The sequence below is a fragment of the Pollachius pollachius genome (assembly GCF_949987615.1).
Source record: "Pollachius pollachius genome assembly, chromosome: 11".
Taxonomy (NCBI): Eukaryota; Metazoa; Chordata; class Actinopteri; order Gadiformes; family Gadidae; genus Pollachius; species Pollachius pollachius.
The window spans coordinates 12491245-12635423 of NC_136944.1; the positions used below are offsets into that span (position 1 = coordinate 12491245).

The window sequence follows — 144179 nt, forward strand, 5'->3', positions numbered from 1 at the left end:
GTTCATGTACTTCAGGGAGTCAAAGCCAAAGTTCCTTTCCCCCAATTCTTTCTCAACCATGGCTGAGATAACCTTAACTACAGTCTCGTTGTGGAAATACAAGAGACGTGTTATGCGCCGTAACACCAACAGCAAACACTTGCGTTACAGTGTGTGTAATCACACACACACACACATCTGGCGCTCGCACGGTCGTGTGTCATTAGCGGGCCAAATTCTCTGGGCGGGCAAGGCAGAGAAAAAAGAGAGGAGCTTAGATCCTTTATGACGACATAAGGGACCACATTCCATATCAGCGCGCTTGAGCCTCCGTTTTTTCAAAGGCGAGCAGAACACCTAGTGCTCGTATTACACCGAACGCAGGTTTTAGCCACTGGGGGACCATAGGCAGGCTAGGGGAACTCATATTTACGTAAGAAAACCTCATAAAGTGAGATTTTCATGCCATGGGACCTTTAAGTGAATAGTGGGGATTAGTAGGCCTATATGCTACACGTGAACCTCCTAAAATGGGGCAATTTGGTTGGTTTGCTATCTCGGGATATTGGTTAATATCCCGTGATACAGATCTCAAACTCGGGACATTGCGTGACGGTCGTCTCGTCACGCTAATAAAAACAAATAAACCGCTAATAAAAGCAAATAAATCCCGACAAAAGGTGTTATATTGTTTATTTTTGGAGTGTTCACGTATAGGCTAGTATATAGGCCTAGTAAAACAATTATTCCCCACTATTCCCTTCGCCGTCGGCGTAATTGTTAAATAGTCGCCACTATTCACGAAGCCTGAGGTGAATAATTGTTTTAGTATATACTACACGTAAATATCCCAAAAATAAACAAGATAACGCTTTTTGCCTGGATTTATTTGTTTTTATTAGTGGTTTATTTGTTTTTATTAGCGTGACGAGACGACGTCACGCGCGCTCCCCAATATCCCGAGTTGGAGATCTCAATCATGGGATATTGCCCAATATCCCGAGATAGCGAACCAATCAAATGGTTCACGAAAATCAAATAGCCTACACACTGAAAGATAATCAAACAATAGGCACACCGCCGCACCCATACGACCAAACCCTTGTGTTAGATTGATTCAATTTTTTTCAATCTGTTTTTTTAATTCTGAGTGACACTCCTCGCTGTCTATTGCTGAACTTCATTGAGGTTAAACATATTTTTGACACTTAAAAAGCTATCTCAATAGGCCAATATTTATAAAATAATATCGTTATCACAAATATAAACAACATACAATACTCGTTGATCTTGAGGCTGGCTGTGAAGAGTGCGCCCTCTTGTGCATTGGTTCTGAAATGACATGGTGCCCCAAAATAAAATGTAAAGGCTGAATAGATAAGTGGTTACAGAAAGGTAACAGAAAGCAGGGATGACAACAGTTACGTTCATGGAGAGAGTGGATTTTTTTCTCCCCCCAAATGAGCTAGATCGAAGATAACAAAAACTGTATTAATTTAATTATAAATGGTAGCATGTGGAAAGGCTTATAATAGCATTTCTACATTTCCACATAATATAATTGTTACGTTTCAGTGAATAGATTTACATTACCACCAATATTATATTTAACATTGTGACAATTCAATGTAATTGTTATGCATGTTTACTATTATTATATCGTATATTTTGTGGTAGGCTATCTTAAATCTACTTTTTGTTCTTTGGAATTGTTGATTTGCATTTGCATCGCCAATAAAGCCCATTGAAACTCGAACATTGAAGAGAGGGAGAGAGAGGGGGGGGGAGGGGGGGGAGAGAGAGAGAGAGAGAGAGAGAGAGAGAGAGAGAGAGAGAAAAAAGAGAGAGGGGGGAGCGGGAATTAAAAAAAAAGAGAAAGGCAAGTTGTTGGGACCTGGAAAAAGTTTCCTTAGCTCAAGGCTATCCCGACCAATACATCATTACACCATATAAACGTCTTACACGGTACATACACATTAACATTTGTATCATATTGTATGTATAGCCGACTTTCATAAATGAGCTGGGCTATTATCATTAATTATTATTATTATTATTATTATTATTATTATTATTATTATTATTATTAATTATTATATTGTTATTATTGCTACTACTTATATAAATTAATATACAGCACATAAAGTTTACAATTAATAAACATACTAATATGATTTTGCAATGTATGCTCAATGTATCTTTTTCATGCCAATCCACCCATTCGAATCTTGAATCTCAAGAGAGAGACCGCTTTCTCGACCGCCCGTTGCTGTTGTAGAATATAGGGGCAAGGCGGGGCGTAAAAGTTTTGGTTAGGGTCCGCTCCTCTCCATGTGCTAACCTCATAATTGAAGCGTGACTTGTGACAGCTGTGCGAACCTCCTTGACAGCACCATGTCTTGGAAACGAGCAAGACAAACATAGCCTATGTTGCAGTCCAAAATCGGTTTACGGTATTTAAAGCAAAAAGTAGCTACGCGTAGCGGAGGGGGCGAGGGAAGACCATATCTGAACACACTTTACTGGCACGCGTTTCCACAGCACTCACAGCATGGTAAGTGAACCACCGCTGCAACCCCTTTTCCAACAACTAGCATACATCTCTTAATTTTACGGTCTGTAGGCCTACTGCCATTGTTCTAGATTACTGGAGTTGTCTGCATAGAAACAAACACGCGCTACGCCGCCGTTGAGCCGTCCCGTGCACATCGGGGTGGTCTGCACAAATAAAAGTAAAGCAAACTTTTTTTTAAGTGCAATACAGTGTAGGCCGATTATATACAGGGATGCACTGTTGGATTGGTTTCCCATTTTATAAATGCAGTTTCAGTAGGAAAAATGTGGTCCAAGTAACGTAAAATACCAGCGTATTCAAGCGTTAAACGTAGCGTGTGTTAGTCATAATATAAACACACAACATCCACATGCTGCATCATTTTAATCATGGATCCCCAATTAATGCATCCACGTGAGATACTTCATGGATATAAATGGTGGTTCAATCTTTCGAACTTTCAAACTATTCTATGTATTCATCTTATTTATTTATAATCATTATAACTAATATTTTCATTATAGATCCGTTTTGATAGATCCGTTTTTAAGAATTCCCAAAACAATGCTTACACAAATATTTCGAATTGTTATAATTTTTTTTGCCAAAAGGTGGCATTGGTGAACTGGATTGAAATGGGTTCGAAAAAGGAAACATTAGAAAAAACAAAAAAAGTAGTTTTGATTCCCTTGAGGAGCTTAGCTGAACAGCGTTCTTATTCAGTGACCTTGGCTCCAGTGTTGACACCGTTATATCTTGATAACCAGAAATAAGTAAATATGTTCACTGTAACACTATAGTTCTACATATAACAAATAGATTTACCACACAAATTGCATGTGTAGGCTCTATTTTCGCAAAGACGCTTTTGATCCACAGGTAACCATTACTGTTCTATTTATATTTTCCTCTCCCCGTGCCAGGGAAAATATCTCCCTATCCATACATTTCAGAGCATATGTACACACACACACACACACACACACGCACACACGCACACACGCACACACGCACACACGCACGCGCGCGCGCGCTTTGGGCAAAAGACGGACACACACACAGAGCAAACATTGTGCATTGTTAAACATGATGTGAATTTGTTGAGAAGTACATCCAAGCCAGGCAGAACAATGTGCTTGGATTTGCCACAACATGTGATGGAAAGAGCCTTGATAATCATTTCTACAGTCAACATACATAATACGAACCACCCACAAAGATCTCAGCCTCTAGTTCATTCCTCTATACAATGGAGAGTATGCTGGACTTGAGAGGTGTTTACATCTCAAAATACCCTGCCAACTATTCATATGTATTTATTACAGTCCCCAAGGTTAAACAACACAGGGGGGAGATTTTTTCTACTGCTGTAGCACTCCTCTCTAAAATGTCCTAGGTGTGATCCCCAAACATGTAACCTACCTCTAGACATCTTTGAGCAACAAGCATAACCCCTATCTGCTCCATAATGACCCGTATTTGAATTCACTGCTAAATGACGACGGACAGCAAAATTGTAAATGTACTTCCAACGTTGTACCCCCATCGTGGTGTTAAAGAAAAACAACAGTTTGGATGAAGCTAGCTGACTCATGTTCCCCATTAACATAACACCTTGGTTATTTAGGTTTAGGGTTAGCACTTCCACTTTCATCAAAATGGATTTCAGATACAAGTTGGTATGGAACAAGTTAGGCACGTTACTCAAGGACGCCCACAGGAAAGGCTCAGACCCAGAGCCTTAAGACCCTTTAGCCGCTAAACTACCCTGAACTAAATGGTCAGTGCTGGGAACCAAGAGACAAGGAGATTGATGCGTGTCAGAAAGTGAAAGTGTTCTGTATCGCGTCGAGTTGCCATTGGGGATGCGATCGGTCCATCCTTGCGTTTTTCACTATGCATGGTAGGCATGTTCGCACTGCAAGTCGTGGCCGATAAATAATGAAGAGGTTTTGGAGAGTCTGCATCAGTGCCCTCCCAAGCTGGCTAGATTTGCAACGGCAGTCCATACGGTATTGCACATCTAAGTCTGAGTCTGTCAGAGTGCTAATGTTGGATATTCGTCCTGACATGATTCTTGATATGGATCGTCGATTAATTTTCTTTCAAATTTTTCCCATCTGCATGTTTATTCTGGTTTACAGAATACCTACTACTACTTCTCCTCCCGCCACACATCCACCCATAATGAACATTAGCTATTCTCATACGTATAGGGTCTTTATTCACAATAAAAGGTGGGAGTCGGAGCACGTTAGTTGTGGTTGCTTTAGCATTAACAAGCTGAAAACTCTGCTAGTTGTCTTGGAAACTAAAGAGCGCTTGGGAAGTGTGGGAGAGTGTGTGGGTAGGTGGGATACGATTTCCTGTCATGTGATCGACAGTCAGTACTATATCGACATCTTCGACTATAAATAGAAATAGATGAGAAATCAGGGGTCAAAAAATTACAAATATATATATTCTGGTGAGAAAGCTGTACTTTTGAATACTTTTTGAACTCATGGCGAAGATAGTTCATATGACCCTTGTCACATGAATTTTGACCCTTGAATTTTAACCTCCATTTTACAGTCAGAATTGAATCACATATTACCAGAATGAAAGATATTAACAATTAAAATATTTAACCAATTGTAGAATGTTTTTTCTTTTCTATCAGCTTCTGTTACCGTGTGTCTGAAGGTGATGTAACCCTATTCGGGAAACACAACATTAGCACCACCCCCACCACCGACCAACCGTAACCCAAACGTCCCTTTTTGGAGAAGCCCCCCCCCCCCCCCCCATATCTCTCACTCTAGCTCTCTCTTTCTTTCTCTCTAAGGGCTCCCCTCCACATCTCGTGTGTGTGTGTGTGTGTGTGTGTGTGTGTGTGTGTGTGTGTGTGTGTGTGTGTGTGTGTGTGTGTGTGTGTGTGTTATCAGGCTCTCTCTCCCTGAGCCTGGAGGTTGGTCTCTGTAGTTAGGCAAAGTCACAGACTTGGCTCAGACTTTTTCCACCTCCCTTTTGACGTGTGCCATGCCACGAATCTACACTGGTCCTATGCAGTCATAGACCTATTTTCACCCCCAAGTTTGTTGGCAATTTTTGCTTCTAGTTAGATTAGCTTTTCCTCAGTTCCTTCCACATCATCCAGTAGGCAACCGCCCCTCTCCGGCCCCCATATGGAACATATCTCCTGTGTTTATTTATGAAATGGGAACGGCAATACGTCATGCCGTTACATTTCACATGGGGTCTTTGGTAAGCTAGCATGAATAGAATATGAAAGCTGCTTTACCCACAAAGAAAATAGACATTCTGAAACCCTCCCTTCCTGGCTCCCTTTGAGACATGTTCCCATAGGCTTAAGTTAACGTATTTGTTTGTTTTTTTTACGCCCCCCCACTGAGGCACATATAGAATGATCAGCTAAGGGTTAGTCTCACAGATCATAAGGATTTGCTAAGGGTAAATATCAGCAGGAAGGTGACCTCACTGCTGCTTATCCTATCAGCAACATGGTGTACAATAACATGTTTCACAAGAGAAGCACAATGACTTGAATCAGACTTCTGAAGTCTGATTCAAGTCATTGTGCTTCATTGATGAAATTGACACATTTTTATTTATTTTTTTACTTACTAGTGTGTAGTATATATTACATATTGGAATCGTCTTGCAAGGTCACTGTGATAAGTCCAGACATTTATTTAACTGAGAGCAGTTTTTGGCATTGGTTTGAATTTTATTTTATATTAAAACAACCTAGTTTTGGTTTGGCCACTGATTGACCTGCTGATGACCCCAGATCTTTGGTCTTTATTTGCCCACAGTAGAGACAGAATTTATGTTGCATAGAGATGAAATTATGCTTTCCTTCTTTTTCTTCAATGATTGAACAGGTGATGTCTATTTTCCCACTGGGCTATCCAAGCAGGTGACCAATTACAGATGGTGCTGCTGAACGAAGCTTTGGCGTTCTGGAATTTGAGGAAGAACAAGCTACACAAAACAGTATTTTGTTTTTCCATGACAAGAGTTTATAAGCTGACTTTGAGATAAAGGAGATTTCACCGGTGGAGACATGAATCTGTAATGAAAGAGGGTTATATATGTAGTCGAATAGTAACTTTTTGGCGCTTCTGGATTGAAGATGACAACTCACACAATGCCAATCAGCGTTCACTCAATAATATAATATTATATAATATATAGGTACCTATATAATATATAATATCACGGCCAAAAGCTGTCACCTCCAGATGAGATTATGAATTCAAGTCTGCGTTGGGTTCTCTGATGTCTATGGTACTTCCACAACAAGTAAAGACTCGTAGCGGGGGTCATCTCGGCCAGAGTCCTGCACGGGTTCAGGTACCCGACGGGTGACCCACACAATTTGGATGAAACGGGGGAAAATAATACTGTATTGGACACGGGCGCAGGTCGGACGCATGAACAGCGTGGGTCGGTCGCGGGTTTTACAATTGCGAGCGAGCCTTCCCCGGCGCTGGTGGATATGTTATACAGAAGCGGAGGAGTCAACTAAAGCCGTCCACAGTGGATGATGTGCACGGAAATCTAAAGCACCAGATAGTGTAATTCAATGGTGGAGAGGGAATTGGGGGAAGAAACGTTGGCTTTGACTCTCTGAAATCCAGATGTACCGCGACATCAGATTGATGTGGAAGGACCAGAGACGCCGGAGAACCCGACGCAGTCGTTTATTCATAATATCATCCGGAGGCGCACACAACTTTCGGCCGTGATATTATATACTATTTTATAGTATATTTTTATATATTATTTTATGTCTATATATTTATATTATATAATTTAGATGTAGAGCTCCAGGTCTCTCTGGAGCTCCCGGAGTGTTCTAGAATATCGTATGGAACAAGGCCAAAAGCTGTGTGCACGCGATGTTATTATGAATAAACGACTGCGTCTCTGGTACTACATCATTGCTTCTTTAGCACTCGTGTGATCTATCGGTTACATGGTAACGTCAAAATCCATACTGTAGCGCAAATTCACACTCTCTATACCGGTGTACTATCTATATCGTTTAAACCATACACCCCTAGGTCCCACCCACTGGCTCTGGTTTGTAATGTGCTTGTAGTTTTTTAGAGCCCCCCCTTACACTTCCTGCTTTAAATGACGCAAAAATCTTAATTTTACGTCATTTAAAGCAGGAAGTGATAGTGGTAGATACAGATCTTTCCCGTCTCAGGGGAAAATTAGGGAATGATGCAAGACCATTCAAAAATTCTAGCGATACAAAGCTTAATGCAAATGGGTGAGGTGTCCCTTTAATATCCCTTTTGTTTGACATTTTGCTAGCAAGATATTCGGTAGGTATTTAAATGATAAATCCCTCTATTTGGGGTTATTTTATGTTTTCAGATTCTGTTTGCCTTCACTTTAATTAATAATAATCTCGGTACAATTCACTTAATTTCACTTAGTTTTTTTCTTGCATGTCCCATGTCCTTTTCACCCTCTTCTTAATGCTCCCCTAATTGATCTATGCATTGAATGAAAGAATCGGCATGATAATGAAGGGGAAAGACCAACCAAACCAACCAATCAAACCAAGCCTTCCTCTCGGTGCGTTCCAGGCAGAGAAGCCTCCACTGCCCACTGACGACGCGGAGGAGAGCCACTGGTTGGACGAGGGCCAGGTGGAGTCCCAGTTTGGGCCGGGCCAGGTGGCTGGTGGCGGGGCTGATGGGCAGGACCGCCCAGCCTGGGACTCCAAGCTGCAGTACGTCCTGGCCCAGGTGGGCTTCAGCGTAGGCCTGGGGAACGTCTGGAGGTTCCCTTACCTGTGTCACCAGAATGGAGGAGGTGTGCAGTTTTATTTCTTGAAATTGTTATTCTTTAATTGAATCCTCTTTTTAAAGAGCCTTTGAGCCCACTGTTTCAGCTGGAATTTGAACACTGAGTTTATAAATCAAATGTTTTGGTTTGGGAGTTCTCGGAAAGAGGAGGGCGTGTCATCTCCATGGTTACAACCTTTAGCACTGTTAACTTGTGTTTGAGTGTTATAAAGAGCGATGTTGTGTAAGAAATATGCCACACACCGTAGCGATATACTATAAGTGTCCGGGAATCCTAACCCTCACTGGGAAGCGCACATTAAATACATCGCTGCTCAGACGGAGCTTCACCATCAACCAACACCTATCGTTATACTACAAGTGTCTCTTGGACGCCGCGATCAACCACTGCCTATATAGACCTCCAGATGTCCGCACTTCCGCATAAATGGCGACGTTGACGATCATTTGAGACAAATTAGCATGTTTAAATCAAAGAAAAAACTATTTTGGGTTTACTGGCTTTTTCTCTTTAAGAGTGTCAGTGGTGGCCTTATTATCTTGTTGTAGTAATGTGAGCATAAGAATATCCTCTTTGGTGGATGCTTTTATCCTCCAATTTTTTTTTCTTCTTCAGGTCAGAACGATGGGTTTATAAACAGGACCTCAGCCTGTATTGTGTGTTTTCTGCAGGGGCGTTCATGGTGCTGTACGTGATTCTGCTGGTGGTGATTGGCGTTCCCCTCTTCTTCATGGAGCTTGCGGCGGGCCAGTGCATCCGGCAGGGCAGCATCGGTGTGTGGAAGCACATCTCCCCCAAGCTGGCGGGCATCGGATACTCCAGCTGCTTGGTGAGAGCTTCAAGTCTGTTGGTTTATTCCTTCATTTGAGGCCCCAACCACGCTACTCATGTCTCCATTCTATCCTACCTGGGCCTTCCCTCCGCAAGTCAAGTCAAGTTTATTTGTACAGTACATTTCATATGGTATACACAGACTCAATGCGCTTTTAGGCCTTCTTCTAGTGGACATACTGGGAAGAGGCAGCATTGATTGTTTAAATGTAGCTGTGAACACGCAGGGTTTCTAAAACGCTGCGTGTTCACACCTAAAGATAACTTTTTTTCAAATATTTTCCGTTCACCTGTGACACATTTGAAAAAAAGTTATCTTTAGGTGTGTGTGTGTGTGTGAGACCATGTGGTGTAATGATTTATGTGTTGGAACTCGTGTTACGCAACAGGCAAAACTAAAACGAGACGAACAGAACTCCCACGTGGCTTGGTAACACGAGAAACAACAATATTATCACATCAACTGACTGCCATAGTTTTGCCAATTGTACTTAAATAATAAAATCTGATTGTGTTTTACACCAAATCATAGAAAAATGTACTACTAATAGCTTCTCAAACCCAACGGTTGTCAGCTAGGTCTTAAAGCTGGTATTTCACACTACAGTCACACCTCAGAAAGTGGTGAACATGTGTAAATGTGGCTAGTGGTGACCCAGCCCTCCATGTTGCCTGGATGCCTACATCTCCCATTACACGACAGTTTCCATATCCACTGTGTCCATTCAACCTGGGATCCTTTAACCTGGCCTAGGTTAAATTGCCCAGTGTATGCAGCCTACCTGTTTGGGTCCTTATTACAAGAAGCCAAAATACTACTGTAGTAAATACTACACTAACTGCTTCAGCTCTGTCTGTAGTAAATACTGTTTAGCCTCCTTGAGTAGTTAATACTTGACCTACTGTTTTGCCTCCTTCAGTAGTTAAGGCTATACTAAATGATTGTCCTCTTTCAGAAGTAAACACTATCCGAACTGTTTCTCCTCCTTCAGTAGTAAACACTAACTGTTCCTCCTCCTTTAGTAGTAAATACTATACTGTTCCTCCTCCTTTAGTAGTAAACACTAAGTGTTCCTCCTCCTTTAGTAGTAAATACTATACTGTTCCTCCTCCTTTAGTAGTAAACACTAACTGTTCCTCCTCTTTTAGTAGTAAATACTAATAATAACTAATACTGTTTGTCCGACTTCAGTAATAAATGCTTTACTAACCGTTTGTCGTCTCTCAGGTGTGTTTCTACGTGGCTCTCTACTATAATGTCATCATTGCATGGAGCCTCTTCTACATGGGAAACTCTTTCCAGTACCCCCTGCCGTGGGAACAGTGTCCCATCGACACTGCTACCAACAACACAGGTGTGTGTGTGTGTGTGTGTGTGTGTGTGTGTGTGTGTGTGTGTGTGTGTGTGTGTGTGTGTGTGTGTGTGTGTGTGTGTGTGTGCCTGAGATTACTGCAAGCGTAAATTGTGCACAGAAAATGATTTATGAAATGTTTTTGGTTGAATTGGATGAGAAACTTATTTTGTAAAGCTGTGATCATTTCTTTGCTTGTTTTGGGGAGGATATTGCTGCAGCTAGGGTGTTCCACTCCCACCTTTGGGAAAAAAATTACGTTTTAGAGTTTGTTGTTTGGGCTACCACTTTCGAACGAAACGTAGACAAAACAAATTCTCTATGAGACACTGGCACTCTGTAGGCCTAACCCTAACCCTAAAATCTATGAACTGATCATTCGCAGTTTCATTCAGACTCACGGCTGACCACCGAAAAGGAGGACGTTGTGTAAGAGGACTAATTGCGTTCTGTAAAGTTTTTTGTTCTAGTTTTCCCAGGGGACGCACCCTCCCCCATACTTTAATGATCTTGCTCATCCAATCCAAAATGAAGGTGGCCGCTATTTTCAAATAAAGTAAATTGAAATCCCCCATTGAAATCAAATATACACACTACAGAGTAGCAGCTATCTGATACCAGTTCCTCTGTTCCTGACTTAACATAAACCCCCCTCCCCCCCTCCTCTTCTCTTCTTACCATGTGACCAGTTAAGGAATGTGAGGGCAGCTCCCCTACGTCCTATTTCTGGTTCCGAAAGGCCCTTGACATCACCAACTCCATAGACGAATCAGCGGGGTTCAACCCGATCATGACAGGCTGCCTATTGGCTGCTTGGGCCATCGTTGCCCTTGGGATGATCAAAGGAATCAAGTCCTCGGCCAGGGTAAAACCTTGTCAATTATTATTCATTATTATTCATATCACAATGTCAATTTTTTATAATGTGTATTGTCAAATGAAATTATGCTTTTTATTTCGTAAGCTTATAATTTTCTAGTTTATTTTCCACTCTATCATGTGCATAGATGCCAGAATGTTAGACCTGACACATACTGTTTGTGCTCTCCAGGTGATGTACTTTTCCTCCATCTTCCCGTATGTGGTGCTCGCCATCTTCCTCGTGCGAGGTTTGATGCTGGATGGGGCGATGGAGGGGATCACCTACATGTTCTACCCAAAAGTAAACACTCAGTTTCATCATATAAGAGATATATCTATATTGATGGACTGATTTTTTAAATAATTACCTATATTATTTCAAAAGAACTATTCAGTCATAGATAAGCGATCGTCAATCTCAACCAGCCCGAAAAACCCAAGTTAAAGTATACAACTCCTTTTTTAAACAATGTATTCCTCTACCCTCTCTCTCCCCCCCCTCCCTTCCCCCTCCCCCGTCTCCCCCCAGGTCTCCACCTGGGGGGAGGTGCAAGTGTGGCGGCAGGCGGCCACGCAGGTGTTCTTCGCGCTGGGCCTGGGCTACGGATCCGTCATTGCCTACTCCTCCTACAACCCCGTCAACAACAACTGCCACCGGGACGCGCTCATGGTGTCCGGCATCAACTTCATGACGTCTGTGCTGGCGTCGCTGGTTGTCTTCGTGGTGCTCGGCTTCCGCGCCAAGAACATCACGCTGCGCTGCGTGGCGGAGTGGGTGTTCTTTCTCTTTGTGTTTGTTTAGCTTGTTTGTTTGTTTATGGGGGGGGGGGGGGGGTTCTGTGTGTGTGTGTGTGTGTGTGTGCGTGCGTGCGTGTGTGTGTCATCCGATCTGTTCCACATTTCAGGAAACAGAGGGGACAGATGGAAGGCACAGACGTGTGTGTCGTGTTTGCTAATGTGGTCGGAATTTTGTGCTGTCCCCAATCGTTGGCAGTACAATTTGGCTACTGGATCTCTCTCGGACTCTTGTGTACTAATGGGACACCAATTTGTGTGTGTCTGCACACGTGTACCTTGTAGTGCTTCTACTGATCTAAACGTTTAATTATTGCCAGCAATGCATAATCGGTGATGGATATTATTAGGTTATGATGGCGTACGTTGCGCCAACGTAACTTTGGTATCCTTCAGTAACCTGGGCCTGCTGGGGGACGGGGCGTCCCATTGGTCGGGGCAGCCGTGGTGGCCCCAGTTCAACGTGAGCGACCCGAGCTCCGTGTCCATCGGTGAATACCAACAGTGGTTCTCGCACTACGGCTCCCTGGCGGGTCCAAACATCACCGATTGCAATCTGGAGAAGGAGATGAATAAGGTAATTCTGAAATCCAGTGGTTGCTCACTTTTGAAAGTGAGAACACCTAAGCTTGAACAAATCCTCACCAAAATGTTCATTGTAGAATTTATATCCATACTATGTATAACTGTAGCTGCACACTTAACAATACAACCCTCCAATATTACTTTTCTGTTGCTGTAATTATATAGCTATTAGCTACACTATATAACTACTGTTATATTATGCTAACTAACTATAGTAATTATTATATATATTAATATTATAGTTGTTCAATATTATTGAATGAACTACGACATCCCATGTCCACCTATATTAACACCAGCCACACACTGTACACCTTTATCCTCCTTCTCCTCCACGTCTCCCAGGGTGTGGAGGGGACAGGGCTGGCATTCATAGCCTTCACCGAGGCCATGGCTCTGTTCCCCGCCAGCCCCTTCTGGTCCACGCTGTTCTTCCTCATGCTGCTCAACCTGGGCCTCAGCACCATGTTTGGCACCATGCAGGGCATCCTCACCCCCCTCATGGACAACTTCAGCCTGCTGGGGCGACACCGCACTGTGCTCACCGGTAGGATGGCAGTGGTTTCATTTAGTTCATTTATTATAATTATTGTTATTATTACTAATAACAAAGTGTGTTTGTGTTTTATAAGTGTTAATTTTGTTTTGATTTGTAGCTGCTTCTTTCTATTTCTATCTATCTACATATATATATATATATATATATATATATATATATATATATATATATATATATATATATATATATATATATATATATATATATATATATATATATATATAGAGATATTATGTATAATATTATGTTGTATGGTTATAACTTAAAGGGATACTTCACCGGTGGAGATAGGAAGGTTATATGCAGTAAATAATTCTATATATTATAAATGTGCAAAACAAATTGAAATCGGTTCATCCTAGCCTGAGAAAAGGCAGAAAGTGTCTCTCTGGCTCAAAAGTAAAAAATCCTCCAACTCCCACAGTACATTGCGCTCGCTGCACCGCCCGCCTGTTTCCGTTTGGAGGGGGAAGGACCCATGGTCCTAGCGCGGGTGGTAGCGCGAGCAAACTTTGTGTAAACATATCCCTGTGAAATAAGTGTTTATCTTATACAATAGGCCTACTTTAGTATAACAGCACTTGGGTTAGTAAACAAATCAACATGAATTTGAAGTTTTATTCATGAAAAAGTATGAACTATTGACAAAAATAAAACGTGTAGGGTGCGTTTGCTAGAGTGAAAATAGTCACAGCTCATCTTGAGCATCTACTGTCTCCTGGTAGCCACGGTACTGCCCATCTTGTGCTGTCTAATGAGCTCCGATGGCCTGGACAACAAAGGAAGCCGATACTGTCTGAAGAAAGAAAGAGAACAACATTAGCAAAGCAAGATAAATTATGCCTTGAGTAGCCTATTCAGCATTACACGGACTTCAAGCTAACGTAACGTTGCCTATGCTCTGCCAATAAGATCGGCTACTTTCGGATAACTACATTGTCACGTTCTCCGGGACTCAAAACTATTGTAGCCAATGTGTTAGTAAAAAAACAAACACTTAATCTATGCTCAGACGTCTGTTTCTCCCGACAGGCTTTGGCTGGCGTTTCCAGTTCACTTTCTGGGTCCGGAAATATGTATCCAATACCCAACTGTTCAGATGAGGCGTAAAGCCTGGGTGAGAGGTTACACACATGGCGCCGTCCTCGCCAGATTCAGAATTTATTCTAGAAGAAACTGGCATCGCTGAAATTCGCTGCAGCACAGGGACTCTGTGTTTTAGTGTCTATAGGCGAACAGAGCAATCCGGCGTGCTCCGGCTCCTCGCCCTCGGCAACAGGCAAGGCTTGCTCAGCTGCAGCCGCAGCAACCTCCTCCTCTATTTGTGTCAATTCTTCCTGGCTTCATTCTGGCTCGTACTAATAGCCCTGAAAGTCAGAATCCAACAATAGATTTTCAAAATCCACTTTGACTGTTTCCCATTGCAAATTTGTTCTCTAGCTAAGCGGTGAAGAAACATGGCGGACATTGTGTTTACATCTCGTACGCGAGCTCCCGCCCCCCCCCCCCCCATTCCTTATTGGTGGGCTCACAAATTTGCGGAACCAGTGGTTTGTAGTTCTCGGCCCTTCTAGCAGGCAAGCAAAGTTCTCATGAGATGACGTCGTCATCTCGAGAGAACTTTGCTTTGAAAATTAGATCAGGAAAGCTGGGCCAAGGGAAGACTGGGTTAGACTGAGGGGAATTACAATAGCGATTTTATAATGATGAAACGCCGGTTCTGAATGGGTGGAGTATCCCTTTAAGCACTTATGCATATTTAGTTACCAACTGGATCACATTTCCAAAAAGCACAGTTAAAAAAAACCTCACTCTAAGCCTGCTGTATGAAAGCATTGTGATTGGTAGTTTATTTGGAGACGTCAGCCATAAGAATAACACTGACGACAATCAAGGTCTGCCAGTCACTATCTTCAGCGTCATTCATCCAGTCCTGCCAGACCCTCCTGGCACTAGGCTTCACAGGTCATAGCAATCCTGCGTGTTTTGTCCCATCCCAACCGGTCAAATCACATGACTGCTTTACTTGGGGAATCTTGCATTTCTTGGAAATTAACATAGTCTCTAAATGCCTACATGGCTTGTCTTTCAGTTGCTCTGTACATGAAAGAATATATGTTAGAGGGTTTAACCACATGGAGGAATTTTAAGAGAAATTCCCCAAGGATTAAAATGCCCTGTTGGGAAGAGATTTGACGATTGTAATCCGATGCCGACACACGTGGCCGGATTTATCAGAGCTAGGAAGAATGATGAAAAACAAGATGCAGTCACACAAGTCAAAACTTTTGAGCACTAGCATTACTAAAGTCCAACTGCTTTTACTAAATTCCTTTAATCTAAGATGTTTTGATAATCACTTTATGAATTTGTTGACAAAATGTAATTATAAATAACGATTCTCAATGTGTTATATTTCATAGTTAAAAGTCCCATGGCATGAAAATCTGACTTTATGAGGTAACAACATCTAACATTAATATGAGTTGCCCTAGCCTGCTTATCGTCCCCCAGTGACTGAAACTTGCGTTCGGTGTAAAACGAGCACTAGGTATCCTGCTCGCCTTTGAAAAAATGGAAGCTCAGGTGCGCTGATTTGGAATGTGGCCCCATGTGTCGTCATAAGGGGCCAAGTTACCTCCCCTTTCTCTGCCTTGCCCGCCCAGAGAATTTGGCCCGTCAATGAGACAATGAGCTACACCGTGTTAGCGCCGTGTGTGTGTGATTACACACACTCTAACGCAAGTGTTGTACACTTTTTTGTTATTTGGATAACCGTTTTGCTGTTGGTGTTATGGCAGATAACGCTTCGGTTCTCTGACCTCTCTGGTATTTCCACAACGAGACTCGTAGTGGGGGTTATCTCAGCCATAGTTCAGAAGGAATTGGGGGAAAGGTACTCTGGCTTTGGCTCCCTGAAGTACATGAACCGCGACATGGAGGAGAAAGGGATTGTTGGCCGTGAATGTTTCCCGCCGGAGCCCAGCTGCCCGCCGCCCGCTACCCGCGGGCAGCAGGCGGGTGGTGGTGCCTCGGCAGCGGGGCTCTGGCAGGAGACAATCGCAGGCAACAATCCCTTTCTCCTCCATGTCGCTGTTCATGTACTTCAGGGAGCCAAAGCCAGAGTACCTTTCCCCCAATTCCTTCTGAACCATGGCTGAGATAACCCCCACTACGAGTCTCGTAGTCGACGCAGCCGTTTGAGATTCATAATATCGTCTGGAGGCGCACACAGCTTTTGGCCGTGATAATATATATTATATGATATAGATATCTATTTATAATATGATATTATTGAGATATAGAGCTCCAGAGCTCCCGCCGGAGCACCCGGAGGGTTTACAGAACACGGCCAAAGGCTGTGTGTGCTTCGCCATTGTGATACATACAGACACCGAAACGGCACATTTGGGGAAAGCTCAATGTGCGACTCGCTCATAGTGGCTATAATTCTGCACCACGGCTGAATTTCAGGAACGTCTTCAAATACTGTGTTAGGGGGCCCACTAATATCTATATTAAAGCATCCATAAAGTAGCATGTCATGTGACCTTTAAGATAACCTGGGTATGTCTGTTGTCAAAGCTGATCGATATTGGTATAGTAATGTTATCTGTTATGTTAACTCAGAAATCCTACAAATAGAGAACAAATATTGTGCTGTTTTAACTCTGAAGGTCTCCCGCCTACTGAATGTGCAATCACTCTTACTCAATCTTGCACATTACAACTTTAACGTGACTATTGAACATCATCAATTAGCAATAATAAAGCCATCCCAACGTTTACTTTAACCATGTCTTTTGCCCTCTTTCTTGCTCTTTGCTTTAGTCTCTAGCTGTGCTTTGGGCTTCCTGATTGGCTTGCTGTTCACTCAGCGTTCAGGGAACTACTTTGTGACGATGTTTGACGATTACTCCGCCACCTTGCCGCTTATCATCGTGGTGGTGTTTGAGACGTACAGTGTATCCTGGGTTTACGGAGCAGACCGGTGAGAGAAAAAAACTAGTTACTACTACTAAATTAAGGTTCTAAACTAGAACCTTAATTTAGTCAGTGACTCAAAAGTATGGCAGTTGATGCACTTTAGCGTATCCCATCCACTGATAATTGAATTTTAATGGCAGGACACATTCATGTTCATAACATGAGTCGGCTCATCTCATTTTACACTCAAGTTACACTCTCATTAAAAATTAGAAACAATCCCTCACCAGGTCGATGATATTGGCAGGTTACAGGGACTTGACTAATGACAAGGAAGTTTGAGTGAAATACCTTGCAGGCTGTCTGATTTTGTCCCTTTATACTACATGAAGAATACATGCAAGAGGACTCATGTTTATATACTTCACATAACTATACCATTTTCTCCAGTTTCTTGGATGACATTGAAGTAATGCTGAAATGGCGCCCCCCGGTGGTGTACAAGTACCTGTGGAAGTACGTCTGTCTGCTGGCCATGGTGGGGCTGCTGGTTGCCAGTATTCTGCGCATGTTCTTCAAATGGCCCACGTACACCGCCTGGAATGAGAACACGGTAAGACGCCAGCTCATGAGATACCTGTGCATACCTGTGCAACCTGTGCTCAAAAAGTAATTATTTACCTCTTTATATCTTCTTCTCACAAATGTTCTTATTGCAAGTCCCTTTGGATAAAATAATCTGTTTTAATTTCACATAGTTGAAAGTTTAAAATTATAAATATTATCAAAACATAATAAATTGTAATCCATTACTGCGATCTATTTGATCTCCGACCTAACCGCACTAATTTCCTCCCACCACAAACCCCTCCTCTCTCGCCCCATCCCCCCCACCTCCGCCCTCATCACCAACCCCTCCTCTCTCGCCCCCATCCCCCCCACCTCCGCCCTCATCACCAACCCCTCCTCTCTCGCCCCCATCCCCCCCACCTCCGCCCTCATCACCAACCCCTCCTCTCTCGCCCCCATCCCCCCCACCTCCACCCTCATCACCAACCCCTCCTCTCTCGCCCCCATCCCCCCCACCTCCGCCCTCATCACCAACCCCTCCTCTCTCGCCCCCATCCCCCCCACCTCCGCCCTCATCACAAACCCCTCCTCTCTCGCCCCCATCCCCCCCACCTCCGCCCTCATCACAAACCCCTCCTCTCTCGCCCCCATCCCCCCCACCTCCGCCCTCATCACCAACCCCTCCTCTCTCGCCCCCATCCCCCCCACCTCCACCCTCATCACCAACCCCTCCTCTCTCGCCCCCATCCCCCCCACCTCCGCCCTCATCACCAACCCCTCCTCTCTCGCCCCCACCCCCCCCACCCCCACCCTCATCACAAACCCCTCCCATGTTTTGGGTCATGGTACCCCCACTGCCACCATGACCCAAAACACCACTCCAACCATCACCCAAACCACTACCACCACCACAACCCTCATCCCGACCACTCGTCTGCAGGCTTCCGAGGCCAGCCTCCAGTACCCGGGCTGGGCGCTGGCCATGATCACCGTGCTCATAATCATCCCCACCCTGCCCGTACCCATCGGCTACGTTTACTCCACTCTGCGTAGCCGCGGCACTTCCCGCCTCCGGCCCCAAGATGCGGGCGTTGCCGGCTGCGTGGCCATAGTCGGCCAGGATTTGCACCGCGAGATGTACACCAAGTGCAGCTCCATGGAGCGTCTGGACGCTGCGTTGGAGGAGGAAGAGGAGGAGGATGAAAAGCAGAGGGGCGGAGCAGCTTGCTCTAGGGTGGGGTTCTTGTCTGGCCGTAGTGAGGAGCACTACCAGCTCCTCCCCCAGCGGGCAGAGCCGGAGCTGGAGGAGGAGCAGGAGGAGGACACGGTGGTGTGATTGGTTCAGGAAGCAGGAAATAGTTGCTGTTGAGTTTTGACACAAAGACTGAATTTCATCCGAAAGGATGGCCGTTGATGGTTATCTGTAACTCCTCACATGAGAGAGACTAGTTGTTTTATTTGTTGTCATTTTTGTTTTAGCAGTACTTTGAACGTTTGAAACACCTCAGCACTGGAGGTTCAGGTTGGGAGGAGAAGCTAAGTGGGTTTAGGTCTAGCCAGCCTTTTGCAGATGGGCCAAATGCTCATGCCATCCTCTACTTCACTCTCATTGGACAACGGCTAGCGCAGGGGAGGGACCTATATCTACTGCCTCATCTCTGGAATTCAATGCAATTATTGACACATCGTAAGTGTTCACAATATCATGAATGTAGGGCTGCGCTCCCAAGTGGCTGATATGGCCTGATGTTTGCACACCTGTCCCACCTCAGCAGCAGGTGCAGTGGAGAACCAGTTCGACCAGTTGAAGTGGTCCACAATCTCCACTCAGCATTGGAACAACCAAGTGCTTTTAGATCATTTACCAAGAGATTATTTTAGCAAAATGTAAGTCCTGTCTATGTTCTTATTTCTGTCAGGGGTTATTTGAGAATGTAAACTGCATATTGGTGATAAAGAGTGGAAGAGATGAAAAGCTACGAGGCTACATATGTGTCAAATATCTGATAGTCTGCAGAGTGACTGTACATGAAACACTATGTCAAGATGCTGTACAACTCAATGATTGTGAATATCATACAATAATCCAAAGATTATTGACTGTTTTCTACATTAGAAAGTTTACTTAGCCGACTTCAACTTCTGGAGCCGCTCTTAGACTGTTTTTTCCACCTTTTTTTATTTTTAAGTCAATTGTATATAGTTTGGATGTGATGGGGTGATCTTGAAACTGAAATCCCTCCTCCTTATCGTTGGCAAACGAATTGTCCTCCTTATAACATAATCATTTTGTCAAATAATAGAGTGGAAGCCCCATTTTAACAATATATTTAACTAATTACGAAATGAAATGTATAATCCTCATGGAACTACCAAACCTTCACCCAGTCCATGTAATAAACATCCATGGCGACAATGTCCCTTCATATAAGTTAACTGCTGAATCAGAAACTTGAATAATAACAGCATATGTAACAAATGTTGCTGGGGAAATGGAGCTCGGCGGGGAAGATGTGCTGTAGTAGACCCATTAGTTTTACTGCCTATGAATGTGAGGATAATGTAAAATAACTACCCAGAAGACATGACTCTTTAGCTTCATGGCCTTCAAGCCAGCTTCCTGATGTATTGATCTGAGTGTAGATTTAGCCTATCTTTCATACCAACACTTTTGGTGTTTTTCTTCTACGATATTTCTATAGATAGTTTGGGGCCGTTTTATTTCTTGGTTCACCGTTTAAAACCATGTGCATTTGGATGTAGGCTACTGTATTTCTTGAGCTCGTATAGACAAATGACAATGATGCATTGGTAACTAACCCTACTAAACCGACCCTCTAGATGGCAACGCACGACTTGGACAGACGACTAGAGAAAATCCATACGATTATCCCACTGCCACTTTCCCCCCTACTATCATTGGAGAGCGTGGAGAAAGAGAAAACATGACCTCTCTGATAAGGGGTCGTTCACTAAACTTTCACTAAACGGAACTTCGACATGCCTCTTGTATTTATCAATAAAATGACAAAAAACAATGTGTATGGCGTTCTCTCTCTATGAAAAAAAAATACATTCTTAGGCCGCATACTTTAAAGTATACCGTTGAAATTACCGTTATTTACCAAAGTAAGGCAGCACCAGAATTAAACGCTCCGTCAGACTGCGAGTTCAGTTTCAGTTGGAAGGGATATACTGTCTATCTCAGTGGATCTGCGTTAGCGTGCAGATGGAGTGTGCACGGTTGTGGAGAGGGTAGGAAGGGGATGGGATGAGTGTGATCGAGAGGGAGGAAAGAGAAAAGGGCTGGGCGCGTTCAAGCGGGATAAGGGCGCGCGCAGGACCACAGCACACCGGCCGGGTCAACGAGCTGCAAGGATGGAGATCCGACCAGATAGGTTTAAGGCGGTGGCGGGAAAAACGCTTGGGAAAATACACAGGTAGGCACTTACATTTGTTTATTTTAATGGCAGAACTAATTTTGTTTTAATTGTCAAGGGATTAACTTACTCACTGAGAAAAGCTGGACCCCAATTCGCCATCTATCCTCGACATTATGTCCCTATTGAGCAACTTTCTGTTTCACCTGTTTTGGCGTATGTTTATACCGATTGGTTTAACGACATACATTTGTTTTATGTTTATAGATCCTATAGGATTTGGAATCGCGTGAAATGCACTCAAGCGCACCTGTCTTGGCGTTATCGCTTTTCAAAAGGCAAACAATGAGAAATCTGGTATAGCACGTTGTAGTTTAAGTAGTCCTAAAACCAGGTCTGTTGAAATATAATGCTTAATTCGTTTCTTTTCAATTCAATTCAGAAGCTTTCTTTTTTGGGGTTGTTGGAGATACTCTAGTTTAATTGTCCGTAAATAGGATCGTTCTAGTTAATTTTGGCATTGCAAAATATTTAAGAATAAATTTACGATATTATGATTAGAATGAAAAAAAGGGAAACTCGAGGCCGTTTTTTACATCATTCTCTGTTAAAACCTAGGTGTGGTTACGTAATTTGTCCGTGCGTAATTTGTGCGTGCTGCGCGCCTGAACGGGATGGCCATATGGAACCACACAACTAGACGGGATAATCCATTATGTGTTGAAAATATTTACTATAATATTAATGACACTTATAAAATGAATATAGACCTACAAGTAGTAATTTAGTTTTATTCTTTATTAGAGGCTGTAAACTTTGGTTTAGGCTATGAAAGAAACAGCTATCAGTGTTGTTCACGAGCACAAAAGGGCAATTATTTATTTTTCTCAATTCTTACAGGAGGCCCAATAACCAAAGTTGTTTTTTTCACTTCAAATCTGTCACCACTAGCTCCCAATATCCAGTGCTCCGTTTCCCATGAACACTAAACTGCAAACAGAAGAAATTTAAGACAATGCTCGCATCACATGTAATAATTGCTGCTTTAAACTTGCGCATTGGATTTGAGGTAGCAACCAAATGTATAAATCCCTTCCTGAAATAGCCTGTTTTTCAGTCCAGCTGTCAGACCATACAAATCCCTCAACCCCCGCCCCCCTCCCCCCAACCCATTCCCAAGTCATGTCACTTCCTGTCCCTCGCACGCACCCTCAAACTCTCCCCAGCCATCCATCCAGCATCTGTCATTGTCTATACCTCTGTCCATAGGTTCTGCTGTCCGTCTTCCCATCTATCCATTTATCATCCATCCATCGAGCCGGCTTTCCATCCATCCATCTGTCCATCTATCCATCCATCCATTCCATTGAACCTTTGAGGCAACCCTCTGCCCTTCCGGTAACTGGGATTAACTCTTGAAGATCACGCAGATGACAGGCTCTCTCTCTCTCTCTCGCTCTCTCTCTCTTGATCTCTCTCTCTCTCTCTCTCTCTCTCTCTCTTTCTCTCTCTCTCTCTCTCTCTCTCTCTCTCTCTCTATCTCTCGCTGGTGGCATGTGCCCATGTGCAAGCTTAGGTCCAGCTTACGCTCAGGTCTCCCACATACTCAGGTCACGTGCACGCGCATGCTCTGGACACGTGCATGCTCAGGTCCCATACACGCTCTGATTTGGCCTCTGATTGGTTTGCGTGAAGCCATCAAGGGAAATGGAAACAATTCAACCAACAGTGCATTGTTCATGCAGAGCCTGCACTGTGTGTGTGTGTGTGTGTGCGTGTGTGTGTGCGTTTGCATATGTTTGTGTGTGTGTGTGTGTGTGTGTGTGTGTGTGTGTGGGTGTGTGTGTGTGTGTGTGCACATGTATTTCTGTGTGTAAGCATACATGTACAGGGCACACATGCATTTGTGCATGTGCCACATGACTCAATGTAAACAGATATAAGCAAGTTGTTGAATAGGTGAGGAGGAGGTTGAGATCAGAAAACAAAGGCGTGTTGCATTGGAGCCAGTGGGCATCCCTCCCTGTAGTCTAGTAGATGCGAGCTCCCAGCCTCCCTGCCTCTCAACCCCCCGGCCCCCCTCAGATGAAAGCCGACGAGAGGTCATCTATTATTTAAAGTTTTTCTCCATCAGAATGCATCTCCTGTTTCTATATTAAACTTCAGTCGGTAAGCATAAACGTAGGCACTGTGAGGTCACCAGCAACCTCTCTCTCTCTCTCTCTCTCTCTCTCTCCCTCTCTCTCTCTCTCTCTCTCTCTCCCTCTCTCTCTCTCTCTCTCTCTCTCTCCCTCTCTCTCTCTCTCTCTCTCTCTCTCTCTCTCTCACTCTCTCACTCTTTGCACCTCCACCCCCAATACCTCCACTCTTACCACCTCCTCCATCCTCAGCACCTCCTCCATACTCACATCTTCACCATTCTTCTTTATTTCCTCAAGACAAATAAGAATGTGTGTTGCGGTATAACATTCAAATCAACTCACCACCGCCTCTAAACTCGTTCACACATTGCTGCGTGTCATCCAAAGACCACCTACATGTTTCTCTAAGAACGGTATTGAGAAGGAGTTGGCGTATGTTGTCTTAGGTAACACTTGACACGAGTTAAAGATAGATGGAAAGAGATAAAGTAGCCATTCTGAATCCTATTTGATTCACATCAGTCTATCTATCATCTATCTATCTATCTATCTATCTATCTATCTATCTATCTATCTATCTATCTATCTATCTATCTATCTATCAATTCATCTATCTCATTGATTGCAAGTAAGCAATCATTAACCCAATGATATGTACATTTGCCGATGATGGCTATAGTTTGTATTATGTGTATGACACTGTACCTGTATGATATTACAAGGCAAACATTAAATCACTGTTTATTTTGTAGGCGATGGGCATGATGCTATTATTAGTGTTTCACTTGTGTGTGTGTGTGTCTGTGTGTGTGTGTGTGTGTGTGTGTGTGTGTGTGTGTGTGTGTGTGTGTGTGTGTGTGTGTTGCGTGTGTGTGTGTGTGTGTGTGTGTGTGTGTGTGTGTGTGTGTGTGTGTGTGTTGCGTGTGTGTGGGTGTCGGTAGGGTGGGCATGGAGGGGGGTGTCCATGTTTGCATGTGTGTGTCCGTGAGGACAAACTGGTACTGTTTGCAAAAATTAAAAGTGGACAATTAATTAGGATAACAAGCTATATGGAAGTCACGGAATGTTGATGCTTAAATAATAAGTGAATGTGTGTGTGCGTGTGTGTGTGTGTTGTGTGTGTGTGTGCGTTTGTGTTGGGATGGGGTTCTTTCTCCCTAGGTGACACAGTCCCACTGAGACACAATCTGTTCACAAGAGAGAAAGGGTGGGGGGGGGGAGGTTGTTTGTAGTGTAGAACACACTGTTAACCCAAATAGTATGATCATGTTATTGTCACTGTGAAATGCTTGCAGTGGAGCGAAAACATACAGGGACTATCAATCAATGAATACATCACCTGCCATTGTGCTCTGACCTAAGACCACGGTCTCAATCTTAAGGTAGAGCAGGAGCACACACACGCTACAACGCACACTACAAATTGGATGTGTGTGTCTCTCTGCCATTATATAATCATTTGGATCTCTTCCTCTCTCATTCAGTCTCTCTCTCTCCCTTACTTTCCATCACTCTCTTTTTCTCTCTCTCTCTCTCACCCACTCTCTCTCTCCCTCACTTTCCATCTCTCGCTCACTCCCTTTCTCCCCCTATCATCCTCTTATGGGGGATTACCCGAGATACTCTGTGAATTGGTGAATTTAATATAAAAGGTAACAAATGTCCTGGGTCCAGCAATCCTGCCTCCAACTTCACTCACTTCCTGTTCTACAAAGTAAATAAAATGGAGAATTCTAGTCACACCATATAGTTTTAAACTTCAAAATAAGTGGGTGTGGGTGTTTGTCGGTGTAAATAAAGGATTGATCTTCAAGTATCATCTCATGCCACTTTGATAACAGAAATGTAAATAAATGCAGAGAAGAATCAGGGATCATGTTTACGTTTCTATATAAACAAAGAGAAGCATGAACAGTTTAAATAACATGGCACCTTATTATAAAGTGTTACCCAACAGTGTTTCCAGCTTGACCGTTGAACTGAGAACGTCAACACTGGTGAGCCTGCTAACTGATTCTGCTGTTTCTGCTCATTAAATGCTGCCAGCTGAGACTGTTCAGGTCGCCGCAGTGCTAACGAGAGAGCTACGCTAACGAGAGCGCTAGGCCACACGTTAAGCTGATTTGAGACAAAAAGGCAGATGAGGGTTTGAAGTGACAAAATTGATGGACATTTATGCCTCTTTCTCTTTTTATCTCTTTAAACACACACACACACACACACACACACACACACACACACACACACGTGCACGCACACGCAAACACACTTTGTTAGAACTGCAGAATTAACCATTTTTGTAGAACCTTTGCCAGTGTGCTATTTAAGGATTTAACAAACATATTGCATTACATAATGTAGACATACACACACACACACACACACACACACACACACACACACACACACAGTCATCCAGGTTGCAGTTCAGCGCACGCTAGTAATTAACAGTAACTTAATGATTGCCGTGGGCTAGCCTCGTTAGCTGCTATCATATGTCTAGGTTTCGGCCAGCAATCTGTCATGGATTGTAAGTAAGGGTCTTCCACTTGGACTGAACGTAGTTTTTTCAACTAACCAGATTCCTGTCACAAGAGAATACAAGAGAAAAGAAAAACAGGAGTAGTACCCTACTCTTCCAATGGTGGAACGTAAAGGCGTTGTGCCCAAACTCAAACATCCTAAAATACATTAAGTACAATTGTTCTACAACACTCAACATTGCTCCAATGCATTGGGAGCCCATGGAAAAAGCTTTGAAAAAGCGACAGCGGGTCTGTTTCCCAGCACGAGACAACATATCCGTTGGGTTCTGCGTCGGGGCTAATCGGGGCTGTCTAGGGCATTGTACATGTATTTAGAACCGGTCTGAGGTAGGGTCAGAGAGACACCTGTGCTGGCCCACTGCAGGGATTTAGCAGTGACTCTGATTATGAGTAATTATGGTTTCCTCTGGCCAGTATGGCAAACATTTATATCATAGAAATCATATATCCCTAGCCAAACCAAAGGTTAGGGTTTAAACCTTCTGAATAGTAATACCGTTATACCATTATATTTGTACCTATCTATCTATCTATCTATCTATCTATCTATCTATCTATCTATCTATCTATCTATCTATCTATCTATCTAGTTATCCGTCTTTTTGAATCTATTTTTGTATCTATCAATCTATCTATCTCTCTATCTCTCCATCTCATTGATTGCAAGCAAGCAATCATTAACACATTTTTCTTTTACATTTGCCAATGATTGCTAGTTTTTTTTTCGTTATGATATTTTTACCGGTATTACATTTGCTCATGGTGGATAGCAAATCGTAAATACATATTCCTATGGATAGATATACAATATTCCTTGGTGGAATGTTACCATTTCAGTTTAATTTGAGAGTGAAAAATTAGCTCTGATTTAACTTGTGGGTAAAGACAGAGATGTGAGTGTTTGTGTTTGTGTGTGAGTGTGTGTTGTGAATTTAAACAATACCTGCCATTTTAAAGTTACAATACGAGTGACCAGTAAGAGAAAGATCTGGGAATGAACGGAGCTCCGCCCAGCGATGGTTTGTTCTCCCGTGTTAATTTGCGGAAGTGGAGCGTTTTATCGTAATCCTAATCTGAATGTTTTCACAGATAAGCAGCGGAAGTGGGAGTGGAGAGACTCACAGTCAGACAGCTCATAAATGATAGAGAAAGGGGAGGAGGGAGAGTAAGATTGAGAGCAAAAGAGAGGGGGAGCCAGGGAGGGGGAGATAGTAAGGGAGTTAGAGAGAGAGAGAAAAGGGAGAGGGAGATAGAAAGAGAGGGGCAGAGTGAGGAAGAGGGAGAGGGAGACAGAGAGTGAGGGAGAGGGAGGGAGAGAGGGAGACAGAGAGGGAGGGAGAGATAGAAGGACTGGGAAAGAGAGAGGGAGGAAGGGGGGATTTGAAGGAGGGAGATTGTACAGCCCATGTGAGAAAGCAGAAGACATTGGAGAGTACAAAGCCAAAAACAAGGACAGCACAACATAACGTGTGTATGTAAAGACAAAAACAGAGAAACGGAGAGGAGAAGAGACAGTGTAAGAGAAAGACAGATAGACAGACATGAACCAAGAGATAAGGAGATAGAGATTGCGAGACAGATAGACAAGGAGCCCAATGCAATGTTTTTCATAGCAAGTGAAACATAATGGTTCCTAGTTGAATTCATCAAATGTATGTTAGGCTACTACTAGTCTCTTAATACGTGTAAGGTCTATGAGAGGATGAGGGGATGAGAGGATTATGCTGAATCTGCTTTGTGAAAATGAGGGAATGAGTGAAAGCCACGTGCAGCTGGATTAAAATGAATGAAGGATGGCCAGATAGGTGGATAGAAAGATAGAACAGTATAGTGATAGAATGATAGATACATATATACATACATAGATACAGACACACACATGAAACAGACTTCAGCAGATAACAGTACAGAAGCTAAAGTGAATAATTCATCAAAACTCCAAGAGCATTAATAATTGACCACCATCCTAGGCGGCTTGCTGCGGTGCTGGTGGATATGTTTTTGGGCTAGGATGTATTGTCCAGGGAGTGTGGGAGGGCTGAGTCATTGTTCTAAATGAAGGAGTATCTTTCAGTTTGCTGGACCACAGCATTCAAAACAACATACCTGGGTCTAAAGTAGATGCAGTCAGATAGAGTAGGGAAGGGTAGACTGGGGTAAGGTAGGCAGGCTAAGACAGTAATGGTTGGCTTAGAAAATGCTAGTAAGTTTAGGCTAAGCCAGGCAAGACTATAAGCTTATAACTTAAACAGGACTTGATAAGCTAGGCTCAGCTAGTCTAGGTGTGGACTGGCTCGCGTGGCCTGAACTCAAAGGACTGGACTGGGCAGTCGGCATAGGTTTGGGAAGGCTAGATTAGGATAGTGTATAATATGATGGGATAGGACACAGTTGTTTTGGTGTTCCTGCCCGCAGTAACTCATCCTGGGTGATTCTCCAGCTCAGTGGGTATGTAGATCAGCCCAGTGGACGCCATGGGAGCTGTGTGTGTGCGTGTTCGTGTGTGCTTGCGTGCGCGCGTGTGTGTGTGTGTGTGTGTGTGTGTGTGTGTGTGCGTGCGTGCGCGCGTGTGTATGTGTGTTTGTGTGTGTGTGGGACTCCCCGCATCGTAAATAACTCACACACACTGTGCTTCATATGGTTGAATAATGTGTGTGCAGACGTATACCTGGAATGTGTGTGCGTGTGTGTGTGTGTGTGTGTGTGTGTGTGTGTGTGTGTGTGTGTGTGTGTGTGTGTGTGTGTGTGTGTGTGTGTGTGTGCGTGTGTGTGTATCTGTGTCTGTGTATGTGTGTAATTGACAGAGAGGTTCTTGTACACAGATGGCCTCTCTCCTGAATTCTCTGTTTGACAGTTATGCAGTGCTGGTTTATTTATGTATCTATTTATTTATTTATTCTTGAATTCTTAAATTGAGCGTTCCTTTCTGACCTGAGCTGCTTCAACTTAGAAACACTGCCTATCACAATCATGCCATTATGGTTGACTGTTATACTGTATATTCTGATGGCTTGGATTTAACTATAGATGTGAGGCCAAAAAGAGACAAAGTCATGTTGAATAAAAAAGACAGAAACAACTAGTATGTAAGAAAGAAATGTAAGGAATGTTGCAGCAAGGCTGGAATAATCGTAACCTTGAGGACTTCAAAAGTGCAGCAGCTGTCACCTCTTTCAAAGCCAACTTTGCCACTGTCTCTGTCCCTGTGATAAACTATCGCTGTGTGAAGCACATCGGCGTGAGGGGGTAGGTCTGGTGTGGGGAAAGGGGTGAGGGGTGAGGGGGAGGGATATGGTCCTCTGGCCAGCTCTCCGCCCAGCCAACTTACCAGTAGGTCCACTAACAGATGCCTCCACACACTGGGATGCTGAGTCAGACGTGACAGAAACATATGTCTGTGTGTGTGTGTGTGTGTGTGTGTGTGTGTGTGTGTGTGTGTGTGTGTGTGTGTGTGTGTGTGTGTGTGTGTGTGTGTGTCTGTTGCTAAAGTGTCCGTTGACTTAGCTATGGCAATGTAATGATTATGTCTCATTCAATGTCAATCCCTTTGAAAGCTACTGCGGTAGATTCACTAGATCTTGGCTGTTAAACGATTACAAAGCAGCACATTTACGGCCATGCAGTCAATAACATCCATTTACATGTGCATACTATAAAGTACTCACAAACTACAATAAACTATCACCACAGAGACGATACAAAGGCATAGAGGATTTGCGTGAAAAGGAAATAGGACCACTGGCCTCAATTTTCTTATTTTTATTGTAGGTTATTGTAGTTGCAAATATTTTGTCTTTTTGGCGATTTGAAAGCTTTTAGGGAAAAACAAATCTATATTTTCTCACAAAGAGCAGGACCTTTAGAGACTAAGAAACAGCCGCCTCTTTGCCATCTGTTTAGTTTTCATACTCTCCCTCTCTGTAAAACTCTGTACTCTATTGATTATCTCTCTCTCTCTCTCTCTCTCTCTCTCTCTCTCTCTCTCTCTCTCTCTCTCTCTCTGTGTCTTTGAGCCTACCTCCCTGCCACCGTTGGACTCTCAATTCAATTCAAACATGCATATTGGAAACACATTTACATTTCTCTGTCATTGACTTTTGATTTACTATTTACTCCAGTAATTTGCATTCGACGCCTTCACCCAAAATCAAAAGTTTATTCAGATACGCTTCACTAGGCCGGAGACAGCAGGCAGGTTTCTCGCGCAAAGATTATCGAACCCTGTACCTTTTGGCTGCTGGACACAGAACACCCTAGCAGTGACACTAACTAACCGTCTACGTCTCTACGTCTTTAACTCCTTCCCTCGCCCCCTCCCTCCCCCCGGCCCCCCAGGCTGATAGAGAAGAGGCAGCCCAATGGAGAGACCATTGAGCTGTCAGCAGAGGGTCGTCCCGAGCTGGTGGTGGAGAAGGAGATGCCGGTGGTGGACTGCACCTGCTTCGGCCTTCCTCGCCGCTACATCATCGCCATCCTGTCGGGCCTGGGCTTCTGCATCTCTTTCGGCATCCGTTGCAACCTGGGCGTGGCCATCGTTAGCATGGTCAACGACCACACCGTCTTCAAGGGCAACAAGGAGGTCCTGGTGGTAAGTGTGTGTGTGTGTGTGTGTGTGTGTGTGTGTGTGTGTGTGTGTGGGGGGGGGGGGTTTGTACATGTTTATGTTTCTGTGTGTGTGTGTGTGTGTGTGCCTGTCAACTTTGTGTCTGCGTGTGTACGTTTGTGTGTGTGTATGTGTGTGTGTGCGTATGTACGTTTGTGTACGTGTGTGTCTGTGTACGTACGTGCATCGGTTAAAAGTTGGGTCAGAAGGTCGAGGACCCCTGGGTTTATGCATGTGTCTCCCAGCCATAAAGGTTTTCTGGGTCCATAACCAAATCCATACCAATGTGTTTTTGTGTATGTGTGTGTATGTCTGTATGCATGTGCCTGCGTGTGTGTTTGTGTGTGTGTGTGTGTGTGTGTGTGCGTGCGTGTGTGTGTGTGCGTGTGTGTGTGTGTGTGCGTGTGTGTTTGTGTGTGTGTGCGTGTGTGTGTGTGTGTGTGTGTGTGTGTGCGTGTGCGTGCGTGTGTGTGTGTGCGCGTGTGCGTGTGTGTGAGTGTGTGTGTGCGCGTGTGTGTGCGTGTGTGTGTGTGTGTGTGCGCGCGTGTGTGCGTGCATGCGTGTGTGTGTGTGTGTGTGTGCATGTGCGTGTGTGTGTGCGTGTGCGTGCGTGTGTGTGTGTGTGTGTGTGTGTGTGCAGGCCGCTCAGTTCTCCTGGGACCCAGAGACGGTTGGAATGATCCATGGCTCCTTCTTCTGGGGCTACATCGTCACGCAGATCCCCGGGGGGTTCATCTGCCGGAAGTTTGCAGCCAACAGGTGGGAAGGATCTACAAAGTAAAGGCCTTGCTCTAGTGACATCATCCAGTGGCCCTATGACAGCACACATGTAGATTCACCTGAAACCGACCTATAACCCTAATGCTAGGGCTTTAGGGGTTTGAGGGTTTGGTTTTTCTGTTGGGATTAGGGGTTTCTATGGGTTGGGTTTTAGGGTTGGCTTCGGTTATAGGTTAGGGCTTTCTATGGTTTGGGTTTTAGGGTTTGACTTCGGTTATAGGTTAGGGCTTTCTATGGGTTGGGTTTTAGGGTTTGACTTTCAGCCCTTCGGTAGGGTTAGGAGTTCTTATTGGTGGAGTTTAAGATTTGGTTTTGAGTTATTATATACATGCCTTCATAACGATATCCAGTTTAACCATCCAGAGATAGATATGTACAGTATATCACTGGTGATACTCCTTAACATATTCCGTTTGGTATTATAGTAGTTTTGTAAGACGTTTTTATCCAGTGAGTCTTACAATACTATAAATGCCTCCAATACCATCGATACATTCTTGATATTGCTAGCCAAGGCAGGCTTTAACCCTTACCCTTCGTGTTGCTGATACAAGAATTTACTAGTTGAGCTTGATATGTACGTATCTACTTGACTATTCTGATAGAAAATTATTAAGATGACCACATAACATCGTGAGATGACCCTTAGCTGTACTATTTACAATATTATTTTGAATGATTTCATGTCAAATTATTAGCACTTATTTCGATATAGTTTAAATTAAGTTTGTGATGAGGTTGTGTGTTCTGATATATTTGATATATGTTGATTTTCTGTGTGTTCATCAGGGTGTTTGGCTTCGCCATCGTAGCGACGTCCACCCTCAACATGCTGATCCCTTCTGCCGCACGCTGCCATTACAGCTGTGTCATCTTAGTCAGGATATGCCAGGGCCTGGTTGAGGTGCGTGTACACACACACACTCACACACACTCATACGCACGCACACACACACGCACACACGCACACACACACACACAGTAACTCAAAACACTCAATACACGGTCACGTACACATACACACATACTACACACATAAGTGCATACATACAGAAATGTGTGCATTTGCACCGAGATATGCACGAGCCCGCACACAGCAAGAGACACATACACCCACAGACAGATACAGACACACAGACACACAGACACACAAACAGACGCACACATAAATACACACACACAAACAAACACACATACTACCCTGATGTATATAAACGTGCATTCCTCTGAATGAAGGAATGAATAAATATTTGAAAAGGCACACTTACCAGTCTGTGGTTTAGACAGTTGGGAATTTCTGCAGGAGTGGGTGTGTGAACGCTACAGTCTGTTATTCATATATATTTAATGCACACAGTACACAAAATGTGCATGTGAGTGAATATATGTAGATTACACATAGACCTTTGTGTGTGTGTGTGTGTGTGTGTGTGTGTGTGTGTGTGTGTGTGTGTGTGTGTGTGTGTGTGTGTGTGTGTGTGCGTGTGTTACTGATATATTGTTTATTCACGTGCAGGGCGTATCGTACCCGGCCTGCCACGGTATTTGGGCCAAGTGGGCTCCACCGTTAGAGCGGAGTCGCCTGGCAACAACAGCCTTCTGTGGTGAGGAACCCAGAAGATCCCACCCGACACCCCCCCACACACACACACACACACACACACACACACACACACACACACACACACATTCCCTGCCATCACTTTCTGCTTTCTGTCTGATCGACAATGCAACCTTTCATACAGTGTAGTATAGTGTGCTGCTGATATACAACAACAGTACCTTGATGTGAAAGCGCGATGTCTATGGCGACTCTTTTGAATTTATTCACGCTTGAATTGCGTCTCTACCTCCACCTTTTACTCCGTGAACAAGTGTGATGAAATGAAAACAAAACAAGTGACTTTCTACTTGTGTGTTTTTTCAGGGTCCTATGCTGGGGCTGTGGTGGCCATGCCACTAGCTGGGATACTGGTGCAATACACTGGCTGGCCTTCTGTTTTCTATGTCTATGGTTAGTTTTTCTCAGACCCCTCATTGGATAGAATATACATGTCTATCTATTGCTCAGCTGTATCTTAAAGGTGCTCTAGGTAAGAATAACACGATATTATGGTAGTTAAACATGTATTCCTGCAGCTATTGAGGATATCGGTTTCAGGTTGATGGTGAGTCTCTTTACAACTCTCCAATCTTATCTACAGCGTCTTTAAACACACATCAGAAGATGTCAACACCTAAGAATTTAACCATTAGTTAATAATCCTTTATTTAAGTAATGGCCATATGTTTATTTGACAAATATGTCTGCGGTCAGAGCAATATTGCAACTTTAGGTTCACTCCATTAAGTCATTATTTTAGAACAACCAATCACCACAAACCAAGCACTAATAATTTCTGATTGGTGCTAATAAATGCCCAGGGACGTCACCTGTCAATAGTTGGTGCCATATAGAAACAACAATTGCAGTAGACCATGTTTTACCCGAGACAGCGCTGTTTCACACGCTTTATTTTAGGGTTGGTGTGTTACTCTTTAACAAGCCTTCTACTTCTTCTTCTCTGTGGTCCTTGGCCCTTCCAATCGGCCATTTTGTATTCTTGACTTGTCTCCGGTCCTTTCCCCCTCTCCCAGGTAGCTTTGGGATCTTCTGGTATTTGTTCTGGATCCTGGTGTCGTACGAGAGTCCGGCCATTCACCCAACCATCACAACGGAGGAGAGACAGTACATCGAAGAGGCCATCGGCGAGTCTGCTTCCTTCGCCAATCCACTTCAGGTGTTTGTCATTTGCATAGTAAACACTTAGTTGTGTCATGCACTACGCTAACATTATCTTTTAACTTTATAATAATAATAATATGTTTAAATCCCAACCTTGGTTTTTACCGCAACCGGCTTATTAATTACATGTAGCTGAATTCATTACAATTCATATGCAAATAGTATACACATAATTTAGACATGCACAAACATACAGGCACAGACGCAAACAAATATATACTATTGAATATTTGGCTCTTTAACTGCATCGGCCTTCTCCATAATCCATCCTGTTGCTGTGGGCAACACCACAGCTGAACCAATGCACAGCCACCATTGAATGTTGTACGTCCTGGCACTTGTACATTGCACTTATTCAAGGTACTTAATTGTGTAGCATCTACAGTAGCTGCTATCGCTGCTTTACACGGGGAATGGGTTAGCCTAGCGATTGTAATACTTGCACTTGGTTCTATGAACGTCTTTACTGTACCGACAGCGATATATTGTTTCACTTCTTATGACAAATGTACTTATTGTAACAAATGCACTTATTGTAAGTCGCTTTGGATAAAAGCGTCTGCTAAATGCCCTAAATGTAAATGTAAATGAACTCCAATCATCTCATATTTTCTCTCTGTGGCAGAAATTCAAAACCCCATGGAGGGCTTTCTTCACCTCCATGCCGGTGTATGCCATCATTGTGGCAAACTTCTGCAGGAGCTGGACGTTCTACCTCCTGCTCATCAGCCAGCCTGCCTACTTTGAAGAGGTCTTTGGCTTTGAGATTAGCAAGGTGAGATCGAGTTTGGGCAGATTTAACGCTGAAACAGTTTTGAAACCTTCCATCTGTTAGTATCACTATACACCAACAACAATTACAACCCCACCGCCACCACTTTCTCTGCAGCAACCACCCCAACCACCACAGCCTCCTCCAGCCCTACAACAGCCACCAACACCAGAACCACAACCATGACCACCATCATCAACACCATCACCACCATCACTAACATCACCACCAATAGACCACCACCACCACTAGTACCACCACCAATCCAATTTCAACCACAACCACCTCCACCACAACCACAACCATCACCATCATCATAGACACCATCACCAATGTCACCGCCACCCACCTCCCCTCCACCACCACCACCACAACCACCACAACCATCATCAACACATTCACCATTGTCACCGCCATTACCACCGCCACCACCACCATAACCATCAACACCATCACCATTATCACTTACACGGTCGACAACGGTCGACACCAACATCATATCCACCACACCATAATCACCCCGTCTACAACCACCACCACCTTTACCAACAACAACAACAACTATACATCTATAAAAGTCTGATAGAACAATGTCTGCTCAGCGACATTACACCTCCACATTTTGATTTCCACCTAATACCTTTCTCTCGCTCCACATTGCAGGTGGGCATGGTTTCTGCCCTGCCCCACCTTGTAATGACCATCGTTGTGCCCATTGGGGGCCAGCTGGCCGACTACCTGAGGACTCACAACCTCATGAGCACCACCAATGTTAGGAAGATGATGAACTGTGGAGGTGAGGTTGCCTGGTGGCTAGTTAAGTGCAGCTTGAATTCAACTTCAGAATGGGTTTGAAAACATCCCTTAAAAACACGTATTTAAAATCTTTTAGACATTTCAAACCCATATATTTTTTTAACATTGTACTCACACTTCATTGTATGTGTTTGTGCTGTAGGATTTGGGATGGAGGCCACTCTTCTTCTCGTGGTTGGCTTCTCTCACACTAAGGGTGTCGCCATCTCCTTCCTGGTGCTGGCAGTTGGTTTCAGTGGTTTTGCTATCTCAGGTAAGCCTGTGTTATATATTTCATTGTACTCTCTATGTTTGTCTCTGCATTACCTGGTATATAATATATATATATTTATATATATATATACTTTTTCTTAAGTGTCTATCTTGAAAAATGTCATACATACATGTATATATATGTATATATATATATACTGTATCGTTTTTTTAAAGTGTCTTACTTGAGTCATACAGGCTTCCCCATTCAAATTATAAGTATTGTGTAATTGATGTATAGTTTAATATTGCAATCATGTTCATTTTTAGACCTTATACTTATAATAATAATAATAATAATAATAATAATAATAAATAATATTGTAATTATCATACATTTAACTTGTATGTGTGTTTCAAAGTACTCAAAGTCGCTTCACAGTTAACACACAGGGCAAAATCGTCCTTGTTTTAGGCTTCAATGTCAATCACCTGGACATCGCGCCGCGGTATGCTAGCATCCTGATGGGGATCTCTAATGGCGTGGGGACCTTATCGGGGATGGTGTGTCCCCTCATCGTGGGCGCCATGACTAAACACAAGGTAGATGTGACCTCACAAACTCACACCTTAAAACTGCATAAAGGACTGTGGATGTAATTCTGGATTATGCAGGGTTTCCACCACGGAATCCTAAAATGACCTTCTGACTTCCAGACCCGTGAGGAGTGGCAGTACGTGTTCCTGATAGCTTCACTCGTTCACTATGGAGGAGTCATATTCTATGGTATGTAGTGCACACACACACACACACACACACACACACACACACACACACACACACACACACACACACACACACACACACACACACAAACCATTTCACCAAGCTAGTTACGCAAGAGAACCCCATCCGGTTACACGTTAACACAAACACGTACACACACACTGGAACTCTCACTCTCTCACTCTCCCTCACACACAAACATACATTTCCTTGACACTTTCTCCACTAATAGTTTTCTATGATTGCAGAATGCAGAATCGTAATTCGATCATTGAAAACCGCAAACAATATCCCTTTCCCCTAGGATTATTTGCGTCCGGAGAGAAGCAACCTTGGGCAGACATAGAAGACACCAGTGAGGAGAAGTGCGGCATCATCGACGAGGACGAGCTCGCCAATGAGACGGAAGAGATGTACCGCGGGGGTGGACAGTATGGAGCCATGAGCCAACCGATGAGCCATGGTGCCAACGGTGGAGGAGCAGGAGGAGGAGGAGGAGGAGGAGGAGGAGGAGGAGGAGCAGGGTGGGTGTCGGACTGGGATAAGGAGGAGTATGTGCAGCCACCAGGATACAACTCCCGGGCGGAGGGGGGAGACGAGGAGAAAGGAGGAGGCCTGACAAAGAAAAAGAGAGCGATAAATTGATTTAAAAGTAAGAAATATAGATTTTGTTTGGATGTTGGTGATGAGAATAGGTCTAGGACTAGGTCTATGCAATATTCAATGGAGCTGCGTGATGTGCATTTGTACTGTGTTTTCAATTGCACATAAGAGAGCAGAAGTCTTATTTAATGTTATTAATGAATTGTGAAGTGCGTGTGCGTGTGCCTGTGTGTGCGTGTGCGTGTGTGTGTGTGCGCGTGCGTGTGTGTGTGTGTGTGTGTGCAAATGTGTTGAGGTGTGTATGTGTGTGTGTAATTGATGGACATTAATGGGTATGTATGTACAGCTGCACTAATAGAACTTTCCATCCTGCTCCTGTGCCCATTGTTATTGGTGGGGAGTGTTGTGATGTCACGGAAGTGTTTTACTAAGCAGATAATAATCTTTAGAAGGGGTTTTACTAGGCAGATTCTATTTGACTGGATGGGGTTTTGCGGTGAAGATTCTATATGTCTGGGTGGGGTTGACCACATCTGGGTGCCAAGGATATTATGATTGAAAATAAAAGATTTTATTGGCAGTAATTGAAAATCACTTTTGAATATAAGCCATGTGGGATGCTCAGGGCCATAGAACTGCTCAACGTTTTTAAATCTGCAATGTTTTATTACATTTCTTATTATTTATTCATTATATTATAATATATATTATTCTCCTAGCAATGGGAATCAATTAGATCCTTAGTCAATGTCTTTATCAAACAATGACAATCCTTTGAAGAGGTTGATTTGCTCCACTGCTTAAACATTCATGCTAAAGCTTATGCTAATGCTACTGATAATGCCATCCCAAATAATTTCTCATACTCAACGCATGTGTCCGAGGTGTAGTAGAATTGAAAAAGGTTTTTTTAAGTACTTTTCATAAGGGTGCTTGGGTGTTGTACTAATATACAAGTGTTTAATTCTCCCCTAATAGTGTGTGTGTGTGTGTGTGTGTGTGTGTGTGTGTGTGTGTGTGTGTGTGTGTGTGTGTGTGCACCCCTGCCTAAACCATCAGCTCTACATGGCTGCAACTGACCATGACTTTCATGTCAATTTTCATTGTTAATTGAATAATCATTTAGTCTATAGAATGTAAAATGCCCATCACACCCTCAAGTTACTAGAGTACGTTTTTTTTTTGCTTGTTTGCGTGAAGGGCACCCAAGAACATATATGTATCTAATTTCCCTTGAATAGGGAAAGAAATGTTTACTACTTTTATTAACTATTTATAAATAACTGAAATTACCATTCAATAAGCAATATTCCATTAATTAATTAAATCTGTTATAGTAAAAATTTCTTTCGATCGACTAATCTGATCATTCTTCGTAAACTAATTGTTCCAGCACTACTGCTTGGTAACCTGAGCCTGTTACTCACGCCAGGCTTCAGAATGAATGTGTGCATGTAGTATGTGGCTGAAAATAATCTTACAGCACCTTTAGAAACGTAGATAACATCACTTCCATATTACTAGTTATTTAGCAGACGCTTTGCATCCAAAGAGACCTACAGTGACATTTTATTATGGAAGGGGTAAGGCAAATTGCTCATTGCTAGTGCCAACATGTGGTATAGCTGTGGGATTTGGGCTGGGATTGACACACCCTAACCACCTCCACGTGCACATCAGGGTGCGCACGTGGACCCTAGCTCAGTCTAACCCTGACCGTGACCTACCTGGGCCACTGCTGGTCTATGGGTCACTAAACAGTATGCCACAGAAAGCACAATCATTCGACGCGGTTCTGACATCACCGCTTCGCTGCACAGGTGGCCCACAAGGACGCCATGGTTACTCAGCTAGCAAAGAATGTGTGAGTAACACAAAACAAAGCTTACCGACATTTCTAGCGTTATTCTCTTGTCTCTCTCTCTTTATCTTAAAACTCTCGCTCTGTGTCTTTCTGTATGTCTGTCTGCCTGTCTGCTGTACTGTCTTTTATCCCAGATTGTCTTTCATGTATAAGTTGGTGGGTCAGAGAATGCAGATGTATATGTGTGTGTGTGTGTGTGTGTGTGTGTGTCTGTGTGTGTGTGTGTTTGTGTGTGTGTGTGTGTGTGTGTGTGTGTTGGGTGCAGGTGCTGTGCGGTGAGCATGTTATAATGATCCAAGAACACAGCAGTGCACCCTCCCCATCCCGTCCTGTGTTTCACACACACACACACACACACACACACACACACACACACACACACACACACACACACACACACACACACACACGCACACACGCATTGAAATGGCTGTGTGCCATTTTTAACAAGCTGTGTATTGGTGGAAGCCTTGTGTGAGTGTGTTGTGTGTGGGTGTTTGGGTGTGTGAGAAAGAGACATTTTAAGTGGGAACTATGTAGTTTCCCATCTAAAATACTGTATTGCTTTATTAAATATCAAATGATGTATTATAAAACAAATGTAATCTTAGTCAATAGTGTGTTGTGTTGGACTGATCGACAGTACTTCAGTCAATGCTAAATACCAACATTGTTCTTGAGAGGCTTGATATGAATGTGTGTGTGATTGTGTGTGAAGTGTGTGAGTGTGTGTGTTACGTCAAGATATGGTGGTTTCAAAAGTGGATCAAATCAATATTTTCGTTCGACACGTTATAGGGATGAATGCCAATTGTATGTTTCTAAATGTCGTAACGGTGTACTTCAAAAAAAGATTCTGTTCTCTCTGTTCTTCCTTCTTCCACTGTCTTGACGAGATGTATGCTTTACCTGTGTGGGGAATCTGTGTAAAATAATTAAATAAATATAGATATTTAAACACACTCAAAAAGTGAAGAGAAAAAAATGACTGTATGTAAAAGATGCATATGTGGCACATCCTTGTGTATAATAAAGTATAAATATCTGTGAATTTGAAAATAATCATCCATTATTTTGTCATTACACCATTAGCAAGAAAATACTTACACAAGACTTACAGCAAGCACATTGAAAAGTAAACCTCTCTCTCTGTCCCTCTCTCGCCATCTAGCCTTCATTTCTCTCTCCCATGGCAGATGGATGCAGGATTATCTATGTGATTTTAGGCAAAGATTAGATGGGAGAGCAGATGTACTCGGTGGGAGAGTGAAGGAGAAACAGGAGCGAACGTCACAAACAGACATACACACACACACACACACACACACCACACAAACACAAACATACAAACACACACAAAGGCATGCATGATAATGAAAGTGCATGTCAATGTGGGGCAAAGGAGATTGAGATGTTTTATATGTGTATGAATGGACGTTTGTTCATAGTGTGTTTGTGTGTGAGTGTGAGTGTGTGTGTGTGTGTGTGTGTGCGCGCGCGTGTGCGCGCGCGAGTGCGTGTGTCTGTGTGTGTGTCTGTGTGTGTGTTGCTCGTACACATAAAATGCACCAGAAACACAAACGTAGATATACAATTGCATATAGAAAGCTTTTCGATACTTTTGGATGTTCAACAAATTCACTGATAAAAAACGATGAAAAAGAAGCAATAATGAACATATGCAACAGAATTATCAGTGAATTTCAAGAAACAGCTCATTTTTTACCATGCCCACATTTGAAGCAACGTGCTTAACACGTATTTCTATGGAATAAGTTAGGTTATTATTTCATAATAACGTAACTTATTGCAAGGATGTTGTCACAATCTTTTCACAGCCAATCATATCAAAATGCTCTATTGCCGTCAACGTCACACCTGCACTTCATTTGATTGGTTAAGGCGTATAAATGTCAAAAATGTTGGGCGTGGCTCCTAATGCCTGAAATTTGGATGGTTTCCCTATTTTCTTTCAGACACGCCCAAGAGGCGATATACACGTTTACTATTGGACAGCATCAATGTCTAAAGGCGGGACCTGGTCGACACAGTGAACCGAAGCTCCATTTTGACTGCACGGTTACAACGTCTGTCTATTTTGCTAGATTTCCATTGGCTATTTATTAAGAGAGATTACAGCGATATCCTTCCTACAATAATGAACCACAATGGAGGCTAAATAGGAGTTCCCACTTTTCTTATCAAACGTGTAGTTTTACTTTGTTTGCAACCTTGTATAACGACGCTTGCTTGAGTTGCACTTCCTCCACTTCCTTAGATCAAGGAAGTGATCTCTATGATTTTAAACGATAAGATCCTTACAGGCTATGTAGCGAGCTAACTAATCTAATTTAGTCCTTCGCGAATTCAACTTAATCAATATTTTCGTTGACTGAATATTACCAGCCACATAAAAGGTAAGACAGATGGCATATTTGTACGTGTATTGAAATAAGCAGTCGTTACTTTGCTGTAGGTTATCTGCTTAAAACTTGGAAGCAGTTTCCTGACCAGACTTAAATCTCTGCACGGCCATGTTAACGCAACAGGGGGTCAATTTGTGCTCGTTGCACCACCATTACAGTCAATGTTCAAATTAAAGTCATAATGATGCCTTCATTCATAAGTGTTATTATTCGCCAAACTCCTAGGTATGACCGAGTACAAGCTGGTGGTGGTTGGAGCCGGAGGTGTAGGCAAGAGTGCTTTGACCATACAACTCATCCAGAATCACTTCGTAGACGAATATGATCCCACTATCGAGGTGAGACGAGGCATTTAACTAGAGGGAGACATTCACACAGGAACACTTGCATGTTGACACCTTACTCGCGCCACCTGCAATTTATGTCCACTAGCAAACTTTGGGGCTACTACGTCAGTAAAGAGTCATTATTTTTCCATCTATCTATCGTCCAAAAAAAATCCTTATAGCTACATTATGAATCTAAATGTATTTTTCATAATCAAACTCAACCAACCATTTTGGGTTTATGGGGGGGTTAAATTGAAGGGCTACACCACTGACCGTATTGGCAGGAGCTCTGTTCATAGAGATCACCAGATGTTTCTGAATCACTTTTTCAGCGACATCTGAAGTGACAACCTCTGATGCAGGAAGTCCCAATGCGACTGACGATTCACAATGTCTGTTCTGTGTCTAAGGGCTAATCTGATGGTAATGGGGCGGGGATGGGGCATTATTTTGTAGGACTCGTACCGGAAGCAGGTGGTGATCGACGGTGAGACGTGCCTGCTGGACATTCTGGACACAGCGGGCCAGGAGGAATACAGCGCCATGCGGGACCAGTACATGAGGACGGGGGAAGGCTTCCTCTGCGTGTTCGCCATCAACAACAGCAAGTCCTTCGAGGACGTCCACCTGTACAGGTACGAGGATGGACTGGACGGCTGGGAACTGGCAGGATGATCTCATGCAGAAGTGTTTCCCAATCTTGGAAGCAGGACTGCATATTGGGTTTTTGGAGGCAGATGACTCATAATCAAAAGCTATAGATATTTAATGATGATGAAGATGTATTTTTGGTGAAGAAAAACAATGGGTCTAAAAGGTACTGTGTATATATGAGCAGACTGGCTCATATATACACAGCTAAATACAGCTATACACTTATACTGTTCCCTTTCAAAAAATAAGTCTCAGGCCCCAGCAGGTCGGAAACCACTTGTCCAGGGTGTTGGGACTAGAAGCGTTCAAAACCCTTGGCCACAGTGTACCTGTAGGCATCTTTGTGCGTGAAAATAAATTGCAAAACGTCTCCTGAATAACTCTGACATCGTCTGGCCATTGTCGGTGTGACTGGTTGTACACTGGATCTGTAATGGACGTTTCGCCGCAGGGAGCAGATCAACAGGGTGAAGGACAGCGACAGTGTTCCCATGGTGCTTGTGGGCAACAAGAGCGACCTGGGGTCCCGAAGCGTGGAGTCACGGCAGGCCCAGGAGCTAGCTCGCAGCTACGGGGTGCCCTTCGTGGAGACCTCCGCCAAGACCAGACAGGTGGATATAGCACTCAAGCTACGCCTTGAGACAGGCTTCCCTGCCAACGATTTTGGGGTGCTAACCCAGAGTAACACAGTCTACCTGTTTAGGCCTCTTTTGATGACCTGACATTCTGGGCCTCATTACGTGAGCAAATTACAAGGTTGCTCCCAGATGGTAGTGAGCAACCGCTGCTTCATTGCCACATCATCCTACTTTATTTTCCCGAGTAGTTTATCCCGCTTCTACCACAGTCATCCACAATGATTTGATATTGCTTCACTTTCATCCATTATGTTAAGTTAACAGCAAAGACATAAGCATGGGTCAGTCTGTGTAAAGGCAATCAAAAAGAAATGGAACAGAAAACTCCATCAACTGATGAAGACTGTGTACCTTGAAAGCGAGTGTATAATTGGAGTATTTCTAATGATATTGTGAGATTCGCTTGTACTTGATGTTCATTGAATGAGGGTTGACTCTGTAGTAGTAATGAACACAAAGTCAAAATTGTGTATATATATTTTTTATCTCTACAAATTTTGTGTGTTAGGGTGTGGAGGAGGCCTTCTACTCCCTGGTGAGGGAGATCCGGCGCTACAAGGAGACGCACCGCAGCAACAAAAAGAGCAAGAAGAGCACTCAGAGAAGATGTCACATACTATAGCGCTCTAAGCCATTCTTCCAAGTCGACCCCCCCCCATCCCCCATCTCGTTGTCAAGGCCCACCTTGGCGACTATTGACAAAGGTAGCCATGATGCGTCACCACCACCCCCCCACATCACTCCAGAGTCCTCAATGCTGTGAAACCATAGAGCTCTTGGTTACTTTATACTTTCTTTTTTTGGACAGTTGGAATGTATTTTTTTACTTTTATTTACAGTTTATAGCAAGTGTTCTCACAGTATGTGGGAGACTGTTACATTAACAGTTTATATTTTAGCCTCAAACTAGAGTTTCAGTGTCCTTCCTTGGTGCACTTTATTTACTTTTTCTTTTTTTTTGCCACCTCCCACTGAAGAACAGCTTGCCGTTTAAACCAGTGAGTCATTATTCTATTTATCATACTTCTGTATGGTGATTCAGACTCCTACAGAAATACACAACTTCCTGTATGCCCAACAATTCCTGTCACCTGTCCACATGACCAAATTACATTATTGACACTTACAATCTAAACCCCTTTTTTTTGTTATTGTATTGGGAAGAATGTGCTTTCTTTTTAACGAAAATCCTTCCGTAGATCATGCTGAAGTGTAAATTCAGGAAATTGACGCCAATATCTGGTGAACCAACCGTAAGATAAGACAAATCTGTGGTTTTCACATATTTTCCAGCTGGCTCAGTAATTTGTTTGCCGGCCAATTTGTTTTGGCTGGACTTCCCCTTTTATGCTTCAAGTTTTTTTTTACGATAACGGCCAGTAGTTTGTCAAAATGCTCATTAGCGTCTATGAAGGAGACGTAACAATGAACAGGGCAGGTTAAAAAATCTACTCAATAGGGATACGGTTTAACAAATTAGGCCTTTAATTATATTTTCTACGATTTATAGGGGTTTCGTTTATAGAATTGATTGGTGATTTGACTACCTCAGTTATTTTACTACTTAAAAGGGCCAAAATTGTAGACATTGAAAATATTAACAAATCCCCAAATGTAACAGTTCCCATTTGCCCAGTTAAAAATGAACATAAGCTGTTCAGTGTGTCTTTATCTGACAAGTCTGTTAAGGCATTTTTGCAGCGGTTGCAGCCAAGTTCATTTTGGGGGAATTCATTTGTTTGAAGGTGGTCAGTCAGTTCTCACTGTCATTATGATCACCGCCTGGGCTCATCTATATAGTTCTAAATACATGACAATGCTGAAGGACAGTTTGTAAACAAATGTACATTGATATTCTTTAATAAAGTTTGTTCGCTAACACCTTTTTTGATTCTTCAAACATGGTAACCATTTGGGATTGCCTTAAAATAGGATTTTGTAGCCGGTCTGTTAATTGGTGCTTGGATCTTATTTGACAATTACACCACTACAGAACCCCACCTTCAGCCATTTGAGAGTGAAACACCCCATTCATCTTTGAGCTTGTCTAATTTTTGAAGTTACTGCTAGAAAAACCTATATGGTTTCAGCTTGACCAGCTCAAATTTAGATCTATTCAGATTCTACCTCTGAATAAAGAATCCCAAAAGAGTTAAGACCTATAAATTACAATGCCCCAGGGATGTATGGACCCCCTTATTGAAAGCTAGCACATGAACCACATTGGTAAAAAAAGCAACACATTTTACCCGAAATATTTATTCACTTCCCAATACAAAACCATTATTAAAGTAAAATACAGTGCATTTTATACAATCAAAAAGCAACGGGTGTGCATTCACCAGCCGAAACGATCCACCAGTTTACCCTGGTCGTCCAGATCCTTCTGCACCTTCTTCCTCATGTAAAAGATGGGACAGTCTCGGCTGGGGAGCAGGCAACGGGACAACATCAGTTGCAAACTTAATGATTTGCTGCACCTATATGAAATGTATTGGCCAATTCCGATGTTGCTATAGACTGATCATATTCATCATGGCATTAACAGCAGTCAGTCTTTGTATGCAAGCATGCTTCATGGGATAAATTTGCTTTTAATGAAAAAGTACAAAACACAGGTCAAATATGGAGATTGATGACTAGTAATACACATTTTGGCTGACACCGGAAGATGTACTTCAGTGGCCATTACTACTGCCTCTCTACTCTTATGTATTTCAGACCTCAGGGCAGGTATAGTGTTAGTAAGGCTAGGCTGCTAGCGAGCCAGGTCTCTCTGCCAAAGTTACCGGGTTTGATCCCCAAATATCTGTAGCCTAACCTGTAAAGCAGCGTTGAGCGAGATGCCCTAAAACCCCTTTTCTGCTCCCTTAGGAGATTGAATTACTGCAAGTCGTTTCGTATTGAACATCTGAATTAACTACAGGCAAAATGCCTTGAAGTCACCTAGGTCAGGGTTGGTATATTCCAACTGTTCTTTACCCCACTTTCCTGTTTCTCTCTACCAGATATACCCATCATTTAATTGAATACAAAAGATATCTGAAAAATGAATGAATAGTCTAGTATAGACGTAGAGAACTATATACTCCAGTGTGTGTTACAGCACCTGGTACAGAATATATACACTCCTGTCTTTGTGTGTTTTGGAGAGTACCTGGTACAAAGAACGTCCTCGTGGAGAGAACCCTGGCAACGCTGACACTGAGTCCAGAGACGAGAGAAACGCTCCTCCAACGTCCTCATGTGGAAGATCTGCAGAACACGAGCTAAAGTGTTAGCTAGCAACAGGCTTAGCTAGTGACAGTATCCCTTCCCAAATAAAACTTGGAACAAAAAGAGAAATAAACTACATTGTGCCATGTGGCTATTGGGCCCTCACAACATCCTGTTTTGATTAGGAACCAAAAGGAAATATTCTTATGCAAGGTGTTAGCCCCGTAACAAGCCATCCGATCGAAATGGCATTATAAAACCAGAGGTTCTGACTAGATCCCAATTTCATCTACAACTTACCTCCTTTTGGTAGAGTTCAGACTCTTTCTGTTTGCAGTAATCACACACCGCAGCTGCAGAGACAGTAACAGGTTGCTATGACAACAGCAGTTTCACAGACAAACTCTAGCCAGTTAGCAGAGAAGTGCATTCAATTGATGCAAGCCGTGTATCACACTAAATTAATCTATCTTTATAATCAAATATCTAATACTTATTCGCAATAGCAGTTCATGCAAAGATAAGGAGCTTTCCAAAGAATGTAAAGGGCAGTTGTCCGAGTGAATGGGTAACCAACCATCCGTCTTGAGGACAGCCTTGCAGCCGATACAGGTGCTTCTCTTCTGGGCGAACGCCATCAGACCACCCACCCTAGAGGTCAGCACAGTCTTACAGCGTGTGTGGTCCCCCTCTGGAACCAAACAAACTATGTTCAACACATTGAACTCTTTTATTTTGCAACACTAGAGGATGCCCTTCACTGTCCCGATTGAGGTTGCATAATGGTGTTTTACAACCGGTGGTATGTATTACTGGTACAAAGTTATTTGTGGTATGTACTACTGGTAAAAAAAGTTAGGTACCACTGGTACATACCATTGTAGCTGGGATTGTATTCTTGAATGTACGATAATTGAAAACATAGATAATTGAAATGTGTGCTTTGTGCATGCCATCATAACTTTGCGGAACATAAGCAGCGTTGCTGACTTTGTATTTCCTGTTTCCCACTGCCCATGGCCTTCTTGCAGTTATAAAGTACATGTGTATAAAGGGGCGCTGGCACTCTACTAAGCCCTGCTGCCTAATGTCAGTGTTTGGGAATCAGTGTATGTGTGCTTACTCACTGAGCAGGATGCTCTCTGCCTTGCTCTCTCCCAGAATGGGCTCAAATATCCTGAGCAGGGGCTTGGACAGCTGCTGCTCCAGGTAATACTGGGTGTCGATGGGAATGTTGTTCTCCAGCACGAAGATGGGGTCCTGGCATGACAATGGTGATGGAAGAGTTTACCAGTGTCGGGGCCCACAAGGTCATAGGAACAGACAGCCCAACAGGGTCTATAACTATGGGGCGATTCAGCTCTCTAAAAGGCTGAACATATTAACATATTGAAAATCATTGTTAAAACGCATTGGAGCAAACATATTGAGTGTGACTTTTGGTTAGTTAGAAGAGAATTGGAGATCAACCCAGCATTTTTTTCTCTGTTAATCAATTTGGTACAAGGAGAACATTTTGCCCAAAAGGGATATGAATAGGCACCAGGTTAAACAATATAAGTATTGTGCGTTATATATGTTCTATACAATCTATACCTCTGACTTCATGTATGCCGCTACACCCTTCGCCGCTTTAATGATGACATAAGGAACTCTGTCTCCCAGGTTTGGTGCACTTCCTGCGTCTCTCTTCCTCATCCTGAATAATAAGATACAAAAATAATACCCATATGTAGCATAGGCAAGCGGGGACTTTTGATGCATGGCATGCTGCTGCAGTTTCATATCTAAAAATACAACGTGAGGACCTTACTGTCTCATTTCAATATAAAACTACAACAGGACCTTTCTGTTTCATTTCATTATAAAACTACAACAGGACCTTTCTGTTTCATTTCAATATAAAACTACAACAGGACCTTTCTGTTTCATTTCAATATAAAACTACAACAGGACCTTTCTGTCTCATTTCAATATAAAACTACAACAGGACCTTTCTGTTTCATTTCATTATAAAACTACAACAGGACCTTTCTGTTTCATTTCAATATAAAACTACAACAGGACCTTTCTGTTTCATTTCAATATGAAATTACAACATGAGGACCTTTCTGTCTCGTTTCAATATAAAACTATAACAGGACCTTTCTGTCTCATTTCAATATAAAATTACAACATGAGGACCTTTCTGTCTCATTTCAATATAAAACTACAACAGGACCTTTCTGTCTCATTTCAATATAAAACTACAACAGGACCTTTCTGTCTCATTTCAATATAAAACTACAACAGGACCTTTCTGTCTCATTTCATTATAAAACTATAACAGGACCTTTCGGTCTCATTTCAATATAAAACTACAACAGGACCTTTCTGTCTCATTTCAATATAAAAACTACAACAGGACCTTTCTGTCTCATTTCAATATAAAATTACAACATGAGGAACTTTCTGTCTCATTTCAATATAAAACTACAACAGGACCTTTCTGTCTCATTTCAATATAAAACTACAACAGGACCTTTCTGTCTCATTTCAATATAAAATCACAACATGAGGACCTTTCTGTCTCATTTCCATACAAGCCTACTACGCAGGTACCTTTCTGCCAGCTCCACGTGAGCCTGCTTGCCGGCGTACTCCTGGGCAGTGCGGGTCAGCTCCTTGGTGATGACCAGCTGGCTGATGTCTATGCGGTTACACAGCAGGTCCGAGATCACCTCCTTGGCATGCGCTACCGCCCCCTGGGGGTCACTGGAGGCAACACGCAGCACACGCCACACGTTAGCGTCCACACTTTGTTTTCAGGACTCATTCTAAAGACATAAAGGCAACGCTTGATTGAACTCAACACTACCATACTAGAACACAGTTAAGTCAGATTTAAGTGTCAAACTTTTTATCATAGTGTTGCACAACTACTAACTATACGCAAACTATAGTAGAGTGCATTTCATCAGATGTACTCCTGGTCAGCATGTATGTAAAGGAATAAAACCAAAAAAGGATCTCGTAAACAAACTATAAATCACTTACTATATAGTACTGATTTCATACATCACAGAATGAGTTATAACACAGGGGTGTAAATTGGAATTATGTCCATATTTGGGCTTACCGTTCAATGAGTATGTTCTGCAGACATGTGTTTATTAGGTTGGCCACCAGGGGGCAGTTGTCTCTTCTGACTGTCTCAATGCCCTTGCAGTCCATCTTCTCGTGCGTGTGAGCACTGGACGAAAAGTAGAGGCCGGCATAGCGCTTCTTGTTGATCAGCAGGTATGGATAGTACACCTGAGGTGGAGCAATCACAAAGCTAATACAGGGGTCTGCATTCAAGATTCATTTGAGGTATAATTATATAATTTTTTGTGGTACCTTCTCAAACTCCAGCCGGATGGGGGGGGTGAAGTGTGAGGACACCCACTCTGCTGCTTCCCTGCCCAACTCCATGGCCTGGTCCACCCGCTCTACGCCCAGCTTCACCATCACCGAGTCAGTGTCCCCATAAATCACCTTAACACAGACGCAACGTTCGATACACGCGTCTCATTAACAAATAAATAACAATTTTTTCTATAGTTTATTATACATTTTTAATTTTATTATATATATATATATTTATTTTATTATTATCATCATCATTATTTATACACGATAAAATACAATAAATTGTGGTCTAAGTCGGAATCTTTACGTTTATTAATGCCGTCAGAAAGTCAGAAAGAGAAAACACAGACATCCCCCAGATGGACAATGTTGAATTCTGGGTTATTTTGAATCATCACAGGCTTATCATAGTTAGAGATCCCTCTTCCCCTCCTACCTTATCATAGTTAGAGATCCCTCTTCCCCTCCTACCTTATCATAGTTAGAGATCCCTCTTCCCCTCCTACCTTATCATAGTTAGAGATCCCTCTTCCCCTCCTACCTTATCATAGTTAGAGATCCCTCTTCCCCTCCTACCTTATCATAGTTAGAGATCCCTCTTCCCCTCCTACCTTATCATAGTTAGAGATCCCTCTTCCCCTCCTACCTTATCATAGTTAGAGATCCCTCTTCCCCTCCTACCTTAGCATCTGCTGTGTAGCCGTTGGCTACCGTGTACTTGACCTCCACCAGCTGCTTGGTCTTTTCAATCATCTGTCTTCCGAAGCCGGTGACGCTCTTGACCCCACAGAGACGGTAGAACAGAGGTTTATAAGGGTTCATGAGGCAGTAAAATAATGCAAAGTTATAAATATATATTTTTTTCTAATCTTGTATGTGTATTACTATTCAATAATAATTCATATGTAATTATAAATCATATTTTGTTTTAAAAAATTACTCAAAGCACTATTTATTAGTGAAATGTTCACTCAAAAATAAATACAAAATAATTAATGACACCGAACAAACCAGGAACACCATAAAAAAAAAAAAAAAGACTACTTCTGAAACCACCGATACAAATGAGTATTTAAAATGTCATACCAAAAAAGTCTGTCCGACACCAATCGAACTTCAGCTATTCTCAAACTGTGACGTAATCTTCAGATGAAATGAATTGAGCTGTCCCAACGTTGCAACCTTTGACCTGAGCTCACCTGGGAGATCTCGAGACAGGGCAGTTTGCCGACCTGCGCGCCTGTGAATCCGTACACAGAGTTAGCGCTGATCTTCAGTGCCAGCTGGCGGCCATCCAGCACCTGCTTCTTAAAGGGGTCTGTTTCATTCTTTAGCTCTGTCTTCGCCCTGCACGCGCACACACATTTATAAATAGTTAAGAAAAGTAGGAAAACATTTCTTTCCCCATCCAAGATCATTAGATATATATTGGTTTTTGGATGCCCTTCACGCAAACCAAGCAAAAAAATAACTATACTCTAGTAACTTGTCAATGGGCATTTTACATTCTATAGACTAAATGATTATTCAATTAACAATGAAAATGGACATGAAAGCGATGGTCAGTTGCAGCAATGTAGAGCCAATGGTTTAGGCAGGCACACACACACACACACACAAACACACACTTAGGGTGATCAAATGTGACCTCAAGCCAAATAGTTCTGGGTTCGACTCTGATGTCTGCAACCTAATCTGCAGTCTGACCTTGCCAATTTCCTACGACCTGCTCCTGAGTAATGATGTATCTGAATTTACACTGAGGCAGACATTGGGCTCGATCCCAGTACTTTTTTGCAAGGTTTCCCTCTCAACGTACTTCTTCCTGGCAGACAGCAGGTTCTCTAGGATCTCTGGCAGCAGTCCTTTCCTCACAGAGCTCTTCACAAACTGGTCCCCTGTTGGAGTCTTGATGAAATCCTCCGGAGACAGGCTGAGGAGACACAGACCACAAAGTTAACTAAATAATGCTTTTAAACTAACAGAGCTCAACACAACAACACAGTTTGACCACCAAAAAACAAAATTAAAAACATGAAACCTTGGTCAAATACTGAATACAAACTCTTCATCTAATTTGTTTTGATACTTACTTATATTTTTACTATTGATATAGCGGGTGCACTGGTATTTTGATATTACGCTTCCCCCGATATCTGTAGCTGAATAGTGAAGTTGCTTTTCTGTCTTTTTCGGTAGAGGCTAACAATTCCAGTCAAGGTGTTAACTAATAAAGTGAGTTGTTTAGTTTACATCAAGGAAATTGGAAGTGACTGAGAATTTTCCTTTAATTATTTTGAGGCAAAGGAAGGCAGGGCAGGTTGGACTTCTAAAGCAGCCTTCAAAACAAGAAGACCAGTATAGAGGTAGAAACTACTACTTACCCTAGCTTCTCTGCAGTGCCCCTCTGGAGCAGTGTGGTGTAGCAGAGGTTGTGAGCCATCATGATGGACGGATACAGAGAGGAGAAATCCAGGGTGGCGATGGGAACACTGTAGTACCTACAACAGTCCAGATGGGGGCGTTATGAAGTAGAAACGTTATGTGAAAGGGCATTCAAGCCATGCACTCCATTTATAGTATTCAGAATGGGGCAGCTTTTTTTGTAAACATTTCCATACCCTTTTTCTGGCTCAATTACAGTTGCTCCAGTGTAGTCTTCTCCACCTTGTGATTTCACGACAGGCATCACCAAGCCCTGCTTCATGGCCTAACAAACATACATGATAGAACTTCAAATAATTTAGCAAATGAACAAATGTAAAACAAATAAATACCCAACACGAAGGAAGGGCAGATGAGATGCAAAACCAAAGGATTTCCTTAATATCACTACAAGAGCTTTAAAACTGTCGTTATTGAGACGACAGCCTTAATGAAATGTTGAAATCGACTAATGCCTTCTCCTAAAGCTCAGGATCTTTATATTCCGACACACGATATTCAAACAGCCGTCGGTCCCTCACCTGTCGCAGCAGCTGGGAGACCACCTTGATCTGCTGGCCCCTGGAGAGCAGGTAGGTGAGTGGGACGCCCGTCACCCTGGCCATCTCCATGTAGTTGATGACGCACATGAGCTTCTGCAGCAGTCGCAGTGGCAGGTAGGCGTCCTTCAGACAGTAGACAGCCAGACGCCGGCGGGTCTGCTCGTTACCGTTCTGGGGGGGGGGGGGGATTTAAACCAACAAAGAGATTTGGTTTCATTTATTTATTTGTGTAGTTTTACACTATTGAAGTTTGTGTGTAAGGTCTAAGGCGAAGGTCAGGGTGGTTGTATGAATGGGAGTGTAGCAAGTGGGGGTGGTAGTTAGAGTGGGGTTTGGGGGGTGTTTGTGGGGGCTTTAAGGGTTAGGGTAGTGTGAGGACAGGGTTAGGGCGAGGTTGTCCTCTTACCTGCAGATCAGTTATGATGGAGTGCTGCACGTCCTCCTTCTGCTCCTGCAGGAAGTGGTAGCTGACGGCGTTGAGCGTGTACGAGCGCAACTTGTAGTCCCTGAGGAGCACCTGAGAGGAGCAATAACTTGTTTAAGACCAATCCAAATCCAAAGGAACTAGAGCTGTAATTAACGATCCATTCATTGTCAACTCATCTGTTGATTATATTCTCTTATTCTAATAATTGATAGATGCGATTGTTTAGTCTATAAATAACCGTACAGACTGCCCAAATTGAGATTTGCATACTTTTGAGCCACCAAGGAAAATGACTATTTCATTTAGAATAATCGTAACATTTCTGAAGCAATACTCAACAAATCAACCAATTGAGACTGGAAAGGTGTCCACGCTGACCTGCAGCAGGTCGAACTGAACCCGGCCCTCCATGTTCATGATCTTGTTCTCCCGCCGGCCCATCTGCTTGCTCTGGAAGTTAGAGTCTCTCAGGACCGACTTGATGCCTTGCATCCTGCCCAGGTAGGGGAACAGGTTTACCTGCAGGGAGAAGGGGGCGGTCACAGACGATGCATCAGAAAATAGGAGGTTTGTCGTTGACAGACTAGTTAGAGATCTGCGCGAATGCTGACCTTTTGCCGGTCTAGATTTATAACCCTCATGAAAATCTTTTGAACTAGAAAATAATCTGATAAAATTGATGCATAGTTTACAATGATGATCAGCTTCTGAACTAAAAGAGATTATCAGCCTTTGAACTAAAACGTCATCTGATTGAACAGTTTAAACCGCAGTGAGAAGTTTAGAATACCAAAAATGAATCCAAAACATAATCGTAAATAAAAGTATTTCATTCATTTGTTATTTTTGACCTAAACCTAGAAGTATGAGTAGCTTCCTCAGAGAATGGTTTGACAAGGATTTTTTTATATTCACAGGCGGTATCCCAGTGGTTCATGGTTATCACCTTCAGGTTCGCTGCCCTGTTGAGCAGGTAGGGGAAGTCAAAGTTCTGGATGTTGTAGCCGGTGACGATGTCAGGGTCAGTGGTCCTTACAAACTCCGCCCAGCTCTACGCACGTAGAAGAACAACAAAACCCAAAGTGAAACTAGTAAATGGATACGCAACACTCACAAGCCAAGGGCTGTGTTATCTCACCTCCCGTTTCCTCTTTCTCAGTTAACTGACATCTATGTGTCATAGTGCTTATCTGATGACAAATGTAAGTGTGTGTGCATGTACCTGCAGCAGCTGTTTCTCCTGTGTGAAGCACAGGATCTGGGAGCCCACGATGCTGGCGCAGGACTGCAGGGTGAAGACGGTGCGGATGAAGGGCTCCTTCTCGCCCTGCCGCTGCACCATGGAGGCGATCTGGATAACCGGGTCCTTGTCCGCCTCCGGGAAGATCCCTGCGGCAGTGGAAAGACAGGCCTTAGTTACTTCTGCTTTCCGTCCACATATTGATTCTGGCAGATCTATATCAACATTGAAGTACAGTGATAGCTATCCACTTCCTTGAAGGGTGTGGTAAAAATGATCAGACTGCCAAAACTCCATCTTCTTAAAATGTCCTCTTCTCTCAGAATCCTATCTGTGTGCCTCTCAGTCTCCATGTCTGTGGGCATGGGCAGTGTCGTGCCCACACAGATCGAAACATGGGGATTTATTGGTTTTCAAGCACTATTGGATGAAACTACCTAGCCAGGGTAGTTTGGACTTTGATAAAACAAAAATCCAAAGATACAGCTATCGGTGGTGCTAAACACTCATTTGGAATGATATATTGGAGTATTACATTAACAATGTTGACCATGAGAAAGGGGTACTGACCCAAACAGAAAAAGTCATATTTAATATCCTCATAAAATAGATTGAAATGTAGTATCTAGTGCTAGAACTAGATAGAACAGCTCCCAAACACCCTCCCACCCACACACACAGCTACCGAGACCAGAACAGGTTCATCCCCAACCAGCTGTTGCATACCTGATTTTAGTTCAAACAATATATGATTTGTTTGATGGTGAGAAACAAAATGGAATCGTCCTAAATGATTGTGATCATAACAGCCAAAGTCACGATAGGTTGAATCCAATAAATGACAACACACCCTTCCTTCCTGCACACTCTATGTCAAAGCTGAGGACCCTGAGGGGCACGATGCGCTGCCACTCCCCCTCGGCGGGGTGGCTGACCAGGTCGGTCCAGCCCACGTCCACCTCGTACTGACACAAGGACACCTGGGGGGAGAACGGAGAGAGAGACACACAGAGAGACTCAGGGGGTCATTTAGGCAGTCATAAATCATAACGAGTCATTTATCCAAAGCGTATTCCTGTTTTTATAGGGTTTAATTACGTTGTTATATAGGGTTTAATTAAGGAGTTGCTAATGAGTTAAGTATCCTGCTCAGGTAGGCATTGTGGGGACAGTGGGAGTCTCAGAGTTGATAAGTGGTTGGTGTAGACTGGATGATTAAGATTTAATAGTTGCTACGGGCCGTGCCGGGAGGAGGAAAGTGATGCACTGACCATGCTGGGGTTTCCTGAGGTCATGTCCCCGGGGGCCTTCGCCTGACGGACTCGGTATTTGCCCTTCGGGAGCTCGATCCAGCAGCAGCCAACGACATCGCAGTCCACCATGAACCTACCGACACACCCCAGCACCAGAGGTTAGCACGGAGAAGTAGCAGGGAGGAAAGGTTACGCAGGTAGGAGGGGCTGAAAGGGCTCTGGAATGACTAGCATTCATCTGTATATCCTACACAGGAACCGCTGGGGACAGTGGTCACATCATGAGCATGAAAGTCATGAAATATATGAATATGCCCTTGAAGCATGTTTGAAAGTCACCAGCCGCCTCGTTTTCTCCTCGACCACTTACTGCTGCTGCTCGCCGCTTGAGGTATCGTGAACGAGCAATAGCAATGTCAGGGTTTCCCACAAAAAATGTAGCGGAGGCAATGCACTTAGTTTTAAGACACCTGTGGGAAGGATGGCGGGAGGACAATGTTTCGAAACGCACCTTAGAGTTGGCCTCTAAAAGGCAATGCATGATGGGACAGACCACTGTATCTAAAATTCACCTGATTTCAAAGTCAATGTTAGCCTCGTAGGATTGATAGTTCTGCTGGCCGAAAGGTCCAAACTTGATGCCCTGCTCCAGGAGCCTCTTGGCTGGCGCTATGAGGCGTGGCATCGCCATGGTGATCCGGAGGAAATCCTGGACGTGCCTCCCATGGTAACCGTACATGCCTGTGGAAACAAAGACCCAAGCTTAGCCATTCTATGAGATATTAGGGGAACAGATAGTGGGACGGGATGGATTGAGGTGGTACTCACTCTCTTTGCGTGTGATGTCTACAGCAAGAACAGTCACAGAGATGTTGTCCTTATTTGAGCGCAAATCCTTCAGCACAGCAGAGTTCAACTCTCTCTTGAAATCCCCCAAGTGGGCAGACGTGAATCCTTTTTATCCAGAGAGGGAAAGACAGGCAGATAGAGCCAAAAAAGATTCTGGGTAAGATGTGTTGTGGAAGAAAGGTAGAGAATCAAAGACCAAGGGATGTATGCTTATATTGTTCTTCACGCTGATTTAAAGGAATTAAGATGACTAAGCCTAACTAGAAAGGGATAAAACCAAATATTGTTATTCAGGTACTCTATAATAGTAAAATAATGTAATTAATAAAAAATACCAACACTTTATATACACTCTCTCTTCTTTGGTAGTGCTGGCCTAATCCCACCCCTTCTTTTTGTTGCTACAGTGACTGAAAAGGTATTGATGCTCTGGTGGTTGGTGTTTGGACTTGGTAATGCTATTGTTGCCAGGGTGAAGCTTTCACCACAGAAGAAGCCCACTGCATGTTGACAAACCCGCCCCACAAGTGCAGTGCTTACCACTGGGCGCAGGCGTGTAGAAGTAGGGTGCGAAGCCGTGCACATGGCAGCAAACACTGTTTCCACTGTCGGTCACACCAAACATGCGGATGATGGGCACGGTGCCGTTTGATTGGCCGGGCATTCCCGCCACCGCGCCTCCTAGACAACACAAACAACAGCAATAGATTATATTCAAATGAATAAAAACTGAAAAAAACATCCATGTGGGCTGTGACTAAGACCACTTTGATCGTGCCTCAGAATGTAATTAGAATTAATCGTTCCAAATGGATTGCATCCATATGAAGTTGACTTCCAAAATTAAGCAACGGTCATGCCCATTATAACTTCTATGAATGAGTGCTGGTACTTTCTTGCTCTTTAACAACACTGCGTTCACCAACAAGAATTCTTTTCAATCAGTCTTCCCACAGAAAACAAAAACCATAGTCGCTGGAATTTCTATCTTTTTCTATCCTCAAATGAATGCAAAACAAAAACAAGAACTTGTTATGTCGTGCAGTTTCCTGTGATTATGTGTGTGTCGCTATCTTACCCAAGTAGTAGTCGAGGTCTATCTGTTGGAAGACCAGCGTGTCTGAGCTGGCGTCAAGCGGCGGGGCCGGGGGTCGCCGCCACTTAGGGTTGATGTCTGCTGAGAACAGCTCGCCTTACAGGACAGAAACAAAATATCCAAACGTAATCAGGGAATTACTTCCTAAGACATACTTTGACCACCTCTTTATTATGATAGATAAAAGGGAAATTGGAACCGCAACTTCGACTATGGTGATGGGGTGCTGCCCACTGGTCACCATAGACGTTACCTTTTCTTAATTTTTAAAATGTTTGCTTGTATTACTTCTTTGTGTAACCAGCAACCATTTAACTCCTTACCATTCCTGAAAGGAGGCAGATTCCCTTGTTAATCAAGAGGTTTTTTTCTTGTTCTTCTTGGCGCTTGGGTTAGGGGGGGTTGTCATAAAAAATGTGACCTGTAAAACCCTTTGAGATTGTAACGGCGATAAAGGGTTATATAAATAAAATCCCATGACTGGAGCTGCCTCAACTGGAATGGCACAATCTTTAAAAGTCATGAAAACGGTGATACATTCATTGTGAGCGCTCCGAAACTGTTGGGACGACGATATGGCCACCCCCAGCAGCCCTCCATCACTCACCCACAGGTATGACGCCGTGGCCCGCCTGCCCCTCCCGCTCTTCCCCGTCCATCTCGGCTTCGTCCATCATGGCTGAAAGCTCTTCCTCAAACCCGGACGGGCTGTCCTCCCACTCGCTGCCTGGCTTGCCACGCTTGGCCTGCGACACACCGCCCACCAGCGGCCCTGCGTTTCGTTTCTTTCCGTCCATGTCTACAAGGAGGAGGAGGAGGTGTGGAAGCAGTCACGATGGAGGCAGGAGATATGGTGCTAGAGGGTTTTTAGAGGATTTGACTGCTGTTTTGGGTGTAGGACTCCGAGCCAGAAAGTATCGGAATTCACTGCAAGTCGCCTAGGGAAAAGCCGGTGCAAAATCACAATCACTGCAGTGAATTCAGATACATTCATTAACCATCTTACGCAATAATGTCAATAGGTAGAACGCTGAGATACCTTCCAGCTGGGAGGCGACCACCCTAGCCACTGTGGTGTATGCTAATGGGAATCATGGTATGCAGAACATGATAATCCGATAGCCAGCACACCATCTCCCCTCTCTCGGGATACAACGAACAGTGAAATGGTACACAGCATCACAGGTTAGTGTTGGATGAGGTGTTCAACACTCTCCACATAAACGCTGATCAACTGACGTGTGCAGTTGTTTACCATTTATATTATTTTATTGTGCTACAACAACACATGTGCAGTTGACGATCCCTATAGTTACTCTGCACTATGTGTATTTTTTGTATTGCATAATTTGACTGTTCTCCAATCACATTCTTCGATTATAGAACCTGAAAGAGCATAAATTGATAAAAAGGGACATTATAAGGTTTAGATTTCGAAATAATGAGTACAATAGTATGTTCTGATTTAACAAATGAAATCCCCTTATACAATTATCCAAATTTGATCATAAACAAGTATGTGAATTAAAATGATTGTACACGTTAGTAGTTTTCACAGTATTATAATCAAAACAGTCAGTTTTAGATATTCAATTCCAACAGTAGTGCGATGCAAGGTGTTATTTTTTTGTTTTTATGTAATCAAGTGTAGAACAAAACTGCTTCCAAGAACCGCATGGTATGATGGGGAATATTTTAAACCCTAACGTTATGTGCAGAATTCATTATTTTGTTGTTCATTTGGTTCGAATAAGATCGATAAGGATTATGATCTGTTGTGTTATTAGCAGTGCTATTTAGGACAGGAGGTTTAACACTTGGAACTTTACGGTCAGTGATCTTTACATTTATACACAACAAAAAAAACATCATGCAAGATGTTTACCAGCCAGCTAAAAGTCGAGATCAACCTCCAGAACAAACAAAACAGGGTCATCGATTTAAAGCCCGAAATAAATCAGCATTTATATTATTCCACAACATAACGTTGAGTTTCTTCAGAAAATATCAGCTAGCCAGTTAACGTAAACAGATAACGAACGTAGTATTACAAGTCATGAAACTGCATGATTACTTTCACGCCTACGTGTGCATAGCAAGCGTTATATTCATAAATCTTGATTAGACCTGGAAACCATGTATAGATACCTTTAATAGTAACTTGGTCTCAGCAACCGAAAGTTGACATCAACTCCCGCCAGTACGATTTTAATTCCCCCTTCTAGATGGCGCGGAAAAATACCAACCTCCGGTGAGGGTCTTTCTCATTTCCGGTGTAAGGCGGGGGAAATAAGGCCCAGACAATGACGTCACCAACTACATCAACGTGAATCGATAAACGCGAATTTATATTGTAAGATTTACATACATAAATGATAAACAAATCATCATGTTCCACGATTGTATCTAAAAATGTAAAGAATAAATATAGTCTCATATAATCAACTATAATAACACAAACCTAATCCCAACAGTCAAATGTTACTCTGAATTATTATCGGAATAACCTCTTGTTAAATATTTATTTACTCTCTCCCCTGTTGTATTTTTATGCTACTGCGAAGTATTTATGTAGTGTATGCATATGTATTTGTATATTTGTACACTTGTATATTTGTATATTTGTTAATTTGTAATATAATACATTGTGCTCAAAAGGCTGTGAAATGTTTTAAAAGGTATCTTCCTTAAAAACCGTATGCCTACTCCAATAAAGTGGTTGGCCGTAAAATAACATCATAGGAGGTGCACTGGGAACCGGAGCTTAATTTTTCACTTTAACTCACTGACATTTGAGCTATATAAAGCGGATGTCTCTCCCAGTGCCAATCCCCATAATAATAAAGTGTGTATTATTAGCTGACTAATAAATGCGTTTTTCTTGTTGCAAGCATCTCCAAATATAATCAGCCATGTCGTTTATCACGACAATCAAATTAATTTAGCAATCGGAAAACTGTTCATTTATAATGATTTATAAGGTTCCATAAAGTTTTCATTTGTATCATTGACTGATGTCACCAGAATTATAATATATGGGGTAGTGCACCCTATTGTAGAGCATTTTATTTAAGAAATGGGATATAAAGCGATGGCATTGTGTTCAACGGTTGGATATAGATATGTGAAGGGAGGGTATAATGTCAGCAGTCACGATGCGGTATGATCCCATGTGACCTTAACAGACATTATAAATAACTCTCTCTCCCATCTCAGACCCTAGACAAAAAAGAAAAGTGGGGGTAATGCTGAACTCGATATGATTATTCACCGGCAACAGTGGGACCTTTAAACTATCGACAGCCTATTGCGTCGCTCGCTGAAGGAAAACGCCCCCAATGACGGATCACGTTGTTCTATGGGAGAGTTGCATGGGCGGGTCTTGTACATTTGACACACCCCCCCCACGTTAGAAATAACGTTTATGTTAGGGCAGGGGGGGCTTTCAAATGATGGAATACATATTAAACCAATGCGAGCCAGTCGAATTTAAATGAGGCTACCGCCCCTCTGCTCGTCCTTTTTTTTCTTTACCTATTTTATTGACGGTGACAGCTGTTAATGTTGCCCAAGGAAGCGATTGTGAAGTCCGGGTATATTTGAAAGGTAAGTAACGACATGTATATTTCCATATGGGTAATTTTGATCACTTCTTTAAGGAATACATCAGTGCGCAATGTATTCCTTTTCCGTTACAGGGCTGCAACTGTAGCGGTCTGCTGTCACGTTCGCATTTTGTATTCAACTAGACTTCAAGTAAGAGATCGTGTATATCTTTGATGCAAATGATTCACTCCAAGGCAAAAAGCAGTATTAAAAATAAAGACAGTGCAGTTTGTTTTGTTCATAACCGGCTCCGGTATATATACACACGACTAGCACTTCACTCTTGAAGGACACATCCAAGAGAGAATGAGATGTGACCACTGGTTTCCTGGGTATGTGTGAACAGTCACGTATCGGAGGGCTCTTGTGGCTGTTGTTTACTTTTCATTGTTTGACCCCGAATCAATCCAAACTGTTTATGTGGTATTTTTTTAAAATATCTCCTCTTGTCCTTTCAATTATTTCCACAGACATACCAGACATGTCTTACTACTAACTAGGGTTAGTACTAATGTACATAGACATGTTATGTAAGAGAAAAAGTGAATATTCATTTTGACTGGAGATATACTGTCATCATGACTAGGTATTCAGAAAGTTAAGAAAGGACACACATACACACACACGCACACACTTCCTCCCTTTCTTTGCATCCTTTCACCTTTGCTTCTATTGTTTCCCAACCCTGGCTGTGGTCAGTATTGCGACATATATCCCGCTGAAAGATATATAATCTCGGGTGATAAATTATGAATTTATTTAGGAGATAGAGATGGGGTAGTATGTGGTATTATAAAGGAAATCCTGTAAGATTATATCTTGATTTGGATACTCTGATCGGTTCAATTTGGTAAAAAAAGTCAACATTTATCTGACAGTTCCAGTATTTCCACAGCATTACCACAATGCTTCCAACATATTTTCACATTACTCCCACAGTATTTCCCCATTAAGGTGCTGACTCAAATGGCCTACTGACGAATCTGGTCGTGTTTTTGAATGTGCTTGTGTGGGCATGTGCTCGTGTTTTTAGGGGAGTGCATTGTGCCACCTCCAGCTCGTTGTGTAAGGTTGACATGGTATTACACACACACACACACACACACACACACACACACACACACACACACACACACACACACACACACACTGTTAGATTTGATGCACAAATGCATTTATGATGATGTTTTAACTTCAATGATGAGATAGTCTTGTTTATAGGGCAACAACATTTTCAACCTGGTGAACCAGCCTTGAAACCAAACGTGTTGCAGGCCATTGCTGGTTCATCCGGTTGTTTCTAACTTATTGTGAAATATCTAGCTTCATATCAAACTAAACCAAACCACAGTGTTTAGTAGGGTATTTATTATTGGAACCCTCTTTATTGCTGTATATTAATATGGAGTTGTAAGGTATTGATATTTTGACATCAGCTATAATTCCACTGCCTTTGTCTGCCATTAGGCTGCTTGACTGGTTGAGAGACTCATTATAAACCATGTGCTAGAAGCACAGTGGGGAAGATTGTCCACATTGTCCACAAGCAAGCTCATAGCAATGTTGTTCATTAATGTGCTGAGAAAAGGGTGATATGTGGTTAGAGCAATGTCTGAGGTCCTGGGTTTGAACCCGACTCTTTAGGTCTTTATATGTCGGGCTGGTACTTGGATTCTCTCCAGGTGAGCCAGAGGAAACCCAAACACATGCACTTTAGTAGCAGGACGCTGCCTCAATAGGGTCATTTATGTTCAGCCAGACTCCTCTATACAGCCTGTCCCTGTCCCTATGTAAATAGAACGATATAAATAAAAGGAAACGTAGAAGAGACCTTTTTCCTTTCATACATTTTTCTACTAAGGATATTTAGCTTTTGATAACATAACCATGCACTGAACTGACTGCTTCACCAAGCTTTGGTCACTGTGTTTTCCCAGCATGCCTCTGGCTCGCAGCCTGTCCGTGACCTCCCTGTCCGGCCTGGAGGACTGGGATGAGGAGTTTGATTTGGAGGATGCCGTCCTCTTTGAGGTCGCCTGGGAGGTGGCTAACAAAGGTACGCCGTAGGGGACGCTGCCAGGTTGTTCATTTCACATCCTAGCAGATCCGAGCTATTGAAGGATGAAATGCGGTAATGTATGAGGTGCGGTGGAAGGGTAACTAACCTGCCCACCCACGCCCCCTGTTGCTGGCCATGAAGGTGATCTCATGGCCAAGGAAAGCTTACAGGAAAATTACAATAATGTAATGTATTAACACAACAAGAGAACATATGGAGTTCCTTGTGCAGGATTGGCCACAGACCAAAGGGTTAATAGGTGCGCATGTGTACCTCCCCAGCTGAAAAGTGCTGGGTTTGATTCCCAATTTATCTTTGCTGCCTGTAGGTATCACTGAACAAGATGCCCTAACCCTAGCTGCTATTGAAGATCCTAACTGTGTGTGTGTGTGTGTGTGTGTGTGTGTGTGTGTGTGTGTGTGTGTGTGTGTGTGTGTGTGTGTGTGTGTGTGTGTGTGTGTGTGTGTGTGTGTGTGTGTGTGTGTTAAAACATGCCCGTGTGTGTACATGCACGTGTGTGTGCAGTTGGGGGGATCTACACTGTGATCCAGACCAAGGCGCGGCTGACCGCGGAGGAGTGGGGGGAGAACTACTTCCTGGTGGGTCCGTATGTGGAGAGCAACGTGCGCACCCAGGTGGAGCTCATCGAGCCCACCAACCCCATCCTCAAACGCACCATCGACAAGATGAACGCCAGCGGCTGTAAGGTAGTGTTGTGCACGCACACATATGCCCCTTTTCCACCGACGGTACCAGCTCAACTCACCACAACTTAGCGTGGCACGACCTGATTGGGTTCCAGGCACGTGGTGTTTCCATCTGGAAAGTAACTCTTCAACGTGGGCGAGTCGTCATAGCACGCAACTGCGCGAAACTGCGACACATACGCGACCACTGGACACGTAAACGGACAGGGTTACACACAGGAGTGTCTCCACCTCTGTCCCGGTCCACGGCGTGTTCTTGCTCTTTGATCCTGCCATGTTCAATAATCAATCACTATTGTTGACTGAACGCTGATGCTAGTATTTAAAGATGCCGGACGTCGGGTGTCGGGTGTCAGGCTCGGACCTCGCGCTCATCATTATTTGTCCTGGGGCGTCACTCTGGCCAATCAGTTGCCAGCAGCCTGTTTACGTCACACAAAAGTATCAACTCTCTTGGAACCTCAACGGAGGTGAGACTAAAAAAATACCAGGTACCAGGTACCAGATACCTCATTTTGGCCATCAAAACACAAAAAAAGGCGGGCTTAGTCAAGGCGAGTACAGTTGGTACTGTCAGTGGAAAAGGGGAAATACATACACACTGAATATACACTGAATATTGGAGCTACTTCCTGCATTAATGACATTTAGAGAAGTTTCATCAGGTACTATATAGCAGATACTCTTATCCAAGCATTGGAGTCTTAGGCAGGTTTTATGTCCATATATCTATCTCGCCGTGTGTGTGTGTGTGTGTGTGTGTGTGTGTGTGTGTGTGTGTGTGTGTGTGTGTGTGTGTGTGTGTGTGTGTGTGTGTGTGTGTGTGTGTGTGTGTGTGTGTGTGTGTGTGTGTGTGTGCACTCTAAACCCTGTAGCATTCTCCTATTAAAGGTTAAAGGCTGTATCCCTCTTTCCTCTCTCTATCTCTCTTTCTCTCTCTCATACGTGTGTGTGTGTGGGGCTCCTTGTATAGTGAGAACGCCTGTCTATGTTTGGGTGTGTGCTGCTGTGTCACTTTGTGAGAGAGGACACTGTGGGATTATGGGTCATGGCCATGGCTCGCGGTCGTGATGCTATTTTAAAGCGACATTTCTGATTTATTTTAAACCGGGAGACCTTTCAGTCCTTCCTACACAGCGGTTGTTAAACAAAATTCAGAAGATATGTAATTGTAGCAGAATAGATGGTTATATTTTGGGGTATGATCTTTGTAAATTATTATCCATGGTCTTTAAAATGTTGCTATGGTTCTTTGTCAGCTAAAGTGTGTTCTCATGTCGTTAAATACATCAAATTGCTATCTGTTCGTTTACCAAATGCTACATAGCACAGATAACATCCAGAACTTTCAATAATGGATCTTACTTTAGTACTTTAGTAAATCAAATTAGTGAAAATGTGGTTGGTTGGTTTGTTTGAGTTGCTGATATGCCCCCCCGCCCCCTTCCCCTCCAGGTGTACTTTGGTCGCTGGCTGATTGAGGGTAGTCCCTATGTGGTCCTCATCGATGTGGCATTCACCGCGTGGTCTCTAGACCGCTGGAAAAGCGAGCTATGGGAGAACTTCTCCATCGGTGTGCCGTGGTTCGACCGTGAGGCCAACGACGCTGTCCTCTTCGGCTTCCTCACTGCCTGGCTCCTGGGAGAGGTCAGGGGTCAACCATATTGTACCAGATCAAACAAAAAACACAATGCTCTGTAGAGCATTCTCTGTAGAATGTTAGTGTTGTGATTTAATAATCAGAGTGGAACATCTTGAGCGTTTCTTCAGTCTGACTGTTAAAAGTTATGCTAAAAGTGTGTTTTTTTTTCCTCTGTTACCACCAGTTGGAGGATAAGAGAGTAAAAGAGATTTCTTTTTGTCTAGTTCAAAAGTCGGGACAAAAAACGATTCAACCTCATTGTACATGTGTTCTTTCCACTCTTTGGCCCTTCACCCCCGCCCCCCTCCCCCACCCCCACCCTCCAGTATGCGGCCCAGTGTGAGGACCCCCCCCACATCCTGGCCCACTTCCATGAGTGGCTAGCGGGCTTGGGGCTGATGCTGTGCCGTCGAAGGCAGCTTCCCGTGGCCACCATCTTCACCACCCACGCCACCCTGCTGGGCCGGTACCTATGCGCTGGCAAAGTGGACTTCTACAACAACCTAGCCGAGGTCGGTGGGCAGGTTTTCGTGTGTGTCTATCATGTGTTGCCTGGTTCTGGCCCTTGATTCCCCGCCCACTTTTTGCAAATGTTCTGTGATTCAGGGTCTGCTGTTGGTGTCTCAGTAGGAATTATTACTGAGATAGTCAGAGCAACAGAAAACAATCTGACACCCAACACGATTTCTGACATTAAAGTTTGGATTCTGCCTCTAAAGTATCATTAAACTCTATGGATTCTGCCATCGAAGCCGTTTGAAACGAAAACGTTATTGCTCTGTATATCAACAACAGAGAGCAACGTCAATCAACAAATCTTTATCCAGCTCACGATTGGTTTAGGTGGAAGCAACCCCTTGCTCAGTTTCTGAAAACAGTTCTGCAGACTCGGTTACGTATTGAACTACAACTCAAGATGATTATCAGTACTCATGTGGGTCTTTAGATGTTGGTAGGTCATCCATACATTTTTATATCATCCATCCATCATCAATCAACGATCTATATACCCATCAATCGAGCCATTATCCAACCATCTATCAATCATCCATCTATCTCTCAATCCATCTAGCCGTCATCCATCCCTTGACTCTCTCTCTCTTTCTCTCTCTTTCTCTTTTTCACATACAGTTCAACGTGGACAAGGAGGCGGGCGACCGACAGATCTACCACCGCTACTGTCTGGAGCGATCTGCGGCGCGCTGTGCTCATGTCTTCACCACCGTGTCGCAGATCACTGCCATCGAGGCAGAGTACCTCCTCAAGAGGAAACCAGGTGAGATGGAGACGCCAACCAATCGGTGACCAGGACTCCACCTGAATAGTTTAAGAACTAGGTACAATGAGATGCAAATATTAAAACAAAAAGGTTTTATATATTACTCGAGCCCAATGGATTTAAAAAGAAAGATATTATGAAAGGACCCACAGATAATGGTAGTTATGTTTTCTTAAATGAAATGGATAAATGATTTTGTTTGTTGATTTTCATTTGATATATTTTGTAACCTTCCCAATGTTTGACTTGTTTTCTGAAATGTAGCTGATATACCTCTCTCCCTCTCCCCCTCCCTTCCCCAAAACCCAGACATCATCACTCCCAACGGTCTGAACGTGAAGAAGTTCTCAGCCATGCATGAGTTCCAGAACCTCCATGCTAAAAGCAAGAGTCGCATCCAGGAGTTCATCAGAGGACACTTCTACGGGTCAGGGATTCCTCTCCACTTGATAATTAATAGTATAATAGTATAACAATAATCTTCATAGGGTTGGTGAAACATTTGTGGGTTCTGTTGAACCCCTTGTTTATTTACTTTGCTTTCATGTTCGTCAGGCACCTTGACTTCAACCTGGACAAGTGTGTGTTTCTCTTCATTGCTGGACGATATGAATTCTCTAACAAGGGAGCGGACATTTTCTTAGAGGCCTTGGCTAGACTCAACTACCTGCTGAGGGTGAGGTGTGTGTGTGTGTGTGTGTGTGTGTGTGTGTGTGTGTGTGTGTGTGTGTGTGGAGGATAAAACTCACCCACATGGTGGCCCATACCATTTTGTTTGGAACAGGTGAACCACAGCGACGTGACGGTGGTGGCCTTCTTCATCATGCCCGCCAGGACCAATAACTTCAATGTGGAGACGCTGAAGGGCCAGGCGGTCAGGAAGCAGCTCTGGTGAGATGATGGGATGGCGGTTGAGAGTGGTGTTTCTTTTAATTTGTGTTTAGGTGTAATTTCCAACAAGCTTGTGCAAATTACATTTTGTAAAATAAATATGCCTGTAAGATCACAGTGGCATGCTGCTAATGGAAGATATGCTTAACTACTGCATTGGCTCAAAAGCCAAAATAAATGAAGCATTACCATAGTTGACAAAGCAAAAATATTAAGTGACAAACTCAATATTGAACGAAAAAGCGACGCTTGGACATTTTCATTATAGACCAGCTTCACATGTGTAATCCCATTTGAGTGGCCGTGTCGGCTTTTGCACTGGCACTAACAAGTTTTCCCCCCAACAGGGATACAGCGCAGACGGTAAAGGAACGATTTGGCAAAAAACTTTACGAGTCTCTGCTAGTGTAAGTTCATATTGAATTATAATGTATATGACATAATGTAATTATTTAGTAATTCTATTAAACAGATTATATGATTATATACTATGAAATTTAATTTTTCTCATATTAAGATGCCATTTTCTCACCTCAACCTACCTCCTATTACTACCCTGTGTGTGCGGCAATCGCCTTTTATAAAATAATGTATTTATTGTTGATAAAGCCCTTCAAACATGTTTTGGGGATGCTTAGTGGGCAGCTACCAGACGTGTCCAAGATGCTGGACAAGGAGGACTTCACCATGATGAAGCGAGCCATCTTCTCCACTCAGAGGCAGTGTCAGCCACCTATCTGCACCCACAACATGCTGGAGGACAGCAGCGACCCCATCCTCAACTGCATCCGCCGCATCGGCCTCTTCAACTGCTCCGCCGACCGCGTCAAGGCATGGCCGTGCCACAACTTACAGCAGTTGTTGTTTTTCTACTTATTCTTTCAATTTAGTTAATGTATACCTGTAGGCATTCTTCAGAGAAATGCAAGTAGCCTATAGTTGCTACAGGAGCAGCCGTAGTAAGCTCCATGTAGTTCTCAGTAAACAGCTGATCTAAACTATTAACCTATTTTTATATCTTTGATCAAATATATTAATATACATCTGTTATCGTAGGTCATCTTCCATCCAGAGTTCCTGTCGTCTACCTCTCCCCTCCTGCCTATGGACTACGAGGAGTTTGTGAGGGGCTGCCATCTTGGCGTGTTTCCCTCCTACTATGAACCCTGGGGGTACACTCCAGGTATGTCTCGCCGCCTGCTAGTTGATTCAGTTTTAAAAGCTTTATTGGCATGGTGAATTTAACACACAAAGACGTACTATTGAGCAAATGCAGGCAGGCAGGAGTTGGTCAGTGAATACAAACGAAGGTCCTTAACGAGCATTCAGGGGTTGGACAGTGAATACAAACGAAGGTCCTTAACGAGCATTCAGGGGTTGGACAGTGAATACAAACGAAGGTCCTTAACGAGCATTCAGGGATTGGACAGTGAATAAAAAACGAAGGTCCTTAATGAGCATTCAGGGGTTGGACAGTGAATACAAACGAAGGTCCTTAACGAGCATTCAGGGGTTCGACAGTGAATACCAAAACTTGTGATACTGTTTTTTTTTTTAATGACCCACTCGAACACAATTGAACCAAACTACAAAAAGTTATAGTGCTATAGTGTAAGTATAATTTCAAAGGAATATAAGAAGAAGTACATACTATATGAAACCTCATAGAAAATTCCATCAACATCCATTTTTCTTTCTAATTTGTTTCCTTCTCTGCCGGCAGCTGAGTGCACAGTGATGGGTATTCCGTCTATCTCCACCAATCTGTCAGGCTTCGGCTGCTTCATGGAGGAACACATTGCAGATCCTTCTGCGTACGGTAAGATAATCTAATAAATTCAATGTGATCTTCACTGCCATGGTGTTTCCACTTAATGTTAGTCTTGCGAACCTTTCAAGTTCTATGTATTTTTCTGCTAGGGATTTACATTCTGGACCGGAGGTTTCGGGGAGTGGACGAGTCGTGCAACCAGCTCACTTCCTTCCTGTTCCAGTTCTGCAAGCAGAGCCGGCGCCAGCGGATCATCCAGAGGAACCGCACCGAACGCCTCAGTGACCTGTTGGACTGGAGATACCTCGGCAGGGTAAGGGAGCCTGGAGCCCGCGGGAATGGGCTCACAATACCCTTAAGTCTCAGATATACTTCAAACTAAATCGAAATCGGTGTGTTCCCACAGACATTTGCGACCAAATCAAAGCGCTGCATTGGTAAATAGTCAAAATATCATGTGGATGATTTGGTTTGTTGTCCTCTGAGTAAAGTCTCCTCCAACCATGACTCGTAAGAAAAACGACTGCAAATATTGCAGTGACTGCATTGTGAAGACCAACAGCCAATGCAAACACACTTATTTCAATTTTGTTAAATTAAAGGGGTCATATTATACCCAGGGGCGCTGCCAGGAATTTTGGGCCCCCCCCCCCCCCCCCCTAACATCTATCGACTGTTTTTTCAAAACAAAAAACATTTCAAGACATTTCAAAAAAAAATAAAAAAGGCAATAATATATTATATTATTAATTGCCATCCGCGGGCCGTGGGCCGTGCTGCGTTGGGCTGGGCCCTTAGAATCAGTACCACTTTTCCCCTCCAGGCAGCGCCCCTGATTATACCACCAGGTGTGAGTCACACTCACACCTGGTGGTATAATATGTCCCCTTTAAGGTTTATTGTGGCATTTAGTGTTCACTTAAAATCACAGCATTAAAACTTTGCACCTACCTGTTGTCACAAGTGGTACTACACATGTGGAGTGGTGAGTAACTGTGACCTGGTACTAAAAACTAAAGCACCCCCTGTAGATGGCCACGGTCGTTGTAGTTTGTTCTGATTGGCCCAAAAAATGATGATTTGTGACAGATTTATCAAAATTTTATCTACTACTGTTACCAGTGTGCAACTGCCAAAACAGTTGTATGTTGGGGTGAGTTTAGGTGTTTTTCTTATGGTTATATATTATATTGGTTAATTTCCATGTTAAATATTTGAATTTACATTGCAGGTTAACCAATGCAGATTTAAAATGAGTCATAACAAAATGAATAGTGATGACTGCCAGTGATTGTATATTCTGTCTTCCTCCGTCTTGGACCAGTATTATATATCAGCGCGGCATATGGCACTGGCCAAGGCCTTCCCTGACACCTACATGTACGAAGCTCAAGACCCTACCTCGGTACGTCCTTCATTTGCTTAACTTTGCTTTCAATGGGCTTTATTTGGAAGATTTTTATAACTAGCGTTAGCTATTTTTTATTTCCTCTTGATTTCCTCTTCTTCTTCTTCTCTCCAGTCATCTGGGTTCCGGTACCCTCGCCCTGCATCTGTGCCTCCCTCCCCATCCCTCTCCCGCCACTCCTCGCCTCACCACAGCGACGACGAAGACGAGCGCTATGATGAGGACCTGGAGGCGGAGAAGGACCGCGTGAACATCCGCCAACCCTTCGTGGCTAAAACCAAAGCTGGCGACGGGGTTCCGAGCGAGAGCGACTGATGCACACGCACACACACGCACACGCACACACACACACACACACACACACACCTCTCTAGGGAACCTTTTTGAAAATCTTTGCTGATTGATGTCCATGTTAGGGGGGGGCAGGGTGTAAAATTTCAAAGGAACATAATCATATTAGCCTCAGCCTCAATGTCTTCCCAACATGCCAAGTGGGGAAGACTTATTTTGGAATTATCGACGTACATTATCGACGTACATCAATCATAAATAAAAAAGTAACTAATAAAATAAATAAAAGTTCTGTTTTAAGTAGTAGCAGCAGTTTAACAATTGATTTACTACTAATGTTGATTATTTTACTGATTAAAAATAAATAGGGTATTCTGCACCATAGCAAGTTTAACTTTTGTACTTACACTGAATAATGAGGGGTATTTAAAAAAATAACTAGTTTATTTTGTCACCTCTACACAAACTGAAAGCAACAGAGGCCCATCTCTGGGCACAAGTGGAAGCTTTTCAGACTTTCATTCAGAACTTTGCACAGCCTCAAAAGATCCTTCCTAACATATCTACGAGCTTGAGAAGGTGACTTTATTTTACAACACTGTTTTATACCTGTACTTGCCTACCTCGTGGTGGCAGTTGTCTTGTTTTTAATGCCTATACACACACACATCACACACCACACTCTCACTATCACGTACTGCCTCAGAACCCCATGCTGTATGAATCTCTTCTACATTAAGATTTCAGCACTGTGCGTTTGTTTATTTGTTAGCCATTTGGTAACAGGGCCTTGTGATAACCACACTCATGTCCGTCTGAGCGGGTGACAGTATAGCTGTAAACTGGCCAGTCAGTATTTATTAATGATGAAGGAACGATGAGGAGCGTTCCTTTGTGCAGGTTATACAGTGGTCTGGTCTAAAAAAAGTGGTTTTGAATGGACTGCATCATAACAGTGAAGGCTTAAGTGACGCTGTGGTACGTTTTTAAGTATATGTGTTATTGTCTGTTACTGAAGGAATATTGAGGGGAAAAAAAGCGTATGCACTCTGTTATTGTTGTCTTTTGTTGACCTATTGTACAAGATAAATACAAATAAAGTCTATATGTACACTATATGTTTACTACAAACAACAACGCTCTCTTCTCCTTTTGTTTTGAAATGGGTTTTTAATGACAGATTCAGGTTTGCAAGTTGGCAACAATATCCGACTTCGGAGTTCCACACGTATTATAAAAAATCTAGGATTTCACTTGTGTGTGCTTGATTACATGGAAAGTTTGGAATTAATGTGGTAGCAGATACTTGGGTGGAAACATCCATCACAACTTTTGATCCCTCCATCTGAGGGTGAAGACAGCCATCAGCACAAGTAAACTTGCCCACCGTGCCCTTTACAAACTAGAGAGAGAGAGATGATTTAGAAGACAAGAAAATGATGGTCATGATGGACAAACCAGGCTAGCCTTCAGACATTCGAAGACTCACTCCCAACGTATAATGCAGAAATGTTCATTTGACTAATATGATGGGTGAATGGGTCTGTGTTTTTTTTCGGCACCCATATCCTATCTTAATGTGCAGCTAAGCAGTAGAATGACATTGGATTTACTTTATTAGTTTTGATTCTTAAAGCTAGAGTAGGAATACATTTAAGAAGGATTTAATTGCGTTTGTTGAAATTCTCTTTACATCCTCTCAGCAGTCAATAAATCATTTGCCCTGTATAAAAAAAAAGCCAAATCATATCTCTGTGGCTGTTTCAGGCCTGCAATGAGGCCGTCCAACCATTTAATTTGGTCTTGATGAAATGGAGAGGGATGGGATTTTTTCGGTAGGATACAAATTCTAGCATACTCTGGCTTGCTTCTCCAAATTGTCCAGACTATTTTTACTACTGTTCTGTACCTCATCTAATTTCCTCAACAGTCATAAGAACAAGAAGCGGCCGTGACACCATCGCTGGCCGCTGCTGATAAGAGCAGGGTCCTCAGCGCGTTCAGCTCACCCAGTAGACTGTGCCAGAAAGAGCTGTAGGTGGCGCTGCCGGTCACGGCTCCCAGCTGGGCAGGGTTCCTCCTCACCGTGTGGACCGAGAAGCCATGGGCTCCACTCACCTCCACCTCCACCATGTGGTAGTCCCTCAGCCTGGCCCACACACCCCCGGAGAGGGGGCAGGTTAGGACTTTGGAACCCTACTTTATTTCAAATCTTTTTATTTTGCCTAATGGAAATAGTACATGGTGTGGATAGTAAGGGCGATGTCAACTGCTGATGAGAACGACATTTCCTAAAATTCAGCTCAATATTTTTGTATAGTCATTAAAAGCCACTTGAGGAATTAATGGCATTAATGAAATCAATACGATTTATTCATGAAATAAATAATACAGTTGTTTCCTAGCTCGGTATACTGATATTCTCATCATAACATTGAAAAGACCAACTAATGAATAACATTTCATATCTTTGCGCACTATTCAGTTGTGCTACTGCAATTTACTGAAAGTTTACTTTGAAAACCAATTTTTAAGTGTTTTTAGTAGAACACTGCATCCTTTCACAGGCCAGGCCTTTGGTACAAAAAACAACAACACCGCTCTGCAGTGGCAGTTTGTGAACAGAGTTATGTATTCTGCGTTGTATAATTATAGTTTGGTGTAGGGGAAGACTCACGCTGTATCCGACACAATCTCCCCAAGAACCCCAGCAAAGCCCAAGGTTCCTGCTGCCACAGCAACCGCTGCCATGGTGTTCACATTGTTGGGGGCCAACGGGCACAGCTCAGCCACAGAGCCCCTGAATAAGACCCGCCTCCCCTCGCCCTCAGTCCAATCAGAGAGCGTGTCCTCTGTGAGCCTGAAGCAGGAGGGGTGTTTGGACATCCTTACGAACACACCCTGTGGAATCATGTGCATAGGTGGAGGAGAATAGTCTAGTGGTTCGGGTTTAGTATCCCCAATGTCTGCAGTCTGTGTGTCTTAACCCCCTACCTAACCCTTATGACATAGTATCTGAATTGACTGTAGGTTACTTTGGGTAAAAGTTTGTCATTACTGTGAGAGCCCCGCTGTCGTTAAGCCTCTGGATGTCCTGGCCTCCCCACAATGCACCACTGGGGACGTAGAGCGTGTTGCCATGAAGACTGGCCGCATGCCGAAGTTGCTGGTTCAGCTCGGGGTCACAGAGTGCCGAGGGAGAGCCTACCTAATAGAAATGAATGATTAAGTAATTAAAAAGGTTGTATTTCGAATATCATTTAGATTTATTTCTTTGCATCAGCCTACCAAGACAAACTCCTAGTAAGGGTTAACCTAAATGGCAAACAATTTGCCATTTTTAATTTCCCAATATAAATCCTGGGGTTGTCCAGAGGCTCGGGACAATTTATATTGGCTCCTGGATATTTGTAGTTCCTCAGTCATTTTGGATAAAAGTCTTCAAAATGTCTCAATGTAAATGTACTTTCAACATGCCAAGAAGATAGATATTGATTCATTCACACTAAGTCCAACAAGAAGTAGGGCAAAACTCACCAGGAAGTGTGCATGAGAGAGAAACTGAACACCAAAGTCCTTGACGATCTGAGGATGGCACACCTCTACGATCACCTCGCATACCCTGTAAAAGCACACCTGTTACACATCGCAGGCGTCAAAGTGTCGCCATTTCCATTCTTATGCCTTTTTGTTTGAATGCTATGAGAAGTTGAATGACATTTGTATGTTTTAAAAGCATTTTTGCATTATTATTTATTTGGTGAGTGGATGTGTGTGGCTATACCTGGTTTTAAAAGCAGATAGGTCTTCAAGTATTAGGTGGTCAGGAACTAAACCCTTTAGCTTGTGAGGGTTTCTATTCCAAGCAAACGCCAGAGTAAGACCCAGGCTAGCTCCATCTTTTATGATCCTCTCCACTAAGTACTGCCCTGCAAAACACACACACACACACACACACGCGTGCAAATAATAGATTAATTTGATGCAATGCATGAACTGGATAACATGAAGTGAAAGGATGGACAAGGTAGGTCATGCAGGTGTGTGTGCAAACCTAAATGTCCATATCCCACCACTCCTATCCTCAAGGTAGAAGAGCGGGTAGCCATGCCCTTCACTTAACAAAAAAAAAGAAAAACAGGCCAATCAGAGAACAGAATGTTGACAATCGTAACACTCAATGTTTACACTCAATATCAACATATGAATTTGGTGAATCTATTTTCTTTTAAAAAAGCACAAAAAAATAGTGCTTTCAGCTTTTTGTCAGGAAACATTTAAGATACAGGCTAGCTGACACTTGTAGACCTGTTTTAGCGCGTAGTCAAGGCATCCACTAGTTAAGTGCACCCTAATCGACACGCTATTTTCTGTTTTGAAGAGTGCTAAATGCAAACGCTAACACAGCTACGAAAACATACAATTCGCCAGCTAGCTACAAATCATCCAATTGTGAACCACAATACTCGCATTCGTATCAGCCTCAATGTGCAAGTCCTTTGATCTTTAAACTTTAACCTTCACTTCGTGTCATTAAGTCCCACGATGTTCAAGACACAACCTTCTATATCGCTCATTTATGGCTTCACTCACAAGTTGATTCGGCAGATCGAAGCGTCGTCTCTCTCAACTTCTCTATCCACCTCTGAACAACTAATGACCCCAGCCCTCACTCAGAGAAGTGGGTGTGCGCTGTTCAAAGTTCAACTAAGGAAACATTAAGTAAACAAACATGATCCATTGCAACATTGTTGCAACTCTGTTCCAGTGTATTGCAACTCTGTTCCAATTATAATTAGGAATGCATGTGGACCTGTTGTGCTTGTGTGTGTATTGTGCCATCAAGAAAGAACTGACATATAGGCATATCGCCTTTGTGACCTGCAAGGCTTTGGAGGAGGAATCCGACACAGCGAAGACAAGTGTTCACATCACTCCCTTCAGAGACGGTGAGCCTTGATCTGGCTTGTACATAACATTATTTGTGTCCCCTTCCAAATGCATTGCAAATCATGTATGTGTGCCCCTAATATTTTAATAGCCCAATGACAAACAGTAAATAAAGAAATGTATACATAGGTCGTTATACTGTACATATGTCGTTTTACACACACACACACACACACACACACAGACACACACACACACACACACACACAATTAATTTGCTATCTGCTCAGGTAAACTTCGGTCTTGGTGCAGTGATGTCACAGCTGCAGTGGTCAAAGTGCACAGATTGGGACGTGAAAGGGCCTAGGGAGCCTAGCGAGGATCCATAGGTCCCCCAGTGGATGTGTCGGTCCGAAGTCCACAACTCTATCAGAAGGCAGGAGGGAGAGAGGAGGGATAGAGAAGGACTGCAGTCAAACAACGAGTACGTACTGCTGATGAGTTTAGGTCCAGCACAGTGGTCCTCATCGTAACAAGACCGTAGCACAACGACGGTGGGGCCAGGTCAGACATTAAATAGCAGCTTGAGAAGATGGACATCCTGGAGACCCACGCCTATGACCGGAGACAGCGGCGAAACATGGTGAGACAACTTTCCACCCTCCTCAGCCTTAGATAACCCAAAGCGTACATCAAAATGTATTTGTGCAACGATGACTGCAAGATGAGGTACTCTTACTTTAAAAATTACATTTTTATCATCAAAACATTTCCACACATAATTCTGTCTCCTGAACGCCACAAACCATGGTGCAAGTAATTCATGCTGTCCGTATAACTCTTAACCCCCTCTTTCTCTACCTTGCTACCCTGCTACCCCCTCTCCAGTCTTGTGCTCTGTTGCTATCGCTCTCGCCGTTCTTCTTGGCGTCAGCCGCCTACCTCTTCCTGTGGGCCCATGACTCCTCCCCCCCCTCCATCATCGTTGCGGGGTTCAAAGCGGCGCCCGTGCTTCTATTAGCTGCAGTGGTGCTTGGCTGGAACGGATGGAAGAGCCTGGTAGGCGTGGCTGGGGGCCTGCTGCTGTCGGCCGTGGGAGACTGCTGCCTAGTGTGGCCAGAGCTCTTCATACATGGTGAGCAAGGCCAGCGCGTGGAGATCATTAGCCATGTGAGGCCATCCAAATATTCGAATCGTCGCCTCACAATGATTTAGATTTGGCCGTGGCCAAGCACAAATAGAATCCGCATAAAACCAATTGCATTTTTCCATCGATTCTTTTACATTTTCTCGGGGGTCGTGTTTTTTTAAAACTGCAAACTGCCATGCTCCTTGCCTCATCATGACCTGAAATTCCCTCCCCAGAGCACTGACTGGTCCTTTAATTTTGCAATTTTTGGGAGGAGCTTTATGGCTCCAGGCCAGACTTGTCTGCAGAGAGGAATCTCATGTGACCTGGCAGTCCGGGAAGGCCTCATGAGGCTAGGAGATCAAACATCGATGGTGGAGATGCACGGTGGCCGTGGAGGCATTGTGGGGAGAAAGATGATCCACAAGGTCCAATGCTGGAGGGATTTTTTTTGTCTTTTTTTTGAAGAGACATTCACCCTGTTGAGTTGACAAATATGGACAAGGACAATCGAGATGATAACAAAAGACTGAAAAGAGGAATAGATTTGGTTAATAGGTAAAAGCTACGTCTCACAAATCAGACTAATTCAATTAATATTTAAAGTCTTGTGGGAGATGAGCTCTGATCTGGGTGAACCAAGTGTTTCTCTTTGTAGATAGGGATCTGTAAGCGTGTCATGGGCTATACTAAGCCAGCTGTAAAAAAATTCTCTGTAAAAATTGTAAACCAACAAAAGTTGGTTTACCCTTGCACTTATTGTTTTCTGGCCCAGGATCTGTGCTTTCTCCCCCCAACAGTTCTGCTTTATCATAGTAGAACTTCTGGATCTAAAGTAACAGTGGAAGTTATTCTAAGATTTGAAAGAAAGACTGAAGAATGTTATTTTGGACATGCATGAAGTATCTTTAATTAAATAAACTTTAGGACAACCCTGATATGGCAGATCAATTATCATACTTTTTAACTTGTAGCTGGAATATTACAAAAACTTTCATTGGGCGTTTTTCTTTTTAAATTACAGATTAAATGTAGGCTAAACCGATTCAATTAACCTATATTCCTGCACCAAGTTCTCGAAGCAGACATTTTTTTTTCTTTTGGGTTTAATTGGGTCAGTAAGGCCAAATTGACACATTGATTTGGTCATAACATGTCCTCTGTCCGTTTGTTTCAGGGATGGGTGCATTCGCCGCGGCACATCTACTGTTCTCACTAGCCTTCCTCACCGCCCGCTACGTGCCGCGTCGCCGCTCTTCCTCACTAAGCGTCCTCCTCTACATCGTCGTGTTTGGTCTGGGAGCTGCCTTCTATGTCTACATCTACCCGTTCCTACAAAAAGCCCCCGACACGGTACTCCTAACCCCCGGCGTTGGCGTCTACGTGGGTTTGCTCACCCTCATGGCAAACCTAGCGCTGAGAACCAGCAAGGTTGTGACCATATTAGGGAGTTTGTCTTTCCTGGTCTCCGACAGCGTGCTGGCACTACAGGTGTTTAAGGTGTGCTCGACGATGGAACACGGCCACGTGGTCGTCATGGTTACGTATTACCTGGCGCAGATGCTGATCGCCATGGGTGACGTGTTGGCGGTGGAAGACCAGGATGACTTTTCAAAATGGAAGAGGTCTTAGTTTGGTGTTTAAGACCAGGTCCGGATATTCACCTTTGTATGGTTGTGGCTCAAAACACGTCATCAGGGGAAAGTGGATGACAAATCTAAAGACTATAAAAGGAATTGTTTATTGCCTTATTAATTTCTGAGTTTATTGCTCCACTGTCCTTGCTAGAGATGTCGAAAAAACTGTAAGCCTATATATATTTTAAATCACTGACCCATTGTGCCTTTCTGATCGGCCCATCACAGGCCAGCCCATCACAAGTTTTTTTTCACATTCTGTCGTTTTATGTAAAAAAACCACAACGGCCTTTTAAATCCTTTAATGTGATTGGATTGCCATGGCGTCAACTGCGGCTTTAAACAATAGTAAACTTATTCTAGATTAATTTGTATTGACACTGGATCTGTCAACAAAACTATAAGAAAAGTTTACAGTGCCTGATTTGTTATGTAAAGAAAGATAATAAATTCAACTACTTGGGATAATGTGCTTTAGTTGGAATGTATGACCTCACTTAAATATTAACTTTTCAATCTGCAGAGATATCCTCCATATTGCCCTTGATCTGATGTGTCAATGTTGGTTAAAGTGCGTACATAATTATAAAGGGAAACCAGGTAGCCTCTTCACGATTCCAGGTAAGACAGACAGATCTTTAGTGGAGGAAACAATCAAGTTGAGGGGAACAGCAAAATACTTGCGCACGATGACCTTGGGGCCAGATTTAAAGGTTAAAGAGCTGCTTTCCCATCAGATCGTCAGGACCTGACTTTGAGAAGACGGAAATTGAGATAAGCACTAAATAGCAAAACACGACCTCTATGGAGACTACTTTTAACATTCCATGTTATAATCTCCTCATTAAGTGTCTGTTTGATGAGGAAAATCAGTGATTCCAGTTCCAATAATTTACCCTATTAATCTTTCAATCATCCTGAGTATCTTGCCATCTCCCTCTATCATTAGCCACCTGAGACCATCCAGACAGTTTAGTACTAAAATGTTACAATGAATAAAAATGTGTTGCATTGTATGTTGGACTGTTGAGTACAGATGTTTTTCTCAATACATATATTCACGTATAACATGCCTCACACTGGCAATACAGTTTGGATGTGCATGCCTGTTTTCAATTTAATTGAAGAGAGCGATATAGCGATGTCATGCCATTCACATTGTTGTGGAAACAAAGGCACAAACTAAAAATACGTATGAAGAAAGTTCGGGCTATATATGGAATCGTGCACTGCTTTCCATTTCTCCCGACCGTTAGATTAGCTATAAAGTTGAATCTTGTCAAATTGAAAGCAGCTTATGTTGACTCAGGTTGATATGACTTGTATACGATGGCCCTGAAGTGCCAAACAGCAAATCAGAAAACAGAACAGCAAAACACAACATTAGAGAGACTCAAACCGGAAACAAAATAAAAAAAGATGTACCTACCTTTTCCCGTTTGAGTCTCTACAATGCTGTTTTGTTATTTGCTGATGTGTTCTGGGATTTGGCGTGGCTGTCTACCTGGCAAACCTAGCAGTCACAACTGGCCAGGTTGCGAAAATATTGCGTAGCACGTCCATCCTGCTCTCCCACAGTGTGCTTACGCTACAAGTGTTCTAAGGCAATCAAACCGCTGGAACAAGGCCACGTGGTCGTCATGGTTACGTATAATCTTGCAGAGATGTTACGTCACCATGGGGGAAGTGTTGGGGTCGGGCAATGCAGCGGAAGAGGAGTAGGATGAAGAGTTGGATGTAAAGCTTCATGTCCAAATAGATCCTCGGTACTTCAAATGGGTGCGGTGGTCAAACTCAAGCATTTCGCGTTTATAGGCTGGTGACCAAGCGGGGAATTGAAAGGTGCAATAGAAGTCAAAACACTACAAAGCTTCCTTTTAGATTAAAAACTATATTTTAGAATGGATATTTTAACTAATGTCAATTGAATGATACAGCATTTTATGGGTTATGGGTTCGCATAAAAGGGTACTTGTTTATTTAAACATAAACATAACTAGTCATTTGTATACTTAAGTCATTGCATTAACTTGTTACCTGATAACATGTTATGAGTGACTCAAGTGGTAATTTTGATTAACAAATATGTTGACACAAACTGAACATAGGGAAAATATAACAAAATATCAAGAAACTGGAATCAAGAAGTTACTTTAAATGTCTGATTCTACATCAACAGACATTTGACTCTGCATTTGCAAAGTAAAGGGCCAAACTTAGCACAAGCATAATAGGTTTATACATATGTCAAAGACACAAGCCACCCTCATTAGCAGTCCATAAAGGCATCCACAGTGGAGGAAAACCTGAATGAGTCTCTCTCGTCTTTGAGGACGTCGAAACTCTGTGACCGGACCAACAAGTCAGAGGGTTCAGCGATCCATTCCATTGTCGTCAGTCTGTTGCCCTTGGAAACATGTGGCCCGTAAGTGCTTGCAGAAATCCAGTTCTTCCTGTAGACAAAGGAAAAGATAGGCACTAGAGACTCACACTATTGACTTATTTCAAACATACTCATCGATATGTGGGTCCACATCATCACATACAGAAATCCAACAGGAATGCAACCCTATCCACATACGATTTCTAGAAGGTAAAGAGTGATTTAGGATATTGTACACTACAAGTTATTCAGGTGTTTCGGGTATGTTCGACTCCCAGATGAAAGGCACAGGGTTATATCCGCAAAGTTCGCAGACTTCCCTTAACATGCATCTTTATCGTCACTGAAAGTCTGCTCAATAATCAAAAAAAAAATGTATTTGACAAGGGTTGCCCGGTAGTAAAGGAGTACCTGGCACTCTTCTCTTCCCTGGAGGTCTCTGGCTCTGTGCTTGAGTAGCTCATCCAGACCCAGATAGGAGCTCCTGCAGTCCTTCAGCCCCTGGGGACAGTCCTCCACCAGACTGGAAACATAAAGGAGCAGTATTATTCAACAACCCTCAGATAAGCACATTCCATTTGGTGGACACTTATGCAAAGGGTCTTACACTACCCATACAGATGCACCCAGATCCAAACATTGTTAGCAATCCAACCCCTAACCATGGTAGTCTTAATACCATACCATCCTGGTTAGGCAGGATCACTTATTTCTATATACAGATCAGATTGGTCCAATTGCGTGCCAAGGGGAAAAGCCAGCTCGGTGATTGGCTCCCGCAAAAACGCATCAGAAAGAAAGAAAACAACAAAGAAATGTATTGCTCTTCTCCAGACCCTTGTGCAGGGCGTACTCAATTCGCCAGAAGAAAGGGCGGGGCCACCCGCTAGCATTCGGTGTGAGATGGACACTTTGTACGAAGTGTGTTTCTCACCAGCAGAGGGCTCCCAGCACGTGTTCGTGGAAAGAGGAATGTGGCGACCGGAGCACTGACACCAGCTGTTCAGCCATGCCCATGGACAGAACTGTACCTAGAGGAGAGCAGGAGAGAGCTTTAATAACATCCACGACCAAATTCTGAACCACCCTATGCACTACTTTACCTGCCACTTGCTGTTTTACCCAATTTTTCTGAAATATCACAACAGGGCTAGGGAAACTAATGGTAAATATTTATCAAAATCCTCGACACTGCTTATGCTAGGCCTTTGAGTAATTCTACAACGTTCAACGTCCACCGTCAGTCTTTCTAGCTAGGAGTGCTAGGTTGGTGTCCCACTGTCAAACCTGAGGAGGGTCCCCTCCAGCATGTCGGCCCCTACCTTTCTGTTCCGGGTGGGCCGACAGCAGGTTGAGCAGCAGGAAGGCAGACTTGGTCCTCAGCCTCTCGTCTTCAGACTGCATGCCTCGCATCAGCACAGAGAAGCCGTCCTGAGAGACAAACGCCTGGAGCCCCGCCTCCTGCTCTCTGACCAGACCTGGTGTGGGGGTTGGGGGGGCGCTGTAAGTACTAAAGAAGGCTACAAATAGTGGTGAATGGCAGCAATGGGGTCTATGATCTTACATGAAACGGCGTAGAGGGCTTTTACTCGGACTGTGGGATGGGGGTCTGAGTCGGTCAGCCGAAGGAGCTTCGGGAGGGCGTCGATGGCGAGCAGGTGCAACTGAACTTCTGGCATGTTCTGGGCGCAGGTCGCGAGCAGCTGGGCAGCACGCCACCTCACACCGCTCTGCACATGGCCCACACAGTGGCAGACGCACAGTTGAAGGCCCCCTAGGACCATCAGGTCTGTGAAACACATGACATAAGGAGTAGGAATACACAGGACCAACATGTGCACTTTAGTTATTATTTTTTAGCTATTCAGCTTTTATCCAATATGCATTAAAAGCTCATTCAAATACATGTCATCAAGAAACAGGTATGTGGTTAGGCATCTTGACCCATGGATGTCGCTGTTCTGTTGCAAAATTTTGTTCTCAAGGGTATTGGAGTAACCAATACCCTTGTGCTAGATGCTTAAGCTAGAGTTTGAAAGTGTCCAACCCCTCCCTTCAGGCCTCCCTTCAAAGCCAGTCCCCCAAAACACATGAATAGTTCGCTAGATTTAGCAATAGGTCTGCCTAGCCTTGTGGAAGTCATGGACAATGAGTGCACAAGCGCTGGTAGCCGAGAGGTTGGGAGGCAACATTTTTTTGTTTTTTTGGCAGAGCATTTGATTTATTGATTGCTGTTGGGATGTAAACAAAAATTACAAAAAATACTTTTGAAAAGGTCCCAATTACAGCCACTACGAGTCAGTCGCACATTGAGCTTTCCCCAAACGCACCGTTTCGGTGTCTGTAGCTTTAATGCAAATGAGGAGGAGAGAGGCGGGTCAAGGAGGAGGGTGGGGGTGTGGCCCTGAGCAGCTTGCTGCCACGGTACCATGCGCTCTGTTTACAGTGGATGTATCGCACTGGACGTCTATATCTATACAATATCATATTATACATAGATAGCTATATCATACAATATATATTATCATGGCCAAAAGCTGTGTGCGCCTCCAGGCGATATTATGAATCTCAAAGGAATGCGTCGGGTTCTCCGACGTCTCTGGTTCTTCCACGTCCACATCAATCTGAAATAGACTGAACCGCGACACGGAGGAGAAAGGGATTGTTGCCCGCGATTGTCTCCCGCCGGAGCCCCGCTGCCGAGGGACCACCGCCTCAGCAGCAGGCAGCGCTGAGGCGCCATCGCCCCGCAGTGGTGGTGCCTCGTGACGGTGGTGCCTCTCGGCAGCGAAGCTCCGGCGGAGACAATTGCGGGCAACCATCCCATTCTCCTCCACGTCGCGGTTCATGTACTTCAGGGAGTCAAAACCAAAGTTCCTTTCCCCCAATTCCTTCTCAACCATGGCTGAGATAACCCCCACTACGAGTCTCGTTGTGGAAATACCAGAGACGTCAGACATCCAAATAAAGTGTACAACACTTGCGTTACAGTGTGTGTCAACACACACACACACACACACACACACACACACACACACACACACACACACACACACACACAGCTCATTGGCGGGCCAAATTCTCTGGGCGGGCAAAGCAGAGAACGGGGAGGTAACTTGGCCCCTTATAACGACATATGGGGCCAAATTCGAAATCGGAGCGTCTGAGCTTTCATTTTTCAAAGGCGGAGCAGAATACCTAGTGCTCGTTTTACACCTAACGCCATTTCTAGCTAGGCAGGCTAGGGAAACTCATATTAATGTTAGAAAACCTCATAAAGTCAAATTTTCATGCCATGGGACCTTTAAAATGAATTGCCGTCCCTAGCTTTAATGTATGCTGTGTTTAATGTTTGTCTTATCTATAAATCCCCAGAATTAAACATAGAGTAACTAAAGTGAACACCTATAGAACCCGTCTAAATATCAAACCTAATAACCAAATTTGGTTATCAAACTCTCTATACAAACTATGAAAAATGGTTGCTGATTTAATTGCTGGTTGCTGGTTTAATTTATTATTTGGTTACTCTTCAACAAAGCTTATCTGGTCCCCAACTCCAACCATCTGTGAAAAGGCATGTCAGTTGTCTCTCTTCGACTCACCTCTGGCATTGTCTAGATTCTCACAAAACTCAGACAGAATCTCAAGGGCCGTCTCCCTCTCGTCCTCTTCCTCCTCATCCCTCTGCCCCTCCTCTCCTTCGCACTCCTTCGTGTTCATTCCGTCTTTCTGCAGGACAGCCAAGCAGCGCTTCATCTGCTCCACTTCATTCAGCTGTCCCTTGGAAATCTCAGCCAGCGCCCCCCTCAACCATTCCTTCCTCTGTGTGTGTGTGTGGGCGGGGGGGGGGGAATTAAGGTGACAAAGCAGAAAGTACAGGACTGTAATAGGAATTTAAAAAGATGAAAAAAATATGTCTAAACATTGGGTGTCGTAGAAAAAAAAAATACATGATGGCAGTATATGGTACAATTTCGAAACTATACATGCTTGACTGTATAGATTATACCATACAACCAAGCGTCCAGGTAAAGTGCAGATGTCCAATCTGTCCAAATGAGTCCAGAGGAAATTATCAAACATTTCCAATACAGGGAACCATTGCAACGATCAGGCCTAACAATGTATCGAATAAAGAGATGCACTCAAACAATGGCAGTTTGATCACACAGCAATTAAACATCTGAGTGTTTTCTATTTACCTCCTCTGACATGGGGACGCTAGGTGCTTGTCCGTCGCCCGCAGCGCCAGCCTCCACAGCCAACCGCAAAACCCCTTGGAGGTTGTGGGGATGTCTTCGGTTGTCCCCGCCTTCAGCCATTGCTGTAAAAAGTGAGATTAAGTTGTGAAATTTGCGATAAATAACAGTAAGCATGTACGACGATCAGAGTATGAACAGGTTCCTAAAATTTCAAGCAAAAATAATCTGAAACCAAATATTTTCCTCTTCGAATATGAACATGTTTTTGAATAATTACACACATCTATGATAAAAGCATCCATCATTTGATCCTGTTAATATATGTGATCCAGGACGCTACTGTACAAACGCCATGTCTAGTAACTTACCTTTTATCTTATCCTTTAAGATTGAGTTTAACAAATCGATGTTCCGTCAATGTATTGTATGTGTATATTTAATCTGTACCAGTCGGCTCCGCCTTATAGCTAACCAGATAGATGAAAGTTGAACACACCAGAATGTTCCTGCTAACGCTAGAAAACACTCGTGAACCACAAGGAGGCTGACATGTTAGTTTTCTTCTTTTTCTTTAGGGTTTATTGGCGGTTGAAAAACCAACTTATAGGTGCATTACCGCCACCAACTGGACTGGAGTGTGAACGAGAGATATTGCCGAAAATAAAAAGGAAAAAATAAATAAATAAATACAATAATAAAATAAAAAATGAAATAAAATAAAACTTCTCTTTTCTTTCCTTTTACTGTAAAGCCTAGTATAGAGTTGCGAAGTCACGCCCCTACCGGTAGAGCCCACGGGACCTATGAGATCGAAAAATATGAATGGGTTTCAATGGAGAGAAAGAAATTATTCTCAATTGGTGACTCACTTGGTGAGTCAGAAGTTCTGTAAGATACGTGAACTCGGACGTCCTTGGGAGCTTGTGGATGGTGCAAAGGGTCGCTGTGAGAGTGGTCGATGGACGAGGATAATGCGGGAGCCATGCTTGTGCGGAGAGCCGCTGGGCCAAGTGCTACGTTTAGCATTTAGCAACAGGAGCCCCTCGACTTTTTGAAACCGCAAGAGTGGGCCAAATAGATAAGGGGTTTCATAGATTTTGTCTGGCAAGTAGCCTAAATGCTAGCTCTGATAAAAATTTGGTCAACACACTGATATATTGTATGGGGTACAATGCAGATGATACTGTAGCGCCGGTCAGGGAGAGACGGAAGAATGAGACGGGAGACAGGTTTCAACCGCTTAGTACCACTCTCGCGCCCCTTACACCGCACGACTGCGACAGTTGGTTCTTTATTTTAACAACGAACATAACAGAAACACGGGACACCTGACCAACACACACAACACTCTCACTAATGGTCCCGATCACACAACAATGGAACAACACACAATTAATAAAGACCCCAAACCCGTTTACCCCACTTAACCCCAACAACAGAACAAATCAACAAATCCCCTTTTGTCAACTGACAACCCCAACCCCAACTCCCAGAATCCCCCCGGCTCCGGAACATGGCGCCCACACCCGTGGTCGCCACACAGCCCCCACCTCAGGGGTCAGACGTCCCGACGACCCCATGATCCGTCACATAGTCCCTTAAGTGTTCAGGGGGCCGGCGCCGCCGGTTCGGCCGCTGAAGCCCCCCAGAGGCGGCAGCCGCAGGGCCAACGGCCCCACCCGGGGAGCCGGCAGGGACAGAGGAGCCGCCAGGGGAGCCGCGAGGCGTTCCTCCTTCCTCACCAGCAACAACCGGGGCGAGGGGGCGGTACGGCGAGAGTCTGTCCTGGTGCAACACCACCACCCGCCCCCGAGCGCCCGGCATCCACAGCCGGTACACCACCTCGGACACTCTGTCGAGGATTTCTCCCGGCCCCTGCCAGTGGCGCCGCAGTTTGGGGCAGACCCCCCTCTTTCTGACGGGGCAGTACACCCACACCCTGTCCCCGGGTGTGAACGCTCGTCCCCGGCAGCGAGTGTCATAGCCCCTCTTCTGCCTCACCCCTGAGGCAGCCTGAGCCTGGCGGGTGTAGTCGTGGACCACCAGCAGGCGATCCCTCAGCCTGCGGAAATAGTCCATAGCCGCACCCCCGGCGAGCTCAGGCTCGGGCGGGGACCCGAACACCAAGTCCAACGGTGTCCGGAGCTCCCGCCCGAACATGAGGGCAGCCGGCGTGCAGTGACTGGATTCCTGCACCGCCGTCCGATAGGACCACAGGACCAGGGGCAGGTGACGGTCCCAGTCCCGCTGGTGCTGGCTGGTGAGGATGGCGAGCTGGGTGGCCAGGGTGCGGTTAAACCGCTCCACCAACCCGTCACTCTGGGGATGGAGCGGCGTCGTCCTCGTCTTGTGCACCCCCAGCCGCCGGCAGACCTCTCCAAAGACCTGGGACTCGAAGTTCCGCCCCTGGTCGCTGTGGAGCTCAGCAGGGACCCCGAAAGTGGCAAACATGTCCTCCACCAGCCTCTCCGCGGTGGTGGCAGCGCTCTGATCCGGCACCGCATACGCCTCTGGCCATTTGGTGAAGTAGTCCATGGCCACGATGACGTAGCGGTTGCCAGAGTCGGTGACTGGAAACGGCCCCAGGACGTCGACCCCCACCCGTTCCATCGGTGCTCCCACCAGGTACTGCTGGAGCGGGGCGTGGGAACGCTGGGCAGGTCCTTTCTGCGCCGTGCAGGTGTCACAGCAGTGGACGTGCAGCTCAACGTCCCGTCGACAGCCCGGCCAGTAGAACCGCCCCCGCAGACGATGCAGGGTCTTGGCGTTTCCGTAGTGCCCCGCCCCCACCGAGCCGTGGACCAGCTGCAGCACCTGGGGACGAAGCACACGGGGCACCAACAGCTGCAGGATGTCGCCCTTCCCCCTAGGGTCCCGCCAGCGGCGGTGGACCACCCCGTTGTGGAGCTGGAAGCATCCCCACTGGGAGTGGTAGGCCTTCACCTCAGGCCCTCGTGCCGACACCTCCGGCCAGCTGGGGCGCTGCCCCGCCTCCAGCCAGTCCCTCACCAACGCCAGGGTCTCGTCGGCCCGCTGCTGCTGCTCCAGCTGACTCGCCGTCAGCAGGAGCCACCCCTCCGCCTCCCCGATAGTCTGGTCAGCCTCGGTGGTCTGGAGAGCCGCCACCATCGGAGACTCGTGGGCCCGCTCCTCCTGGCGCAGGCAGTAGCGACACTCCAGGACTGCACAGGGCCGTCGGGAGAGTGCGTCAGCATTGCTGTGGAGCCGCCCTGCCCGATGCTGGATCTCGAAGTCGTACTCCAGCAAAACTTCCAGCCATCGAGCCACCTGGCCCTCAGGGTTCTTAAAACTGAGGAGCCAGGTGAGGGACGCGTGGTCGGTGCGGATCAGGAAGCGCCTGCCATGCAGGTACGGCCTGAAATGCCGCACGGCCAGAACCACAGCCAACAGCTCCCGTCGGGTCACGCAGTAATTGCGCTCCGCCCGACTGAGAGTGCGGCTGAAGTAGGCGACGGGACGTTCCCCCTCCCCCACTCCCTGGGAAAGGACCGCACCGACCCCCACGTTACTGGCATCGGTGTCGAGGACGAAAGGCCGACCAGCGTCGGGGTAAGCCAGGACCGGGGCCTCGGTGAGCACCGCCTGGAGTCGGGCGAAGGCCGTGGCGCAGGCGTTGTCCCAGACGTACGGCCGGCCCGCCTCGGTTAAACGGTGGAGGGGGCTGGCGACCGTAGCAAAGTGCCGGACGAACCGGCGGTAGTACCCCGCCAGGCCCAGAAGACTCCGCAGTTCGCCGGCGTTGGTGGGGGTCGGCCAGTCCCGGACCGCAGCCACCTTGGCCGGGTTAGTGGCTACGCCATGCTTGTTCACCACGTGCTCGCACTGAACCCACCACGAGGGTTCAGCCGCAACCCGGCCCGGCGGATGGCCCCAAGAACCTCCCGTAGGTTCGCCAGCGCCCCGCCGAAATCGCGTGCGTGCACCAACAGGTCGTCCAGGTACACGACACAACGACTCCAGGGGACGTTCGCCAGGACCCTCTCCATCATCCGCTCGAACGTCGCCGGCGCGTTGCATAGTCCGAACGGCATGACGCGAAACTGCCACAGCCACTGTCCGATGGTGAACGCAGTCTTAGGTCTGGCCTCGGGCGCCAACTCCACCTGCCAGTAGCCGCTACGCAGGTCCAGGGAGCTGAACCAGCTAGACCCCCCGATGTAGTCCAGGGCGTCGTCGATCCGTGGGTACGAGTCCTTCCGAGTGACCTCGTTAAGGCGCCGGTAGTCCACACAGAATCTCCAGCTACCGTCCTTTTTTTTTTACCATGACGGCCGGGGCCGCCCATGGGCTGGACGAGGGCTCGACCACTCCCCCGGCAGCCATCTCGCGGACCTTGTCCTCCGCCGCCTGGCGCTTGGCTAGTGCTAATCGGTGGGGCCGCAGGCGGATGGGCCGGGCAGAGCCGGTGTCGATGGTATGCTGCACCAGCCCTGTCCGCCTGCAGTCCTCATCCCGAGCCGCGAAAATGTCCCCGTACTCCTCGAGTAACAGCCTCAGCTGCCGACTCTGCTGTACGTCGAGGCCAGCTCCACTGCGCAGCCACAGCGCATTGACGGCCTCGGCGGTCTCAGGGGAAGGAAAAGCGGCAGACACAGAGCCGCGGGGAATGCAGGGACCGGGCAGAGGCTGAGGCTCCAGGGGCATAACCTGGCGACTACTCCGCTGGCCGCCAGAGCCCCCGTGCCCCCCCCGTCCGGACTGGAGCGCCACAGTCTCCGCGCCGACGGTGATGGTCGCTCCAGCCATGTCCAACCTGGCACCCCAACGGTTCAGTAGGTCCAGGCCGATTATGCACGAGTCCCGGATGTCGGCGAGCCAAAACTCGTGCATGACCTCCCGGTCACCCACTCGGACGGCCAGCCGCTTCCTTCCCCTCATTCCGGTCTCCTGTCCCGTAACGGTCGTCAGGCGGACGCTGGTCGCCGTCCACCCCCCCGAGAGTGCGCCGGCGGTGCCCGGAAAAATGCCCGGACGCACCAGGGAGATGGTCGACCCAGTGTCCACCAGGGCCGTGCAGGGTTGGCCGTTGATCCTGCAGCTGAGGTAAAGGCCCCTGGCGCGGCCCGGGCCGCCAACCAGAGCGCACCGACCGTGGAGAGGGGCAGGAACCCGGTACGGCGTTCCCCTCACCGATCGCCGCCGATCCTGTGGCATCACCAACGGCCGCTGTGTGGCACTGCGCCGCCGTCGAGCCGGGCCATTCTGAGTCTTCCTCCTTCGGACGCTCCAGTTTGAATAATGTGTTCTCCATAATCCCACTTCTGACACCAATGTAGCGCCGGTCAGGGAGAGACGGAAGAATGAGACGGGAGACAGGTTTCAACCGCTTAGTACCACTCTCGCGCCCCTTACACCGCACGACTGCGACAGTTGGTTCTTTATTTTAACAACGAACATAACAGAAACACGGGACACCTGACCAACACACACAACACTCTCACTAATGGTCCCGATCACACAACAATGGAACAACACACAATTAATAAAGACCCCAAACCCGTTAACCCCACTTAACCCCAACAACAGAACAAATCAACAAAACCCCTTTTGTCAACTGACAACCCCAACCCCAACTCCCAGAATCCCCCCGGCTCCGGAACATGGCGCCCACACCCGTGGTCGCCACAATACTCTACGTGGGCTAAAATTCCTAGACTATCAAAGATACGCTTATGCGTAATGGCTTTCAAGATTTTTTGTAGTGAACTAAAATAGTATCTATGAACATGCTACATTAGAAGGTGAGCCATTAGACCCATTTGCACACCATTAAATGGGCTGGCAGAACATTATAGCTATAGGGTACAGCACAATATTAGCTTATTAAAGACGGGCTTGCTGTTAGGCTGAGGGATAAGCATTTACATTTACATTTAGGGCATTTTAGACGCTTTTATCCAAAGCGACTTATAATAAGTGCATTTGTTACAATAAGTACATTTGTCATAAGAAGTGAAACAATATATCGCTGTCGGTACAGTAAAGATGTTCATAGAACCAAGTGCAAGTATTACAATCGCTAGGCTAACCCATTCCCCGTGTAAAGCAATGATAGCAGCTACTGTAGATGCTACACAATTAAGTACCTTGAATAAGTGCAATGTACAAGTGCCAGGACGTACAACATTCAATGGTGGCTGTGCATTGGTTTCTATGCAGAGTTGAGGTGAACTCTGAACAGTTGAGTTTTGAGTCTTTTGCGGAAGCAGCTGTCTGAACATATTCAGCAACACAGTGATTTGACCCTAGTGAAGGTAATAACCATGGCACAATATTCTGGACCAGTTTGCTAGGTTTGACTATTAGAGCAGGATGGATGATTAATGAGACGACACAGTAAGTTTAGTTTGATGAATTATTATTAAAAGGTTTTTCTTTAACAGTACAAATCTTCAACTTTAACCTTTGACCTTTTTGGTCACAGCAGAAAAATACATATAAATCACATTACCTTGGGCCCAAGTAGAAAAACAGAATAAAGAAAATGTACCCAAGGGATTTTAACTCAGTCTCTATGGTGTTAATCACACCAATAAGTTGGACAGAGGAGGTTAAAAGACAACAATCTTATCTGAGAAGGGTCACTAAGACAGAGGCAAGCGAGACTACATTTGTAGACAGTGTTTCAGAGCAGAAGCAAGAACTATGCCAGGAATAAACCTCACTATGCCAGTAGCTATCAAGCCAAGCCACACTGTGCCAGATATACAAAGGGACAAGGTGTTCACGGTTACAAATGTGGCAGTTCTTTGTCCCGCCCACAAGGTCAATGCCCTGCTAATAACGTAACATGCCATTCATGTGGAAAAAAGGACATTTATGCCTGTATGCAAATCCTCCAGAACTGTGCATGAAGTTGAGGAGGATGAGGGGGACTATGCGTTCTTTGCTAAAGGAGACCCATGGATGGTCAACGTCGACATCAACGACGAGGTGTGCCATTTAAAATTGTCACAGGTGCTGATGTTCAATGATCACACTGTGTGTGGGACCGGGACCGAGGGGAGATGTCCACTGGATGTTGTGGGTGTCGCTGAGGAGGGAAGAGAAAGGTAATGGAGGAGATGTAACTCGACACCTGCGCACTGCGTTGCTTGGGAGGCCTGCTATCAGCAAGATGGAGCTGGTGGCGTGCCTAGACAGTATCACAATGGAGGCGCTAAAGACAAGCTACCCAAAGATATGCAATGGTCTAGGTGAGATGCGGCGCCCAACCGTTCCGGCTGAAGACACCCAGGAGGATTCAATTGCTCCTGATGGACAAAGTCAAACAGAAACTGTCCCACAAAGAAAGCCTTGGGGTGATCAGCAGTCGAGGAGCCAAAGGACTGGTGTGCCGGCATCGTGGTGGTGCCCAAGAAGAGTGGTACAGTACATATGGTATATGTGTCGACCTTACTTCCCTCAATGATTCAGTGTGTCAAGAGAAATACACCCTGCCGTTGGTGGAGGAAACATTAGGAATGCTGGCTGGAGCTAAAATATTTAGCAAGTTGTTTTTTCAGAGCATTTTCTGTACAAAATGGTGACTGAGGTCATGGCAGGGCTCGAGGGTGTTGTCTGCCACATGGATGATGTTCCGGGTTAGGGCCAAACACAAGTGCAGCATTATGTTCGTCTGCATTGGGTGCTTGGGAAGATCGAGGAGGCAAGAATCACCCTGAACGTCAATAAGTGCAACCTGTCAAAAGAAGAGGTGACCTTCCTAAGGCCTGTGATCTCCACTAGTGGCATAAGCCCCAACCCGAGTAAGAAAGAGGCCGTAGAGCTGCTTTCACACTGCCGCGCGGCAACTCGATTCATTTCAATGAGGGAAGGGCGGCAGAGGGGAGGTGGTTAAATATGGCAAGCCGAGTGATCCACAGTTCCCCGTTTACTTACGGTGTTTTGAAAAACTTTACGCCATATTGAACGCCGTTCTGACCAACTTTACGCCATATTGAACGCCGTTCGACAAACTCTACGCCGTATTGAATGCCACTCAGCACGCGTTCTGAAAGCACTTCAGCGCGCATTCAGAAAGGTTCAGCACGCGTTCAGAAAACGTTCAAGTTATATGCTAATTAGCTCCTCCCCTGAATTTCTCAGCCAGTAGTTTTGAACTTTTTTCACCAAATCATATGCATGGCTAAACACACAGACAACATCAGTCGAGTCCAGAGATCTTCTTTCGCAAATCTTTCCTGTTGCAAAGTTTGCTCAAACTTACGTACTCTACAGGCCTACTTGTTTATGGTGTTAGTTCAGTGTATAGTTTGTCTATATATATGTATAGTAGTTTAATAATATAATAGTTTCAAAGTGTACCTTTCATTTTGAGATTTGTTTAGCTGCAAAAACCAACCTGTCCATCGTTTTTAAAGCCTAAAGTTGTTAAGATGTTTTAAATTAAAGGTGGTTAATGTACATACTCTTTGATTATACACTAAATTACTTGACCGAACATTTTGTGTATGGTAAGTGGCAACTATGATCATAACAATGAAAAAAGCAGAAATTTATTTATAGCATATCGTTTATTTCTGCATTACATGAGTCAGCTTGGTCTGTTCTGAGTATAATAAAAAACAGAGCGTAGAAGTTGGATTCCAATAATAAACAATACAGGTAAAGCTTTGGAGGTCTGTCTGCTCTTCTGTTGGTTGGAATCCCTGAAGGATTGTATTTTTCAATTGTGGAGATTGATATATTGTATTGCTGTCCATTGAAATTACAGCAAGTTACAGTAAATGCCCACATTTAACTAATTTTAAATTCCATTAGAAGTAAATAAGTATGACTAAAGTATTAACATGGAGTTGCAGGTTTTAGCCTGTAGATGGTAGTATAAGACGAGGAATAATTCACTTTATCAGTTGGAATTAGATAGCCAGAAATATATATATATATAATAGAAAACAAATAATAGTGTATACTTTATTAATCCCCTTGGGGAACCTGTGAGTACTACTAATAATACTACTCCACCCGGAGCAGCATGCAGCCACAAAGTGGGGGGGGGGGGGGGGGGGGGGGTATTCCAGGTGCCTTGTTCAAGGGCACCTCATTGGTGTTTTAGGAGTGATTCAAATCCACAATCCTCTGGTAATTGGTCCAGCCCCTTAACCACTAGATGCCCCATTAAATAAAACATCCTTATGTCAGAACCACCTGCCTAGGTAGAACTGACATAGGGAAGACCACACTGATAAAGTTTAAAACAATAACAATTTATAAAATTAACTATCTACAAAAGCATATTGAAATGTTAGGTCAAAATACGGTAAAGGGGAAGATAAGAAAAAGGCTGCAGCCAGCCCTTTGTATCGACAGGCCGGAGCAGCAAGCAGCAAGAGAGCAGCATGCTCAGTAAGAGGTTTTAATGCAATTCAATTGTATTTGTATAGCCCTTAATCACCATTACCGTCTCAAAGGGCTTAACAGGCCAAATATTTATGACATCCCCTGTCAAAGTGCAAGACATTTTTTAATTAGCAAGGAATACATCTTGAGAAGAAACGCAGAGTGGGGGATCCCTGGTTCCAGGGATGGTCAAGAGTGCAATGGGCATCATAATTGACATACATACAGTACATACATGCATAAAGACAAAACATATTAAATTGATGATGGGGTGCTGGCAAGTTAACCATGAGGAGCGTCCAGGCATCCAGTCGCAGTCACAGCAACACACTAAAACAGACAGAATAGTGAATTAGAAGGGAAAAAGTACATAGTGGAAATGTATACTACTACTAATTTAGTAACTGCATTAACAAAAGCACGAACAAACACGCATCGAAAAGGATGAGGCTGTAGAGGTGCGTTTTAAGCTTTTCTTTTAATAGTTTGATAGTCAACTTCCCTGATCACCGGTGGCAGACTATTCCATAGGAACGGGGCTCGATAGGAGAACGCTCTCTGTCCAGACGATTTATTTTTATCCTTTGGTATTGAAAGAAGGCCAGCTCCCGAAGACCGGAGGGGTCGTGAAGGATTATAAGGAATGGTGAGATCCTTCAGGTAGGATGGAGCTAATCCATGCAAGACTTCTCCTGGTAGAGTTAGGTAGACCCGAGAACAATGAATTACAATAATACAGTCTTGATGATATAAATGTGTGAATCAGTGTCTCTGCATCTGCTGCAGATAACAATGGTCTGATTTTTGCAATGGTTCTCAGATGGAAAAATGCAATTCTAGTTTTACTTCTAACATTTTGGTCAAAGCATTGCAGAGGGTCAAACAGGACACCAAGATTTCTGACACATGCACTCTGCGGGATTGCCAAGCCATCCAGACATAGTGAGACTGTCTCAAATTTTCTCTGGTCCCGTTTTGAGCCGATAATTATCAGCTGTCTACCCAGTATTAAGCTGCAGGAAGTTCTGTGACATCCAACTCTTCACTGCAGCCAGACAGGACTCAACCTTCTGGACCTGGGCTGAGTCCCCTTAATCTACAGGAATAAAGAGTTGGGTGTCATCCGCATAGCAATGGAAGCGAATTCCAAAGCTGCGGATAACATCGCCCAAGGGAAGCATGTAGATTGCAAAAACCAATAGACCAAGGACCGACCCTTTATGGACACCAAAGCGTTGTCTGTAGTGCTTCGATTCTGAACCCTTATAGAGCACGAATTGTGTTCTATCTGTGAGGTAAGAATCAAGAATAAGTTTTGAGTAGCCGTTTTATCACTGCAGACGTGAAACTAGAGAGAACAATTCCCGTAGAATGCGAGAGATTCATAAGCGATAGGATTGCAGGCCCCACAGTTGGAAGAAAAAGGTTGTATCAGTGATGTTGGGGGACGTCACTTCTGTTTGTGTGTGAGATCCCAAACAAACAGAGCCAGCTCTCCCCTCCCTTCCGTGTTTCGTGCATCCAGTAAAAATTATCATGTATGCAGCGCAAAACCCCACAACACACACCCCTTGTCGGTGACTGGTTGGAATACTATTTATTTTGGTTTTGTTTGCGATCTCGGAGCATCAACCAGAGGGATTGTCTTGAACTCCAGGAGAGCCGCCTCAGAGTTCCCCATCCTACGGGGCAAGACCCCATCTTGCCCTGCAAGATGCGGAGGACAAGAAGCACAGCAAGCATCATTTTCTCTCTAATCAATGTAATCTTGTTTTCAAAGAAATCCATGAATTGACCTGCTAAGAGGGAGGAGCCTACACTCAGTTTGTTTTGAGTCAGATTCTTCACCGTGTCGAAAATATAAACTTGGGATTGATTCTATTCAAGTTGATGATACTGGAGAAGTAGGTGAGCAGACCTTATAGGTGAGAAATACCTCAAGTTTGGTCGAGCGCCTTTTGCATTCAAGGATTCTGCATCCTTGCTTCAGGGTGCGAGTTTCTACATTAAACGAGGGAGCTGTTTTTTTCAGTGATCGCTTTTTAATTACAAGCGGAGCAACAGAATCGATGGCAGCCGACAAGGCTTTGTTGAAGTCATCAGTAAGGCACTCCACAGAACCCCTATAGTTACAGAGGGGAGCAAGTGAAAGGGGTAACTTATCTGTCAGCTGTAGTGGTTGCAGGGGTGATGCGACGACGGCTGAAAGTAGCCTGGTGATCGTCGCAGGGGCAGGATACCACCATCTTGAAGTGAGCAGAAAAGAAACCGGCGGTTTAGAGACAATAATCTACTATTTAAAGCCTGCCCAATAAGGCCTTCCTTTGACTCAGGTCCTGCCCATCTGGACAGCTCTACCTGCAGGCTGGGAGGAACGAGACAGACCGAAATATACATATCCTTTTGGAGAGAGACTGACAGACCAATCCCTGTAGAGCTGGGGCGTCACATCACTCCCCCCCCTAAAGACAGAGGCCCGTACTCATGGGTCTCTGAACATTCGATCACCAATGCCCATAATCAATCACAATAACAAATACAAAATAATTCCCAAAACAATAATAAAAAAAGGATTCATTCATTCACATTCATTCATGATCACCATCATTTAGATCTCTGTAAAAGCCCTCCTGGTGTGGTTTAGTTTTTTGGAAACTGTCACAAAGTTCCCTGTTCCTAAACATAGATGATGGGTACATACATGAACTTGTCGTTTACAGGAACTTGCCTGTATGGTCCTGTTGTTCTATCTCTGCGTGCATCAAAACGCACACCAAGAATATACTCCACTGGTTCCACTATAGTCCTATTTTTTTTTCTAAATGCTTCTTTCGTTTACATTCTGTGTTAAGAGATGAAAATGGATTTCCAAGCTGAACAAAACAATCCTGAAGTTTTTCTGATGTTTCTCCGGGGGCTGTTATGTTACGCTTATGTTACGCTTGTTATGTTACTACAAATCCATCCATTTTTTTTTCCAAAAATGCTGTAAATCCATTGATGGGTTGTGTTTGTGTTTTTTTAACAAGAGAACATGCAACGAACGATATCAGGGACTCATCTCATACGATAAATGAATATAAATAAATGCAAATGCATGAAATAAGGACCTCCACACTCGGGACCACTCACTGCTTCCCCTAGTCCAACAAGGTGAACCATTTCGGCCTCACACGCCACGTGGTCACGCTGCCCTGGAGGGTCTACCAGACCTCCAAACTCACTCACTACACTACTCAGTCTGACAAAGTGAACCATTTCGGCCTCAGACGCGACGTGGTCCCCCTGCCCGCGATGTTGTCCCGCTGCCCTCACACGCGAGTTGCAGTGGAGCAGTGAATAGGTTAATTTTGTAACTAGGGGTACAGGGTACAGAGGTACAGACAAGAAGGTACAAATATGTACCAATGTTTAAGGTACGGTGTTGTACCATGCTAAGGTACCACTGGAGGGACAAAGCATGTGTACCCTTTTAGGACCATTCCTGTGTTGCGTTCTTCAAGAAAGTAGTCTAATCCGGATCGCTTTTAACTCACTTTATTAGGTTATTACTTTATTAAGTATTTCGGTATGGTAACTGAAGCAAAAGGAGGGGAATTGTATGGACACGCGTGTGAGCGACAAACAGCAGGCGTCTGTATCTAACTCCCTAGCATGGACTGCCGGATGTTTCTGATCTCGTTGGCTTCAGGCCCTAGTTTAATACCGAGTAGGCGTGGCCTATGTGACGTGTTGGTTTCGCCCTCCTCACCTGTCTAAAGGTGCTGCCCTCTGTGGCTGGAATAGTTATTGCAGCTTATATGTCGTGTCCTGCTTCCTAGTGGCTATGTATGGTAATTACAACTTATGTGTTCGATCCTACTTCCTAGTGGCTATGTATGGGTAGCTTTATGTGTTTAAAATACGTAACACCTGTAACTTGATTTCTTAGTGTGTGGGTGGCTAGTTGAGCCCTTTCAAGAGGGTAAGCGGCAGCACGGACGGCCATCAACAGCTATGCAGACTATCATAGCGGCTGCAGAGGCTCCAACACCTCTGCTGCTGCCCCTCTATATCAATCTCCTGATCCTCTACTGCTGCTGACGCTCTACATTAACATCAATATTAGGCATCAAAGGCCAACCATTAAAAGTTTGAGAACAATTGTGTTTTTAGAACAGAAGCACCCTGTGATTCCCAAATAATTCTGTCATGCTATTAGTACTCAATCATGTAGTTAAATTAATGATATTACGGACAACCGTGTTAACTGTGGGTAAAATGTACAGTATAAGAATAGGCCACATTCAATTTCTGAATTCATGGCCCACTCATGGACCACTGAAAAGAGAAGAATGGGCCGTGGGAGGCCCAGAGCATTAGTTTGGCCAAACTGCTGATCCACCACCTCCGGCTGCTCATTGTCTACAGCCACCCCTAATGCTGAGCATCCACTGCTACTGCTAATTTGTTGCTCAATGGCCAGAGAGGTGGCCTGATATTAAGTCCATCATTGACTGTGCTAACGGGGCAGATTCAGATACAGTTTGACTCTCTCAGTGGTCCTAGAGGTCAGTGTGGAATCCTACTTCTGTGATCTTCTATTGTTAATGGTCTCCAAACAGACCAATAAGATGACTCCCCCATCATCAATAGTCTACCTACAAGATCAGGGTGAAAATTGAATGCAACACTTGACCGAAATAATTCTTTAGACATTGCAGAAGCCTATCGAAACAATGGCAAGTGAATTTGTTCCGCGATCAAGGTAACAAAATATCATACACACATATATCAGACATAATATAAACTCACAGGTACATAAAAGTAAAGAGTAAAAGGTAAACAGCATCTGGAGTGATTACTAGGCCTGATAGATACTAGATACTAGATAGATGATGTGAAATATTGGCCAGTATGCAATGGTGGTAGTGTAAAGTAAACAGTGCAGGACAGTTTAAGACCACAGTACAGATAGGGGGCTAATGCAGCCTGTAAACTGTTAGCTGACAGAGACAGTCAGATTGTCAGTGGATAGTGCCCAGTCGATGAGGTGAAATGGTGGAAGGGGCAGATAGAGAGAGACTCATGCTGAAAAGTCAATTTCTCTCCTTCCATTTTGTGTGGTGTTGAACAGTTGGGTGCGCCTAGGGGACAAAGGACCTCCCCAGCCTGCCCGTTTCGCATGGTGTTGACAGAAGTCTGTTACTGAAAATGCTCGGTTGTTAGTTGAATGTTTTGTACAGTGGGAGTCATTATCCAGGATTGCCATCATCCAGTTCAGTCTTCTTTTCTCGGCTATTGAAGTGATGCACTTCAGCTCTATGCCCAAATCATAGCCAGCTTTCCTTAACAGCCTGTCCAGTCGCCCAGTATCCATCTTCTTAATGCTGCCTCCCCACAACAGCCTATAGGAGAGTACAATGACAGACTGGCAAAACCTCCTGAGGAGCTTGCAGACATTGAAGGACCACAGCCTCTTTGTACAGCCGGCTTTGCTCTTTCTAGAGTGCATCTGTGTTGGCCTACCAGTCCAGTTTATTGTCCAAGTGTATTCTCAGGTATTTGTATTTGGTGACCCTCTCCACATTGTTCCCTATCAATGGAGACTGGCAGCATAGGTGGCTTAATCCTCTTGTAATCCACCACCATTTCCCTTGGAAGCGATCAGTTGCAGGAGCAGTTGCAGGTGAACTTGAGATTTATAAAGCATATACTATTATTATTTATTTTTTCTATTATATTTTTCTATCTATCTCATTCCAACTGATAAAGTGAATTATTCCTCGTCTTATACTACCATCTATAGGCTAAAACCTGCAACTGCATGTTAATACTTTAGTCATACTTTACTTCTAATGGAATTTAAAATTATAGTTAAATGTGGGCATGTACTGTAACTTGCTGTAATTTCAATGGACAGCAATACAATATATCAATCTCCACAATTAAAAAATACAATCCTTTAGGGATTCCAACCAACAGAAGAGCAGACAGACCTCCAAAGCTTTACCTATTGTTTATTATTGGAATCCAACTTCTACGCTCTTTAATGGTTTTTATTGTACTTAGAACAGACCAAGCTGACTCATGTAATGCAGAAATAAACAATACGCTATAAATAAATGTCTGCTTTTTTATTCTGTTATGATCATAGTTGCCACTTACCATACACAAAATGTTCGGTGAAGTAACTTAGATAGATAGGTAGTGTAAAATCAAATTGTACTGACTTGTAGTTTTCACCACCTCCACATTAACCCCCTCTAATTTAAAACTTTGCAACAGGAAAGATTTGCGAAAGAAGATGGACTTGACTGATGTAGCTATTGGCTGAGAAATTCAGGGGAGGAGCTAATTAGCATATAATTGGAACGCGCTCTGAACTTTTCTGAACGCGTGCTGAACCTTTCTGAATGCGCGCTGAAGGGCTTTCAGAACGCGTGCTGAAGGGCGTTCAATACGGCGTCGAGTTTGTCAAACGGCGTTCAATACGCCGTGAAGTTGGTCAGAACGGCGTTCAATACGGCGTAAAGTTGTTTAAAACGCCGTAAATTAACAGCGAATTGAGGCGCACTCGGCTTGCCATAGAGCACTGCTCCCCGAGTGAGGAAAACAGCTCCTCGAGAGCATTACCTCGATACAAGCGAGAGGGGGGAATAACAGACTCTCGCACCTAACAGCCTCTCGCGAATGATGTTCTGCTCTTTCGCTCGAATCTAATTTTGGCACTATGGGGGAGGGTACCAAGGCAGGGCGGGCTCTCCTGTGATTGGCCATTTCTGAAGCGCGATATTTGATTGACAGCCCTCCTCAGCTCTCCTCTCATTCATTCTGAATTGTACAGTCTATAGACCTCTGAAGAATAAGTCCCGCCTCCGAGGCTCCGGTTCCATCGGTCAAATGTCTATGGGAAATAACGTGTTTTTGAATGATCGTAGGCCTACCTAACAAACTCTGTAGGTGGCGAAGAAGTCAAAGCTGCTCACGTTTTGAACTACAGACTTTTTTTCATCTAGATTCCACTCGGGTTTTGGATTGTCGGTGAGGTTAAAGTAGTTCACTATTTTGAAGAAGTATTAACGGCACCGACAATCTTCAGAATAAATGAGAGGAGGGCTGAGGAGGGCTGTCAATCAAATATCGCTCTTCAGAAATGGTCAATCACAGGAGAGCCCGCCCTGCCTTGGTTCCCAACCCCATAGTGCCAAAATTAAATTTGAGCGAGAGAGCAGAACATCATTCGCGAGAAGCTGTTAGGCGGAGTTATTCCCCCTCTTGCTTGCAACGAGGTAATGCTCTCAAGGAGCTGTTTTCCTTGCTCGGGGAGCAGCGCTCTGAGGCTACGTTTACATGATGACGGTCTGAACAGAAGACGCAAAAGTGGCGTCCTCACTTTTTTTTCCGCGTTTAGACGAGCGTTTTCGGGAGGAAATCTGCGTGCATACGGTGACGCAAAAGTGTGTGGATTTCGATTGAGTATGCATGTCAGGCGGCTAGGTGGTGCTGTGATACACTTTCACACAACACCACCATGTCTGAGCGCATGTAGAATCTTCCTTCTTCTCTTATCTGTGCCGCATTTCGTGAAAAGACTCCTGTAAATTTATTAGAGCTGCCAGAGCAGCTTAACGTCCGACGCATGGAAATAATCCAACATGTTTGTTTATTTCCCTGTACTGGCGCTGTATGTGACGCGACGTGAGCAGATCTGAGAAGAGTTTTGCGTCTTGGCAGTGTAGACGGAAACGCTACGGTGGAGCGCATTCAAGTTTTCCACTCTGGAGGGTGGTTTCAGATTTTTGCGTTTTTAAGCCCCAAAAACGCTGTCACCGTCTAAACGAAAGGCACTTCCGATAAAATATTTTGACGTTTTTACCCGCAAGCTTCCTCATGTAAACGGGGCCTGAGTGTGCACGCGCGCAGAGATAATTTGCGCGCTCGCAGTTAATATCTACGCGTGTTCAATAATATAATCCGCCCGAATGCATGTTTTGTCACATTAGTGCTTTATGGCACTAATGTGTGCCTTTCACACCGCCGCACGGAACCCTTCGGCAGCGAGGTGGTTATCAGGGTGGTTGCCGCGCGGAGGTGTGAAAGCAGCTTAAGGAGGATGATGGTGCGAACAACTGTGAGCGAGCTGAGAAGCTTTCTTGGTATGGTAAATCTGCAGGGGATGTTCATCCCACAGCTGGCTGAGGGGGACGAGCCTCTGCGAGACCTTCTGTCAAAGAAGAACTGTTGGCTGTGGGGCGTCAACCAGGCCAGAGCCTTGCAAGATCTGAAAGACACGCTGACATCCCCATTGGTGTTAGCCATGTTCGATTCAAACAGGGAGATCAAAGTCTCAGCAGATGTGTCATCATACAGCTTGGGGAGTGTGCTTCTCCCAGAATGGGATAGTGTGGAGACCAATAGCCTACATGTCATGAACACTCACACAGATGGAGCAGAGAAATCCCCAGGTAATAAAGGAGGTCTTGGCTCGAACCTGGGCATGTGACAGGTTTTGCAACTTTCTCATTGGCAAGCACTTCCAGATGGAGACAGACCACAGACCTCTCCTGAGTCACCTGGGGGCTCAACCATTGGATTCTCTCCCTCTGTGGATTCTGCTGTTCTAGATGCGCCTGATGTGCCTGCTGACAGCTGATACGCTGTTGCATGTGTAACACTTTCTTGGATTAGCAGATTTAAATATTCATGTAAAACAATATTCTGGACCAGTTTGCTAGGTTCAACTACTAGAGCAGGATGGATGATTAATGAGACGACACAGTTTGATTACTTATGAGTTATAAGTTGTGACAGATCCATATTGAATTCTCGTAGAACGATATGCGGACGAGTAGTGGCGTGCAAATCCTACCAGTCGTGCATCAATAGATAGCTCACAGTCTGTTCAAAGAATTTCCACTCAGTCTTCATCACATTGGATCCTGGTTCAGTAGTAGCTCACCATCTTTGGACTGGATCAGTCAGTGTGGAATCAAACATCAAAAGAAAAACTGACCAAAGGGAAAAATAACTTGCTGCGGCCCTGCCGCAGTACCAAAACGGTGTCTGCGTGCCGGCACGAAACCACGAAAGGAATTCCGGTAAATTCACGTCTATCCCGAAAGACCAGTGTCGCTGTGACGGTTAATTAGTTTGAGGGTATCTGACAAAATTCGGTTAACAGCACAGTTGCTTGTTCTGGCTCGGAGCATGACCGTATGTGTTTCTCTCCGTCTCATCTCTGTACGTGCACAACTCACGGCACTCTCATAACAACAATTCCTCACGCTTAACAGAGTTAAGAGTTCACACTTCAAAATAAAAGTTACCTATATTTAACATAAATTGAATATCACTGTAACCTTTTTCATACACTTAAAAACAAAAAGCGTTCTTTCACTACAGCATTTTAAACAAGTATATGCTTTCAATAGCCCTCCAATAAATGCTTTAGTAGCCCTTATATTGACAAGGTTACAAATTAGGTTTATTAGTCAGAGGATGTTAGCAGTAGGGAATAAACCGGAGATGGACAGGCGAGGATGAATGACAGGCAGGCAACGCTACTGGCAGGTAGACACGGTGGAATGGCAGGCAGGGTTGGTGATCCTGCGGCAAGGAGAACACAGAGATTCTGAACAGTAGGAAACATGGAACACGAAATGTATGTAGAAATACAAAATTCACAATTGGCGAGACTAGTTATCTACCACCGTGGTTGAAACAATGATCTGGCGATGAGTGGGTGAAGAACCAGGATTTAAGTAGGGCGGGATGATGACCAGAGATGGATGGCGGGTGTGCATGCCCAACAGGTGTAGAGCCGGGGAAAACTAGGGATTGTCTTGCACAAGAGGGGGAGAAAGAGGGTGCGGCCACTGCCGTCACAGTACCCTCCCCTCAATGGGCGCCTCCAGGAAACCCACCAGGTCTATCCAGGTGCTCCTCATGGAAATCCTGCACCAAGGAAGCACCAAAGATGTTGCTTCGGGGGAACCCAGCTACGCTTCTCAGGACCGTAACCCTCCCAGTCCACCAAGTACTGGTAACCCCGTCCCCGACGGCGAAGGTCTATTAGCCTGTCCGATTAGTCTGACCACTGTAGGGTTTATGACAGGGTTTGTGTCAATCAAAAAGGGACCCACATAACAGGGTGTGAGTTTCATTGAAACAGTCTTGAGTGGAAGGTTCCTTCAAGAAAGCCAAACCCTCTGCCCCAGGAGGTGGTTGGGAGGATGGGACCGGTGGCGGTCAGCAATGCAACGGTTGTGGTCATCTGAGCGGAGCAAGGCGGAAGGAACATCCCTCTAAATCTTGCGAACGTGACGGAGATGAAACTGATACACTGGGAAGGCAATTTCAACCAGGGAAAAGAGGAGGCTGGTAACCCATGTCGCAAAGGGTGACATGCCTTTGGCTGTGCTTGGTAGGGAGTTGGGAGCGAGTACTCAATCCAGGCCAAATGGGTGCTCCAAGAAGAAAAATCTCTTGCAGAGACGCAACCGAGTGCCGCTCCAAGATCCTGGTGAGCCCACTCCCTTTGCTCATTGGTCTGTGGATGAAAACCAGAAAACAAGCTTACAGAAGCTCCCAGAGCTTGACAGAAAGCCTTCCACACTTGTGAGATGAATTGGGGTCCACTGTCAGAAACGATGTCCGACGGCATTCCATGGAGACACAACCCATGATTTACAAAGAGGTCTGCCGTTTCAAAAGCAGTGTTTTTTTTTGAACCACCAGAAGTGCCGCTTCAGCAGAGAGAGTGTGCGGCTGATTCCCGGATGGCAGGCAAACCTGGAGGTGTGCACCCACTGAAGACCAGAGAGTGACTCAAGCACAAAGAGACGATTTGTAGGGCCATTGCCTGGGTCTGGTTCAGTCAGTTGGGCTCCACGGATCAACGACTCAATTTCCCACATCACCACGGCCACCACACAGGACAAAGGGAGAATAGTTTCACAGATGGGAACCGACCCTACAGAGGCAAACTGGCGGGAGAGAGCATCTTGATTGATATTTATGGAACCAGGATGGTAGGTCAGAGTGAAGCTGAAACATACGAAAAAAAGTGCGCCCACCAGGCTTGACGGGAGTTATAGTGACTAATTTGTCCTGAGTTTCTCCACTCCTCCCGGTCTCTTTTCTATTTATGGCCAATTAACCTGCAGATGGCACAAAATCTCAAGAAAGTAATACAGAAGAGGCATGCATTATAATCAAAGTTAAACAAATAAATAAGTGGCTAAAATGGCTCCTACAGGAGTTGAGGTGTCTAGCTGTTTGAATGTAGGCAAGGTTCAACTCCAGCCAGTGCCTCTATTCCTCCAAAGCCAGTTTTACAGCGAGATGCTCTCGGTTCCCACCATCATAGTTCTACTCAGTGGGGGTTAAGCGACGGGAGAAAAAGGCGCATGGTTTTTGGTCTGAGGCGGAGCGCTGGGACAGAACCGCGTCAACTCCAGAATCCAAAGCGTCCACCTGCACAAACTCCCTTGAGGGATCAGGGTTGATGAGGACAGGGGGTGAAGTAAAATGTCTCTTAAGCTCCTTGAAGGCAGCGTCTGCCTCAGCGGTCCAGCAGAATGGCGAGCTTGGTAAGGGGTGCTGCCATCTGCTGTAGTCCCTGATGAACCGACAGTAGAAGTTGGTGAAGCCAAGCACTGGTGTAGTCCAGGGTATACGTGCACTTATTTTTCAGTCAGCATTGTGTATACCCACTTCTAAATCCCCCCAGATGCGCACCATTAAGTAGTATCTGCAAGCCAAATCGCCCACTTTTTTCTTAGGATGGTGAAGCCATGACCCACGCTACTCTGCCTCTTATTGGCTAATACTCGCTGCCTTTACTGATTAGATTGGTTAACTGTAGGCATGACGACGAATGAGCCAATCGGAGGGAGAGAACGGCGGGTCATGCCGAGGTAAATATTGCGAAAGACAAATTTACTTTTACAAGTTTACTTTAAATGATTTGCTATAATAATCCGGTAAGATGAAGCGAGCTATCCAAACAAAAATTTCATTTGACAATTTCAAACGTCCTCGCGAATCAATATCAGCCAGCAGTTCAGCTAATGTTAGCGATGCTACACTGGTACAGTTAACGTCGACGCCCGCTCTGCCCCCCACCGGATGCTGTCAGTGAAGGAGATGCTGCCTCTCCGCCCACAGCCAAAGATGCCGGTACAACTTCGGATGAAGACGTCAACTACGGTAGGTGGCCGTGGGCCCTTTCTTTTTTATTGCTGGACCTTGTAAATTATGATAATAACATATCAGGGCTCGACAGTCAAGGATATAGCTACAGCTACTTCATGTGTAAGTTACATGAAGTCAGCATCCATGTCACCTCCAGGGCTCCATAGTAATTGACTGTTAAGGGGGGGGGGGAAATAATAAATAAAACGACAGGGATTATGCAACTTTACACTTTCGAATGGGTTGTGGTCATTGTTTCCCTTGTTACATTTATAGCCTGTTATTCAATCACTTTAGTTATTTTATAACCTGTAATTCAATCACTTTTGTTGTTTTTCTGTAGACATTAATAATGACTAACCAGACTTGTGGACTGCCAAACAAAAATAAGTTTTTAAATCCAAGAACCCCTGGTTGGGATCCAAAAACAAAAAAATGGGGAAGTTTAGGTAGATTGCTAGTTTAGGTAACTTCTGAAACAGTGGACACAGAGAAATATTGTGTGTGTGTGTTTGTGTGTGTGTGTGTGTGTGTGCGTGTGTGTGTGTGTGTGTGTGTGTGTGTGTGTGTGTGTGTGTGTGTGTGTGTGTGTGTGTGTGCTTGGATGTATGTGGAAGACCATGCACACATACAGCTGTGGATAAAGTACTTCAAGTTATCTCAGGACACTTTTCAAATAGAGAAGGTCTAGACCGAACTCCTTCTAACATTTACAGAGACCCAACAGTACCACCATGAGCAAGCAATTGGCGACACGGGCAACGAAAAACTGCCTTTAAAGAGGCAGAAACCTAGGATGGATCCTTCGGCTCTAGGTGGGTGGGAGAGAGAGAGAGAGAGAGATAGACAGACAGTTGCACAGCAACGACAATAGCAACAACTACACTAATAGTAGATGATGACGATGACAACAGCAACGATGGGGGACAAAAAGCAGTGACAATAGTAACTGTAGTAATACATTTTTGTACTGTCTGTATGTATTTTTGCATTGTTTGTTTATGCTTCACAGGATGTCCGGTCTGTAGAAGTGTGAACTCCATTGGGATCAACAAGGAGCAAGGTGTATCACTCTCAAGAGAATGGATGAACTTTGAAATTCAAGTGTCTGGCCAGGGAAGTAGAACAACAAGTCTGTCTGCCTTGAGAAATAAGGTGAGGAAACATGCTTTGTCCAAGGCCCACACTCAGGCAGTGAACGTGGCAGAGCAACAGGACAAAGCTGCCATTGAGAATGCAATGGAGGCTATGACTGAGTCCTACATGAAGGAAACCGAAGCCGTGTTTCGAACAGCCTACCATATTGCCAAAAAAAACGGACCCTTTTCTGACCATGAGAGCCTCATCGAGCTGCAGGAACTGAATGGTCTAAAAATGGGCACAATACTTCATTCACGTTACAGTGCAACACAAATAACACAACATGTTGCCAGTGAAATGCAGAGCAAAATCGTCAGTAACATTATAGCATCATCCAGTAAGTTGGCTGTCCTAATTGACGAGGCATCTTCTTTAAGTCACAAAGTTGTCATGACAGTTTCAATTAAAGCATCAATTCAAGAAGAAATCCCTGAGTTCATGTTCATTGAACTTGTTGAACTGGAAAATCAGAGAGAAGATGGCAATGGTTAAACAGGTGTTACTCACCTGTTTAACTAATGCTGGCTTTACAGAAGAGTGGCTACATGGAAACTGGGTAACATTTGTATCTGATGGAGCCAGTGTCATGTTAGGAAAGAAGTCAGGAGTAGCAACCAGGCTGACTTCGAGATTCCCAAAGCTTTTTGTATGGTACTGTATGAACCATAGACTTGAACTCGCTGTATCAGATGCAGTTGATGAGGTAAACTCTGTCAATGACTTCAAAACTTTTATCCAGAAGCTATATTCTCTGTATAGTACGTCAAACAAAAATGAGCGTGAACTCATTTTTGAGTCAAATTCAGATCTGAAGTATTTTATTTAAATAAATGTTCAAAAAATTACTGAAACACCATGTTTGCCTCATCTATATTTTACATTCATGCAGGCTGCCTGTGTGACCAGTAATACCTACAAACTGCTCCTGATCAAGTCATGTTAATTTTATAATAGTGGCACACTCTGGCCCATGCTATGTGTTGCAAATCAGCTGTTCAAAGACACAGTTTACAAAAGAAATTACTGACTTGCCAAGTGAGAGAATAGGTGTCATTCCAGGAATAAGGAATAGTTCACTCAAAATGCATTTTTGGGTAAACTAAATAGAGTAGTCTCACATGTCACTGTTTCTAAAACAGGGCGTTTTTCTGGGCTGTGTTAAAAAAGGGCAAAAATTTAGAGTATACCCACTACTCCAGGGACCACTACACCACTGAAGCCAAGGAAGGAGCTGCTTAACCGTCGTAGGTGTAGACCACTCTATCATGGCCTGCACCTTTCCTGGATCAGTCTTCACCTGCCTGCTCTCAATGATGTATCCCAGGAATGACACAGAGCTCACATTGAAGACACATTTCTCCACCTTGACTTAGTTTGTGTTTTTAGTAAGTCCAAAAGGCATGACCTGTACTTTAAATGCCCAAGTGGTGTGTTAAAATCCATTTTCCAGACGTTAGGCTTTCCTGTCTTCCTGAAGTCCAGCTTGGTAGCTCCTTGGAGGGGTTCGAAAGCTGAGTTTATCAAAGGGAGAGGGAACTTGTTCTTAACATTGATGTTATTTAGGCAACGATAATCAATACAAGGGCGTAGGGTGCGATCCTTCTTAGACACAAAGAAAAAACTGCATCAAAGGGGGAGGAAGACGGCCTAATAATGCCTGCGGCAGCAGAGTCCCAGATATATGACTCCTTGCCCTCTCTCTGGACGGGAGAGATTATGGAGACAGCTGGAGGGCAAAGGAGCTCCGGGGAACAAGTCAACAGCACAGTCAAAGGGACGGTGTGGAGGAAGAGAGAGCGCACACTGTTTACTAAAAACCTGTCCCAGATCATGATGATTGGAATACTGGACAAATCTGGAACCTCAGGAACGACCTCTGTAGCTGAACGGGCTGACAGAATGGGCACCAACTCACCAACTTAAAGGTCCCATGGCATGAAAATGTCACGTTATGAGGTTTTCTAACATTAATATGAGTTCCCCTAGCCTGCCTATGGTCCCCCAGTAGTTAGAAATGGCGTTAGATGTAAAACGAGCACTAGGTATCCTGCTCTGCCTTTGAAAAAACAAAGCTCAGACGCGCCGATTTGGAATTTTCCCTGTATGTCGTCATACGGGGAGATGTTACCTCCCCTTTCTCCCCTTTTCCCAGAGAATTTGGCCCGCCAATGAGACAATGAGCTACGACCGTGCGAGCGCCACATGTGTGTGTGTGTGAATACGCCCACTGTAACGCAAGTGTTGTACACTTCTTTGTTATTTGGAAAACCGTTCTGCTGTTGGTGTTATGGCACATAACATGTCAGGTTTTCTGACGTCTCTGGTATTTCCACAACGAGACTCATAGTTGGAGTTATCTCAGCCATGGTTGAGAAGGAATTGGGGGAAAGAAACTTTGGCTTTGACTCCCTGAAGTAAATGAACTGCGACATGGAGGAGAAAGGGATCGTTGCCCGCAATTGTCTCCCATCGGGGCCCCGCTGCCCGCTGCCGCGAGGCATCACCACCTCAGCTCTGTCTGCTGCCCTCTGCCGAGGCGGTGGTGCCACGGCAGAGGGCAGCGGGGCCCCGGCGGGAGACAATCGCAGTCAACAATCGTGGCCAACAATCCCTTTCTCCTCCATGTCGCGGTTCCGACTACTTCAGATGGATATGGAAGTGGAGGGTTATCTCAGCCATGGTTGAGAAGGAATTGGGGGATAATGAACTTTGGCTTTGACTCCCTGAAGTACATGAACCGTGACATGGAGGAGAAATTGTCTCCCGCCGGAGCCCCGCTGCCCGCTGCCGAGGCGGTGGTGCCTCGGCAGCGGGGCTCCGGCGGGAGACAATCGCGGGCAACAATCCCTTTCACCTCCATATCGTGGTTCAGTCTACTTCAGATTGATGTGGAAGTGGAAGAACCAGAGACGTCGGAGAACCCGACACAGTCGTTTGAGATTCATAATATCGTCTGGAGGCGCATACAGCTTTTGGCCGTGATAATATATGTTATATGATATAGATATCTATGTATAATATGATATTATTTAGATATACAGTAGAGCTCCAGGACTCCCACCGGAGCACCCGGAGTGTTCTAGAATATTTACAGAACACGGCCAAAAGCTATGTGTGCCTCGCCATTGCGATACATCCACTGTAAACACGAGCGCATGGTACCGTGGCCTCCACCTTGACCCGCATCTAAAAACAGCACGTTTGTGGAAAGCTCATTGTGGGACTGGCTCGTAGTGGCTGTAATTCTGCACCAAGGCTGAATTTCTTGAACGTCTTCAAGTACTGTATTAGGGGCCCACTAACACCTACAGTGGGGCAAAAAAGTATTTAGTCAGCCACCAATTGTGCAAGTTCTCCCACTTAAAAAGACGAGAGAGGCCTGTAATTTTCATCATAGGTAAACCTCAGCTATAAGAGACAAAATGGAAAAAAAAAATCCAGAAAATCACATTGTCTGATTTTTTAAGAATTTATTTGCAAATTACGGTGGAAAATAAGTATTTGGTCACCTACAAACCAGCAAGATTTCTGGCTGTCACAGACCTGTAACTTCTTCTTTAAGATGCTCCTCTGTCCTCCACTTGTTACCTGTATTAATGGCACCTGTTTGAACTCCTTATCAGTATAAAAGACACCTGTCCACAACCTCAAACAGTCACACTCCAAACTCCACTATGGCCTAGACCAAAGAGCTGTCAAAGGACACCAGAAACACAATTGTAGACCTGCACCAGGCTGGGAAGTCTGAATCTGCAATAGGTAAGCAGCTTGGTGTGAAGAAATCAACTGTGGGAGCAATTATTAGGAAATGGAATACATACAAGACCACTGATAATCTCCCTCGATCTGGGGCTCCACGCAAGATCTCACCCTGTGGGCTCAAAATGATCACAAGAACGGTGAACAAAAATCCCAGAACCACACGGGGGGACCTAGTGAATGACCTCCAGAGAGCTGGGACCAAAGTAACAAAGGCTACCATCACTAACACACTACGCCGCCAGGGACTCAAATCCTGCAGTGCCAGACGTGTCCCCCTGCTAAAGCCAGTGCATGTCCGGGCCCGTTTGAAGTTTGCTAGAGAGCATTTGGATGATCCAGAACAGGATTGGGAGAATGTCATATGGTCAGATGAAACCAAAATAGAACTTTTTGGTAAAAACTCTACTCGTCTTGTTTGGAGGAGAAAGAATGCTGAGTTGCATCCAAAGAACACCATACCTACAGTGAAGCATGGGGGTGGAAACATCATGCTTTGGGGCTGTTTTTCTGCCAAGGGACCAGGACGTCTGATCCGTATGACGGAAAGAATGAATGGGGCCATGTATCGTGAGATTTTGAGTGAAAACCTCCTTCCATCAGCAAGGGCACTGAAGATGAAACGTGGCTGGGTCTTTCAGCATGACAATGACCCCAAACACACCGCCCGGGCAACGAAGGAGTGGCTTCGTAAGAAGCATTTCAAGGTCCTGGAGTCTCCAGATCTCAACCCCATAGAAAATCTTTGGAGGGAGTTGAAAGTCTGTGTGGCCCAAAAACATCACTGCTCTAGAGGAGATCTGCATGGAGGAATGGGCCAAAATACCAGCAGCAGTGTGTGAAAACCTTGTAAAGACTTACAGAAAACGTTTGACCTCTGTCATTGCCAACAAAGGGCATGTAACAAAGTATTGAGATGACCTTTTGTTATTGACCAAATACTTATTTTCCACCATAATTTGCAAATAAATTCTTTAAAAATCAGACAATGTGATTTTCTAGATTTTTTTTTGTCATTTTGTCTCTCATAGCTGAGGTATACCTATGATGAAAATTACAGGCCTCTCTCATCTTTTTAAGTGGGAGAACTTGCACAATTGGTGGCTGACTAAATACTTTTTTGCCCCACTGTATATAAAAGTATTCATAATGTAGCATGCCATGGGACTTTTAACTGAGGACCAATCTATATAGGGATTATGTAATTTTAGCCATGGCAGACCCAGAACCACTTGGGAATGAGGAGATGAAATTACATTACATTGGATAAACTCACGATGGTTACTGGAGATGAGGAGGGGAAGGGGTTCCGTACTGTGAGTAACATGGGCGAGATGGTTCCAGTTTAATGCATTGGCAACTAGAGGAAAAGCGAGTGGCTCTACGGTAATACCCGCCTGAGTAACGAGGTCCGCATCCAGAAAATTCTCATCCTCACCAGAATCCACCAGGGCAAGCAACAGAAGGGATTGTTGTCCCAAGAGAAGAGTTGCTTCAAACTGAACCCTGGTCTGGCTTACAGGCGGGGCATTGTTCGGCTCACCAGGATCCCCACAGTTACTGGTGAGCCTGCTCTTTTGAGGCAAGAAAGTGACCGGCCTGGCCGCCGTCGATGCAAACTCTGGCTGACACTCAGCGGAGGCGTTCTGCTTGTGAGAGACGGGCCGGGCCAAGCTGCATGGGTTCCTCTATGGAAGCATGGGAGAAGAAGCACGGAGTGGGCCGAAGGTTGGAGAAGGCTCGGCGCTCCCTCTAGCGAGTGGTGGTGAAAAAAAGTGAGGTGGAGGGCGACTGCATCGCTCCCTACGGCGCTCTCACAGACGTTATCTAGCCTAATAGCTAGAGTGATTAGCATAGACTAAGCTCTCAGAGTCATCTCTAGAGTCATGAAGAAAATAAAAAACCTTTGAGTGACTCATTATTCCACCCGGAGTCAGCTGCTATCATCCTAAACTCCACAGAGTAATCTGCCACACAACGGGATCCCTGATGAAGAGCTAGAAGCATTGGGCCGAATCTCTACCACTCACCAGATCACCATCAACCTTCCTCATCTCTGAGACAAAACTATCTTAGACAGGCTATCCCAAATAGCTGAAACCCACTCTAAAGCTTTAACATTAAGCTGAACTTCTCCATGACCTCCTGACGAAATAAACCATGTCGCTCTACCTGGGAGCCTTGGTTGGACAGGGCTTGTGGAATGAACCTGAGTCTGCTGGGTCCATACTGGGTAGATCGTTCTGTTTCAATCGAATGGGGAGAACCAAAGTGCAGACGCAGACAAGGGAGGTGGAATTAAACCAGAGGTTTATTAGAGGGAGGATGTTAGCAGTAGGGAATAAACAGGAGGTGGACAATCGAGGATGGATGACAGGCAGGCAACGCTACTGGCAGGTAGGCCGATAGATGAGCACACATAGTGGAATGGCAGGCAGGTACTGGGTTGGTGATCTTGGGGCAAGGAGAACAGAGATTATGAACAGTTGGAAACATGGAACACGAAAAGTATGGAGAAATACAAAATTCATAAAGGGCATGGTGTCGGCAACGGCTTTTGACCTTTGACCCCAGACTTTAAAAACTTGTCCACAGGCCAGCGGTGTTGACACACCTGACACACCATCTGCATCCCACAAAAAATGGTGAACTTGAAACTACCCGCTGTTTTATGTTTCATACTCAACTGTTGGAGGTCATGCCCCTTTTCCCGCCCGTTCGAGATAGCTAGAGATACCAAAATGTATACTCACGTTTCCCGAGGTCCTGGGAACGCCATACCTGGGATTTCGAGTTCAAGCATCTGACTTGGACCCCCACACCAAACCATGGCCCTCTCAGAGGACAGGAAGGGGGGGTCGGGTTTCGGGTTAGGGTTAGGGTTAGTTAGGGTCCGGCTTTTTTTGTGGGTTCGAGACCCACAATTTTCCCAGAGCAATCCCAAGCTGCACCCTGGTTGAATGTCTTTCTCTCTCTTGTAAACAAATGTAGATACATTTCTAGCAATGGCTTGTGTTGCCAATGCGTTTCAATGGAGCATTTGATGATGCAGTGTGAGCCTTTCCTGCTGGGCAAGAGCTAGAGAAAAACCTAGGCATGTCACATGTTTAGAGCCGTTAAAGTTATACAAGGTTATAAAGTCAAAAGTTATACTACATTCTGGTGTGAGACTGGGTTTAAGGGGACGTGGTTAGTTTTTGAGGAGGTCTGCTGCAAAATCTGTTTTTTTTTCTCATTCTATCTCTCCTCTTTTCAGATAATCTTCTTGGGTAGTTTGATTCACCCGTACGTTTACCCTTTACAAAGCTTCGGCAACAGAAGTTGCGGCAAACTCAACTGAATAATCACGAGTGAGCAATACATGGAATGAAAAAAACAATAGAGTGGATAGCTATCATAGTTCTCAGACTTCCGTCCTCACTCCCTATGTTTCCCGTGTTTCTGATATTTCCCGGATGCTAGTGCTTAAGGTTCAATTACGCCGTTAAGAATGGACAAAATGGCCTGTGAGGTTTCCATTTAAAAACGGATCTCCCTGAGATAAGCAATGGTTGAAAATATTTTGTATCATCTTAGTACAGAATAAAATATAAAACATAAGTCTTGTCGTTCCTACATGTTTTATTGCCGAAATTGTACATATTCCACCTTCAACGTGAGTGAGAAAAAAACAATTCAGATAAAAAGTGTTTAAAAAATAAATTGGATCACAACAAACACACATCATTGATTTGTATTCCCGTAGACATTTCTTCATCATTTGGACTCAATATCTTTAGCATGGATAAATAAACAATATGTTATGCGGTTGTGTACCTTTCATTTAAAATAACAGGGCATTTAGTCTCAAAACAAGTTGTATGCTTAGAATCAGCATGCGTGTTTTCAATGAAGTTGCATTTACTTGAGAGAGGCATGCACATTGTGGTGCAAAATATTTGATTACTTATTTTCTTGGTTATAACTGTCATTGTTGCATAGGCCTATGGCATATTATTTGATATGATGATTATATCACTGTAACAGGTTCGTGCAATGAGAGCAGACGGGGTTGTCGTTCTCTCCGCAGGACATCGGTTTATATGCGTCAAAACGGAACAGAAATATTCAAAATGCAACAAAAAGGGTCCATTCAGAGCCGTCTCGCGGTGGATCGGGGTAAGTTTCACTCGCTCCGGACCTCCGTGGTCCATTCGCTCCTGGGTTTGGTCTCTCTTCACTATAACAGAAAGCATGCACATAAGTACACCCTCCCTGATTGACCTGAGCGCAGACACCTGCTCACCACCAGGTTCAATCCCCCCGGCCAATCCCGTGCGCTCCCAACCTGTCCATACTCCCCCTGCAGGCCAGACGTCGCACGTCCCCCCACAATCACCATGTCCCAATGCTGTCGTGACGTAGTAAACACAGCTGGTGGTGCACTTAATTATTCAGCTATTCAACTAGCATTCATTTATAGGAGCTAAACTTGCACTTACCGGGCCACACCAAACTAATATGAACTAGTTTCCCTACCTTTTCCATTTTTTGTGCATTTAGAGACCTAAGGACACACAGTAAATTTGTTTTAAAGTAAATGATTTAACCATATATTTTTTATATCATTTTTTTTTAACTTATTTTTGCAATATCATCCAGCTGCGGACTGAAATGGGCGTTCCCGTGCTGGTGGGGGGTTCCCGTTTTCACAGACTGGAACGCCCCCTTCTTCTTCTTCTTCTTCTTCGCCTTTCTTGTAAAAATGTGACTGTAAACATCTGGGTTAATGTAACAACATTCGCTATTTAGTTTTTCTCAAACAGAAGTTTCAAAATAACATTTAGTCTAAGAGTATAGGACGGGTAGTGCTAGCATAGAACTAACAAAGATACAGGCCATTCCCAAACTCATGATGCTCCAAGGTTCTGGAGAAGATTTATCTGTCTCTAAAAAAAGGTAAAACAGTGTATTGTCCCTACGACTCACTACTACAACACATATGTGCAAGTGTCTTTGCGCTTGGGATAAGTGTGATCTGATCTGTCTATACCAGTAGAAGTATTATGTCAGCCTGCTTTTCGTGTAGAAAAGAACAATAGCCTTAATGGAACATCTATCACTATTTCAATTCAGACGAGGTAAAATGTTAAATTGCCCCTAAATGACTTCTGTTGGCATTCTAGGAATCAGTTACAGGAATTTCATCCATGTGAATCTTCGTTATCAGATCATTGTTTTTGCAGATTTTTGGACTGGAATCCCTACGACAACAGATGGGTTGTTGAGTTCATGGACTATAAACTCAGCATATATCCTGTTTCCCAGTCCTCAATTGCATAGCATTATAAAATCTACTAAGAAATATTAAATATTAGAGGTTGGACTGTTATCTTTCCTAAGAGTATAACAAGCAAGGTATAGATAAACAAAAACAATTGTATTTTGTGTATGATACTCAATTAATTCACTCTTACTCGGTTGCATACAGTGTCAAAATCAAATCTATTTTTAATCAACCAATGAATTCATCTGTCCAGGTTGATGGAAAAAGGTCAGGACATTCACAATACTACAAACATTTGAATGTACACCATGTCTACAGCTGTAAGTCAAATATTTGACTGACAGAAGACTCAAAGAGACAGGGATAACTAAAATTAGAGTGGAGTGAAAGTAAAAAAGAAGATGCCATTCAGCATCTTGAATAACTCAAGTTTGTCATTGGCTGTCAGCATAGTAACTCACAGAACTATAGACAGAGATCTGGAACACCAGTGAATCAAGTTTATTGTTAAGGACCTACTTCAATTTGTTTGTCAGTCTTCCAGTATATCACTAAAACGCCATGGTCATGTCTGGGGTACAGTAGGAAAATTTTAATTATCATATTATTTTTTTATGTATTAAAGTGTTGATAAGAGAGACCTGGTAGTTCAGTCTTTTCGTTTTGAGTTTGTTGTCAGTTTACTTTGTTTTGGTAGTTTAATTAATAATTTATTTAGTTCCTACTTTTGTTGTATTCTATAGGATGACAATACATTTCTTTCTATTCTATTAAGGGGAAGGTACGAAGAGTCGGAGGCCGAAAGTGTGTTTGGCCAGGGTTGCGGAACAGCACATAGGTAAGAAGTATCACTTTCTTATGTACAAGGAATCTTTACATTTTCTGGTAATGTATATGACCAGAAATCAGTCAACTATTAAATCTTTAACGTTCCATAAAAGGTTCCACATCTTGACTCAATAAACCAAACAAGGCTGTATATAGGCTCCCTTGACTCCACTTTACGGTTTATATCCTAATACAATGTTTAGAATTTTCCATGTACCATTGATATCATTTTTATTTTATTCTATATTTTTTATTATAATATTCTTTATGGCTGGTCTCATATCATTTTCATCATACATCAGTTATAATTAATTGCTCTAATGGAAATAGTTGCTTCCTTTGCGTCCTCTGCATCACGTTACAGGATCCACTAGATGTTTCTTGAGGTCCTTCTCACTTTGTCTGAAAGATTGCAAATAATGCATATTTAGTTTCCCCATGTTTCAAGTATTTGAGGTACATTTTTAAAACCATCTCGTTAAGCAGTAGCAAATTTCTGTGTAAGCAACATCTGTTTCGCTCACCTTTATAACCGTGACCAAGATGCCATAGAAAAGGGAGACGAAGAACAGGAGGAGGAAGGTAATGGTCATCATCCAGTTGTCCTCCCCCATGTCTTGGACAAAAACCTGTTTGTTCTCGTCAAATAACACACTTTCTTCAAGAATCTCTAGGAAAGGTAATGAAAACAGATGTTGAATACATTTTAAGTGTATGGAGTACATTCTATGTTGACTTGTACGCTCAGTTTGTGTGACAGAATCATCAATTATTTTATTGTTCTTATCCTACAGAACAATTACTAAGTAGTTTTAAATTTAAAGTTTTAAAGTTTTGTTCAGAGGAAAGCAACATAGACCTAGCACCATTTGCAATTGTGTCAGATAGTCCCATCTGAAAAACCCTATCTATTCTTTCCATAGAGAATTCAATCTAGCAACATGGGTAGGTCCATTATCAAAATCACACAAGGTCTATTCAGTTGTAGACTGTGTAGAACCACCTTGATTTTACACTAGGAGTCTGGCATCTGAATTCCATACCATTTATATGCAGCAATGATATAGCAAGACATGTGCATGTACACACCTGGTTTGGACATGTTCAGGGCTATGTTTTCGTTACAATGGTTCACCCTGCAGGTGTACATCTGCCCAGGGAGCCATTCATGGGGGGAAAGAGGGAGTCGGCTTTGGATGCTGAACTTCCCCTTTGGACCTCTGTGAGGTTCACTAGTATTGTAACTCCTGAGCTGTGTGGTGCCGTCGAGTAGCCAGGTGATGTTGATGGACTTAGGGCTGAATCCGTAAGCCAGGCACACCAGCTCATTTGGACCCTGCAGAAGCAAAGCTGAAGGCTGGCTATGGAACAGTGATCCTGAAAGAGAATGACAAAATGTGACTGACACAAGCAACATTTAAGAATTATTATATGCAAGAGTAAAGGCAAATTCTGCAACTGGACGACCGGCATATGATGACTTCATCGGCATACGCTTTACCAAGGATATGTTTTAAAGCGACAGAGAACCGGATCTGAAATGGTAAAATAACCATAAAATATCCCAGAGGGATGTGCCCACACGCCTTCGAAAATGGAAATTGTTAATTAATGCACATTGATGTACATTAATTTATAAGTCAGCTAATGAACTCTCCGGCCCTTCCTCACTGTTTCATGTAGTTTGTTCTTTCTCAAAGTCTGAACCGCCATATATTCATTCAGCTACACCTTTGGCTGCCCTGCCGTTGTCATGTGGGTGTAAGGTAATTGGTCACTGCCTTGGCTACATAGCCAAGAAGGAAAATATACCTCACTTATTATTTCAGCTTGAAGGAATCATTACACTGATAATATGTGATATTGCAATTGATTTCACGTAAGATATTTTTCTGATAATAATCCACACATTGATACAGGTGAGCATAGTTAGAAGTAAATGACAGATTTCCGTCTGTAATATTCCGTCGACTTTCTTTGTGCAGAAGGTGATATCCATGCAATCAACAGCCAATATGTGAACATTTGGTTATTTGGCAACCAGTTATAACTCCAAGTCTCCCAAAAACAATACGGAGAATCGTAGTACTACATAATATCTAAAAACAAAAGAGGACATCTGTGAAGACATCCATAAGGCACAGTTGCATGTCATTCGTTTTCCAAGTTCAATTGTGTGTATTACCTGCCACACTCATGTTCTTTTCAACAGTAGTGAAGCAGTGTTCTGCCCGACATGTGATGAAGTTTAGTTTCTTCCACTGGCTAGAGGAGACTGTGAGGTTGCTCCTGGTTAAAGCTCCCTCTTTAACCTCAGTTACAAGGTTGGGTGTTGTTAGTGCTTTGCCATCCAGACGCCATGTCACATTGACGTCAAACGCAGTGTGTACCACACATGCTGCTGTGACATTAGATCCTGCCTCGATGACCGTCTTGAAGCTGGGAGTCGTTAGATGAACGGATGGTGGGTATGAATAAACTGTCAGGGAAAAAAATAGTTGTTATCACACATAAACATCCAATACCAATGGAGCCAGTGCAGCTTAATAAAAAACCCAAATTGGCCAAGGATTTCACTGTCTATTTGCTGCGAGCAGTAAAGGAGAAGGCAAAGGCATTCTGAAATATGTTCTTTGAGAAACAAGGTACTTGAACTTACTTGCACAGATACTGATGTTTCTTGTCTCCTCCTTGCCATGTCCATATTTTGACTTGCACTGAACAGTTGGGCCCTTTTTCCACTCCTCAATTTTCAGCTGAATCTTGCTGCTGAGGGTGAATGTTTTCTCCACTTCCTCAACACTTCGCAGCTTGTTCTGGACTGGGCTTGTTTCTGGCACACGGCCGTCCAGTAACCACTCCACACTCACCTTGTCTGGATAGAATCCACTTAGAGTGCACACCAGGCTCAGCTCCGAGGCCCAAGACTGGCCGGTCCAGACGGGGTACAGGGTGATATTTGGAGGGATAGCCCGCTCCACTGGGAGACAACACAGACTATGAGTTTTCTATTATCCGCCAAATAAAGCACCAATAGATCAATGACATTTTCAGAGTTTAATATTTGAATATACACCATTTTGCTGTCTACACAATTTTGCAGAAGGTGAAAATATACTTCACTCATTATTTCAGCTTGAAGGAATCATTAGACTGATAATATGTGATATTGCAGTTGATTTCATGCGAGATCATTTTCTGATAATAATACACACATTGATACAGGTGAGCAAAATTAGAAGTAAATTACCGATTTCCGCTGTCCATCGACTTTCTTTGTGCAGAAGGTGATATTCATGAAAAAAAAGCCATTATGTGAACATCTGGTTAGTTTGGCAACCAGTTATAACTCCAAGTCTACCGAAAACAATACGGAGAATCGTAGTACTACATAATATATAAAAACAAAAGAGGACATCTGTGAGGACATCCATAAGGCGCAGTTGCAATATTAAGATCAGTGACAGTCATTCATTTTTCCATGTTCAATTGTGTGTATTACCTGCCACACTCATGTTCTTTTCAACAGTAGTGAAGCAGTGTTCTGCCCGACATGTGATGGAGTTTAGTTTCTTCCACTGGTTAGAGGAGACTGTGAGGTTGCTCCTGGTCAAAGCTCCCTCTTTAACCTCAGTTACAAGGTTGGGTGTTGTTAGTGCTTTGCCATCCAGACGCCATGTCACATTGACGTCAAACGCAGTGTGTACCACACATGCTGCTGTGACATTAGATCCTGCCTCGAAGACCGTCTTGAAGCTGGGAGTCGTTAGATGAACGGATGGTGGGTATGAATAAACTGTCAGGTAAAAAAATAATTGTTATCACACATAAACATCCAATACCAATGGAGCCAGTGCAGCTTAATGAAAAACCAAAATTGGCCAAGGATTTCACTGTCTATTTGCTGCGAGCAGTAAAGGAGAAGGCAAAGGCATTCTGACATATGTTCTTTGAGAAACAAGGTAATTGAACTTACTTGCACAGATACTGATGTTTCTTGTCTCCTCCTTGCCATGGTCATATTTTGACTTGCACTGAACAGTTGGGCCCTTTTTCCACTCCTCAATTTTCAGCTGAATCTTGCTGTTGAGGGTGAATGTTTTCTCCACTTCCTTAACACTTTGCAGCTTGTTCTGGACTGGGCTTGTTTCTGGCACACGGCCGTCCAGTAACCACTCCACACTCACCTTGTCTGGATAGAATCCACTTAGAGTGCACACCAGGCTCAGCTCCGAGGCCCAAGACTGGCCGGTCCAGACGGGGTACAGGGTGATATTTGGAGGGATAGCCCGCTCCACTGGGAGACAGCACAGACTATGAGTTTTCTATTATCCGCCAAATAAAGCACCAATAGATCAATGACATTTTCAGAGTTTAATATTTGAATATACACCATTTTGCTGTCTACACCGTTTTGCAGAAGGTGTAAATATACTTCACTCATTATTTCAGCTTGAAGGAATCATTGCACTGATAATATGTGATATTGCAGTTGATTTCATGTGAGATCATTTTCTGATAATAATACACACATTGATACAGGTGAGCAAAATTAGAAGTAAATTACCGATTTCCGTTGTCCATCGACTTTCTTTGTGCAGAAGGTGATATTCATGAAAAAAAAGCCAATATGTGAACTTTTGGTTAGTTTGGCAACCAGTTATAACTCCAAGTCTACCGAAAACAATACGGAGAATCGTAGTACTACATAATATATAAAAACAAAAGAGGACATCTGTGAAGACATCCATAAGGCGCAGTTGCAATATTAAGATCAGTGACAGTCATTCATTTTTCCATGTTCAATTGTGTGTATTACCTGCCACACTCATGTTCTTTTCAACAGTAGTGAAGCAGTGTTCTGCCCGACATGTGATGGAGTTTAGTTTCTTCCACTGGCTAGAGGAGACTGTGAGGTTGCTCCTGGTTAAAGCTCCCTCTTTAACCTCGGTTATAAGGTTGGGTGTTGTTAGTGCTTTGCCATCCAGACGCCATGTCACATTGACGTCAAACGCAGTGTGTACCACACATGCTGCTGTGACATCAGATCCTGCCTCGATGACCGTCTTGAAGCTGGGAGTCGTTAGATGAACGGATGGTGGGTATGAATAAACTGTCAGGGAAAAAAATAATTGTTATCACACATAAACATCCAATACCAATGGAGCCAGTGCAGCTTAATAAAAAACCCAAATTGGCCAAGGATTTCACTGTCTATTTGCTGCGAGCAGTAAAGGAGAAGGCAAAGGCATTCTGACATATGTTCTTTGAGAAACAAGGTACTTGAACTTACTTGCACAGATACTGATGTTTCTTGTCTCCTCCTTGCCATGTCCATATTTTGACTTGCACTGAACAGTTGGGCCCTTTCTCCACTCCTCAATTTTCAGCTGAATCTTGCTGCTGAGGGTGAATGTTTTCTTCACTTCCTTAACACTTTGCAGCTTGTTCTGGACTGGGCTTGTTTCTGGCACACGGCCGTCCAGTAACCACTCCACACTCACCTTGTCTGGATAGAATCCACTTAGAGTGCACACCAGGCTCAGCTCCGAGGCCCAAGACTGGCCGGTCCAGACGGGGTACAGGGTGATATTTGGAGGGATAGCCCGCTCCACTGGGAGACAGCACAGACTATGAGTTTTCTATTATCCGCCAAATAAAGCACCAATAGATCAATGACATTTTCAGAGTTTAATATTTGAATATACACCATTTTGCTGTGTACATGTAACCAAAAGAAAACTATTTACAAAGTGTTCCATAACCTTGATTTCAAGCTAGATGGCGTTGTTCACAAGTAAACAAGTCGCTGGAGGAGGAGGAGGTGGAGCGCTGTTTGCACACATGTTAGAGCAGAACAAGGCTGAGCAGGCAGCGGGCAGGAGCATAAAGCAAGATCACTGGCATAAAAAAAGCCCCATGAATAGCAGAAGTGAAACTTGGCAGCTTCAGTGCTGCATTTAAGACACCAGGTGCAAGACTAAGTATGCCAGCAATGGAAATATGCTTCACATTTTAATATCTCAGAATGATTTTCATGACTTTCAGTATCATTTTCTTTTCTCTACCATGACTATGTCAGAGTAGTAAGGTAACCACCTGTATGATTTAAACATGATCATTTGAGTGCTGGAGTTCAGTTAATTAATTCCATGAATCTCTTTAGGTCAGCAGGCAGAACAGCTCAAATAAACTCCAAGTACTCTTCTGAAGTATTGCTAAATAATCCTTACAAACCCTTTTACCTACATATCATTTTATCAGAATCATTGTTTTCGTAGATTGAATTGCTTTGTCGGAGCAAATAGTCTTTTTTAAGGTCATCTTTCTTCGTATCGTTTTTAATGATGAAAAAATGGCATTAACACTTCCTTCATCTGATCTAAAATAAATATAAGAAAATGAAGGGAGAAGCATTAGTGTCAAATAAGTTAAAATCTTGTCCATTAGTTATTTTCATGGTTTTTATGAATTGATTAGTATTGGCAATGACATAGTTATTCATAATGTACAATCATTTAGAGATATCTTGGCTGAGAAATGAAAGTACCAGAATAATTAGTGCACTGCCCAAAGCCTCTCTGTACCTTGATGGCAGTGGTTCCAATGCTGTAGACCAGTGTGATGAGGAAGAGGATGATGAAGGTGTTCAATGTGCTTTGCATGCTATCTTGTTGTCCATCCACAGCTTTACTCCATTGGCTTTCAGTCAGGACAAGAAACGCTGGTCGGGAGAGGGGAGCGTTAATAAAACACTACTTGATAATATACTCTTGATGATTTCACATTTCTTCACATAATATCACCAGGAAATATTAAATGAGAGTCCAGCATATATCAATGCTTGATACTCAACTTCTGTCACTGGTATAATTGGTATGAACTAACTATATTTTCCAGCATGTATAGTGTCCCGCAAAAATAAATATTTATTTGTAGATATGAAGATGTTTAAGATAAATATACTATTCTTTGTTATCAGTTACTTGTATATAATCAGATTGTAACACAATAATAACAATGCACCAAGACTTGCTTTTTAAAGACTTCTAATGTAATGTGGTTGAACATAGTTTGCTGTAGTCATTTGGAGGAATTGGATTGATTTGAAGAGTCTAAACTAATTGAAAAATTGTCTTCTTCAGGGCAAGACCCAGTAGAGGCAAACAAAGCACACAGAAACAAGACAAAACAAATAAAAACATGTGAACAATCTTAAATGTGTAGTTTTCGTTTTCTGAGAGGGATGGGTGCTCTGCAAACTGCCAACGAATGCTCAACTTCAATGAAGTAGCCTGGAATAACTGATGGATGTAATGCCTGACTCATCTGTCACGTGGCATGTTTCTTGTATCAATTTATATTCTATATGTATATTATATTATATATTATGTATACTATCAATTTGCATTCATTCATAGGTAAAATGCATAGATTAACTCTGCTACATTGGACGAACATTAACAAGATTTAAAGTTCAATGTTTTTTTTTATTATTTTGATTTTGAATCAGCATTTTAAAAAGACAAACATGCAGCATTACATCACACACAGAAAAACAACATCTACTGGGGCAAGCACGTAGAAGGACACAGGTTCATGTTGATAATGTTAACATTGCCTGATGACTTTTCAGCAATTAACTTGACAATGGGTTGGTTTTTGGAATCCATAGACATGTGGTAGACTTCGCAGCTAAACACTCTGCCGTCTTTCCAACGGTCAGAGCTGAAGGTAAGTTGGCCATAAGTGGAAAACAAGCCACCGTTTTCAATAACGTTTGTTGTTTTGTGTGAATAAAGAGCTTCTCCATCTATTTTCAAATTATCAACCAACCAATGCACCAAAACGTCCTTGGGGTAGAAGTCTTTCACAAAGCAAGTCAGGGTCATGTTCGTGCAACTTAAATCATCTACTGGAGGGAGCAGATAAACGGATGGAGGAACTCTATTTGGTCCTGCAAGTATGAGAGAACAATTAGCCTATGCTATGTATTACATAGTTTTACCCAAATACCAAATCAGTTTTTACATAAATAAATAAATATTTCAATCAACATATTTAGCCTTGTTTTAACCGCAATTAATAACTACTTCATGCATTTTGATAATCATGCATAGGCCCATTATTTAGGGCTATGGATTAAATCAGAAAAATATTCTAAATTATATAGCAGTTTTGTCATTTGGTTTTATAATCTGAAAACATGTACTCACCATTATTCTTCACAAAGTATTTTCTCGTTGGCCCCTCTATTGAATCTTTAAACGAAGCCTCACAGTACCAATTCATTCCTTTGCTCCATTCATCGTACGTTATCTCGGCTGTGGCAATGTACGTTTTTGAATTTGGTTTCTGAGTTGAATGCGATATGGATAACACCTCACCACTTTCATTAAACCATTTAACATCCACGGGATCACTACTTTGCACCTCACAAACAAGTTCAGCATTATGTTCCAAATACATTGTCTCAAGTGAGATTGGCAAGATATCGATTTCCAATTTTGTTGACGTTGGATTGCCTGTTGGAAAGAGAAGAACACATCAGTTTCAAGTCCCCTCAACAAGGTTGCCTAAAACATTTATTTGAATTACTTGTGATTCATATTTACTCACCGTCACATTCCGAACCATAGGTCAGATAGGCATCCACATCCTCTTTACTATTTGCAAACCTACATGTGATATTAGTTCCATCATCCTTCCAGTGATTTTCCTGCACCTGGATATAGCTTGCTGCATTGTAGAAAGTCCCAGTCCCGTTCTCAGAAGAAGTGCTGCTTTGAGATTGATCGATTTTCTTGCCGTTTCTCAACCATGTGATCGTATAATCCTTTGGTGAAAAACCAGCGGCAAAGCAGCCGAAGGAAACCATCTGGCTGCTTTCAGTCTCAGACTTCAAGATACTCAGAGCTGGCAACATATGAACCACCTCTGTAAAACAGTATAACAAGATCGATATGTGGACGATACAGAGGACAATAAATACACCGAATACACTGTATTCAGTGACTGAAAATGTTAAAAACATTTGGACGATCGGACTTGCTTGTCCAATTAAACAATTGTACATAAAATGTCAACATAGCATGACATATATAGCTTATTTGTGAGCAGTAAATAATACATGAAGAAAGAGGGAGGAAAAAATATCCAGCAGAGATGAGATAAATAAAAGTCATTAGTAAAGTAGAAGTAGTCGTAGCAGTAGTAGAAGTAATAGTACTAGTAAAGTAGAGTTAAGGACCAACCGTCGGTTAAGCAAAGTAACAATGCAGTATGTATTGCAAAGGCTGAACAAGCATGTAACGCACCAGCGGTAGCCTCTGCCCTCCAGCGATACACATTTTAATCTCTATGATAGTCTGTCTAGTCTATCAACTCCAGATCAACAAGATGTAGGCTATAAAGGCCTTATAGTAGGCATACCAGTATAGCAATAGAACAGGCTAAGGATTGGTCCATCATTTGATTTATTGAACGCTATTACAAGGTTAAGCCAACTCGGAATGTGAGATATTAATATCAACTGTATTGCAATAATGGTAGCAGATCATTATGCTATTGCCGTTACGACTTATGTCATAACGGCAATAGCATAATATATATTTTTTGTCACATTAATGGTATTGTATTATGATACAAATTTAAATTGTCAGACAATACAATATTAAACCATTAAACAATTACAACTTGAATGGACATAATCCTACCTATTTTATGTAATTCGGCGCTGATCGTTCCGCCAGCGTGTACCGCGGAGCAGGTAAAAGGCTTCAGGGTGTCCCAATCTTGTCTCCTGACGCGGATCTGGCTGACTCCTGTATACCGGTTATCTTTCTTAGAGGTCGGGTACTGAACGGCGTCTGTCAGTTCGCTTCCTCCAAACTCCCATTTAAAAGTGAGTGAAGCCGGCGTGAAGCCAGTTGCCATGCAGCCAATAGTGACTTCTCCCGTCCCTGAGCCACACTGGACCAGCGGAAAGACAGTGGGGGCTTGCACCGCTAGAAAGGAGAGAAAGGCAGAGAGAGAAAGGCACATGGAAAGAGATACATAACAAGATATTTGTAATTAATACACAAGGAATTACATTCAACATTATCTTACTTTTGAATTATCATAAGAAAACAGGAATATTTTAGCATCAGGTTTACAAAAATAAGCTACTGGATAATGACCAGAAAACCAACTACTACCACATAAAATATTTCTAATACCGTTACTAAACGGAAATAAATTTGTATTTCTATGGCATTATTTACTGTAATTATTGATTGATGATGATTCATGCATTTCAATGCAAATGATCAAAACATTATATGTGACATATTATCACTATTACTTAAAATGAATATTATTGGTATTACAAAGCATAAAAACATTGCGGGGTGAAGATTACAGTTGAAACAACCGATTTGCATTATTATTTGTTTAAAAACATTTGTTTCCCTTGCCCATTAGTCGAATGGTGTAAAGCAGTTAATATTGCCCTTAGCGACTGCTGTTAAATCATTAATTAATTAATACAAATATAATACTTTTGTTTTCATTTTAGTTGTATTTCAAAAGTCAACGTATAATATATTGTGCCCATCATTTAAGTGCAGTCAAATAATGAATGCGTAAAACCATACACACAACAAATGCAATTCCTATAAAATGTAAGACAAAAAAATGCCTTAAAAACTACAGTTAAAGTGGACTTACCTCCTGTAATAGTGACCAAGGTCCCTTTACCCCAGTAGTCAAAGCCGTAGTCACAGTGAAATAAACTGACTTAAACCTCTTACAAAAACTAAAAAATGAAGGGGTGCACTTCGTTCCACATTATTAAGGTTTAAAGTAATAAAAAAGGTGCATTACCTGAATCAGAGACAGTCACAACTGTTCCTTTTCCCCAGTAGTCAAAGTAGTAGCACAGTGTTTCATATCAATAGCACCACCGTGCAAAAATATAGCAAAGCTCCACTCTGGTTTTCTCTGGTCAGTCAATGCAACACAAACTTTTCTTGAACATTTGATTTACAGTGCTATAAATGAATTACCGGTGATTGAACTGTTATGAAATTGAGACAAATTCCTTTTTCTTAATACATTTTTTTTTTCAAAATAATTTACAATTGTATTGTTATAGTAGCAGAAAGCCGGTATGAACAAAGCTGACGTAGTTGGTCGTTTTTGATATTTTTTTTGTGAAACTCCAAATAGCAAAGAGAGGCTGTTTAATCATTCTCTTAAAGCAGTTAAGAAAAGGTAAAATGCTTTGGAGCGGTTGGCAGGCAGGAAATAGCATTTAACCCCTAATCCCTAGAGATATATATTTCGTGTTTGTTTTTATGCCCAACGTAATCTGACTCAAGCAAAAGTCTCAGGAGAGTTTAGTTGTTTCAGGAAGCGAACGGTGGAAACGTGAGTGAGAGCTAGAGAGAGGAGTATGTTGTGTTGGAATACAGAAAGCGTATCTTACTGTTATCTAAAATATTTGGGTGAAGGAGAGTTGAGGTCGTACTGACAACAGAGAAAGTTCCATGCAACAACAAGATTTCAGAGTGAGACTTAGTCTTCTGCCAGACCTGGATTAGAAACAATAATAAACAAAAAGTTAACCCTATTTTGTAGGGAACCTTTAAATAATGTTAGAATTTAATCTGAACATGTCTGTTGCAAAAACAAGTTATTTTCTAAGGAGTACATTGATGGCTGTTATTGCTCCAAAGGAATACATTGCAGCCCATTTTTATCTGATACAGGATGCAGCGGTCTCACTCAATAGTGGACCAAGACAAAGGTGACATTGCATCAGTGCTCAGACGAATTCCGTTTGATACATAAATATATGTCAAGGGCCTGCCTGACATGCTAAGGGCCCGCAATCCAGACAAACATTATGGGGTCTCTCACGCCCTATAGCTTCCCTGACGTCACCAATTGTTTTTCACAAAACCGTTAAAGGATTTGGCCAGTTTCATAAGATCCCAGGTTAATTGTTGACATTGTCTGTCCAGATGTAAATAAACCATGATGTTTTCAACTCACCCCCTATCAAGTTATTTCCCTGATTAGGAAGTTGGCCAGCCAATACAGACGGTGTTGTCAGATTATAATCCTGAACGTTGCAGCATTTTATGATGAGCGATAATTCAGAAAATGTCATGAACTCGTGACCGTTAGTTAAGGAGGGTGTGTTTTGATCGAGCCAATGCATTCTGTATTGTGGAAACCTGTAACAGACTGAGGTCTTTCAACACACGGGACATGAAGCATGAGCCCTGATCCGTCAGTATCTCCCTGACTATTCCCACCCTGCTTAACAGTAGCATCAATTCTCTCGCCACCGCCATGGTTGTGGCGGCGTGGAGAGGATCGTCCTCCGGGTAGCGGGTTGCGTAATCTACCATTTCTAGATTTCTTCATAGCGGTGGCCTCGACTTGTCTTGGGGAGGGGGCCTACGATGTTTAACGACAGTCTGTTGAATGGGACTTCTATCAGGGGCATGGGTATCAGGGGGTTACGTGCCGAGGGTCTTGGGGCGGTGTGTTGGCATCCGGGGCAGGCTCGGCAGTAGTCCTCTATGTCCCTCTTTACCCCAGGCCAGTAGAAACTGTCCAATACCCGGTCCCTGGTCTTATCCATCCCCAGATGAGCTCCCCGGAGATGTGAGTGGGCCATGTAAAACAACTTGCTCACGCATGTTTGTGGAACAACCAACTGTTCCTTCTCCCCCCCCCCCCCCCCCCCCCCCCCCCGTGTGCTGAAGTGTGGGTACTGCCGGCCACCGAGTCCCTTGATAGTCCGTTGTGGGTCTGCACGCATCTCCAGGTGTTCCTCAGGGAGTCATCGTCCGATTTCTCGACTTCTCGAGGGAAGTCCGAGAACTCAGTGAGGGGCGAGCTCTCTCTTTCGTCTGGCGGGGGTGTCCGCTCGGAGGCGGTCATCGTGTCCGGCGTGCCTGGGGGAACGGACTCCATGAACGAGGTGCGAGGCCGGCGAACCACCACACTCGCGGGTCTCTCTCTCTCTTTGGAGACTCGTCGCCGTCGGAGTCGGAATGGGATAGCGGGGCTTGGGCTGCGGTCTGCCTCTTTGGTGTCGGGGTCGAGATGGGCGGAGTTCTGCCCCTAGCAGTCTTTCAAAAAATGGGGCAGTCCCGTCCAATTAAAAGGGGCATGGGCAGGTTAGGCACCACCCTGGCCTGGACCGTGATGGTCCCCTTCGGGGTTTGTACGCTGATACGGCTCGTGGGGTATGTCTCAACATTACCGTGGATGCAACCCACCTCGACCACATTGACCACACTTCCCGAGTCGAGGAGGGCATGGGTGTCGTGCTGTCCCACCCGTATCGGCAGGCTCGGGGAGACGGTTCTTTCATGTGACCAGCAGGTGGTACCAAGGCGGGCTCCTCCTCTCCGGTCGGACGGGCTGGCCATGTGCATGGAAACGTCTTCCGATCCGGGGCCATGGCATGCGAGGTGGCCCTTCTGGCCACAGCTATAACATCTCCACTCCTCTCTCGGAACCGGAAGGGCAGTTGCTCTGCGGGTTGCGGTGGTCTGAGCCGGGTAGGCTGGAGCTCGGAAGGGCGGGGTCTGGGAGACCGGGGTCTCTGTCCGCGCCGTTCGGTCCGCGTCTCACTCCCTCCGGGCTGCAGGGCTGTGCAGGCCTCCGCACAACCACTGGGTCAGCTGATGGTTCTCAAGGAGTTTGAGGAGGTCGTTCATGGATCGGAGTTGGTTGCCGGAGGCCCAGCGTTTGGTGCCGGGTGGGAGGGACCGGAAGCAGCGGTCGATCACAAGCCAGCCCTGTAGCGAGGGTCCATCTCCTTCTGCGAGCCATCACTCAGCCAGTCGGATGAGGTGGGAAATCTGGCTCCTCACTGAGCCGTGCGGATCGTAGGACCAGTCATGATAGCGGTGCGCCTGGTCCGGGAGGCTGTGCCCATAATGGGCGAGGATGGCCCGTTTGAGTGTCAGGTAGTGTCCCACCTGGAATATGGTGAAATCCCGGTAGGCATGTTGGGCTTCCCCGGTTAGGAAGGGCGCCAGGATGTCGCCCCACTGGTCAGCTGGCCATCACTCACAGTCTGTGGTCCACTCGAAGATCTCGAGGTTTGCCTCAATGTCGTCGTCTGTGCCCATCTTGGTCAGCCGCTTCGTGGGGGGCGGCGTGGGCAGGATCTCGGACGAGTTGCTCGGCCATTCGGAGCATGCATCTCCGCAATGTGTCGATTTCCTCGTCCCTCGTCACGGGTTGTTACGCGGGCTGCATCATGGTATGGCTTGGTTCAGCCAAGGGGTCGCGTTGCCCGCGTTCTCCATCAATGTGGCAACCCCCTCGTCGTCGGCGGGTAGTTCTCAATGAAATTAACAGACAGGTTTGCGTTGTGATGATTTATTTGTGGAGCCCAGGAACAAAACGGAAAATGCAATACAACTCAGGTTCTTCCTCGATGGGGTATAAGGGTGAGGGGGCCTCCAGGTCAGGCCCGTCTCCGGCTCACTCCAGTTGAAGGGAAGCGTTCGGTTGTTAATATAACATGCAGCGTTCGTCTGCTATCGTGACTCTCTGCTACCGGTCCACTCTCCTGTCTCTCTCGTCTCCAGCCCTTAAGACCTTTACCCGTCCCCCTCTCCCAGGTGCCCCCAATGCCCGTGATTGCCTGGGCATGCTTGATGGGCGATTTTGCGCAGCTGCGCGGAGGGGTATGTATCTCCCTTTTACTACCTGTCCGCGGGGAGGGCGCTGTCCATGGTGCTGAAGTGTCTTGTCCCTGGCCGGCGGTGGGGTTGGCACAGTATCTACTACCCACTGCACATGCTCACGGACAATGAGCCTGAGAGGCGTGCAATTAGAATTCTTGAATGTTAGGGTTGGGTTATTCTTATTGAAAAGTGGCTATTTTTTCATAATTATTACACTGCCTTAAATCGCTCAGAATACTGTGCGCCTCAGATTCAAAGTCTTTGAGCATACCTAGTGGCGTGTAAACATCTAAACTTGTTGATTTGTTCCTTTATGGGACTTTTGCAGAGAATTACCTAGCCTGGACAGTTTGTATGTGCTTACATGTGTTGGACGAAACTAAGAAACAGCAATGAAATATGCTAAACAATCTGTTTGTAAGTTTGTAAAAGAATGGATGTCAATGGCTCGCAAACTGCACAATTTTGGAAGACGCGGACACAGCAAGAGGTAGTGGGTTGAAAGAAAATCCTGGCTTTTTTTCATCAAAACATTAACATGGGGTCTTAACAAACCGGCGAAATCCTTTCTGCTCTATGCTCCTGTCACACCTTGACGATTTAGAAAACGTATCCCATACTTGTAATGCTGGCATACACTAGCCTGGACATCCACACCCACATCTAAAAAGCTGTAGGGTCTGGCAATGAGTAATGAAAATGGTCCAACTTGACGGGCGGCACCAAGCATGCATTTGAAAATATCACTGCACGCAATTGGATAACACTATGACCAATCAGAAGAATACACGGGGTGACGTATCCAGAGCCCCATACGCTAAGCTACCAGCGGAGCTAACCGATAGATTAGACTCTTGCCGTATCCGGTCGGTAAAACAGCAAAAACTTCATTCTTGCAAAGGAAAGCTTTGAGGGCCGTCATCTGTTCCTACTTTTAGAGGAAAAGCCATGTCTTACTCTTTTATTGTAGCAGCCAAAGCCGCTTCAAACAACTGGTGTTCATCCGTAGACCTCTTGCAATGTTTACTGACTCCGATTCCGGTGCAGATCTGTCGTCATCTGTTTAGCTCGCTTCTGGCCCGCCTATATCAAATACACCGATGTGATTGGTTAATGTTCAGATCCAGGGGAATTGGGGAATGAGTATATTACTCATTCCCAGAGTGACTCGCTGAGCAAATTTAAATTGTGCTCTCTCGAAAACTCTCTATTTCCAGGTTAGGCTGGTATAATAAAATAAAATATATATTTTTCCAATTTTGGTCGTTTACATACCGTATTCATAACAAGTTTAGTGTATATGTAACCGGAGTGTGGCAAGGAGTTAAGCTGTAATAAAAGTGAAGTCGACAATGCCACCTTGAAGATGTTAAAATCAAGGAAGATAAATGTTTCTAATGTTTAGGTATAACGCGTTCCCCAAATACACAGATATGTAATGAGATGGAGCATGAAAAACAACAACAATATTTATGTAAAACATGAGGGGTATTCCAACAAAGTCGCTAACGAAAGCGGCGCTGAGTTGATTAAGCCCGGTTAGAACTAACGCCAACTTCCACTTGAGGCTAAAGCCATTCCATCAATGCAGTTCAGCCGCGCCTTGCTCAGGCAAGTTCAATCCAGGTTTACGTTATCGTGGATTACGCGCGCTCACGAGATATGTAACCAGCCTAGAACCGTGAATGTCGAATCATGGATCGAATGTCCGAAAAGGACAGAGTGGGATCTTTTCCAGAGGCGAACAGAAGCTGCTTGTGGAGGTCTATGAGGAGTACAAGCATATAATAAATAAAAAAGGGAACACCATGAACATTAATAAAAACAGAGAGTCCGTAGATTTACGTGTCGTACTTGCACCCGGTCGTCCGGGGTTCAATCCCCACGCTATTAGTAATTTAGGAAGGATTACTGGAGAAATCAAACAACTTTTCATGCCTTTTATTTTCCATTTCTTTAAATATTCTAAATTGACTAACCATAGTATTTATCTCAACAGAGGTGGTCTCGGCTGTCTGCCGAGAAACTCACCTGAAATTGTCACCTGGCTGACAATTTCCCATGCAGCAGTTTCTTCATTTCACTATCAGTAAAATTAATTAGGGCTGTCAAATTAACGTGCAGATTAATCGCGCTTCTGTAGTGCCCTTTGACCAGGTGCGTCATTCGCGTTGAAACAAAATGGAGGCAGACGAGAAGACGCTGCTCAGCCCCATGAACGGAAGATTCAAGTTTAAACAACTCCCAGACGGAACTGTAGATAGGAACACCGTTATCTGCAATCTCTGTAGCAAGGAACTTTCCTATCACCGAAGTTCATCAAGCCTTAAATATCACCTCAATGCAAAACATTTGGTAGCAAGCTCGCAGGTACGAGCTGCCACAGCCCCTGAAGCTGGCACTAGCAGCCAGCCTCGTCAAGCCACACTCGTCCAGGCAGGCGTTCAAGCGAGTGAGATGGAAATGTTATTAATTTGATCTTAAAATGCACCGTATCTTAATGAAAGACATGTTTTAAATAAAAGAGACATTGAACTTTAAAGTCTATTATGTCTATTATTCATTGAATCACTCATCTGCCATCATTGACTTGAATTAAATTATTTTGAAATACTTTCTCGGAAAAATGTAAGCATGCGATTTATTTAGATTTATTAATCAATCAGCCTGTAATTAATTAGATTATTTTTTTTAATCGCTTGACAGCCCTAATACAAACATTCAGTCGAGGAGGAGATTGAAGATGAACCTTTTAAATTGAGCAGAAATACTTTTTAATGTACAGCTAGTAATTAAATTTACTAAGGGGCTGTATTTAAAGCTACAAAAATAATACAAATCCAAAAAAAATAAAAGTATTCAACGCAACTCGCCCAGCTGGTGGCGGGGGCGAGGACGTCATCGTTTGCGTTTCGGGCATCCACACGAATCTTAACACGAAAACACATAGGTCCGTTTTTAACTTATCTACCCTGGGACCTGGTTTCAGAAAAGTGTGTCTTCGGACACCGAATACTGAGGCCTCGTTCACATTACCTCCGTCCGTCGACGGACTCATTGACTTCTATGGGACGCTCTCGAAATGCATTCTCAAAATCAAAATCCGGCCGTTATATTTTTTTAAATAAATGCGGAATGATAGAATTGTATTTAGTCACCTGTTGTTTGTATCATCTTTTGTATTTATATCCACTAGGGATGGGCAGAACTATTCTTTTCCGCGAATCAGTTCTTTCAGTTCCGTTCACTATCACGATTCGTTCGTTTGATTCGGTCGTTAAGTCAGATGGCCTGTTACGTCATTTGCCAGGGAATCGGAAATTATGGAATAAATGTTTCTAATGTTCTGGCGAAATTACCCAGGTTAAGTGTAAATATTAAGCTATAAAGCACATACGTGCCTTTTTTTCATAAATATCCTTAATACATAATCGGGTACAGTAAGAATTAAATGCCGTCTTCTAAGTAGCGCTAATAAGCAGTGAAGCACATAAGCTAGCAGCAGCCCCACCATTGTGCGAATTCCCTACTAGACCAAACAAGACTCGTTATGTTAGGTAAAAAACAATACTTTATCAAAGCATGCAATTGTGATGCAGAATAAAATAAAAAAAAAATAAAAAAAAAGTGCTTGCATGATATTGAAGCCTACAGCGATCGTTAGTTAACTTGTGTGGTGGTGCCTTATCATTTGTTTAACAATGGGCCATGGCAACGCGATTGCTACCTGCTGTAGTACTTCTCGTCGTTCACCTTCGGGATTTGTTCATTCTGACCAAATCGTAAGTGACAGACCCATCACTAATATCCACACATCGGCTTTGAGGCAGGAAGCGATTTGATTGGCTGCAGTATGCGTCTTAAAAGACTAGTCCCCTATATGTCAGACACACCCTCGCTAATCCGTCGACGGACGCATGTAATGTGAACGAGGCGTTATGCGTTTTCACCAAAAAATCGGTTCCGTGTGGACGGGGCCTAAATGTGCAGTAGAATGTCGGCATTTCACACCATTTGAATGGGCGCGTTAATGACGCTTCAAACTAAACACGTAAAGCATAATAAAGTCCATGGCAATGTATATTAATGGGGGGACACATGCATATTAGGAACACAAGTCAATAAGGATAATGCATACAATACTGATAAGAAACAATGTTTATAATGTATTGCATATATCATTAAATAGAACCACAGTTACCGCATATCATATGTGTGTTAAGTCTTCTTTGCCAAAATTTATTTGAGGACTCAGTATTTCTGAAGTTGTGGAAGAAAACCTTATTCAATGTGTGAATTAGGCCATATTATTTGGCCATAAACTGAGCCATTTGAAGTTTGAAATTCATGTGCATCTGTCTCATCGGAGACTGCAGACGCGCTGTCAAAATATCAACTCGTCAGATTCAAATGCGCTCATGGCTCTTAAAGGGGATTGGAGCTGGCACTCTCATTGGTTTATTGCACGTTACGCCCAAACCACACCTACGGGTAATTAGGCTACTCAGACCAACCCTTTTTAGATTTGCGCCGGGCGCAAGAGTCATTTTTGCGCCAGTAAAATAGCAACATCGCCATAGAACCGCCCACAAAGCTACTTGCGCTTGGCGCTTCTCACTTGCGTTTCAGACCGCTAAAATAGGGAACCTAGTGTCAATCCCTTTACACTGGCAGAAAGGGGGAAAATGACAAAAGATCAGCGAGAGGAGTGCCATAGGGTAGTCACCAAGTTCATTGTTAAAGGTTTGCTGCCCTTTTCAACAGTGGATACCCCATGGTGGAGGTGACTAAGCTGTAATTGGCTTAAAAGATATGCTTTAGGCTGGATAATGTTGTTGTCACTGTTATTGTCAGTATGAATAAGAAAGTATGTCACTGGTAATGCTTTATGTTCTAATGTCATCAATTGTAGGGAGATGATAGCAGCCCTGCACCCTAAATATCAGTCCCCCAGGAGAAGGGGAATGTGAAGAGGGAGTTGGAGGCTGTCAGGGATGTGGCAGTGACTGCTGATGGGTGGACCAGTGTTGCGCAAGATCACTACCTCACTGTTTCTGTCCACTATATAATAGAGGGGGCCATGAAGGAGAAAATACTGCACACACAGGCAGTGTATGTATCACAGACAGGGGTAGCATTAGCAGAAGAGATAGGGGACGTCTTGGAATAATTTGGGGTAAAGGAGAAATTTGTGGCCATCACTGTGGATAATGCTGCAAACATGGATGTGGCAGTGAGAAGGATGAGTGTGAGAAAAATTGGCTGCTTTTCCCACACACGTGACATCACCGCCCAAAAGATATACACCATTCCCTCAGTTGCAAGGTGGGCAGGAAGAGTCTGAGCATTGTTGGTGTGGTTGAAAAGGTGTACCCTGTCTAAACCTGTTATGAAGGACAAGCAGAAAATACTCTGTAATACACCCTAAATTTGGTTCAAATAGTCATGGTTCAAATATTTAATTATAAAATCCTTATTCATAATGGACCATTGGTTTCACACTGTGTCCTCTCTGTATCTTTAGGCCTGCCAGAGCACTCGCTTAATTTTTTTTCCCTAAAATTGAATCCTGCTAGTAAAAACTGTGTGCATGTTTTTCAGACTTGAAAGTATTTCAGGTGACGACTTCAGGAAAGCAGAGGAGTTCGTAAAATTGATGAAAATCATGTATCAGTCAACTGTTTGCATCTCTTCCGAAAAGAACGCCACACTAGGTCAAATTATTCCAATCATAAAAAAACGTCAAGATCACTTCAGGGCCACAGCAGACGACTCTTCCTTCTCTAATGCCATAAAGGAGAAAGTCTGGGGCGACCTTTCCAGAAGATACCAAGTGAGCATCACTATTTTATTGATTTATTGATTATTTTCATTCGGTATACAGAAACCTCTTCATATACTATGGTGCGCCGCAGCAGTGGCAGCCTTTTCAGTAGCTCGTCTGTTACATGTCCCTTGAATTTCCCTCGGGATTAATGAAGTACCTACCTATATCTATGTATCTATGTATCTATGTATCTATGTATCTATCTATCTATCTATCTATCTATCTATCTATCTATCTATCTATCCTCTTGTCTCACAGGGTGAGGGCATTCAGGAGTTTTTGGAGGAGGGCACGGCTCTGGACCCTCGGTTCAAGGGAAAGGTAGAGGATGCTGTGTGGTACAGAATGGAGGAGGAGTTAATCGATCGGGCCTCACACCAGGTGTTTAAAACTTATCAGTATCGTTAAATCTCATTATATTTAACCTTTCTCGCTGTAAATGAAATCGGTGCACCTGACACCTGCTTTTCCAATATTGACAGAACAGAGATAAAAATGCCCAGGGCCTGCAGCAGGTGGACGATGGGGACAGCTCATGCGATGACGCCAGTTCAGCTGCAGCACAGCTAAATATAGTGTCGCTCATTTAATATTTTTTAGTTTTCATATGCAACTAAATGTTATGTGGATATTCAAAGTAATGGTGACAAACATCAAAATGTGACTTTTTTAAAATTAATTTATTTGAGAAAATAAATGTCTCACAAGTGCAAAAGTGAATCTAATCTTGTTAAACCCCATAGCAGATGCCAGAGATTCCATAGTTTCACTTTTACACTTTTCTCAAATCAATGAATTTGTTCTTTACACAACCTTATTCCTTCTTCTTTTTATTATCTGCTTATAGAAACGGACACAGCTGTCTGCGCTGGAGGAGTTGTTCATGGATGAAGACGTAGAGGTGGGAGAGCGGAATTACCCAATTGCGAGCCAAAGGGATAAGGTGAAGGAAGAAATTCGCCACTACAGAGGTTTGCCATCAACTTTATCAACTGTTGATCCAGTGACCTGGTGGTGGGGCATGCGGGGCACACTACCAGCACTATCAAGCCTGGCTGCAAGGTACCTCTGTGTTCAGGCGACACCGTCAGAGAGCACCTTTTCAACGGCTGGCGACACAATCAGCCAGGAGGGCCTGTCTGTTGCTAGACAAGGCAGACATGTTGATCTTTCAAAGATCTTTCCTTTGTTTGCATCAGTTTTTCCCTTTTTGTTATTATTATTGTTCCATGTTATTTATTTATTCATTATTATAATTGAGTGCCCTCGACTAGGCCCCCATGCCTAGGTCTCTGTGTATTTATTTAAAATGTATTCTCTCTCTCTCTCTCTCTCTCTCTCTCTCTCTCTCTCTCTCTCTCTCTCTCTCTCTCTCTCTCTCTCTGCCGCCGCCGCCGAAATTCACCTCTTGTCCATGTGGTCCAGCAGTACTCGCTGAATGTCGATTATTCAATGGCATGGCCAAGCCCGTGCTGCAAGACGCACATATTTGCATAATAAAGTTGACTGAAGTTAGAGTTGTACCCCTTCCCTGTCAGCGCGCCGCGATCCCTTGGCCCACGCGCGCATGCGTCCAACACAAAGAGAATGGTAGGCGAGTGCCACGCTCCAGGCCACGGGTTGGTGAGGACGCGCCATGAGGCCATGTACATATGTCTATGTTTGGCACCACATCCACTTTTTATTAGAGAGGAAAGTAACAATCACTACTCAGATTGATTACATACTTATATATAGAAAAGTCTTCAAATCAACGACTATTACCTATCATATTACAGAGAGCTATGTGGTTGTAATGGATTATTTCGGCCATCTTATTTCTGGACAGTATGTAATCCAATAATGTGGGAACCAATGACGCATCAGGGGGTGTTTTTTTTGGTAATTTACTCCCGTCAACTTGCACTGTGTTAAAACTATTTATTTTGGGAATCCGCCTGACCATGTCTTATCATACACCATTGGGAAATGAAGTTATTTTTCATCGCAGGGTGTGGCTTACTACCAGCACAAACCACTGTGGTGACGGGACTATGGGCTATGTGTAGGTCAAGAAATGCTGCACCCTAACAGCGAAAGGTGTAATGTTGCCTTGTACATCCTAGGGATATCGTACAATGATAAAGGCTGGCAACACTTACTTACATTGACCTTCACTTCCTATTTGTTTTGTATCCCCGGACATTGACACTGTTTTTTTTTTTTTGATTTTAGAATAGAAAAATGGAACAACAGTAAAAAGCAATGACATGTTAGAATCTGGGGATATTCTAATGGACATGAAAAAAACAATGAACTAACTAGTTCATTGTTTTTTTCATGCCCAATAGATTGTCCTAGAGCTCGAGGTAGGGTTTTACACCAAGTAGGACTCACACCAGGTAGTGTTGTCAGTGTTTCTAATGTTATGGTTCCCTAACTACCTGTTTGCTCCTGCCCTAATCCATGTTGTGAGAATCTGAATGTCCTCCCCCACTCCACTGCGGTTCTAGGCTGTGGTCAGGCAACTCTTTCTTGAGTTGGTAGTCAACATGTGTCGATGGGGAACTTGCATCCTCGCAGCATAAGACGGAAACACCTGGAGTGAGCTCATTTCCTGTGGATGGAGGGAATGGAGGTCTGCTGCCACAATATTAAACATGTTTGTGTCAATATGTTCTCTTGTACAGCAATATATCATTTGAATATAATTGACAAGGATTAATTCATATAAAACACAGGAAAACATGGCTTTATGAATTACCTGCATGCATATCCATGCTGTAAAAAATCTATTGATACCCTTTTCAACTTTATTAAGACTTCAATGATTATCGGTTATTTTCTTGGGGTATGTTAATAACTCACAAAATGAATGATTCGTGGTTACAATGTAATTTCTAATAAAACAATAGGCCTATGTTGATAATGACAGATATTGCATATCACACACTGCATCTACAACCATAAAGCCATATCGTAAAACTAGGCTTCAACTTTTAAACATATGCATAGATATTTTACCACAATAGATTAGGCCCTTCACAAAACCCATGCAAATAATATGAAAGTATTCTTATCCATTTCCTTGAGTGACATGTCTAATACAAGAATGTGTTCTCTGTATAGAGGATAAGAGTGAGGGCTTTTGCACAACAGACCACATCAGTGATCAGAGTAAGAGGTTTTTGTACGAGGATATATCACTGTGCCCACCCCACTGTATACACTGTGATACATGTAATGACAAAAACCTACACCACGGACGTGCCTGCTTATGCGTAGGCTATGTAAGTCTCTATTCATTATTTTATTTAAACTGTATTTTTTTTTAATTTAGCTTAAAATTGGAAAATTATATTTGTACATTGATATTTAACAGATTACAAAAAAAGGACAATACTCAATACATTTTCTGCTTCAAATGAAATTGGAGGTTTTGCGTTATTTTGTAACGGATTATCAATTGTATAATTATTGTCATAGCCCATATTCTTAGTATTATTACAATTATATTAATATAAATGTCAATCTTATATTTGTATTTAAAAATATATATTGATTACGGTTGATGTAGAATACTTACTACTAGTAATTGTTGAGGATTTTTTGTTTATGTTATTATATGACCGATTTCAAGTTCAATGGGATTATAAAGCAAAAAATAAATCGATAAACATTGAGGTAACACTTTACAATAAGGGTACAACAATTATCTATTGATTGATATTCGTTAATACAGTAATAAGCATAACTAACAATTAACTCAGTTAATTACCTGTTTTGTTAATCAACTATAGGTCTAGTAAGTATCAATATAACAGGCAAAGCAAGCACCTTTATTTATATAGCACTTTTCATACACGAGGCACACTCAAAATGCTTCACATACAATGAAATGAAATAATACCATGAAATATTATTGTAAGAGCCATGAGGGACTAGTTAATTAATAATATATATTTTTTAAACGGTTACAAATTGTTTTGAGGATTTCATTATGATTCAAAAGATGTGTTACTCTAAAACGCCTAGTTACATAAAAAATAAATATACATTTATGTACTTTTGGGATAAATATATTTACCTAAATATATATATATTATATTTAAAATATATTAATCTAAATGTATTTATCTACGTGAATATATCTAGCCAAAATGTACCGAAATGTTATTTTTACACTACGTCCCTGTTTGGTTGTGATGAAATTGTAATCCATTGTGGTATCCTGTTTTCGGGCTAGGTGTGTTTCGGAGAGGGATAATGTTCGACACGTGGTTTATTCAGAGACAAAAGGTAAACAAGCTTGCACTCAGGATGTGGTTCATATAGCCTCACCCCAACACAGGTAAGAATTAAGTTTATAATGGAAAAGGGAGGAATGGGAAATAAGCCACGCCTACGGGTTCTAATTTATCAGGTAAACCTCGGTCTGTCTTGGCCTGGGCGGAATGGCAAGAGGCCATACCTGGAGGTTCTGACTTATCTCAAACCAATAAATATATGTATATAGTGTTGTGTTGACCACTCTACTGTATTTGTGGAAGAAGCTATTCAGAACTGATGTTTGCTCTACAAATGTGTGGTCCAGTAAGGTACTGATATTAGCTTGAATCATGTGGCCTAAATAAAGCATTAACTAAATTAATTACAATTTCAAAACCAAATCTTTTGGAGTCAGATATTGTCCGAAGCAACTTGTTTTTTAACCGTGCATTGGACATTGTAATTAAGTGTTTAAGTGTCTAAGAAGACACTTCAGACTAAAGTTATCTGTCTGGTTTCTCTCGTTTCAAATACTGTTTGATAATACTTAAACAAGTAGCACAGAAGAAAAGGTGGAAACTACTAATGAGTGCCTGTGGGGGGGACGTGCGACGTCTGGCCTGCAGGGGGAGTATGGACAGGTTGGGAGCGCACGGGATTGGCCGGGGGGATTGAACCTGGTGGTGAGCAGGTGTCTGCACTCAGGTCAATCAGGGAGGGTGTACTTATGTGCCTGCTTTCTGTTATAGTGAAGAGAGACCAAACCCAGGAGCGAACGGACCACGGAGGTCCGGAGCGAGTGACACTTACCGAGATCCACCGCGAGACGGCTCTAAATGGACCCTTTTTGTTGCATCTTAAATATTTCTGTTCCGTTTTGAAAACAAATAAACCGATCTCCTGCAGAGAGAACGACAACCCCGCCTGCTCTCATTGCCCGAACCTGCTACAGTGCCACTACAGTTATAATTCACATTATATTTTTTAGGAATGCGGTTGTTTTTGTAGTCCAGTAGAAAAAGTGATAACATAAAAAAAAATCATAATCAACCTGTCAAGAAAATACAAATTACATGTAAACACTTTCAAAATACCAATTAAGTTTAAAGCATTTAAAGAACATACAATATTCCTCTTCTCTGGGTTGCAATTATAAGAATGTAAGCAGCAATACATTGACATGCATTCATGTTAATTGGCTATTTGTTCATTTAAAGCAGGGGTGTCCAAACTACGGCCCGCGGCCCACTTTTGATTGGCCCGCAGCACATTTTAAAAATGTTTTTTTTTTTTTATAATCTTTTTTTTTTTGCTTGACTTTATTGCATTTCTTAGTAAACCCACTAGGT

General features: G+C 43.7%; 8 protein-coding genes and 2 gene segments (V, D, J or C); 5 read left to right on the forward strand and 5 right to left on the reverse strand.

Moving 5' to 3' along the window:
* Nucleotides 1-8073: 8073 nt before the first annotated feature.
* On the forward strand, nt 8074-19181 carry slc6a16a (solute carrier family 6 member 16a; the record flags this gene model as incomplete). The annotated part of the gene is made up of 11 exons (XM_079747105.1): nt 8074-8371; nt 9037-9194; nt 10425-10551; nt 11238-11413; nt 11600-11710; nt 11939-12180; nt 12601-12781; nt 13135-13336; nt 17180-17339; nt 17726-17888; nt 18786-19181. The coding sequence occupies 11 exons, from the start codon at nt 8074-8076 to the stop codon at nt 19179-19181; spliced, it is 2214 nt and encodes a 737-aa protein (XP_079603231.1).
* Nucleotides 19182-21223: 2042 nt separating this feature from the next.
* On the forward strand, nt 21224-37292 carry slc17a7a (solute carrier family 17 member 7a; the record flags this gene model as incomplete). Its single annotated transcript, XM_079745670.1, has 13 exons — nt 21224-21285; nt 30248-30500; nt 31156-31274; nt 32085-32199; nt 32812-32899; nt 33223-33313; nt 33937-34075; nt 34706-34855; nt 35516-35648; nt 35811-35921; nt 36336-36463; nt 36578-36647; nt 36952-37292. The coding sequence occupies 13 exons, from the start codon at nt 21224-21226 to the stop codon at nt 37290-37292; spliced, it is 1800 nt and encodes a 599-aa protein (XP_079601796.1).
* A 3921-nt stretch (nt 37293-41213) lies between these two features.
* Nucleotides 41214-44408, forward strand: LOC307083143 (GTPase KRas). Its single transcript, XM_079746949.1, has 5 exons — nt 41214-41531; nt 41766-41878; nt 42326-42504; nt 42975-43134; nt 43670-44408. Exons 2-5 carry the CDS (start codon nt 41768-41770, stop codon nt 43781-43783), a joined length of 564 nt encoding a protein of 187 aa, XP_079603075.1. The 5' UTR covers nt 41214-41531; nt 41766-41767; the 3' UTR covers nt 43784-44408.
* A 1007-nt stretch (nt 44409-45415) lies between these two features.
* Nucleotides 45416-59860, reverse strand: pold1 (polymerase (DNA directed), delta 1, catalytic subunit). Its single transcript, XM_079745679.1, has 27 exons — nt 59768-59860; nt 58227-58418; nt 57602-57715; nt 57064-57204; nt 56503-56628; nt 56247-56415; nt 55693-55807; nt 55272-55401; nt 54404-54570; nt 54128-54232; nt 53560-53700; nt 53161-53271; nt 52734-52925; nt 52389-52477; nt 52152-52268; nt 51587-51700; nt 50967-51114; nt 50449-50544; nt 49756-49893; nt 49496-49671; nt 48979-49131; nt 47974-48076; nt 47505-47637; nt 46955-47068; nt 46678-46730; nt 46319-46416; nt 45416-45587 (listed from the first exon to the last, which is right to left on the reverse strand). The coding sequence occupies exons 2-27, from the start codon at nt 58414-58416 to the stop codon at nt 45500-45502; spliced, it is 3321 nt and encodes a 1106-aa protein (XP_079601805.1). The 5' UTR covers nt 58417-58418; nt 59768-59860; the 3' UTR covers nt 45416-45499.
* A 1246-nt stretch (nt 59861-61106) lies between these two features.
* Nucleotides 61107-72359, forward strand: gys1 (glycogen synthase 1 (muscle)). 2 transcript variants are annotated; one of them, XM_079746517.1, is made up of 17 exons: nt 61166-61225; nt 61318-61375; nt 63163-63281; nt 63810-63991; nt 65447-65638; nt 65960-66145; nt 66765-66909; nt 67222-67339; nt 67468-67588; nt 67697-67803; nt 68151-68210; nt 68442-68634; nt 68860-68986; nt 69527-69622; nt 69724-69887; nt 70899-70979; nt 71097-72359. In XM_079746517.1, the coding sequence occupies exons 3-17, from the start codon at nt 63164-63166 to the stop codon at nt 71295-71297; spliced, it is 2091 nt and encodes a 696-aa protein (XP_079602643.1). In that variant the 5' UTR covers nt 61166-61225; nt 61318-61375; nt 63163; the 3' UTR covers nt 71298-72359. The 2 variants fall into 2 exon arrangements, with proteins under 2 accessions (XP_079602642.1, XP_079602643.1); XM_079746516.1 differs by lacking the exon at nt 61318-61375 and having other exon boundaries at nt 61107-61225.
* Nucleotides 72360-72535: 176 nt separating this feature from the next.
* On the reverse strand, nt 72536-75910 carry aspdh (aspartate dehydrogenase domain containing). The gene is made up of 8 exons (XM_079745983.1): nt 75867-75910; nt 75328-75390; nt 75058-75202; nt 74811-74895; nt 74332-74481; nt 73951-74174; nt 73283-73422; nt 72536-72675 (listed from the first exon to the last, which is right to left on the reverse strand). The coding sequence occupies exons 2-8, from the start codon at nt 75380-75382 to the stop codon at nt 72638-72640; spliced, it is 837 nt and encodes a 278-aa protein (XP_079602109.1). The 5' UTR covers nt 75383-75390; nt 75867-75910; the 3' UTR covers nt 72536-72637.
* Nucleotides 75911-76755: 845 nt separating this feature from the next.
* Nucleotides 76756-78924, forward strand: tmem86b (transmembrane protein 86B; the record flags this gene model as incomplete). The annotated part of the gene is made up of 3 exons (XM_079746897.1): nt 76756-76806; nt 77052-77298; nt 78470-78924. 3 exons carry the CDS (start codon nt 76756-76758, stop codon nt 78922-78924), a joined length of 753 nt encoding a protein of 250 aa, XP_079603023.1.
* Nucleotides 78925-80884: 1960 nt separating this feature from the next.
* On the reverse strand, nt 80885-86056 carry hspbp1 (HSPA (heat shock 70kDa) binding protein, cytoplasmic cochaperone 1). The gene is made up of 8 exons (XM_079745929.1): nt 85886-86056; nt 85518-85639; nt 84918-85137; nt 82877-83101; nt 82635-82790; nt 82247-82343; nt 81724-81835; nt 80885-81382 (listed from the first exon to the last, which is right to left on the reverse strand). Exons 2-8 carry the CDS (start codon nt 85635-85637, stop codon nt 81302-81304), a joined length of 1011 nt encoding a protein of 336 aa, XP_079602055.1. The 5' UTR covers nt 85638-85639; nt 85886-86056; the 3' UTR covers nt 80885-81301.
* A 31447-nt stretch (nt 86057-117503) lies between these two features.
* On the reverse strand, nt 117504-125151 carry LOC307082148 (Ig heavy chain C region, membrane-bound form-like). The segment is given in 12 exons: nt 124638-125151; nt 123344-124432; nt 122870-123163; nt 122618-122641; nt 122027-122347; nt 121553-121846; nt 121301-121324; nt 120710-121030; nt 120236-120529; nt 119140-119427; nt 118575-118720; nt 117504-118452 (listed from the first exon to the last, which is right to left on the reverse strand).
* A 368-nt stretch (nt 125152-125519) lies between these two features.
* On the reverse strand, nt 125520-128805 carry LOC307082810 (Ig mu chain C region-like). The segment is given in 5 exons: nt 128761-128805; nt 127767-128057; nt 126670-126987; nt 126267-126575; nt 125520-126007 (listed from the first exon to the last, which is right to left on the reverse strand).
* Nucleotides 128806-144179: the final 15374 nt, after the last annotated feature.

Excerpts from the sequence above, each read along its gene's own strand:
- LOC307083143 (XM_079746949.1), top strand. The coding sequence starts at position 41,768 with ATGACCGAGTACAAGCTGGTGGTGGTTGGAGCCGGAGGTGTAGGCAAG. Across the intron at positions 41,879-42,325 it reads AATATGATCCCACTATCGAG|GACTCGTACCGGAAGCAGGT; the intron begins GTGAGACGAGGC and ends ATTATTTTGTAG. Across the intron at positions 43,135-43,669 it reads CCTCCGCCAAGACCAGACAG|GGTGTGGAGGAGGCCTTCTA; the intron begins GTGGATATAGCA and ends TTTGTGTGTTAG.
- pold1 (XM_079745679.1), bottom strand. The coding sequence starts at position 58,416 with ATGGACGGAAAGAAACGAAACGCAGGGCCGCTGGTGGGCGGTGTGTCG. Across the intron at positions 55,402-55,692 it reads CCTCAGGAAACCCCAGCATG|GTGTCCTTGTGTCAGTACGA; the intron begins GTCAGTGCATCA and ends TTCTCCCCCCAG. Across the intron at positions 52,478-52,733 it reads TCTCCCAGCTGCTGCGACAG|GCCATGAAGCAGGGCTTGGT; the intron begins GTGAGGGACCGA and ends TATGTTTGTTAG.
- gys1 (XM_079746516.1), top strand. The coding sequence starts at position 63,164 with ATGCCTCTGGCTCGCAGCCTGTCCGTGACCTCCCTGTCCGGCCTGGAG. Across the intron at positions 66,146-66,764 it reads TCTACAACAACCTAGCCGAG|TTCAACGTGGACAAGGAGGC; the intron begins GTCGGTGGGCAG and ends TTTCACATACAG. Across the intron at positions 66,910-67,221 it reads CCTCCTCAAGAGGAAACCAG|ACATCATCACTCCCAACGGT; the intron begins GTGAGATGGAGA and ends CCCAAAACCCAG.
- aspdh (XM_079745983.1), bottom strand. The coding sequence starts at position 75,382 with ATGGCTACCCGCTCTTCTACCTTGAGGATAGGAGTGGTGGGATATGGA. Across the intron at positions 73,423-73,950 it reads GAGATTGTGTCGGATACAGC|GCTGAGGGACTACCACATGG; the intron begins GTGAGTCTTCCC and ends TGTGTGGGCCAG. Across the intron at positions 72,676-73,282 it reads TTTCTGGCACAGTCTACTGG|TTTGTAAAGGGCACGGTGGG; the intron begins GTGAGCTGAACG and ends CTCTCTCTCTAG.
- hspbp1 (XM_079745929.1), bottom strand. The coding sequence starts at position 85,637 with ATGGCTGAAGGCGGGGACAACCGAAGACATCCCCACAACCTCCAAGGG. Across the intron at positions 83,102-84,917 it reads GAATCTAGACAATGCCAGAG|ACCTGATGGTCCTAGGGGGC; the intron begins GTGAGTCGAAGA and ends TGTGTTTCACAG. Across the intron at positions 82,344-82,634 it reads GGCCCACCCGGAACAGAAAG|GTACAGTTCTGTCCATGGGC; the intron begins GTAGGGGCCGAC and ends GCTCTCCTCTAG.